At 42.3% G+C, this 126,151-nt stretch overlaps 11 protein-coding genes across 13 annotated transcripts; 5 read left to right on the top strand and 6 right to left on the bottom strand.

Moving 5' to 3' along the window:
- Positions 1-34,119: 34,119 nt before the first annotated feature.
- Positions 34,120-53,285, top strand: slc38a10 (solute carrier family 38 member 10; the record flags this gene model as incomplete). Its single annotated transcript, XM_079237059.1, has 17 exons — positions 34,120-34,209; positions 36,195-36,312; positions 37,331-37,376; positions 37,597-37,690; positions 37,932-38,075; positions 39,788-39,912; positions 44,055-44,157; positions 45,309-45,491; positions 46,360-46,471; positions 47,811-47,917; positions 48,017-48,170; positions 49,815-49,985; positions 50,068-50,496; positions 50,586-50,666; positions 51,392-51,412; positions 51,803-51,943; positions 52,045-53,285. 17 exons carry the CDS (start codon positions 34,120-34,122, stop codon positions 53,217-53,219), a joined length of 3,294 nt encoding a protein of 1,097 aa, XP_079093185.1. The 3' UTR covers positions 53,220-53,285.
- Positions 53,286-54,300: 1,015 nt separating this feature from the next.
- On the bottom strand, positions 54,301-55,656 carry ndufaf8 (NADH:ubiquinone oxidoreductase complex assembly factor 8). The gene is made up of 3 exons (XM_079237058.1): positions 55,440-55,656; positions 54,626-54,736; positions 54,301-54,538 (listed from the first exon to the last, which is right to left on the bottom strand). Exons 1-3 carry the CDS (start codon positions 55,518-55,520, stop codon positions 54,518-54,520), a joined length of 213 nt encoding a protein of 70 aa, XP_079093184.1. The 5' UTR covers positions 55,521-55,656; the 3' UTR covers positions 54,301-54,517.
- A 297-nt stretch (positions 55,657-55,953) lies between these two features.
- On the top strand, positions 55,954-62,712 carry tepsin (TEPSIN adaptor related protein complex 4 accessory protein; the record flags this gene model as incomplete). The annotated part of the gene is made up of 13 exons (XM_079214045.1): positions 55,954-55,992; positions 56,443-56,515; positions 56,909-57,000; positions 57,159-57,252; positions 57,355-57,422; positions 57,514-57,595; positions 59,524-59,595; positions 59,757-59,945; positions 60,116-60,302; positions 60,395-60,508; positions 60,614-60,692; positions 60,787-60,921; positions 61,025-62,712. 13 exons carry the CDS (start codon positions 55,954-55,956, stop codon positions 61,679-61,681), a joined length of 1,881 nt encoding a protein of 626 aa, XP_079070171.1. The 3' UTR covers positions 61,682-62,712.
- Positions 62,713-62,901: 189 nt separating this feature from the next.
- Positions 62,902-65,598, bottom strand: LOC306752838 (protein VCF1). Its single transcript, XM_079236654.1, has 3 exons — positions 65,001-65,598; positions 64,407-64,512; positions 62,902-64,104 (listed from the first exon to the last, which is right to left on the bottom strand). Exons 1-3 carry the CDS (start codon positions 65,015-65,017, stop codon positions 63,847-63,849), a joined length of 381 nt encoding a protein of 126 aa, XP_079092780.1. The 5' UTR covers positions 65,018-65,598; the 3' UTR covers positions 62,902-63,846.
- A 767-nt stretch (positions 65,599-66,365) lies between these two features.
- On the top strand, positions 66,366-68,143 carry amz2 (archaelysin family metallopeptidase 2; the record flags this gene model as incomplete). The annotated part of the gene is given in 8 exon segments (XM_079237746.1): positions 66,366-66,391; positions 66,393-66,563; positions 66,565-66,623; positions 66,753-66,757; positions 66,907-67,024; positions 67,328-67,365; positions 67,368-67,478; positions 68,108-68,143. Coding segments are annotated over 8 exon segments (564 nt in total).
- Positions 68,144-68,175: 32 nt separating this feature from the next.
- LOC306753828 (monocarboxylate transporter 7-like) lies at positions 68,176-71,918 on the bottom strand (the record flags this gene model as incomplete). The annotated part of the gene is made up of 5 exons (XM_079237745.1): positions 68,176-68,468; positions 69,179-70,171; positions 71,146-71,274; positions 71,409-71,552; positions 71,681-71,918. 5 exons carry the CDS (start codon positions 71,916-71,918, stop codon positions 68,176-68,178), a joined length of 1,797 nt encoding a protein of 598 aa, XP_079093871.1.
- A 2,027-nt stretch (positions 71,919-73,945) lies between these two features.
- On the top strand, positions 73,946-79,882 carry arsg (arylsulfatase G; the record flags this gene model as incomplete). Its single annotated transcript, XM_079233978.1, has 10 exons — positions 73,946-74,172; positions 74,311-74,546; positions 75,428-75,542; positions 75,814-75,960; positions 78,082-78,290; positions 78,395-78,475; positions 78,577-78,685; positions 79,151-79,271; positions 79,386-79,476; positions 79,602-79,882. 10 exons carry the CDS (start codon positions 73,946-73,948, stop codon positions 79,880-79,882), a joined length of 1,617 nt encoding a protein of 538 aa, XP_079090104.1.
- Positions 79,883-80,316: 434 nt separating this feature from the next.
- LOC306733178 (WD repeat domain phosphoinositide-interacting protein 1-like) lies at positions 80,317-87,567 on the bottom strand. Of its 3 annotated transcripts, none has more exons than XM_079214378.1 (12): positions 87,389-87,567; positions 85,740-85,822; positions 85,011-85,180; positions 84,799-84,895; positions 84,113-84,210; positions 83,890-83,982; positions 83,744-83,814; positions 83,129-83,236; positions 82,447-82,611; positions 82,253-82,360; positions 82,014-82,153; positions 80,317-81,729 (listed from the first exon to the last, which is right to left on the bottom strand). In XM_079214378.1, exons 1-12 carry the CDS (start codon positions 87,472-87,474, stop codon positions 81,608-81,610), a joined length of 1,341 nt encoding a protein of 446 aa, XP_079070504.1. In that variant the 5' UTR covers positions 87,475-87,567; the 3' UTR covers positions 80,317-81,607. The 3 variants fall into 3 exon arrangements, with proteins under 3 accessions (XP_079070504.1, XP_079070505.1, XP_079070506.1); XM_079214379.1 differs by having other exon boundaries at positions 85,011-85,177; XM_079214380.1 differs by having other exon boundaries at positions 85,011-85,223; positions 85,741-85,822.
- A 1,342-nt stretch (positions 87,568-88,909) lies between these two features.
- Positions 88,910-97,216, top strand: prkar1ab (protein kinase, cAMP-dependent, regulatory, type I, alpha (tissue specific extinguisher 1) b). The gene is made up of 11 exons (XM_079234725.1): positions 88,910-89,020; positions 90,595-90,810; positions 91,746-91,916; positions 92,013-92,104; positions 92,213-92,274; positions 92,363-92,409; positions 92,527-92,685; positions 92,814-92,874; positions 93,114-93,235; positions 94,473-94,554; positions 94,711-97,216. Exons 2-11 carry the CDS (start codon positions 90,637-90,639, stop codon positions 94,881-94,883), a joined length of 1,143 nt encoding a protein of 380 aa, XP_079090851.1. The 5' UTR covers positions 88,910-89,020; positions 90,595-90,636; the 3' UTR covers positions 94,884-97,216.
- A 1,146-nt stretch (positions 97,217-98,362) lies between these two features.
- On the bottom strand, positions 98,363-106,581 carry fam20a (FAM20A golgi associated secretory pathway pseudokinase; the record flags this gene model as incomplete). The annotated part of the gene is made up of 11 exons (XM_079214037.1): positions 98,363-99,137; positions 99,304-99,363; positions 99,447-99,528; positions 99,621-99,730; positions 100,326-100,506; positions 100,683-100,798; positions 102,284-102,376; positions 102,640-102,718; positions 103,981-104,031; positions 104,285-104,478; positions 106,211-106,581. The coding sequence occupies 11 exons, from the start codon at positions 106,579-106,581 to the stop codon at positions 98,867-98,869; spliced, it is 1,608 nt and encodes a 535-aa protein (XP_079070163.1). The 3' UTR covers positions 98,363-98,866.
- An 8,034-nt stretch (positions 106,582-114,615) lies between these two features.
- LOC306753827 (cilia- and flagella-associated protein 337) lies at positions 114,616-124,946 on the bottom strand (the record flags this gene model as incomplete). The annotated part of the gene is made up of 15 exons (XM_079237744.1): positions 114,616-114,831; positions 114,929-115,080; positions 116,395-116,534; positions 117,565-117,749; positions 119,545-119,694; positions 119,806-120,279; positions 120,425-120,616; positions 121,378-121,566; positions 121,677-121,814; positions 121,898-121,944; positions 122,032-122,203; positions 122,299-122,421; positions 123,269-123,415; positions 123,574-123,811; positions 124,876-124,946. 15 exons carry the CDS (start codon positions 124,944-124,946, stop codon positions 114,616-114,618), a joined length of 2,634 nt encoding a protein of 877 aa, XP_079093870.1.
- Between the last annotated feature and the right edge of the window lie 1,205 nt (positions 124,947-126,151).

Raw genomic sequence — 126,151 nt, 5'->3', positions numbered from 1 at the left:
ATTCTGAAAAGGGGAATCTTTTTTTTTTTGCAGTAAAAATATCTGTAATTACCTTAAAATATATATTAAATACATGAATTGTAAAAACCGTAGAAAAACGTAGAAACCGTGTGTGTTGCGTAAAAGCACGTCTACATAAACATAATAATAAAACATATTTGGTTCAACGTCTATTATATATATATATATATATATATATATATATATATATATATATATATAATTATTGTTGTGTGTGTGTGTGTGTGTGTGTGTGTGTGTGTGTGTGTGTGTGTGTGTGTGTGTGTGTGTGTGTAAGATTCAGTCATGTGGTTGCATCTGTATGGCTTTTAGCTGAACTTGTCTGGAGCTGACAACACTGAACATGCACTTCATAAAGTATATTTGTTCCAGCTGATGTCTCTTTACATTAAAACAGAGACTGGCTCCCTTGCTTTGGTCCAGCCCCTAACAAAACACACTGGACAAAGGAGACCCAAGCTGGGCGGCAGCCTTATGTGCGGACAACAACGAGTCTTTCATACATCCAGTAGAATTAATTGATATATATATATATATATATATATATATATATATATATATATATATATATATATATATATATATATATATATAATTCGAAGCGATCAGATTCATCACGTCTGTAATTAGATAATCGTCACCCTCTCTTCCTATTTACATAGCAGCCTGCATTCCAAAGCACTGCGATCTCCAATGGGCTTCAGCCACCACGTGTCCACATACGCGCACACGCGCCCACACAGTGTACAGAAGCTCCAATCTAGCTATATTCTGGATACTTCCACATTCAAAGTCGATATTTTAATAGCCCAAATGTGCTCCTGCAACCAGCAACAACCGTGAATTATCATTTATGCATTAGCGTCCTTTAAGATGACATGTGGATGTGGAGTTGTGCAACTCAGGTGGTGCTCGGGGTCCATCAACATGTACAGTCTGTATATGACCTGAATAAGCAAACAATAATATATAATAAGCTATATCTCACATGTGGAATCAGCCAGGCGGTTTGGATCCATATATGACCATTTTAATGACTTTAGAATCAGAACCAACACGTTTGCAGTGATATTACAAATTCACAGGCTGGTAATATTGCACAAAAAAAAAACATTTTGTGTTTCCAACCATTATACACTACATTTGTAAAATCAGTCCCTCTTCCTCACTCCAACGGCTCAGGGCATCTTAAACCCAACGCCAATACGTCGATAGAGCTAACAGTAGCATATAACACACACACACACGTATATATATATATATATATATATATATATATATATATATATATATATATATATATATATATATATATATATATATATATATATTCCATTTTTGAACTGACTTCGTTTCCATGTTCTCTCCCACAACAGTGTTGCCCTCAGCACTAATGACAGAGGGACAATAAAGAATCCTGTTCTGCAGCTCACAAAAGGGGTCCGGCACTTAAAACAGAAATCTGCATTTAATTTATTTAGCGACAAGGAAAAGCCTTTTATAGCTTGATTTTTATTGGTTCTTTTTCACTTAAAAGGTGGGGGTTGTGTGTGTGTGTGTGTGTGTGTGTGTGTGTGTGTGTGTGTGTGTGTGTGTGTGTGTGTGTGTGTGTGCGTGTGCGTGCATGCGTGCGCGTTTGGATGAGTGTGCCCGTGTTCAGAGAGAGAGAGAGCATAACACACACGCGCGCACACACACCGTATAATGTAGCTAGCGTTGGCACACGGACCAGAGAAGGCTTGTGTGTGAGTGGGGGTGGAGGAGATGGGGGGGGGGGAGCGGGGGGGGTGTAATTAATGCGGATTGACTGATTGCTCTTGAAACGGACGGGTCCTGCGCGTGGATTGTCCTCGAGCAATGAAGCGTTCCTGACTGACACTTTCCACCTTCCCTTCTTCTCCCCTCTCTTCCCCTCCTCACACACACCGCAGACCGGTGTGCCAGAGTCTTCCGTCGCGGGCGAGAAGCCACTCATCCCGGCCAGCCGAAAGCAGTTCCACCGGCTATACGGAAATGTGTCGCGTCCGTTTGTAACAATAGGAAATGAAATACACAAATTACATCCACAGGGTATGCATCGTCTATTTAGATGTGTTGCACAAACACATATTTGTGTGCAACCTGACATGCATCCAGAATAAGGAATTTAACCCCCTGGGTCTTCCCCTCATAAGGAGTGAAGGTGAATACGCTATTTTCCGCACATTACAAAAGTGCTTGAAGTGGTTAAAGTGGGTGCCATATCCGCCACTGCAGCCCAAACATTAAATGAATAAACTTTTCAACATCTAAATAAGGACCACAAAAAGAAGGAAGAAAAAATATAAATAAAGCATAATTCACAGTCAAGGGGAAACACATTGGCGAGGCTGGTTTTAAATTAGGTCCAAATGGAGAGTTGTCTCCACGGGAGGCCCTCCACGCAAGGCAACCACCCTATGCTCCCCACATATTTCTGATAGCCCTTTAATGATGCGGATTTCCAAACAGGGCCGTTCACCAGAGAGACGCCCCGGCTATCTAAAGGTGGTGCAACCCCACGAGACAATAGAGCCATATTAGAGAGAAAAGCCTGCGAGATGAAGCGCTGCCAAGCTTTTTGGATTATGTTTTGAAAAACAAGGCTGTTCTGTGCGCTCTAGGCACGTACCAGAAGTGTTGGTGGCCTATATAACGTCCCGTAACCCCCCAATTCGTTTGTTCTGTGACCAGCACACTGTACATATTAACCTCAACAAACAACAACAACAACAACAACAGCACCCATAACCGCTTAGGAGAAGAAGACATGATGGAGTCAGAAGTTGAGTGGACACACAAACAACATGACCTTTTCTTCTCTGTGTGCGCAGGACAGATGCTGCTATTTCTGATCACCCCGACAGATAGAGCTCCGGCCTCACACCACGGGTCATGAAACGTGAAATGCTTGGCACGAAGAAGAAACAAGAAGAAAGGAATGTTCTTGTTCTTCTCAAAACGTTTTAAAAGGGACGTCACAACTAAACGACAAACGGCACATGCCTTCAAACGAGGAGGATGATGGCGCAGCAGAGGAAGATACTGATGGCAATATTGATGGCGACGGAGGGAATGGCTTGGGCACCAAATTAGTGGCTGTCACACAGCCATATATCCGGCTGTATGGGCGAGATGAAAGCACCAGCATCTATTTAAGGGCCATCAAAACGCGCAGGTGGAGGCTTTACTTATCATTTGAACGCGAGCAGCCATGGCGCGCCGTCCTGCGCGTGTTTGCGCTGTAACGGTTATGAAGTATAGTTTGTATCCCGCGAGATGAACCAAACAGATCGTGAAATGTTGATATTATAATCGCAAATAATGGGCGTAAATGCATCGTGTGCCCGACACGTGACGGACTGAGTGCCACCTCATTTAGTATTTCGGACCATACGCACAATGGCACACGCATGAATGCACGCACGCAAACGTTCATGAAAATGAAAGACAACGTTTTTGTTATTCAAGCCGTGAAGACCAAAAAACAATGTGTTGTTGGATTGGGTCCAGGTGGAATGGGTCAAGATGGAATGGGTCAAGAGGTCAGCTGACCTTCTGCAATTCATTACCCACAATTTCAATTTCAATTGATTGTTTCAATAAATACTTGTTTTGAAACAAAGATCTCAGCGTGACTCATACCAGTAAAACTCATAACGTGCTTCAGTGACGCACCAGCAATTGACTCCGAAGGAAAAAAAACTAAAAAAACTTTCATCATAAGAAAAACATTTTCAATATGTAGTCATCTTCTCCTCTCGTGTTTTGGTCGTATTGATGGTGAGGGATTACACCTAATCAGATCACATCTGGATCATCTCTACAAAGAAAACTCGCCCAACAACAATTTCATTTTGAGTTAAAGCTGCGTGTCGAAAGCAACAGCATATTACTGATCATAGGAGCATTTGGTACTGAGCAACCTGCCTTATCAAACACCGTGTAACTTTCAAAAGAAACCAGAAATTATGAACCATAAACAAGTCACGTGTCCAATAACCACGGCCTGATCCAGAATGACACTTGTATGATCTAACATAATATGCGAAGTATACTATTTAACATGTATGTGATGTATTTATTTAGCTTCTGGGATATTTACTTAATGTGCGTTGTCTCTAAAATAAAATAAGCACACTGATTGTGTTTGCGCGATGAGATTAAGAAGTAAAGCAGGTTTTGACCTCCATGCTGTGGACACCGCGTAACAGACGTGTATGTTCTGCAGCGAAAGTAACACGATGTGTACATTCAGATGTAAATATCTGACTTGACCCCAGAGTGACTGTTAACCATTACTCGAAAATTAAACCGCAAGAAGTAAAAGAAAAAGAAAAGAAACATGTTGACCTATACTGTAAAAGCGAGGAGATGAACAACGGTCTATATGGTGGGAATGTTGTAAAAGACTCCCTTCATTAATATCTACATACAGGAGTAATACCTCTTGTCCTTATTGACACTTTTTCAAACTAAGTCAGAAATATGAAATATGAAAAGGATCCCGAAAAAAAAGAAATGTCTTCTCACATGGATGGCCAACGATGTTGCCAAAAACTTTTGATGTGTGTGTGTTTGTGTGTGTGTGTGTGTGTGTGTGTGTGTGTGTGTGTGTGTGTGTGTGTGTGTGTGTGTGTGTGTGTGTGTGTGTGTGTGTGTGTGTGTGCGTGTTTGTGTATGAGAGAGAGAGAGAGAGAGAGAGAGAGAGAGAGGCAGATCAACGGCGACTATACAGTGTTACCGTGTAATTTAATATAACACAAGTAAGCCTGACAAACTATAACACCCAACTGGAGCCGAACAACTAAAGGGAATACACTTTAAAATGGTTGGATCGTGTGTGTGTGTGTGTGTGTGTGTGTGTGTGTGTGTGTGTGTGTGTGTGTGTGTGTGTGTGTGTGTGTGTGTGTGTGTGTGCGCGCGCCACTGTATTGTCCCATATCCCCAGAGACGCCCCATAACTGATACACTCAATGTTGAAGAATATTCAGAAACATGCATCCATCCATTCCTGTTGTATATTGTGAGTTGACAGTACTCAAAATATGTGCGCCGTCAAGGCTGCGCATTTAAAAGTTGTTGGGCGAAAGAATAACCATCATGTTTACGTGGGCTCTAGTGGCAAATAAAAAGTAGTCCAAACGGCATGATCAGCCCTGAAATAGACACATAAAGAAATAAACAGATGTTTTCCCCCTTGGCCCTTATTGGACTATGGACCCTCGACTCCAAATACGCCTGTCATTAAAAATCAGGATTTAGCTTTATCCCAAAAACCACGCTTTTGTAAACTAAAGCAAATTTTTTTTTTCGCCACCAAATCCTCACAAACTAAATTGCTGTGATAATGATTTAAACATACAAAATACAACACCTACCTATAAAATGACCGCCTCCATATTGCTCATAATTGTAATAATTGATATGAATTGAAAAATAAACAACCAAAAAAAAAAAAAATCCTCTTCCTACACACGCTTCATCCAAAGTAACGCGCCTCCAGAAGCGTGGACTTAAATAACGCTCCGGTTCCTTACGCGTTAGCTCTCTGCTGGATTTATCCAGCGAGGGGTTTTCCCGACTAGCTCCGGATCCTGTGGATGCGAGTCTCCGTCAAGCTGTATAATAGCAAATTTATGTTTGGATGACGCGTCCTCTCTCTCCCACAATGGAGCTGCAGCGCTGACATTAAACAGAAAATTGATAGAGAGACTCTCTCTCTCTCTCTCTCTCTCTCTCTCTCTCTCTCTCTCTCTCTCTCTCCTTTTCCCATGTACTCTCGTCTCGGAGAGTAGAAGGGAGCTTTCTCGCATTTTATCTTCTTTTTTTTATCAGGGGAGGGGGCAAAGCGACATCAATGAGTTTCACACCCGGAATACACCCACTTCTATCCCCAATATATATATATATATCCTTAGAGTAGACATATGTATGCACGAAAACACACACACACACACACACACACACACACACACACACACACACACACACCTTTTTCTGACAAGAGGCCTATCACTCTTTCTGACCAAACTGCCCCCTCTCTTTACAAGATTTATCAAAGTGAACTACGAGGTTTTGTGTAATGATTCCTCTGTCTCGGCCCCATGTGTTTAACCTATAACCGTGATGTGGTGGAAGGCAGAGGCCGTGCTGGGGTTTTATTTGCGGAATAGTTCGAAGAGTCTGGCATGAAAAGGAGCTATCAGCACTTCTCTGAAAATCCAACTGATATTTGTTTATAGCTGTTTGCCAAATGATATCCCAAATGATATCCCAAATGATATCCCTATGTATATATCTCTCTCTCTCTCTCTCTCTCTCTCTCTCTCTCTCTCTCTCTCTCTCTCTCTCTCTCTATATATATATATATATATATATATATATATATATATATATATATATATATATATATATATATATATATATAATATGAGGATGACTGGCCGGCGCACGCAAACACCGCCATGCACGCACGGGTTAAATTGTAACAGCGCTATAAACATTTAGCACAGGCGCTAAAGAGTCCACGACATTTGTGCGCCTTTTGCGCAGCCTTTGATCGAGTCCAAACGGTCCTGGCAAGTTTGTGCGTAAAAGTGAAATTATCTCCCATTTCTCGCTCCACGGAAAGAGAGCTCGGGCTGCTTCCATGTGTCGCTCTGAAACAAAGACATGACTGCAAACAATCGTGCATGAGAAAAAAAAGGGCACACACATGAACAGAGTTTCCATTCGAGAAGGCGTTTACTGAGGACACGTAAAACAACAAATGAGCCGCAGGTTGGAGATGAATGCGGAAGAAGCAGAATCTGCGGCAGCTTGGAGATAATTGCAGAAATGCGGCGGTTGTAGCGGTGTTCTTCCCTCTTTCCCAAACGGGACCTCAGCCTCGGCTTTCTCCTCTTCTCCCCCTGCAGCCCCCACTGGCTGGCCCCGTGGGTCACCGCTTCAGGAGCACCACGTCACCACGTTAACCCCTGCATCGCCGCGTCCAGGGAAGCAGGGCCGAGAGCCCTGAAGGGTTGTGTGGAGGAGGAGGAGGAGGAAGAGGAGGAGAGGGGGGAGGGTCCTCCAGGCGTCCTGAAGGGTGGGTCCAGGGGGTCTCCGGGAAAACGAAGAACAGGTTTCTTACAATTTATTTCAATTTGGGGGAAATTCACCCAACTAGTATTATTGTAGAATAACTGCTGTAATGAGTCTGCAGGGGTTTGTTGTTGTTGTTTTCTCTCATATACACCCTCCTGACACACAAACTACTTTTCCTTTCCTGATTAATTTAAATAAAATTCCATTTAAAATCGTAATGAAATCAGAACAACATAAAGGAGAAGGAAAAACTCCCCCACACACACCATTTGAGAATGTATATTTTCAGCATCTAAATGGTTAAATTAGCTTGTCATTCATGATTTATATCCTGATTTGATTTTTTCAGCAAAGCAGCATGTGAATTATTGTAGAGGCTGCCGAATACAGACCAAAATAATTCCAAAATAAGCCAAATGGTACAAAAGTAAATACATCGTTTACAGTCAACCCTGCATATATGTTATGTATATATCAGTGTACTGTGTTACATGAAAACATCTGACTAGAGTGACATCAGAAGTTACCATCTAACAAGTATGAAGTAGAAGTATGCTTCACCAGCCCCGACAGGCGAATCCACTAAAACTAACTCACCAAGTTCACGCTAAGACCTTCTATGACTTTTCCGAACCATTGCTGCACTCATTGTTGAAACATAGAAACTATTCTCAAGAACAAAAGCAACACTACATCCATGAATGCTTCTAGTATGGTTTTGGCTTTGCATTTGAAAGGATTTATGGGAAGAGGAGGGGTCACAGCAGACCCCACCCACTCAGGAACGTGACCTTTATTTGTCTCTGTAATGGCCTACTGTTGCATTGTGGGGTTTGCAGTTATAGCCTTTATGCTAAAACCCTCTTTCACATTTTCATTAAAGTCACAATGTAACATATATTATCATCTTATTGCACTAGTTTTAATTTGATTTTTTTTTATATTCATCATTTAAAGTATAACCTATTTCAATTTGTATTTCGACCTTTTATATGCACTTAGTTTTTTCTTTTCCGAGGGTATTTATGTATGAAAAAGTAGCTTCAAGGAAAGCCAAGTGTTCGTACCAAATGCCTCCCAACCATGATAATATCACCACAGTCCATTGAACACACCCAGCCTCTATCTCATAAAGCCGTATGATCATAACTTTTCCTGGAATATATTCACCCTGTTCCCTTTTTTTAATCATATTTTCTGCTACTGTGGTTGGGGTGTATTCATTTATGAGCAACACATAATGTGTGGTAGTTTATGCAACACTTTTGTCACATTTAAACGGCTCCTTTCTGCTTAATTTCTCACAGAGTAGGATCCGTTAAACTGGAAATTCTTCACGACCTTATCGAAACGGTTGTTTTTGCCTCCGCGCATTCCCTCGCAACCAAAGTTTCAGCTGTTCGAGAAACGCACTGTTCTCAGACCCAACGATTCAATGGACGCTGTCCAAACACTCACACATCACTCAATTTCAACTCAACTGACGAACAACTCTGTTGCACTCAAGTTATCTCGACCATCTAGCCTGCAGCATAAAATGTGACCCTTCCCTCCTCATTAGAAGGAGCCAAAACAGGCCAGTTTACAGGCCAGCCCAAACCCTCTCCGTTGGGTAAACACACCTCAATGAGATACCATCAGAGGTGTCAGGTGGCTTTCAAACCCTGGATTCCTTCACATAAAGCGTAGATTATAAATACGTATAGCACCTGATGGGACAAAGACCTGTCTCATGGCATTGAAACATCTCTGGTGCTTTCCATCAAGTACATCATACTGTACTGAGCAGGTTTTTAAGCAGGAAACATCTGTAATGGTCATGACAAAACACAGCAGCTGCAGAAGAGACAATACTTGTCCTTGTGTGCGTGTCCAACAAGCTTTTAAGCCGATCAAATGTTTGAGATTTACTCTCTAGATGTGTTGCTTCTCATTTGCCACTGTGTAATACAGTTGCTCACTCTTAACCTTGTTCAGAGCCTGCTGCACCTGTGTGCATGTGGACCCCTGACATTTTTGTGTGTGTATATGTGTGTGTGTGTGACACAGCTGCAAAAGGTTAAGAATCAGACGCTAAACCTGTTTCTGGTTCCAATTTGAGGCCACAGCTCCTCTTTGGCAAATGGAAAACACTTCAAGGTGCCACAGGCCTTAAAGATGGTGCCTGTTTCTTCAGTTTGGTCATGTGATTTTTGGCGAGCGGAGGCTGTTTGTCCCCAGAGGCAAGTCCACTGTGCGCTAACACATAGAAACACACACACACACACACACACACACACACACACACACACACACACACACACACACACACACACACACACACACACCATTGCAGTTCTTGAAGTTTATAGAGGCCCAGTGACCCCATAGGTGAGCATGGCTGCATAACTGAGGCGGCCACAAAAGGGTGAGCTAAGGGAGCAAAGCATCCTGGGATATGACTTCTTGCCAATGCAGTAAATTCTTTCATCTTTGCTCTCATATTGTAATGCATATCAGTCATAAAAGCGTTTTACATCACTGCATATACAGTGGTGCCTTTATCTTGAATCTGCCATGTAGGTTTTCATCTCTCTGTGTATGAGTTATGGTGTGTATGCATATTCTATGAAGCTGCATTAAAGCTCAGTGTAGTGAAGTGACAAACAGAGACATCACTTAAACGTCATGCCAGGCCATTCACCCCTTCATGCCATCGTCCATCCATCCTCTTCTCTCTGAGCTAAGCTTTTTTTTATTGCAGCTGCTAACGCAGAAGCCAGAACTGAGACAAAGCTAGCTTTGTGGACCCCATCTCCCCTCCGCGCTGTCTGCTGATGCGTTTACTTGTTCTCCATGTCACCCCCTAGCCCTTGTTCCCCTTCCAATCTTTCACTAAAAACTTCTTTTCTTCCTTTTCTAATCCCCCCCCCGCCCCTTCTCCCCACATCTGCAGCAGCGTCACGCGGCCTTACATGTCCGGCCAGGAGAGTCATGTGATCTCCGCCGTGGCTGTTGCCCGGGAGAAGAAAAGGGAAGTGTGTGTCGGAACCCTGTTTTTGGCCCAGCTGGGAGGTCAGAGGTCAACTCAACTCTGATCCAATCAGTCACAAGCCACAAGAGGGCCAGCTCACGTTTACTCCTTCTCTTCCCTTCTTGTTGTCGTGTCCAACTCTTTCTTCTTTGCTTTTTGGCCTCTGGTCTGACTCGAACGCCTGTAGCTGCCTGCGATTAAAAGATGCGCCAATGTGGTTTTGTAGATCTACAGATCACCGGAATATCAGGCGCTTCACCACAACGGGGTCGAGAGGGTGGACCGTTTGAGGAATAAGCACCTCATTCTGTAAAAGTTGTAAGTGTGAAATCAGGAAATGATGAAACTGCTGAACTTTAAGGCCCTCGGACAACACAGGAGTTTGTTCCCATCGCCATCATTTGGAGTTGAAAAGATCTACAAAGCCATGCTTTCATGGTAATAGTTAATAATTAAAAAAACACACACAACGGGTTTAGTGGTGGAATTTCCGGATCTAAGTCATAAACATCTAATGAACTAAGGTCGAAACTACTTTTATGAAAAACTATTTATTTCCAAAACGTATCAAAATCATCTTTGGGTGATGTTTTAACGCAAGTTTTATGCAATGTGAGAATGATAACTATCAGTAGTATAGAGCGCAGCGCCAGGTACAGTTGCTGCAACACAACAGTGAGCTTTTGCTACAGGTGAGGTATCAGGAAGTATGAGCTCATTGTCCGCTGACAAAGCCGCTTCATCGACTAGAGCCGCGCCCCCGACAACAATAGCTTGTGTATGCACCCTGTGTTGATCATGGGACTGAGCGAATGTGGCGATACCAGGGGCTGAAGAAGAGAGTGAAAAAGTTCAGAGGATTTACTGCGTTGATGAAAGGGATAGAAAAAATAGTTGATGAGTTTCTGGTTATTATATTCATGATTGCGCCGTGTTTGATTTTATTTTAACCAAATGTGGTTCTAAAAAAAAACAACCTTAATGGCCCTTTGGTTTCATGAGCCCAGAGCAAATCCATCTACCAGATAATACAGAATTCCATTTGACTTTCTTTTGGATATACTTCAAAATAAAAATGTTATGCAGGAGAAAACGCATGTAAAGAAACTACGCCCATTACACTGCATATCTGCACACACACACACACACACACACACACACACACACACACACACACACACACACACACACACACACACACACACACACACACACACCTGACAGCTCTCCACCACCTTTCTTCCTCAATGCATCCATAAAGACAGATATGTTTATGTGGCTGTTGTGGAGGACCTTATAGGAAGTAGATGCATTAAAACATCCATCTTACTTGGATGAAATTATTCCACCTCTCCCCCACCCTCGTCTTCCTCCTCCTCCTCCTCCTCCTCTTCCTCCTCCTCCTCTCTCCCTCTCCTCTTCCCCAGCCGGCTGTCGTCATCTCCAGCAACAAGTGGCCTCTTTCCCAGATGAATTTTTACATCCGTGGCATTGCAGTCTGCTCCTGACACGGAGCAAAAGGGGGCGTTTCATTGATTGTGCTCAGGGGTGACAGGTATACATGGAGGAAGTGGGTTTATTGTAAAAATACAAGCACACTTGCGCCTCAATACACAACACAGCTACTTTGAGGCTTTCCTCGAGCCCCCCCTCTTTTCTTCTTGATCAACCGGAGTGAGCGGGGCTGCTCAAATAAAATTTTAGTGCCGTGGTAATGTTGCGGAGCAGCATGGCGCCACAGCTAATGGGGGATCATATCTACATCCCAACGTTCCTCCACCAGCTCCACGTTAAACCGCAGCGTCTGTCATCATCTCGTGCACTCGGCACGGGATTCAATGGGACTAAAAGTTCAAATGTCTGCACATAAAATGAAAATAGAATTACAACAATGTGATATTTCGGTGTTACAGAGGTCATAAAGGAAGGTGGGAAAACAAGGTTTCTTCTACTGTTGGTTGGTCACGGCGGGTGTGTGGTTTGTGGAATCCCAGAGCAGAGCTTGATTTGTTTTTAGAAGCACTCCATCAGGAGATAGGAAATACAAAAATGACACAAATAAAATCACTATTGTTCATCAATGTACGACTGCAGCAACTTACATTTCTCGGTGCTAATTAACTGCTCAGATAAATATGATGCATATTGTCTAAATGTTCGACAGACAAGTCCAAATTTATGAAATCAGAGGCCTGCCAGCCAAAGAGAGTGTGTGTGTACATCATGTGAGCGCACCATTATTAGGCCTTTCTGGGGAGTTATCCATTAATTGGGGGTTAAAGTCCATTTGCATCTAGACAAAAGGGACATGGGCCATCCATCTCCAGGCTGAGGGGAAAGGGGGTAACGGAGGGAGGGGCATGTGTGTGTGTGTGTGTGTGTGTGTGTGTGTGTGTGTGTGTGTGTGTGTGAGAGTGTGAGTGTGAAAGGGAGGTGAACCGTCTTCTTGCAGATAAATCTGTTGCCCTCAGGGGTGCGTTTACATAGGTGAGGACTGACTGTTCTGCAAGCCGAGAGTGATTTATCTGAAAATACCACCAGTAACTATAACACACACACACACACACACACACACACACACACACACACACACACACACACACACACACACACACACATCAATTCCTTCACTATGGATGAAGCAGCCTATTTTTGTGTGCAGATTAACGCACAGCTGCACACATATAGAAGCATTAATGTACACACAAAGAGGGGAACGTGCTCAACAAATCCATACCTTATACTTTAAAAACATCTACAATTTGAAAGAAGATAAAAATATATTGTTTACATATTTTTACTACAGCTGCCTTTTCATCCCGTTTGTGGATCCTCCCTCACAACCACAGAAAGGATTTCCTAGCAACGATTAAAATGCGCGCGCACATACGGCGCACACACAGACACACAAAAGCTCAACGCGCTGGGACTCCCTCCAGCTATCAGCGTGGGCTTTCCCCTCCTTCTCCCTCCCCCTCTTATTCTCCCTCGCTGCCGCTCCGCCGTGGAGGGAAGGAGCGAGAGAAAGAGAGAGAGCGAGCGAGCGAGGGAGAGAGAGAGAGGGAGAGAGAGAGAGAGATCCCCTCTTCACAACTCTCCCCTGGAAGCCCCAGCTGCTGGCTAGACCGCGCGGCTACACGGGCTGTCTGCCTGCGAACCGAAATGGCGGTGTGTGGATGTGGAAATGCTTCGTTCTGCGCCCAAAAGCGGCCACGGAGCGAGGGAATGGACGGAGACGTGGAGACGTGGAGAAGGAGGACTGCGTGTAGGCGCGCGCCGCGGCTAGTTTTCACGCGAAGAGACAGAGGAAACCGACCCGTGTTTTCGAAGAGAGACACCGTAAGGACGAAGGGGGGTGGGGAGGCTTGGAGAGCCTCGGGGTGCCCGAGAAGAGCGCTTTTATTCGGTGCGTAATGACACGACGGCGCGTCTCTCTCAGACGGTTGTACCGACGTGCTGCTGACGAGAAGAGGGGGAGGGGGTTCAACGTGTGAGGCTGTACCGGTGAATACCGGGGACAGTTTAATATCCAGATACTACAACCGACACAGGAGCGGAGGCTACAGCCTCCTCGCACGCCCCTCAGTGTCCCTCCCCCTCCGCCACACGGACAGGGGGTTTGCTGCAGGGCGCCATTTTCAAAAAGCCTTCTTCTAGTATGAGATTTATTTTGCTGCAGCCGTCTCAAGTTACACTTCTGCCCGCACGATAAGAACATGGACCGAAGACGACGAAAACAGGGAAACTGTATGAAACTTCAACTTGTCATCTATTTTTCTTTTTTGATGTTATTTTTTGTTACAAAGGTGAGACATTTTCTCGTTATTTTGTATTGCCTTCTTTAACACAAAAGCCCATGCAGCTGTATAGGTTAGCAGGGCAGTATTATTGCTTATTTAATTATTTCTATATCATTTGTTTAGTAGAAAATCTAAATAACATCACATTGTGTAATATGCACATTAATAGCAAACTACAATTTCTAGGCGGTTAATAATTATGCAAAGTTCTGAAATTAAAAACATACAACCAGCCTACATATACAATTAATCCAAATTAGTTATAGATATGAACGAAGACGTTATTTTCCTCTTTACAGAAATATAACCATTGTATTTATTTAAACAATTTAAGATTTGTTTCCCCTTTTTTAATTTAAAGCCGTTTGAGTGCGTTAAAGGCGTAAAACACACAATCCAATAAAACCTACAACAATTGATTGGCTGGATGGGCGAGCCACATTCGCCATGTTGAGTGTGTGTGTGTGTGTGTGTGTGTGTGTGTGTGTGTGTGTGTGTTTTCCAGGTCCTATTAATCTGACCTTTTTATTTATATTTTTTTTTACCCAAAATATTAAATATTGTAGGCTATGATTGAAATGTAGAGTCTTCAAATGTAAAATTAGATTTAATAAATATAATTATACTGCTTTTAGTTATAAATACCAAAACCGATTGACACAAACAACGGTAGAGAATGTGACACCAGTGGGAGAACAGTTTTATACAGATTTAGTGTGATTTCATCCGAATTATGGGATTCTTTTTTTTTTTTAGGGGTTTCTCCTCTTGTTTGTTGTCGTCTGGATCGATGTTGGATCTTCTTTCAAAGTCTACAAGCTTTAGAAAAAAATGTGATATTACAGACTGGCTGCAGAAGCAGGCCCACTTTACATAATTACATACGGAGGACTAGTCTGTTCACTTTGAAGAACACGCTTTTAGTTCTACTAATCATCACAGGAAGTACAACAGCAGCTCATTAAAATGCAAACGTATTATCCTTATTATCTTATTCGCCGTTTTTGTAATTCAGTTTAAACATTTTTGACAAAAGACCACATTAGTTAAATTAGTTTCTTCAGTCCGTTCGGTTGTTTCACCGTCAAACACAGTCGAGTTTTATTTTGTTGCATAATCTCATTTTTCGAAACTATAAACACGTCTTTGTATTTCTGGCTAAATCTCAGACTTCACTCTGAACCGCGTGTGTTTCCGGCTGCAGTCATCAAGGAGTTAACGTGCTGGGGAAGTTAATTCAAAGTGACTGCAGCAGGACGGGCAGCTTTTCTGTTACGGCACGATGAGGCGATAATAGCAATAATATTAATAACAATAACAAGACGCAGACTCACGGGCGGAGGAGGAACACCGGAATATTAACATAAGGCTTCTTTTTTTATTGTGTGTGTTCACTACTTAAAGCTGCACTGATAATTTAACAAGGTTAAGATGTCGTCATACTACGCTAATAATAATGTTATTACTATTATTAGTATCAATAGTATTCATAATTTTTTTTTTATTGAATACAAATGACCAAACGTTGTCCTCAGTACTATTATTACAATAAGAAATGTCACTAATGCATATGAACTGATCACATTTTGATCAATAAAATAAATGTATATATTGCAAAATAGCATTAAAACAAAATTATAAAGAATAATTTTGCTTCGAAATATTCGAATATGTTGCTTCAGATATACCTTACTGCAAACAAGTCAAGAGGTACAAAATCAATAAAACATGTAAATAAATATGTATAATAAATACATTGTATAATATATTTAACAGATATGTTATCGTTTTATGTACTTCAGTCACGTATAGTGCAAATGTCTTTAATTAAATATTAACTGACTACTCAATCAGAATGACGTTTTGACGGCTGTATCTTTTTGTCCTTTCATATTTATTTAGTAAACTGTTCAAATAAAATGTTTATACAACGGTTTGGCCATTTTGCAGTTTATTCTCTCAAAGCGTATCCTTGTCTTTTGACTGTGTGAAACACACACACTGTGTTCTTCGTGTCTGTGTGTCATCAGGATTATTTATTAAATTAAGCAAGACACTGAAAGCTCAAATATTTTCAGTTGTATCTTATTTGCTTATGAAACATCCAGGGTGCGTGCACGTGTCTTTTGCGTTCTAGGTCTACCTCAATTATTTAAAAACATTGCAATAGACAAACAAGCGGTGTGCGTGTGTGCGTGTGTGCGTGTGTGCGTGTGCGTGTGTGTGTGTGTGTGTGTGTGTGTGTGTGTGTGTGTGTGTGTGTGTGTGTGTGCGTGCGTTCACGAGTGTAATCTATGCGAACCTGAAAGAAGGCTGCCGCTGATAACTTCTATTGAATATTGCCTAAAGTGCAAATAGATTTTAATTTTTAAATAAAAAACGCCCTCAGACCTTCCTGTCAACAGAGCACAAAGGTTTTGTGATGGGCCGCAGCAGCGGGGCATGCTGGGATGTGTCCGTGCGGAGCAGCGCGGCACTCGGAGGTGTTACAGCAGCCAGTCAAGGCCACAAACACTCTCCTCAAACCGGGGAGTACAAATTGATCTACCGACCCGTGCAGCACCGATGGGCGCCATGACGAACCATCATGTCTCCATAACGGCACCGCGGACAATTAAGATGCAAATGAACAAAGCGGACTCCCTGTGAAGTGGACTGTAACGGGCTCAGGTGTGCGACGTGTCCGCGATCACACCAACTAACGTTCTGCTCCCATAACTCAGACGCACGTGCAGGTAAACCTGGTTGAATGAGAAAATGGCGCAAGTTGCTGCTTCTCTGAAGATATAATTAACTTCCTTGTGTGAGAATGGAGGTTACAGTTGTTTACATGCTTCGTTATAAAGCAGGGAAACGTACTTATCATCACTATAATTTAAAACGCACCAGTAAATGCTTTTACATGCAATAACCACTTTCGAGAAGACGATATGTGAATCTGCAGCAGCCTGTTGTGGCTCGACTTTACATAAAGGACGCCAATTTTCGCTACCAGTTGATTGTTTGGTAAGACAGGAGGAGGAGGAGGAGGAGGAGGCTCCTCACCCCCTCCACCTCCCCTCCCAGCCCCCGCTGCACTGGGATGGCCTGAGAGAGGGAGAGAGACGACCCCCCCCCCCCCCCCATAGGGAGAAGGCACCCAGCTACGAAATACAATACAAACTCAATTAAATGCAGTCTCCGCTGCGATTTACCGCAATGAATGATAAATTGGCCGTCGTTCTCACACTGTAGGATCCCTGAAAATGCAATAATGGGTCGAATCGTTATGTAAAATATGCACAGGGCCACATTTACCAAATTTAGTACAGGAGGGGCAACTGTCTGTCTGCGCCTTTGTTTGGAAATTGCTGCTCAAATAACCAGGTTTGTGTCTAAAAAGCGCGTGTTTAAGGTCAAACTGCGACAGGGGCTAAATTGCCACATTGTTACCCGCCAGAGAGGACGGCCACTGCAAAATAAAAATGTATCCACGACTTTCACATATTGCGAGAATGCTGAATAATTTCGTGGCCGTCTAGCGTGAAATTAGTACATGGCAAAAATATGGTTTAGCAGTAAAGAGTGTAAACAATAATTACAAACTAAGAGGGAGGAAGGGAGGGACTTTACCTGCAGCCTGCGGAGCAGGGAGAACAAACCCTTCTATCTCATTTTAAACATTCTTCTTAAACCCATGAATCACATTCACAATCATGTATTTGCTTTAAACCAGAGAGTTGTGAGGGGAGATTTCAAAATAAGTGAACGTTGAACCGTCAAACCATATAATTTCATTCAAATGATAAAAAGGTGGCACGAGGATTCAAAGAGGAGATTAAATAAATAAATGGAAATAGTCCAATTTGAATTATATTCGGGTTAATCATGTTTAACTGCTTCAGGAGCCTGTTTATGTTCTTGTAATTCAAGCCTTGTGTGTGTTTATGTTACTTAGTGGAGAGTAAAGCTAAACTCACTTTTATTTATATATATATATATATATATATATATATATATATATATATATATATATATATATATATATATAAACAAGGATTAGTGACTTGTGTAATTCCATAGAAAAGCTTTTTTTTCCCCCTACCTTATTTTGTTATTAAAAAATCACAAGGGGGGGGGGTGACTTCTGGGGAACACTTTTTGTACAGAAATATGAATAAAATGACTGTCCTGTATACATCTATTCTACAGTCATTTCTAATTTAGCTCATTTAAAATCGATGGATTTTACTTTGATCATCGGATAAAAGTGCAAATTAATATTTCACCACTCATTTGCAGGCTAAATGTCATTCCCAACGTGCCCGAAACAAAACCTCCAGAGGATTTCATATGAAAAAGAAGAAGAAAAAAAGATAATGAATTAATCATGTAAAAGAAAATATAAATAACCATTGTATATGGCAGTGGTATCAAGTCATAGATGACCTTCATGACATTCATTTACAATGGTAGATTTTCAGCCAGAGTCACCTGGTGAGTGTGTAAATATGTTGAGGGTCCAAACCGCTGAAACTCTTTTTTTATGACTCGCATTCACAGCAAATATGGCAGTAAGTGGTATCACACTCATGCCAGGTATATGAGCTTGTAAGGCCCCTGAAGGAGAGGCAAAAACCACAATGAGGATTTATTTTTGGTGTATATTAGCAGCATTTTTACGCCCATTTCTTTTCATTCAAACTTGTAGGATTTGAACCAAGGACTGTATCCTGTGGGTTCCCCCTCCCATCAGGCTCTATTCCCTTTGAGACATCCAACGCATAGTTCAATTCTCTCCGTACTGAGGGCATAAAACAACAAGCCCACTATTCATTTGTGAATATCTGCACATTCCTCCCCCCCCCCCCTCTCTACGCACTGAAATTTACTCATACAAGCCTTTCCCAATTACCCCGCTGTGCTGAAGCAACTAATTTAATAGAACGGAGAAATCGATGCAGTATTATGCTCCCTGGGCTTCTTTAAAAAAAAAAAGAAAAAGGAACGTGCTGGAACTAGGTGCAGAATATTATCTGTAGATCGAGGAGTGACACTTACATTTTGCAGGAGTGTGAAGAAAAGCTAGAGAGGTTGTTTTTTTTCTCAATAAAAATGGAAAACCTCCAGAGCAGATTCATAAACAAATCAAATACTACAATTTTAAACAGATGTGTCTAATTAACGTAGAATTCAGATTGCAAGTCAAGGCAGCTGATATTTAGGTTTTGATGGAGGTGTGTGTGTGTGTGTGTGTGTGTGTGTGTGTGTGTGTGTGTGTGTGTGTGTGTACGTCTACAGCCAACAACGAGGGTATCAGGGAAAAATATAGATTTTTGCAATGGCCTGAGACAGACAGACAGACAGACAGACAGACAGACACTCCCCCAACGTCCCCCTGCTCTCTCCTCTTTATTCCATTAATCTCTCGGAGCAGTGAAAGATACTGGAGGGTTAGTGTAACATCGTGCAGCTCTAATATATTCCAGCCCTCACTTTGCCTGTGGCATCCATATGTTTAATTCCACTACAAATGTTTTGACAGCAAATGAAACTCGTTTCTTTCTCCCTTTCCCCGCCAACATTGTGGAAAAAACAATTGTTTTCTCCTTTTTTTTCTTCTCTAACCTGCATCTAGATGGCATCTCTCTCGTGTGTGTGTGTGTGTGTGTGTGTGTGTGTGTGTGTGTGTGTGTGTGTGTGTGTGTGTGTGTGTGTGTGTTCTCTCAAAAAGAAGTACTGTGATGCTTTATTTAATTGGTTGTGGACCACCTGGAGTTTCAACATTTCCCCTGGCTAATTTCAGACTCCCCCAGGTCAACTATACATGTGATGTCTATAGCTGCAGAAGAGACAGATGAAATATGTAATTTGCAATGCTAAACTGGAATAATGGTGCATGGATTATGTTTTATTTGTGTTTTTTTTATTCCACATTTTTAATAAAGAATTGAAATCTTTGAATTTGTGGCTTCTACTTGTGGAACACATACTCATTTAGCCTCCAACTCAACACACACAAACACGACCATTGAGTGTACTTAAAAGGCATCTACTCAAAAAAGCACACAATAAACACTAGCCCGGGACCTGCAGGTGTGTTTCCGACAATGGACACCATCGACAAGACACTACACCCTCTGTATTAGTGACTCGCACACACCAGGATCGTGCGTGCGCGTGCGTGTGTGTGTGTGTGTGTGTGTGTGTGTGTGTGTGTGTGTGTGTGTGTGTGTGTGTGTGTGTTTGGAGGGCAGATGTGGCGACCAGGAAGGAAGGAGGCTTATGAAGTCAACAGGAGAGAAAGAGGAAAAGAGAGGGTAGTGGATCAGAGTGTCAGAGAAAGCATTGTGTGTGTGTGTGTGTGTGTGTGTGTAGCAGGCCAAGGTGGCAGGGTTTTCTAACGTGTGCTTCCGGTGCAGGATAGCCCATTCATCATTCTCACATAGTGGGTTTACTTTGCCAGTGATAGCGAAAGGGGTGAGGAGCCGCACTACGGGGAGAATTAATGTGTGTGTGTGTGTGTGTGTGTGTGTGTGTGTGTGTTGGAGGAGGTGCACGTCAATGGGAATGGGACCGATGGCCAAACCAGATGTGAAGGTGTGCTGCATTTGCCCATATGTGTGTGTTTATGTGGCGGGGTGTGTCACAGGGTCAGATTTCCTCCCCCGTAGCTGACATACACGTCACATGCCACCTCTCCCTCCCTCCTTTCCCCCCCCCATCCTCACCTTCATAAAAGCAGGCAAAAAAATACACACACACTTCTCTACATTCCCCCTATACACACACACACACACACACACACACTCACACACACCAGAAGTCGGAGCTTCACTTTAAGGTGTCTTGTTTGAGATGACATCACTACAATTGTGTGGGTTCAGAATGAGGTCGGGTCAGGTGACATAACAGATGATCCCGTCATGGTCTCAAACAAACAGTTGCTGCCATGACAACAACTAAACAGGCCGTCCTAAGAAAGAGAAGAGGAGGTGGAGGTCAAAGGCTGGGAGGAGAAGGACAGATGAGGAGCCACATCCTCCGTCGGGGTAAACTCCCACCACGACGGTGACTTCAGGCCTCCTCTCCGCCGTCCGGCAGGTTTTTGTGTGTCGAATTGTGAATCAGCTCAACTGGAACTCCGGTGACTTTTGAGCGCTTTCTGCTGACCTGTGACCAGCAGGATCAGCTGGCTTTGTGTTCTGGGAGGCGACAGGAAGAGTGTCAAAGGATGAGCCACAGCCTCCCCTAGTGGCCACATACCAAACCGCACTCTGATTTAAAGGCGGACATGAGGTCTGATCCTGGATCATCTGAATCTGATTAACTGAACCAATTAAAGGATCTGTATGATTAAAAGTCAGCAGAGGAGGTGAGATTTGATGGAGGGAGTTTTTTTCTTCTTCGTTTGAGGGGAAATGGTGAAGGGTGAGAGAGGGGACACTGAGGCGAGGTCGCAGCGGTAACTGGGAATTGGGAACACCTGTGGGATTCCAGGATTCGTCATATCACAGACATGCATGGATAATACACTGACACAGGGTAAGCCTGCACGCACAGACCCTATCTTACTTCCTACAACACACACACTCCTCTGACCTTGTTTGGGGTCACACTGAGGAGGAATGAAATGAGTTTCAAATGTTTACATTATTTATTATTGGGTATCATCTCACTGTACAAATCCCTTAAAGATGTTAGCCTCTGGTGCATGGCTGGCTGTGTGTGTGTGTGTGTGTTTTGTGCAGGGTGTGCATAGTTAGCGAATGCTACGCAGAGAGAGCACATAAGGAGGTTGGTATGTTAATGATTGGGGAGGTATGGAGGTCAGTGTGCTTTAAATAATGCTGCATCGTCATGTGTGTGACAGAGGGCGGCGAGGCTCTGAGTGACTGGAGAAAAAAAAATAATAATCAGGGATGATCTTCATGTGGCAGCTTATTTGTTTGTAAATGCAGGAGGCTCAGAGGCCCCTGACTGAAGGCACCAAGCGCATGCAGGGCAAGAGGGGCGTCCGTCAGCGTACTGTCAGCAGACACACAAGCTGCTCCGTCTTGTGATCGGCCGGCCCCTTGTGAGTTTCATTTGAGAGAAAGCAGCTTCTCGTTTTGCAAATAGAAAACAAGCAAGAGCAGGAAGATCAGTCACGCATGGGACGCTGTTTCTCAAGGTAAAGAGTCTGAGAGAAGTGGAAAGCTGCACAACTATCATGTGAAAGTTGTATGAACTTCAATATTATAATATAAATTACCAAAGTAAAGGTAAATGTTTGGCTGTCAAATTCTCCTGATGAATAGCTTTTGTTCCTATACTGTCCTGAAGCTCTACCAGGATTTCCTAATTTGTCTATATATGGTATATATATAATATATATAGTATATTGCTATATACATACTATATTACGCAATATAGTATATATATACTATGTTACGTAATATAGTATATATACATCATATCATATATTATATAGTATATGTATGTATATATATAATATATATAAATAATATATTATGTGATACATAATACTTCATTATTTCAACACCATACTTTTATGGATTCATATTTCTTTCAGTAAATATAACAGTTAAATCAAATATAAAAAAATAAATAATTACAAGATTTTACAGACTTTCTTTTTGCTGTCTAGTTGCATTGGAGAGAGGGATGGATTTACTGTCATGGGGAAGTTTTTGTAAAATCCTGGCTACAGTCCTGATAACGTCACTAGCAGGCAGTGGAAATCATGTGTCTCAAAATGGTGAGTTTCCAGATACGCTCTAAGATTAAAGGGTTGAGAAAAATGTCTGTCTTCTTTGGCCAATAAAACCTCTCAAAAGGCATTATCACAAACATTAAAATACGGCTGTTTTTCTAAGTTGACAGAATTCATTCATTTGATATTTTGGATTCAAATTACATGATTTTCAAATGGTAGAGACTAAAATCTGAATAAAAAAGAATGACTTACACTTATGATACTAATAACCTTAATTTTGCTATTATAGTAACTAGCCAAAGTAGTAATATCAGCACTGGAAGTGGTCTGGGAAATTGGTGGATTTAAAAAAACAAATAACTTTTAGTTTTTAAGAATTAGTTGGCTGTAAATAAATGGGAAAGCTCTTGGAGCACATTTGATCGTTCTAGGAAGAAAGTCAGATGAACAAACAGCAGAGGAGAGTCCATAAAAGATCTTCCGGCCTGATTTTCCGCGATGATGAGCCGCGGTTTGTCTGAGGTCTGGTAGCAATGAAACTCTTTGTAAAGGTCAGCAGGGAACTCGGAGGAGAGGAGGAGCGGCGTTTGGTCACCAGGCTCGCCTCAGGACAGAGGGTCAGCTTCGTCGCAGCTGACCTTTCTGATGTCAGAGCAGGGGCCTGTGTGTGTGGATTTAGTGTGTACGTGTGTGTGTGTGTGTGTGTGTGTGTGTGTGTGTGTGTGTGTGTGTGTGTGTGTGTGTGTGTGTGTGTGTGTGTGTGTGTGTAGCCTTGCCTGGGGGAGGATTGAAAGCAGGTCATATATAAATGTGCCCACATGTTGGAAAAAAAAGATCTCTTTGCCTATGCATTGGGATTTTACTTTTGTGGGTGTTTTGGAGTCGGGGATCAGCAAGTAAATAAAGAAGGCACACATATAGACGAGAAGGAGGGGACGTTGGTACTTTGTAAAACACCTAGGGTTTCTGTTTTTGGCCCACACATTATAGACTACTTGGCAGAAGCTAAATGGAGGAAAGTAAATAAAAGTGGCCATTATGTGTGGGCTCCAGTAAATAGCTGCTCTCTTGTCTCTCTGTGCTCCAAGAAGAGGGGCGGAAGATGCGATCACGAGGAAACCCCGTGTCTTTTCTTCTCCAGCCACTATAGAGGGGGTCTGGCTCTCCTCCTCTGCCTCCCCCTTCCTCCTCCTCTTCTTCTTTACCCATTTTTCTCCCCTTTTAAGCTTTCTCTTTCTGCTTCCTGTTTCGCTCTCCAGTTCACTTTCTGTCATTCCTCTACTCTTCGTCCTTCTCCTCTCGCTGTCTTGCTTCGCCCGCCCAGTGTTTCTCAAACATGCAGGAAGGGAGAGATCAATGGTGTCCTCGGAGAGGGAATTACACAGCTGAATTTCGATGAGAACAGAAGAAAAGGAGGAGGAAGGGAGAACAAGTAGAGGCGGGGAAGGCATGTGAAAAGAGAGAGAGGGAAAAAGGATAGTATATCCTTCAAGGGGAAAAAAAGAGAAAAAAAATGGGAGGAATGTGGAAAACTATGTAGAAGACTGGACGAATGTATGAGCCTGGTCTGGACTGTAATTGAAGGTTTGTGTATGTATATATATATATATATATATATATATATATATATATATATATATATATATATATATATATACAGAAACAAACACAGAAACAGAAAAGGAACAGAAACTAAGATTACAGACGGTGGACCAATCAAAGTCAGTGAACGTATGTGTGTGTGTGTTGCTGGACTGATTTAACATCCATAACTATGAGCATCGGCCCATGATTTGTGCTGGCAAGTGAATGCCTGAGCATGTCTTGGGATTGAAGATATATTTCCTGTTTATTCGGGGGGGATCTGCTGTGTTCCCATCAACACACACACTCTTGTGAGTGAGATGAGAAAAACAGGAGCTGTACGTTGATATTTGTATCAGTCAACTTTTTTTCTCTCCTGCTGTGACGTTATGAGGTGAGATGTTACTGATAATTTAAAGCTGTGGGCTTAACTGTGATCTATTTCCTTCCACAATTTAGGCTAAACAGCTACAAGGTGTAACAGCACTTGATAGATCACCTAAATGTACAGTTTGGTTTATCTATCTATCTATCTTGATAGATAGATAGATAGATAGATAGATAGATAGATAGATAGTTTAATTTACTCAGGTCTTGAGATTTCTTTTACCACCATGATGAATTGGAGGTGAATGGGTTATCATTTATTCTCACGGCATTGAAAATATACACCACCTTTTAATTTAATAATTTTCAAAAGCAGCGTGTATTTCAAGAATAAATGTCCTGTGTTTTTTGGTAATCCACAAAACCTCACCAACATTTTTAATAGGGACTTTTTCTTGCTGGAAAGTAGTTCACAAGACTGTTCACTGTGATGTAATTTTTCTGGAAATATGCAGTTTACATTTTGTAATTAAGTTGTATTTGAGCTCCATGCACCAAATTCCATTTACCTCCATTTTATTGAAATATCAGCAGAAACCTCACAGACGGATATCTTAAAATTTTAGCAAATAAATAAATAAAATACTAATACATAATAAAAACTGCTTGCCTAATTACGACTGTAATGTGTGTGAACAAACCCTTTTAAATATCAAACATGAATCCCAATCAAAAAGACGGGCATCAAACATAATCAAAAACATGCACCGATCCTTGGCACAGATTTAGAAAAAGTAAACAAACATTTTGTTTGTAAAACCATCTTTGAACATCTCAAAACCCTCCGTCATCACTTTCTCTGTCGATCCTGCAGCATTCTGCGCCTCCGTGTGGCAAGATTCACAAAAGACTCACAAGAGACTGTGAGAAAATCTTAGTTTCACTTCCAGGAAACTCCTTTGCAGGATTTGGAAATGGTCAACAGAGTTGAAAGCAAATGTGGCCCCAGACTATCAGTCTCTTCTACAGACTCACTACTTCAATGTCAAACTGCTGTCTGTTTTCTGTCATGTCTCCTCTATGTAATTCTTTCGCGGTTAGGAAAAAGAATCCTCTCACTTTCTGTGCACGGAGCACTTTAAGTGCACTTTAAGAAACGCACATTAAATAAGAGTTTTTTTTAGTCTGTATCATAGAAGGCTTACTGGGTTTGTTTAGGGCGCTCAGGCTGCTGTCTATTCTGGCTATGGCTGTCATAAATCAGCATAGAAATAAAAAAAATATAGGAATAATCCCAATACTCGTTGGGTAAGGACCTGGCTGTTCATGTGGTAAGTGCCACTCCTAAAATCCTAATGATGCTGCTGGCACCAGAGAGCCATATAAAGCAGTGTTTTAAATGAAAAGCCTGTTTTCTGGTGGCGGCCGCAGACGGCCACAGAGAAAGGAGCCGTGGAGGAGCCTGAGGAGAGCCTTTGGGTAACACCATCTCTCCTGGCTCTGAACTCTGCACCGGGCTCGAACACCGTCAATTACTGGGAGATATACAGGCCAGCCCGTTTCCACCACTGAGTCCCCTTCAGTTGCAGCCCCTCGGACTGTAAATTATCACTCCCCCGTCCAATGTTTGCAGCAGTCTGCAGTCACCAGTGAGACCCTTCTCTGTCTCGGTCCGAATCCGAAGGAATTCCCTCCCTCTGTGTGCCAAACCCCAAACCTTTGCAAACCGGAGCCGTGGAGCATGCGGCTGCACGCCCATGTGGACACGCTCACTCGCAAACATTGATTTAAACACACACAAATGCACACAAATGTTCGTATATTATGGGTATATAAAATCCCCTGGAGCTATAGATCACTGGGAACAGGTAAAGAGTTTAGCATGCACACCCACATACACACACACAGGCTGTAGATCATTGAGGCGGGCAGGGACGTCAGCACTCCCATACACAGTGAGCCTTATTGCAGAGTTTAATAGAGGAAAGCCAGCATGAATCCCCACAGTCATTCTGCTCCAGTCAAACACACCATTCACTACACTCCGGCCCTCTGTGTGTGTTAATACACACTCGTGTCGTGTAAGTCCCCACATACTGTACATCATGAGGTTCAGTGTGCGTGGATATGTATACAATATGCATATATGAATGTGATTGAGTGTTCTCATGCAAATGTAGCACTGTGTGTGTATATGTATTGTATCTGACATCTCAGAGAGGTGGAGAGAGAGAGAGAGAGAGGGAGAGAGAGAGACAGGGAGGGAGAGAGAGAGAGAGAGAGAGAGAGAGAGAGAGAGAATGTGTGTGGTAGGATGGGCCGTATTGACCCATCAGTGCTGCTCTGTCACCTTTTCTCTTTATGAGTCTGGCCTCTTAAAAACACACTGGATTTATGGTCAATTTGGGCGTTATCTCAGACACAGTGTGTGTGTGTGAGAAAGAGTATGATGTGTGTGTATGAGAGAGTGTGTGTGTGTGAGAGAGAGAGAGAGAGAGAGAGAGAGAGAAAGAGAGAGAGAGTGAGTCAAGAAAATATATTTTTTTCCCCCCGAAACAAAGAATCTAAAATAAATGTGTCATGTCTGCTATCAAAAGAGCTTACATACATCTGGAACGATATATTGATCAATAACGTTGATACATATCGTCATTAAGATGCACCTTTATTTTTGAAATTCCCATTCCACATTTCCGTCAACCATTTCTGTCCAAGAGCACCTCCTTCCTTTGAACCAGTAATAAAATTGTCAAATCATATTTTCGTTGCCTCTTGTGAGTTTATATAAATGTAACTGATTATGTTAAATAGGTATACGATATAATCTAATTTTAAATCACAGGCCCCTAAATTGAATCAAATTGCAACAGTATAGTGGCAGACTTTGGGATATCAACAATTGTATGTGTCCAAAGAACCAATATAATATTGGATCACAATGAAACTTTGGATTTATGCCTGGACAACATGATGAGGGTAATTACCAACCTCACAGTGTGTAATAGCAAATACTGCAAAAAAGGGAATACAAAATGTACCCATAATGCTTTGGGGTCGTGCATTTTCAAGCCTTAATAAGGTAAAAAACACTAAAAAAATGTTTCATGCCACAGTAACATGTTTAGTTTGAGGTGTAAACTCTCCGAGTTGTGATGTTTACGCCAGTGGACACCAAACCAGGTGATCTGAGTGGGAACAGAAATCTTTCTGCATCTAAACATAGTGATTAATATCGATATCAACACTTACACACACACATTTCACATGCACACATACAGAACTCAGCGGTGCAGATGGCGACTTGGCATCTCTCTCTCTCTCTCTCTCTCTCTCTGTGCGAGGCAAAATCCCACGTCATCTTACAAAACGCCCCGCTTCCAAATTGATTTCACAGAGCAAGAACCCCCCCCCCCCCCCCCAGAGATTAACAAAGTAAATTCCACTTCTTCTCTCCAAAAGAAGCACCCGAATTTGTCGCTTAAACCTAAGATTAGAAGACCTGACAGGATTTTCTTGAGACTATACGTCCTTTCTCTGTGATGCTAGGTGCTATGTAATTGTGGACGGAGTCTAATGTGTGGTCCATTTGCTTCATTAATGGGGCAGACGCAAGCCGCTCAGCCAAGAAAACGTCTATTGTTCCCTTTACCTTCCCATTTTTAATGTGCGGCATTAGTCCAGCAGTTGTTAGTGCTAGACCGTAGTGCTTTGCTGATGGTCAAATGACAAAGTGTTAATAGAATATGGTGCGATGGGCAGGACAAAGGTGGGCAATGTTCAGCTGGATGCAGCCAATTTCTGTGTGAGAGGCCTGGCTAAAAACCCTATTCATAGGCCGTCTAATGCTGGTGCGTAATTAAATGTGATTACTGGAGCAGAGGGCTTCTCTCTCCCTCTCTGAGGGCCACACACAGGACTGGAGGCAGCGTGCATGCCCTCATTAAGAAGGCGCTAACAGATGTACACAAGCAACGACCACAGGCATACCTCAAAATCTATGCCATATCTCTCTCCCTGATACACAAACATAAGCAATACAAAATCATGTATCTCCAAAATGTCAACTTCTCCGGCGCTAAGGAAAGCAGGATTGGATTTGAAAGGGAATAAACCAACGGGTGGAAGATTTGTTTTTAAGCGAGGAGTATTTAATCCTGTAACTGAAGTTTAAACATGAATTGCAGCTGCAAGGTTTTTACCTGACAGTTTTGTGGCCGGCCTTACGAAGCCTCCAAAAAGCACAAAAATAAACACATACCAAGTAATAAATAAAAATCAGGCTAAACTATGACCTTCAGTCAGTGATAATCATAAAGCAAACAAGCAGAAACATAAACAAAAATCAATTATGGTTTCCACACACACACACACACACACACACACACACCTTGTCTGGCCAGCTCTCCGGTCCAGTTTCCTGGGCAGACACGGTCCCCTGGTGCTCATGGGAAATAGTGAGCATGCCAGGCCCCACAAAGGCATCCTTTCAGCCGCCCGCATGCTTGACCTGTGCGGGGTCAGCGCTCTGCTTTGTGGCCCGCGACCCCTGAGCGACCCAGGGTCACGTTGAGGGTCCGAGGTCAAATCCAGATGCCTGCGTCTAATTTCGCCCCAACTGGGTTATCCGTCCAAATCTGCCCTAAAATTTGCCCCCGCCTACCCCACCCTAAAACCCACTACTACTTCCACACATGACTGAGTCCCATAGAAATACATAGGTACTCTGCAGCCTAATTGGACTACTGAGGAGTAGTGCTCACACTCTCACTCTCTCTCTCTCTCTCTCTCTCTCTCTCTCTCTCTCTATCTATCTCTCTCTCTCACAGACACACATGGCCTGACCCCCTGTAACTGCACTAATACCCCATCCCGTGGCCTTTGGTCTATCTTGAGGGATTAGGTGCAGAAAGACACACATACAAGCAGAGATACACACACACACACACACACACACACACACACACACACACACACACATACACACACTTACGAGCGCAGCAGGCCTGGCTGAGGGTCTACCTTGAGGGATTAGGTGCAGAGAGACAGGACCCTCCAGCCAATCAACCGGTCTGTCACATTGATTTTGAGGGGTCACTGGTGCACAATGGCCAGGGTTTTCCTGTCTTAACCTCTCTGATCGCACACATATGCACACACACACTCATAGGCATGCACATGTAATGACAATAAACATTATTTATATCATTTCAGGAAAAGGCAGGGCTCTAAAAAAATATCTGGGAGGGTTAAATGCTGAATAAGTGAGTACGAAAATAGATCCTATAAGAATAGAAACTACATAAATATGCACGATAAAAAATTGTTACATATTTAAGTTAACAAAAGTGTGTTTTCAGAGTTTTAAATGATTTAAAAGAATGTACAAATTGTCAGACAGGACTTTCCACAATCTTGCCACAAAGGCACACACACACACACACACACACACACACACACACACACACACTCACACACACACACCCCCACACACACACACACACACACACACACACACACACACACACACACACACACACACACACACACACACACACACACACACACACACACACCAGTCTACACAATTCAAAATTCCCTCCTGTCTCCCTCTCAAAGCTTCATCACGTCTCTGCTTCTGAAAATCCTTCGTCCCCGGGGGAAAGCACACCCGGCTCAGGGAAAGCTCCCGGGTCAAGCCCCCCTCTTCCAAACCCTCTCTCATTCTTCTCTTTCCTGGTCAAACCACACAATAGTTGTCCACAAGAGAGGGCACCGGACAAGCACTGAGACCGACTGAAATAAACCCAAATACAACATTTCAGGTGTTCGGGCTGAGTTTGTTCTCTGATGTCATCCACGATTTGCCTGTTCTGTTTTAGTCTTTTTGTCCCCCCCCCCCCCTCACCTCCCGTCCCTCTGTTGCCTGTTTCCCTTTCCTGAAGGGAATCGCTGTGGCATCTGGAAAAACAGGATTCATGCAAGTCTGTTGGTATTGTTATGATTACAGAGCTCGTCAGTGGTGGAAGAACTTGTCAGGTCCTTCAGTCAAGTAAAAATAGCAACACAACATGTGTTTTTAAAAGATTCAATTACAAGTAAAAGTCCTTCATTCAATATCCTACTCAAGCAAAAGCACAGAAGTATCAAAAGTAAAAACACTCATGCTGCAGAAAGATGGTCCATGTGACTGATATAATATATATTACATTTTTAGATCGTAAGTAGTTTTGTCCAGCTGTTCCCAATTTAGAGTTCAGACCCCCTCCAAAGGACCACAAGATCAATCTGGGGGGGGGGATTATCATTGAGGTAGAAAATAAGAAAAATCTAAACATAAATGACACTTACATCTTAATTCATTTATTCCCCTCAACATTATTGTGTGCGAAATAGTTGATACTTTGACCACTTTGGGCTTTTATCAATTATATTTTAAGAATCTGAGAGGTTTAGAAGGCAAATTAAGCATGGAATAAGGCCTGATATATTCTTCTGCGGCTGCACGAGGTCTGTGCACACAGCAGCATTTATACAGCAGCAGATTCCACGTATCATATACTTCTGTGTAATTTGGACCCGCGGTCTTCAGATCATTTTGTCAGGCGGTCTTTAATTTTTTTTATAGGTGTGATTCAATTATTCTATACAAGTTACATAACTCCCAACATAACTTCATGGCTGGAAAACATAATTATGGAAGAGTTGGATGAGGAGAAGGAGCTCCTGTGCCTGGTAATACCAAGGTTGTTGTTGTTGTAACATTGCTGTTATTAGGCTCCAGCCTATGATCACAACCTTAAGGACAATATCAAGATCTGTAGATATCTTCTTTCATACAGGATTCACACCACATGATTGCAACAACACATTCCTGGGCCAGTGTCAACAATATGAAAGCAGATTAGCCTTGTGAGTAGCTCGATGGCATAAACAAGCTCATATTGCCCCACCAGGATTATTATTCCTTGTTCACAGTCAGTGAGTATAGCCCAGGGGTGGGCAAACTTTTGGGCTCAGGGGCCACATTGAATAAAAAAAATTGACAGACGGGCCGGGCCAGTATCAGATGGATGGAGAGTGTTTGTGTGAACCTGTCACGGGAGGACAATGTTGCGGACCCAAATGCAGACCACATGAGAGTATGAGTATCTGGTAAAACAGATTATTGGAGCCAAAGGGAAGGTGGGGAGCCTGTGGTCCGCCACAGGGGGTGCTGGGCGGTGTGAGACCCGTGGCTCTACACTGGACGACGGCGAGGCCGGCAGGGGGCGGTGTGAGAATATAACGTAAATGACTCAGCTTTTTTGTTCGCTGGTTAAATAAAAAAAAATATTTTGCTGACTCTTTAAATTGGCTGCCAACTTCTTAGCAATAGCCGCCCGTTCTGTCGTTGACTGTTGGCTAGCATAGTTAGCATGCTTGGCGGAAAAGTGGAGCCTAATATTGTATTCTTTGAATACTGCAATGGTTTCTTGGCAAATAAGACATACTGCCTTTGATCGTACTTCGGTGAAAAAATACTTAGCAGTCCACTCATTAAATACTCTGCACTCACTGTCGACTTGTCTTTTCTTGGGTCCACTCATTGTGACAGAAGGGATCAATGCAGGAGGATGGCAGGAGGCTGACAGACAGAACCCTATATGTCACATGACATGCGCGCGCAGGCTGGCGCAGTTCCGTGGGTCGAATGTGGTTAGCTATGTTAGTTATACTGAGGAAAAATACTCTGCATGCAGCTGTCAGTTCATTTTTTACAACTCTAAAACTGTTGTAGTACAAACCCTGTCTCCGGCGACAGAAAGTGATTCATATTACCGTAATTCTTCTAAAGTTAACGCTTTACGACATAATTAAAAAGGATTCTGACCGCTAAGAAGTGGAGCTTTTCAGTGTTTTGCGGTATATTACGGTAATAAAAAAAAATAAAAAAGTGTCGCCCTTGTCTGTGGGATCAGTGGGGGAGGGGTGGAATTGAGCAGCGCAGCACAGCAAGTGTTGTGTGTCGCTCTAGTCCAGCAGAACGCGGCAGGCAGCGGTCCGCACAGCGCGTACAAACTGCTGTAACGCCTCTCTGTTCCCGACTTCATTTTCCCAAAGCACGATGACCACGGATTAAATGGCCGTAGTTTGCCCACCTCTGGTATAGCCTATTGTGCTCAGAGTAGATAGGTATATATTTGAGATGAACCTCTAACTTATTTGGGTGGTGTTCAGAATATAAACACGTGGCTTTCCAAATTAAAATGGACAACCAGTTTACAAATCTCCAATGGATTTACTCAGCTTTTAAGGCTTAAACATGCAAAGGGAATACACTGTTGAACTTGTCGGCTAAACGTACTGTGATGGGGGAATGGTTAAAATAATTAGAAACTAACCCGCCAGCGGGTCTCTGCTTCGGGGTCAGGTTGGGCCTCCGTGGCGGTGGCCCCTTGGGCCTCAAGTTGAGATGGGATGTTACTGTTGTGGTCCTCTGCCTCAGTCATGCTCAGGTCCAGAAGTAGGACATCTGTATTACTGTCCTCTTCTGTCAAGGTCAGCACCGTTCTGGTCAGGCTCTTTGCTCGCCAGACGACTTTTGGGGAAACATATGTTGTATTTTTCTGCAGTACAATGTCTCTGCCATCTTTTTTTGGGCCTTTCGCTCGGCTGCTCTACTGCTCCACTGTCGTTTAACCATGTTATTATTATTATTATTTTGTTATCACCGTCTGTTGTTAGTTAGCAACTAAGATAGCTTAAAACTTTCAAACACTTGCTGGTAAACAAGCTCCCATTGTCACCTGATGCAAAGTACCTCTGCTTTCATTGGTTCGCATTTCAACCCTGATTAAAAAAAAAAAAAATCCAACAGACACTTTTCAGAAATGATGAACCATGTTTATTGCCGCTGGAGGAAAAGGAAAAACGAAAGGAAAACAGGAGTTTAAACCCTAAGTATGTTCATGACTAGAAGTGACCACTAGTGGGCGCCCGAGCGTTTCTACAGCGACGAACCAGCGGCCGTGTTGTCTCTCACTTCCTCGACTGTAATCTCTAGTTACTTCCTGGAGACGCGCTCGGGGAAAGAAAAAAAAAAACTAGGCTGGATTTGTCTGTTTTGAACAGAGTTCACGTTAACCTGTTGCTTACACACTCACGAAAACGCTATTTTGCTAACGATAAATGGCCGTTTGATGTGAGGTAACTATTTATGATGACGTAAACGGGAGAGCCCCGCCGGAGGCGCAGATACACGTGAGTTAGTTCAGCTAACTAAGGAATGCAACTACTACTGCTAGCTAAAGGCTATGGTCTTTATGACATTATGGTCTTCATTTATATTTATTTATTTGTATTTAATCTTCGTGCTGGTGTGTATTTTACAAAGCCTGGATAGATTCAAAGTGTCAAACGTGTAACTCGGGCGTCTCTGTGTGTTTGCTCCTGCAGCGCCACGTCATTGATCAGCGGAAGAGTCAAACACACACACACACACACACCCGGAATTTAGTCCCGAGTCCCCGCTTTGGACTCCGTTTGTTTGAGATTTTCTCACCGAGAGGACCCGCCAATACGCGGTCAGAATGACGGCGTCTAACTGGGGTCTCATCATGAACGTGGTGAACAGCATCGTGGGAGTCAGTGTGCTCACCATGCCCTTCTGCTTCAAACAGGTGGGCTGTGCTGCACACCTGTCGAAAACACGACCGTGGACCGATACAATACGTGTGAAGGGAAATGTACTTACTGGATGGCTGTGTGACTTTTATTGCTGCTAATAGACGCTTGGTTGAACATAAAGACTCTCTTCAGAACAAAACGTTACCCTCTGCCCTCCCTCTGTAAAACAGGGCTAAAGGAGACAGGAGTGTATAAAGTTACACGATCATCATCACAAAATATATTCATGACGTATCATTGCCATCACAGTACGATCTCAGGAAACTATTTGCCATGAAGCATTTCGGCCTACTTCCTGACTCACTGCCTCTCTAGTTTGTTTTGAGCAAAGTGGATACAAGTACTATGCAAGTTCAACATTTGTGCAGTATTTGTAAGTAGTAATGCACAGACAAAACTAAAGAAGATAAGGGGTGGGGGTGGCACTTCTTTGACAGGCCAGATCTTCACAAATTGTATTAGGCCCTTGAATCTACTCCATAAAAAACAAAACAAACAAACAGCAATGTATATTCCTTTTATTTCAGACTTATGGGTACATATAGCAACAAACAAACGCAACAACAATATATAAAATATAATACAATGTGAGGACACAGGTATAATCACTTCAGTTAAAGAGTAACTCGTGGTTAAAAACATACAGACACTTGTTCCAATATTTCCAGAAACAAGAATACCTTGTATCACTCTGTTGGCTCAGTTAAGACTTTTATAATTACATTTTCTGAGTCATTTAATCAACATTTAAATTTGTATATAGAATTCCTCAACACAGCATGGAAAGTGGGAACATTACGAGTCATAAACAGATGACTTGCACTTGTCCATCTGGGAAGCTTGAGCAAGATTCTGAAAGCATCATTAAATGCCACCTGAATCTTTTTCATTTTTGCTTTACTATAACTGCACCACAGGTGGGCTGTATAGAGAGGAGTACAGTAGGCTCTAAAGAGAGCAGTTTTAACATCTTCTGTACACATTAAAATTTACGTGCCAGCTTATTAGCTTGTGCATAAAGTTTGCAACACTGCCGCTGCACATCATCATAATCACTTAGGTAATTACTAATGATGTGACCCAAATATCTAACTTTGTCCACCACATTTAGCTCCTGGTCTCCCATTTAAAAAAAAAAAAAAAAAGGACACTGTAGATTCTGATCCTACTTGGTTTTAGCTATCATGATAACACTCTTTTTAGAGTTGAATTTGATATCATAGTGCACACCATACCTTGAGCTGACTCTGAGCAATTGATGTAAACCAGCGCTATAAGGAGACAGGACCACTACATCGTCAGCGTAGATCAGATGGTTAATAAAACTTTTCCCCCAACATACATCCTGTCTTACTCTCTTTTAACTTTTTAGAAAGGTCATCCATATATAGATTACAAGAATACACCTCAGACAAAGTAAAATGTCACCAGAATTGCTGATTAAAAAAATGTTTTCCTCCTAAATAACGTCTATTAAAATCAAAATAGATCCATTTAATGTCATTGATGACTCTTCCATGGTGTTTTATCACTGCACACACTCTGGAAGTTTATTGTTCCTGTCATAGATAAAATTATTTGTCAAACACTCATGGGTGGATAAAAGTCAATGTTGATTCTCAATAATAATGTTGCAGATATCAGCTATAAGCTATCTATTCTTGTGTTGCATCTTGAAGAATAATTTTTCTTTTTTACTTTCCGTAGATCTTCATGTTCTATTCTTCTTAATATAAGACTGTCAAATAAGTTTCCTATTTGGACTGATGTTGCAATTATTTTTAAGGATTAAATGCAGTGAAGATGGTCTAGCAGGGTTCCAGTTTGAATCCTAGTCAAGGCATCGCGACTTATTCAATGTCCCTTTAGTGCTTATATGCTTTCATAGAGGGCATTATTTAGCTATTTGTTGCGAAGTAAGATCTCCATATTTCAGGACAATTCTATATGTGTTTAAATGTCCTGTTTTCTCTTATAGTGTGGGATAGTGCTGGGAACTCTCCTGTTGTTCTTCTGTTCGTGGATGACCCACAAGTCTTGCATGTTCCTGGTCAACACAGCGAGCAGCACCAAAAGACGGACATATGCGGGACTGGGTGAGGTTTAAATTGTGTTGAATTTGCCATTTTGTATTCATTCCCGACAGTTAGCAGTAGGGATGGGTATCGTTTAGGTTTTTTCCGATACCTGCGCTAAACCGATACTTTTAAAACGATACCAGTGCCTAAACGATGCCTGAACCGATACTTTTTTATTGCCAAGGCAATTTTTTTTCTTCAAATTGAACAATATATTAACCTTTTAAAGTATACTATAAAAATAAATACATACAAAACACTTGTCTTCAAACTGCAGCTTCAAACCTTTTAACTTCAAACTAGAAACAATATATATTTAAAAAAGAACAGACACAAGCATCAGGTGGCCTGATGGGACCGTGTGCAACAGAACTCAGAAACTGTTGGCTCTACAAACTGCTGCTTTACTGGACTACACGTCATCATTGATATCAACTGGAAGAGATTTGTTCCAGAAAGCCGAGGACGGACGTTCAAAAGCTCGTGCTCGTGTCTGCAGCGATCTCTGTGTTTCTTTACATTTATGAAATACATCTTGTGTGGTGTGTGAGCGCTGGAAGCCCCGCCCCCTCGAGCCCCGCTCTGCATGCAGGCGGACAACAGAGAGTGGAGGAGTGTCCTCTGATCCGTGCTATTTTAATACTATCGATACATCAAAATCCTATCATTTTTAACGTGCGGGTACCGCGCTACCTTTTTAGTATCTATATACCGTGCAACATTACAGAGTAGTGTAAAAAAACAAGTATTTAAATCGGCTCAGGCACCGGAAGAAAGCACCGAAATCTGCGTTGCTTTTCAGTCCGGTAGGTACCGGACGTGTTGGAACCGGTGCCATATTGGCACCGGTTCTCGGTACCCAACCCTAGTTGGCAGTAGCAGCGATGGCCATCATTACTGAGCAGACCGATGAAATTGTACCAGCAACAGAAAGTTACACTTCATTTCCAGAAAACCACTTCACAATGATTTCTACCGACGCTGCCACCTGTTTGTCCGCGTGTTTTTTACACTAACGTCACTCCCTTCTCTGCAGCTTTCCATGCTTATGGGAAACCAGGAAAGACCGTGGTGGAGATGAGGCAAGTCTTACTATTAATTCACTGCATGCATTATGCTGCCTTTGAAGTGTATATTGTTCCACAGATACTTATCATAAATGTTTACAAATTAAGTGGATTTATTTCCAAAAGCACAGACACTAATAATAATCCAGATTTCCCCTGTCTTTTCTCTCTCTCTCTCTCTCTCTCTCTCTCTCTCTCTCTCTCTCTCTCTCTCTCTCTCTCTCTGCCCCTGTAGTATGATCGGTTTGATGTTGGGGACCTGTATTGCCTTCTACGTTGTGATAGCCGATCTGGGCTCAAATTTCTTCGCTCAGCTGTTAGGTTTACAGGTTTGAGATCATTATTTGCTTTATTCATCTCTTAATCTTTGAACATATGTTTCTTATCCACTGCTCTGGTCTGCATTCTGAGACTTCAGTTCACTCCTAAGCAACCAAAAACATAATTATAAATGTTGGAATAATAGGATTGATTGAGTTAAACCAACTGACTATGAATAGGCAGAATCAAGTCTGGTAGTAAGCCTCGAAGAAACAATGTTGTGTTGTTGTGTCACACTGTCCTCCGAAGGTGACGGGCATTTTCCGCGTGCTGCTGCTGTTCGCCGTGTCTCTGTTCATCGTCCTCCCTCTGAGTCTGCAGAGGAACATGATGTCCTCCATCCAGTCCTTCTCCGCGATGGCTCTCATGTTCTATACCTTCTTCATGTTCACGGTGAGCCCTCCAACACACAGGCGGCTACACTCCACGCAGGGCATCTGAACCGACTGCAGTGGAATCACTTTAGCTTTGGGAGGGCCGTTTTTGTGACCGCCTTTTGAATATTACATTTTTATAATTTATTTTTTATAATGTCAAACGATTACTGGAATTTTGTTGACGCTTTTTGTTTTCCTAAAGTACTAGAGTTGATTCTGAAGCCGGCGTGCTCTTTGTTGCAGTCTTCTTCTTCCCCATGGATTTAGTTGTACATGTAAATACTATACATGCATTTGTAACCTGCAACACAGTTCATTGACCTTGCTCTCTGTTTGAACTTGAAACACAGATTATTGTTTGGACAAATGTTATTCCATGTTAATTCCTCCTTATTCGCTCCATGCACAGAACTATGTCTTCCTTACCAATACAATATTTTCTTGCTCCTCCTTTTTTAAAGAGCAACGTCACACTAAATCACATCAGGCAGAAAACAATTGCTGTGCTGCTCTTTATTGGCTGAACAAAGTCCGTCCCCTGGGAGACACCACATGGAAATGACCACTAAAGGCATTTTAAGCACTGTAAGTGCAAAGTAAATGGAGGTCACATAGTCAACTCCACTAAATCACAAACCCGTTGCAACTTAAAGGAATTCTTTTTTTCTATATTTGCTCATTTGTTTCCAGATATAAATATATCAAACACATTTGATATATTTCAGACTTATTTTTCTTGCCCTAGTCAATCATTATTGTGCAGTAAGTTAATACTAACCTTATGATTATATGGACATGGCACCTTCATGAACCTGGAAAAATGAGAAGATTCAAGTTTGAGGACGATCACGAGTCAAATCTTTTGCCATATAGTATTGCCTCAACCCTTTGTTGATGTTGGATTTGTGTCTTTCGACGAAACATTTGAATCATGCTGCACTTCTGGCTACACTCTCACCAGTAAGTCCAAGCAGGAGACGGTTTATAATTAACATATGATATATATGATAAATGAATAAACATTTAGTTTATTGTAAACAGCCATCAGTACGTATTAAAACACTTACTATCAGTATTCATGCGATTATCAAAGCCAATGCACTGCACTTGTATGCCACTCAAGTAGCAACTGGTCCATCTCTTTCCAATCGGACGTTCAATGCTCCACTGTTTGCACTCATTGTTGAGCAGCACTAAGCACACGGCTCTGATGGGTTCATGCTTCATAGGTTCGAGTGTACTCAGAGGTGCAACATACTAAAACGTTTGACTCTAGCGACGGTCCAGCAGGAGTTTTCTGCCTCATGGGATTCAGCTTGTTTACTCTTTAAATGCACACACCGAGTTTGTGTGTGTGGTTCCATTCTACTGACCTGTATTGCTGCTTCCACAGACTGCTCACTGCTGTTTACAGCCCCTTCGTGTGATGTGACGCGTAGGTCGTAGTGTGGGGATAACCCGGAGCAGTGGTGTGGTGTGTGTCTGGCTTTAGATCCAGGCCCGGCCCAGTCCAGATCCCTAACCCTCTAACAGTGATCTATCTCCTTCCCTCCCTCCTTTCATCCTACCCTTCGTTTTTCATTTCTGCTCATTGCACCCCTTTACTTCTTTCTCCTCCTCCTGTTTACCTCGTGTCCGTCTGCTCTCCCTCACTCCCCTCGACTACCTCCTCTGCACCCTTTGTTTGCTCCCCTCTTTCCACTGCTGTTTCTGCTGCTGTTGCTGTAGATAGTGTTGTCGTCCCTGCGCTACGGCATTATCTCAGGCTCCTGGGTGGAGCGGGTTCACCTGTGGCGCTTCAAGGGCGTCATTCAGTGCCTGCCCATTATCGCCACAACCTTCTGCTGTCACCCGTAAGTAAACCAAGGAAACCACCCCCGCAATAACACCATCGTAATGGCAGTTGGTGGGGGTTGAGAGTGAAGGAAGCCAGATGTCTCCCCAGCATCCTGATACTCCCTAAACCCCCATCCCACCTACCTGAACCGTCCCTTCCGCCCACTCCTCTCAGTCATCCCCATTTCTCACTTTTTTAATTCGGGTTTGGTCTGAGCCATTTGAGCTCTGTGAGTGTGTGTGTGTGGGTGGGTGAGTGTGTTCTTGGTGGCAGTTGTAGTAAGGCAGAGAAGTGTAACATACTAAGCTGAAAGTTTCATCTTCGCTGCCCTCCCACCACCGCCCCACACCCAGGGATAGCAGCCTGGGTGTTGGTGTGGGAGGCTTGAGGGTTATGGAGGGATCTGCTGTCCTTTGGGACTTTTCCAGGTAATTAAAGGAGCAAGACGTAAGAAACACATGCTGATCGAAAACCTGTGGGGCCTTTTTTTGTCTCGATCACCCTTTCATATGCCTTTTGTATTTCGATAAAATTCATGATTTCACTTTAATTCATTACATATCACTGTCGTTACTCAATTTTTTTTTTCAGCTATGACAGGTTTTATGTTCAGTATGGGGATTCTTGTCATGTCTCTTTGTTGTTTCCCTTTCTTCATTTTCTCTGGTTTTCTCTCCTCATTGATTACCTTCATTATCTGTCTGAGCCGCCAGCATGGGTGCAGCCCCCTCCTCTTCTTCGTGCTCCCACCCCATCTTCATTTGGTTCGGGCCGTAACCCCTTCCCCCTCCCCCCTCCTTCCCTTCAGGTGGTGCTGTCCTCGTTCAAACATGGGCTGCTCAGCGGCTGGTGGCTAGGGCAGGTCAAAATGGTGCGCTGGGAGGGTGTGTTTCGCTGTCTCCCCATCTGTGGGATGGCCTTCGCCTGTCAGTCGTAAGTACTCCCCCCCCCGGCACAGGACCATGTAATGAAACTAATGTCAAACAAGGGGGGGCATGGATGCTCAAATGGGGGCTTTTCCACTGTCTGACTCCAGCAGAGGCACAGTGAATCCTTCATAGCTGCATGTAGAAATTGAACAAACATCATAGTCAATGCATGTGCACTTGCATCATTGCTGTAAGCCAGGGTGGAAGGTTTTGGGTGAGTTTGTCATGTAAAGAGACACACACACATGTGGTGGAGATGAGGTGGTTGTTGAGGAATTGCTAGTCGTAAAGGGAGGCTGCTTATTATTGCTTTTCACTGTCAGCTCATCAGTTTCTGCTCAACTGTTAGTGCTGCCCTTTGTAGAATGAACATGAGGTCCGTGTTCAGTTGTCAAGTGACTTTGCTGTGTCACAAAAGCTACAATGATAAGTTGAACATTTAGACAAAAAAGGAAGACTTTGTCCATATTCCAATCAGATTTTCTGATCTGAAACTATAAAATTGTCAAAATAAATGTGGATGCTGACCTAAATAGTCTGGCAATTGACTTCCCTGAAAATGTACACTAAGATGTTTTTTTCTTTTCTTTGCTGGACAGTAAGATGTTTTTCACGCCAATCTTTGCATTGCATTAACTTTCCTTGCAGTGACTGCAGAGATCACACCACAACATGTCACTTCTTTCAGCTTAATTCTGAGCCTTCTGAGCCACCGTACTCATTTATTTCTCCATCTTCACTCATCTGCATGCTCTGTCACTGCCTCTTTTGTCCTGTCCTCTTTGCTTTAGCGCTTGCTGTGGGTTTGCAGAGAGTTGAGCTGGGGAAGGGTAATGTGAAGGTCTAATGAGATCTGGGTGTACAAAGTCTTATCTCTCATTTGAATGCAGTGCTGGGGGAGGGTGCAGGGAGTGTTATTGTGGAAGTCATTAGGGCCAGATGTTTGGGTGGTGCTGCTGTATGGGTTTGTTTGTGTGAGGGAGAGTGGGGTAAGTGGCAGGAATGGGTGACCGTTGCCATGAGACTCAAATGAGACTTTAATTAATGCAATCGCACAAAGCCAACGTGACATTATGGTATGGCGGACGCGTTCATTAGCAAGTGAGGTGTGCGCATGTTAGAAGAAAGACGTGTGTGTGTGTGTGTGTGTGTGTGTGTGTGTGTGTGTGTGTGTGTGTGTGTGTGTGTGTGTGTGTGTGTGTGTGTGTGTGTGTGTGTGTGTGTGTATATACACATGCACATGTGTTTTGTGCGTCGGCTCCCACTAGCTGTGCTGAGTGATATTTGGCAAGGTGATTTCTTGGCCTGTGGTCAGGCCACGCAAAGCAAGGGCTCCGTGAGGCGGCTAAAGCCAAACCACTAATCAACGCATTGGACTGCCGCCATCTTGGAGACACACACTGATGTATTCACAGGCTGATTAAACAGCTCTCAGCACATTGGATTTTTATTACATTCATGAAACGTGCTTACTTCCAGTTAAAACATTACTTAACATCACCATTATGGTGTGACCGGGGCCGGCCCTGTTGTTTTTTTGGCTGAACGTTTAAATGGCGAGGAGCAGTTAGCTCATAATAGAGGGACATAAGAAAAACATGTGCAGCGAAAATGTCCCTCTGTGATGCTACTGTCGGCAGGCTTTCAACTCCAAGTTAATGATATTATCTACAGCGCACACCCGAGCCCTCCCAACCACACACACACACACATTTCACCACCGTCATATTTCCTCCATTTAAGGGCAGCGTTAAAGAAAAAACACGTTAGCCTCTGAGTCAGGACTATTGAGTGAACATTAGATGCTTTAGCTGACAATATGGCGTTTTCTTTAACCTTGGCTATGAGATTTACTGGTTTACGGATTAAACAAGCATCAAGAAAAAGCACCGTGGGACAGTGCTTGCTCATAAACTGTGCAAAAGAGAGACAGGCAAGGAGAGGATGAGAGAAAGTCGTGGTTTCTCTCTCTCTCTCTCTCTCGTTTCTTCTCTCCGTTTCTTCCTTTTACACATATATGAGGGCGATGGAGAAAGAGAGGAGGTGAGCACAAAGAGTCTGCCAGCAAAGTTTATAATGCTCTAAAACCTGCCAGGCACTCGCTGTTATATATAACGCCTGTAAAGTCCCTGGTTAATGTGCCGATGGTTCCCTCTACGCCGCCACGCTCTCTGATAGCACAGAACCAAAAATGACAGAGGGAGACACAGTCTCAGTTGTCCTTAACTACTGTCACCATTCTGTGTCGCACACATGCACACACTCGAATATAGACAAACACTTCCTACTTACTCCACCCCCACTGCCATGACATTACTTTCATCTACTGCAATTTGTAAACATGAATTGTTAGTTAATATATATTGATTAAAAACAAAATCCTGCACATGCTAAACAAATATTGTTGCATTCATGTGCATCTTTATATTGCTCCATACCTGGACTTACAAGCATCTGAAATACATTTGACTGTTGCGGTTTTGGGACCCACTTTAGCAAGTAATAATCAACTAATTAATTCATAAATAATGGGACAAATGATCACTTCAGGGTATAATTAATGTAATGCGTAAAGGGAGTTAATATATGAACCAAAACATTAGCTCGAGAACAACAAACTATAATATATTTTTTGTTTTTTGTTTTCCCATCAGGTTGGGACGTGGAAAACTGTGGATAAGCCACTGGAATATTTAATCATCTCAAAAAAGAATACGTTTACAAGCTATACATAGTTTTGTGATTTGCTTGTTCGACTTGTGAAAACATTATTTTAGCTCAACTTTAGCAGAAGTTGGCAGTGAACAACAATCAATAACAAACGATGCAGATAATAACTACAGCTTAGTAGACAATACAAAACTTAATTTCATTTGTTTACTGATGACTGGCTAATGGTGTTATAATTTAAATGGACTAAACAAGCACAAATAAGTTGGATGCTGACAAGGACATGAGAAAAAGACATGCATCATTTTATTATTGAATGGCACAAATGGGCCTCCGTATGCCTGCTCATTAGAGAAACCTACTGAGTAGTTCCCATTAAGGTAACATTCCTGTGACGTCTCTCCCTGCTTATGGCTCAGGAGTTTTCCCCTTCCCAATGCTGAAAGTTGTATATCTGATTATCTGGACAGCACATGAATGCACAGGAGCAGTACTCGTGTGGTCTTTATGTCACGCAGCAAGCCAAGTGTGTTGTTGTTGGGCTGCTTTTCTCTCACAGGCAGGTGCTGCCGACTTACGACAGCCTGGACGAGCCGTCCGTCAAACGCATGAGCACCATCTTCACCTCGAGCCTCAACGTAGTCACCGTCTTCTACATCACTGTGAGTGGAAGCACACTCTCCATTTACACGGGCTACACTTGCCTCAGATGCTGCTGTTACGTAGAAACGTATTGACTTTGTGACATTAATACGGAGTGTTTACTCGTCCTAATCCAGGGGTCAGCAACCTTTCGTATCCAAAGAGCCATTTTGACCTTTTTCCACCAAAAAAAATTGTCTGGAGCCGCAAAAATTATTTGATATCACAGCTTCTGAAGTTTTATATATAGTCATATTATATATACAAAAAACTATAGTTCGATGTATTTATGAAAATATAGAACAATTTTTACATTGTATTGTTATTTTACCTGTTTATAACTATCAAACAAAAAATAGTCATGTGTCGGCTACATTAAGGTTAATTAAAAACACAACTATGCAGACCTTCAGGTCTATCTATATTTGTGGTTCATGTGGTAGAGTGTTTGCCCTGTAACTGCAAGGTAGCAGGTTATACCTGTCCTCTTCAGTGAGTTTTACATTTTAAACGCATATCTTTTGCTACGTTTACACTGAGCGTCCTCCTCACTAGAGCACCGCAACCGGAGGACGGATCCGTTTTTACTAACGGACGCCTCACTGTCTCATGAGCTGACACAGAACCAGCAGCAGTAGTGGAGTTTGGAGATGTGATCCACTTCCTGAAAGTAGATCTACTTTACTCAGTTTGCTGCAGCAGTTGAGGAATCGCTCTTCTGCACTCATCTGCGCGCGAGGGCGGGGCTCTGAATCACGAGTAGCAGCTGCAGGAGCGGAGGCTTGACAGCGACGTGACGCACATTTTAGTGAAAGAAATATTTAAACATTTATTTGTATTTTCAGTGTCACAATATCACCTAAAACTCCAAGATAAGAGGACTTCCCTTTAAAAGTTTTTCCACTGGGAAAAAAAAAAAGTTGTCTTTCTTTTCTTTCTTTTTTTTGTCAAAGCCTCAGAGAGCCGCAACAGACGGGCTAAAGAGCCGCATGCGGCTCTTTGGCCGCAGGTTGCCGACCCCTGTCCTAACCAAACGCCTTCAAATCAGTGCCTGAAAAGTTATTGAATGCTGCCAGTCGCCATTTTGTCTTAGTGTTCCACACCTTCATGTGCCTCTCTTTTTGCGTTCCTCCCAACCCTGTGTTTGGTTCCCTTCACCTCTCTGAACCAGGTGGGTTTCTTCGGCTACGTCAGTTTCACAGAGAACATTGCCGGCAACGTGCTGATGAACTTCCCGTCTAACCTGGTGACCGAGATGATCCGTGTGGGCTTTATGATGTCTGTGGCCGTAGGATTCCCCATGATGATCCTGCCTTGTCGCCAGGCCATCAACACTATGCTTTTTGAGCAGCAGGTCAGCTTGACTGCTAATACTACTAATATAGATGGATGGATGGATGGATAGTTTAGAGACTGTTAGTATGTGATGTGTGTAACAACAGCCCCCCTTCCGGTAGGTGTTTGCTGAATTAAACCTACTGTAGAGCCTAACCTCTGCTATGTTTGTGTTCCTTTCTAATTACATTAATTATTGCACAATAATACACAGTGTAATCCACTGCCTTCAAAATTGTGTAGCCAGCACTCCCATCCTCTGTAATGCAGTTTGACAATGAATGAAAATAAACATGTTGCTCCATGTAAAAGGAGCCCCCCTGGAAACATCAATTCAATTTATATCGTAATTAATCATTAAAAGCACATGAAGTCTGACTTCTAAAAATCTTTTGACATGCACCGTTCCTGTTGTGGTTTAGAAAAACGTGCAGCATATACATTATTAAAGGTTTTTGTTGTGTTCAAACTGCACTGTAGGAAACCATCTATTGGCTTGCAGGAGAAAGGAAAGTCCTGCTTGTGTTCTTGGTGGAAACCAGACCAGTAATATGATGAGAAATAAGTAGCATTCCACACAAGGACTGGTGTGGCCACATCACTTGACTGAATGTAACAGAAACACTAAGAAGAACAAGCTACCAAAAAAAGAAAACATGTTATATTTGCGTTCTTTATTTTTAATAGATTTGCAAACATTTCCCCAAAACCTTTTTCACTTTGTCATTATGGGGTGTTGTGTGTAGAATGTTGAGGAAAAACATTAATTTAATCCATTTTGGAATAAGGCTGTAACATTACAAAATGTGGAAAAAGTGAAGCACTGTGAATACTTTCCAGATGCACTGTATATATTTTTTTTCTCATTCTTTGTTTTCGTCTTACAGCAGAAGGATGGGACGTTTGCTTCCGGGGGATACATGCCTCCTCTGCGATTTAAGATGATCACCCTCTGCATTGTATTCGGCACCATGCTGGGAGGCATTCTCATCCCCAATGGTGGGTGGGTGTGTGTGTGTGTGTGTGTGTGTGTGTGTGTGTGTGTGTGTGTGTGTGTGTGTGTGTGTGTGTGTGTGTGTGTGTGTGTGTGTGTGTGTGTGTGTGTGTGTGTGTGTGTGTGTGTGTGTGTGTGTGTGTGTGTGCGAGTGAGAACAATCACGCTTGGATTGAAATTGTATGTGTGTGTGTCTGCGTATGTGTACAGCTTGCTGACTGGAGGTCTTCAAGGTGCATGTGTTCCTTTGTGTGGGCGGAGTAGCCGTAAGTAGCTTTACGACGTGTGTGAATGTGACTTTACGAGTCAGTGACTGTCACACTCTAACACAGTCCTTAAATCAGGGCCCTAACTTTTATCTTTTCAGACGGGCAGACAGGAAGATAGGGCTATTATTCTCTCTCTCTCTCTCTCTCTCTCGCTCTCTCTCTCTCTCTCTCACACAAATATATGTACACACCAATATTGGCTCTCTGTCAGGTTCTTTGAGTCTTTCTGTCCCGCTCACAAACGGCTCCAAAATGGTGGAGATGTAAAGGTTAGAATGAGTTTATGTTTTATTCATCCTTTTATATGGAGGCTGTTTGTTAAACTTTTGATTGGGTAGACACACACACACACAGTGGGTTTGGATGGCCCTTTGTGTATCTAATCAGACTAATAGACTGAGAAGAAGGGAGGTAAGGACCCTGGGGAGAATGGACTCTAAATCTGAGGGAGACAATGTGGTGTCCGTCCTCTGGATGAACGATGGGTTTTCCAGGCCCGACGCCCAGCCAGAGACAGGTGGGGCCAAAGCTTGCCTTTGCCAAGAGCAGGGTGCCATGGCTAGGAGCCTGGGACTGGGCGGGTGCCGGTTATGACTGGCTGAGGCAGGTATGAATGGGACTAGTGATAAAGAGCATCGAGTTTTCTGACTAATGTTAACATCCCTATCAGATGAACTCAAGTATCCCTTCATTGACACGTCACCTGTCAATTTCAAAGTGCGTTTATCTCAATTGATTTTAATGTGGATGATAATTAACACCATGAAAAGTGATAATTGTTATAACATTCTTTTCATACATTGATAGTTGATGCATTACTTTTGATTAATCATTTAAACTGTTTATCCTTTACCGTACCTAATTAGTTTAACAATTTATCTTTTTGTATTACTTTTATTTAAGTATTTTAGCTTTTTATCCATTACTGTCAACTAAATATTTTAGCCATTTATTTTAGGTAATATATTATTATTTTATGTATGTACACCCTAACAACTGAATAATCTCCCCTGGGAGTCACTCTCCAGGACGACAAGATGACCCCTGTGTTTTTCTTTTCCTTTTCTCTCTTAAGTGGAAACCATTCTGGGTCTGACTGGAGCCACTATGGGCAGCCTCATCTGCTTCATATGCCCCGCGCTCATCTACAAGAAGATCCAGAAGAGCAGCATAATTTCTCAGGTTACAAAGTCAGAATTAGCACTTTCCTTATCAATTGCTCGGGGAAAATGTGTTATTCACTGACCTGCTGCGCTTCTCCTCTTTCTCGCTGTCCTTTAGCTGGTGCTTTGCGTGGGTCTAGGCATCCTGCTGGTCAGCACCTTTACCACCCTCTCAATTTCGGCCACAAGCCCCCGCACCAAGGTCCGAGTTCCTCCCACTGCAGCACCTGTCAAGAACAACCTGCTGCTCCCAGACCTTCCTGAACTGCACGGTAAAGATCATGACATGGGCTAATAGCTGGCTATAACTTATCTACTGGATGGACAATAGAAGAAAGTACTTTACTAATTAACCATGGAAACATTTACCTGAAGGCGCTAGATACAGGGTTATCTGTAATTATTTTATGCAAAAAGCTCTGGCGGCACTAAAGACATTTCTTTCTTTCTTATTTTCAAAGTCGTGGACTACAGCGCCCTAAAATGACAACGTAAAGAAAATATGAGCCAGTGGCAAAGGGCCAGCGAGACTAAAACAAAAGCACAAAGCCACAGCCAAAGAAAGGGTTTCTTTTATATCTGTGAGAAGAAAAGATGGAGACAGACAGTGACTGACAGACAGACAGGCAGGGTGAGGAGATAACCTCTTGATAATATCTGAGAGCAGCGCTGAGTGCTTGACATTGATGGAGCGAGAGTGATGCCCTTCAAACTCCAGTAATTTCTCTCCACCCCTCTACCTCTGTTCATTTCTCCTGCCACCCCCTCCCCCCAAAATACGTTGTCTACACCTCCGTCTCCCCCACATCTCTTGTGGCAGCTAGAAAATGCCTGCAAGCTCTGGCTGTATAAAGGGAATAGGGTGGTATGGGTTTGGGGAGGGTAGAGAGGTGCAGACGAAACAAATGGAGATGAGGCTGAGAGGAACCTGAGTCAATGTTCTCATTTTTGGGTGAAACAGGAGGGGCTTTTAGTTTCCGCTTCCTCTCCTTACCCCACGGTTCTTCAATGGCATCAGTTTCTAACCGGCACCAGTAAAGATCTTCTTTCTCCATCTTTGTGATTCTTTCTAGTTTGATTTTAATGCGTTCTTACCTCACATTTTGACTGGAGGTGAAACACATGTGGTCCAAACTTTACACCTGTTTCCTGTTTGTCACTTTCAATGTTAATTCATCTCCCTCCCTCTTTTCTTCCTTCGTAATTATTAAACCCCACCAGCTGTGTTAGTTTTGTCATTGCCAGTGCTTGCTGCCATCTAGTGGATCTACTAGTCGGGTATAGCCGGCTTGAATTCAATTACATCTGAGAGCATCAGTACGCACAGTTCATGCAAGATTTACCGCTGGTGTTAATTTATTTTAATGCCAGCTGTTAATGTGGGTAATAAACACAACGGCACAAGAAAATAAAGAGTGCATGTCAGGGCAGGTGTTAAATAGTAATGCACTAGAAAGACAGTCATTTTATTTTTCTCAGACAAGAGAAAACAGTGGAATAAATGAGGTATCAAATTGATCTTTTCTTAATTTAGTCGCAGTAATGTGTCTCGTTGTTTTTAGACTGTGTGTGTGTGTGTGTATATATATATATATATATATATATATCTATATATATATATATAGATATATATATATATATATATATATATTACACACACACACACACACACACACACACTGGCTGTAGGAGAAAATGCAGTAAAAACAAATAAATAGCTCACCAGCAGCAGCAGTATTAAACAAGAGTAAAACATATTCTTGCATAAAAAACGTTTTATGGCTGTATAAATCTATTACAAAAGGACAGGTTTACAAATGTTACCATAACATGGAACACGGTTTGGCTAAGGGGTCTGTGCACTTTTAATAGAGATGATATTTAGTTGCAGTGGTGTTTTGTGTGTCTGCATATAGAAAACCCTCCAAACAAGAAGCCAGTGGAGATAGAAAAACCTGAACTTCCGACTGTGGAGGTGGTACAACCAGTAGACAGGAACCCGCCTGAGCCCCCCCAGATTAAAGGACCAGTGGAACTACCAGAGAGGAAGGAGGAGGAAGAGGTGCAGTTGGACCGCCCTGGTGCTGGTAAGGAAACTGGACCAATGCGGGAATCTTCACTGGATTTTGAACAGTTGAGTATAAGTGACGTTCTGTTCTGTTTTCCCAGGTGTTGCGGTGCCAGAGGACGAGGCCCATCGACATGAACCACCCATCCCTTATGACAAGGTCGTGGTGGACAAAAGAAAGAACAATGAAGAGCTGCAGGAAGATAAGAAACAACCTGAGGAACCTAAAAAGAATGAAGAGCAAGGTTTAGGGAACGCTGTGGTGGTGGTACAGGACAAAGAGGACAACAATGTTGAAGAGAAACCAAAGCCTGTAGTGGCTGTTGTGGGGAAAGAGGAGGTGGATTTGGGTGGAGGTGAAGTCCAGTCGAGTGAAGTGGTGGAGAAGCCCGGTGCAGAGGCAGACAAAAAGCAGGAAGTTACCCGGCTAGAGGAAGTTGAGAACCTCGAGCCGGTGAAGGATCCTCTCGCAGGGAATGGAGCTGAAGGGGCCGATCAAGTGGGCAAAGCTCCAGATGCTGCAGGGAAACGTGAGTATTAATCTAACTCTAACCCTTGTATGGTAAAATAGTGGTCAGAAAATGCAACATTGACCTGGTGATTTGTGGTTGTTCTTCAGCTCCACTTTCTGAAGGAGAGCCTCATCCTGATGGAGATGTGGCTGCAGACAGTAAAGACAGAGCAGATGAGAAAATGGAAGGTGCGTGGAGTAGAAAACGTCCAGAGTTAATGGTCTTAGGTCACTTACTTAGCAGCAATTTAAGTTAATCACAAATGTATCATTTGGTGATGCATTTATTGTTATTTTTTACAATGGATTGGATGTAATCTAAAATACAGCTGCATGAAAATCATTTTGTCCTGCTAATTTAAGAGATGGTACACATGTATGACCGACATTCAACAATCATGCAGCAAGCAAACATGACCTCCCTAGTTTACTAGAACGTACAAGTACTTTAAAGATATTCTTGAAAACGTAGTAACTAAAATACAATCGATTGAGACAGGTTGCAGGAAAGAGGACACAGGAAATAAAACAAGTAAAGCACAAAATAATTAAAGTGGAAGGAAAGGTTTTTCCTTGAAGTGGCTGTGTTGTAACAAACTGTACATTATATGCTGTGGCCTGCTGCATGTTTATGTCCCTGCCTCTCTTTTTCATATTTCACTTGGCTGGTTTTATCTTGTATAATCTAATCTCCGTGATCTGTACTTATTGTGCCGGTACAAAAAGTTTAAAACACATCAGAAATATTCAAATCCATTTCCTTCTCCTATTTCTTGACCTTGCTGTATACACCACGCAGTCTTTTTTTTGGCTTTTGTTGACTTTCTTGTTCTGTTTACTTTTGCCTTCTGTATCTCTGTCCTTCTCCATCTTTACCCTTTTTTCTGTCTTTCTCTGCCGGACTCCTATCACAGTGATAAAAAAGCTGGTTGCAGGTATGAATTCCCTCTTGCCTCTTCTGTTTATCTGTCTGTCGCTCACATTTTCATTCACTCACTGGGCCAAGTTGAGAGGTATTTACATATACTGTATGTACAATGCATATCGTAATATGCATTTTTATCATATAACTAAATAATACGAGAGTGTATCTTTCCCCCCTAACATAGTTTGTGTGTGTGTCTACAGCTGCCCATTCCCGTTTATGTGTAAGGCTACAATCTAGAGATGTGTGTTTGAATGGATCAAGGAGACTGTACTAAACCATAGTGGAATATTTCCCTTCCCCTCTCACCTAGAGACATCAGTCTTACTAAGCTTCTTAACTACGCAATGTTCTGAGAGCAGTTTGTGGCTTATTTTAATTGTACTTTTCTGTCCAACAGAAGGCCAGCTCGACCATGCAGTGCTACTGCAGGTGATCAAGCAGCAGCAAGAGCAACAGAAGAGACTTCTTGACCAGCAGGAAAAACTACTGGATTTTATAGAAGAGCAACATAAGGAAATCCACCAGAAAATACCTGCCGGTGGGTGCACACCTAATGCTTTGCAGATATGACACTTGAGAGCACAGGTGGCTGTGTTCAATGTAAGAATAAAGTGCAATAAACATGATTTTTAATTAAAGGGGCTGCTGACGGTGAGGCAGACAAAGGCCTCCAGGAGGGGATGGACGGTGGAGCAGCAAAGCCCAAAGAGTCTGGCCTGGACTCAACCGAAAAGCAGCCCGAGGAGGCAGCTGGTGCTGGTGCTGGTGCTGGAGCTGGAGCTGTGGCTAGAGTTGGCGTTGGAGCTGGAGTTGGAGCTGGCATTGTAGCTGGTGCTGGAGTTGGAGTTGGTGCTGGTGCTGGACCTGGAGCAGCGGAGCCTCAGGCCGTGGACCAGAATCCAGCACAGGTCAAACATAAGGCTGCAGAGGTTGGGGGTCCAAATATAGCTGTCCAAGCAGCTTACAAGGAGGATGACTATGTTGCACTTGGAGGAGAATCCCGTAAGCAGAGTGAGCTAGGGGCAAGGGGAGTGCCACTGGTAAAGAAAAGATCTGATAACCGTCAGCCAGTACCTCAAAATGATCAGGTAGCTCAATTTAAAGAGGATGAAGCAGGCTTAGATGAGGTAAAGAAGAAAAATGAAAATCTTAAAAAAGAACGGATAGAGAAAGAGGTTCAGGCAAGAGTGGAAAAAGAACGCCGTGATCGGGAGATGAAGGAATCGCTGGCCAGAGAGCAGGAGCTGGAGATGGAGAGAGCCGCAAAGGCTAAACTCGCACAGGAAAAGGCTGCAGAGATGCAGAGAGTTCAGCGGGAGATGCAGAATACAGACAATGAAATACTTGAGAGAGCGAAGAAAGAGAAAAAGACAGAAGAGGCTCAGGAGAAGCAGGCCCAGCTGGGGCAAGCTATAGAAGACAGACAGGCTGCACAGGGGGCTGAGAGAGAAGATGGTGAAGCTTTGAAGAAAGGAGGACGAGACCTCAAAGAGAAAGCTGCTGCTCAGGCGGACCCCGGAGAAGGTGTGGAAGACAGAGCCGTCAAAGCCGAGGCTCACCCCCAGGGCTCCCACGAGAAGATCGGGGACCGGAGAGAGATGGATCTAAGACGGAGACGCAGGGCACTGGGACCAAGAAAAGATGGAGGGCCCCCAGAGGAGACCGGGATGTCCAGGGGGATGCCGGGGCTGGAGCCCCTGCTGGAGCTGGGGGGCTCCGACCTGCACGTGGCCCTGGAGGAGCAGCTACTGGCTGGGGCAATGGTGCACTCGCGGCAGATTAAACAGGCCTCAGAGGATGAGGGGGCGAAATAACACACATTAGACACGCACGCACACGCACACACACAAATGCTCACTTAATGATTGGACAGCAAGTTCAACAAATAATGCATACCTGCAGAAAACTTTGGATACTGTGGACTATTATATCGTTGCCTTACATTCTCTCTTGCCTTCAGACATGATATGGACAAAGAGGACCAGTTTCTTTTTCTCGATACTGTGTACTCCGCAAACAACCCAAATACTTTTATTAAAGAGCAAAGTGTATGTAAATATTAACTTATTTTTGTCTCTGGGGAGGACAATTTTGAAGCGATTGCTGTTAAAATGTATGTAAATCTATGCAATACCTTTCTTTATAGTATTTAGACAAGGTGGATGTATTAATGTCTGTATTTGAGTCCCTTTTCACCAGCTTCGTGGAGTCTGCCTCTCTGTTCGTGCTTCATTGTCTCCTGTGCTGATTTTCTGTTAAGTTTGGTATTTATCTTTTCCTTTGATATGTATATATTATAATATTTGGTATGTTGAATTGTGAGCAATGTTGAAGGTTTCTTTGAACATTACAAATACCACATGTTGGATGTTATGTGAGCGCCTTGGTCAGAGTCACGATACTTTTAAATGAAACTAACGGTATTCAGCCTCATGCTGGAGCTACGAGGTATATATTGTCGGCTTGCGGTTTAATAAACTGTGGACAAAAAAGCAGCTGGATCCAAGACTCTAGTTATCAATCATTCCGTCTTCGATATATGTTCCCTGTTGATTAATCAGTGCCTTCCAATCCATATGCTGCTGTTATATCAAAACAAGATGTGGCATTTATTTCCTCAATTTGTGTTATTTTTGCTTCTACTTTTACTGTAAAGATTACAGTACAGTAGTTAAGAGAATATAAAAAATGTACATTGAGTGAAGGACAGTGGGACCGTTTGTCATGTTTCTTTGTTATCCAACTTTTCTGAAAAAGAGGCTATTTTTCAAATTTTCTCTGCATTGTATTTCTGTACATTTTGCTGATAAAAATGAATAAAAAAAAACATCTATCACATCCATGGCTGTTTGTTTGTGTTCAGACAATAAAGACATAATTACAGCAATGTTTTATTCACCTCTGTATATTACATTCAGTCTTCCATGTTAAAGACTGTAGCAGCAGTACTTTTCAACACATCCAGTTCATTTACAGTCTAGTGGAGGGAGTGCTATGTTTTCAGGATGCAGCACCAGAAGTCGATCAACACTTGGAATTCCCATCATCTCTTTCCACAATTGAGGTCGGTCCACTGAATTTACAGCTTGAACAAAGCCAGGAGAGTTTCCAGTCATTTGGCTTTTTTCTTGGCCTGTAATAAAGATTATGACTGTTCAATCATGACCATCTATCACGACTATATAAGTCCAGCAGGAGGATTACTGACTTTATCACTTACTGCAGCTGTAAAGCAGGTCTTCAGTGCTTCAAATTCCTTGACACACATGTCCTTCCTCAGCTCCTGCCTGCCTGTCGTCGTTGCTGCCACACACTTCCCATACGTTGCTGACTGAATCACACACAAGTTGACATTAGACAAAGAAAAATAAGTTAACTTACTATATCATCTTTTTCCACTAATGGTGAAAAAAAAACATTCACATGTAAAAAAAAATACTCCTCTCTGTTATTCTAATGTTTCTACTCGCTGCTTTTAGCAACCCCTTGGCCGTTCTTACTAGTTTCTTTGTGCCACAATTTAATTTGCATTATACATAATGTGTGTGTAAACTACATGCAAATAAATACACTATAATGTCATCTTTCCAAATTGTGTCTTTTGCTCTGTCACTTTGTCTTACTTTACAGTCTTGTTTATTATTTTACAAATGTTTATCCTACGCTTATTGAATATTTCATCTCTTTTTTTATATATATACAATTGCTGTTTGTGTTAGAGGGGAACTGCATTTAATTTCCCAATCATTCAATTAAGTAACGACTGTAAAGCTCAACCTATTCACCCAAAAAATAAACCCGTGCCTACATATATTAATAAACATTGAATCAAATAAAAATACGGAAATACTAGTAGTTAGGTGCTATATAGCTACACAAACAAGGGGATCCACAAATATGACATCTACCTTACAGTTTCATAACTGGCATCGTCTTGTAGTCGCATAGGCAGCTAGCTGGAATTCATATGAATGTGAACTATGTCTGAGTTCAAGACACAATTCCCGTTCTCAAGATATGACAGCAGTGCTTACCTCTCCCGCACACTGTGCAAAAAGTTCAGGGAAAAGTCGAATTTTCTCTCGACTGCGACTCCAGGCATTTGACCCAGACATGTTTACTATTCAGGCGTCAACGCAAGTCCTTGAGGTTTTAAACTCAATTGAGCGATAACACGATAACACTTCACAGTTTGTTAAATGTACTAGCAAACGTATACAACTGTAAATAAAACAGTATACATCAACCCGCAGATGAAGCATCTCCGTAAACCATGGAGAGCGCCATATTGTTGACCCTGTCATCAAGAGAACGTCCAGCAAGATATTTGGTAATGTGATTCGCTCATATCCCCGTCAATCAAATTGTCAGCGCTAGTTTCCTTGAAGTTAATTCGCTTTTTTTGAGCGTAGGCGTAACCGGGACGCCAATAGACGGTAGAGTTGCTACTTGCTGCTCTGTGATTGGCTAGCTGTCACCTCGAGCACCGCCCTCCCCTCGTACTCCTCGGAGGAAGATGAGTAAACCCGCTGCCAGGATTGCTAAATCATGGCAACATTTATGGAACGACTGGCTTTTCTTCAGAAAGTAAGTGCTGTTTACGGCCATTACTTGTTGTGAACACGAGTTACAGCTGAACGGAGCGGGACGAGTATGACGTACGTTCGCGTGTCTGTTTGTATCTGTTAAGTTGTGCCAGCACTAGCTTGCTAGTAGCCTGCTAGCTAACAGTAAGAAGAAACACATTTGTTAGTTGCATTTTATGACATTTTTCTGTTGACCTGCCAGCTTATTTCGTTAATTTCTTAAAGCAGCAGACAGAAATTCAGCATTGTTGTAACGGTCTGTTTGCCCAATGCTAACCTGATACTCAAAATGTGATATCATGCCAAGTTTGTGTCAGTCTGTGTTTCTCTGAATCAAACTGAAGTACACGGGTGGTGTTTTTGTGTATTTGGTTGTGGACTGTGCAATGCTCATGGGATACGAGATCCCTTAGTGTCAGCTTTTAACCATCTTCTTTTCCACCTACTGAAGGTCCCAACTCTGATGAAGGCTACAGCAGACGATGAAACCCCCTGTCCTGGCTACCTTTTCCAAGATATTGGAAGTATCCTTTGCCAGCTTCTGTTGTACCACTGTGAACAAAGGGTTGAAATCCATTGATCAATTATATTTTAACATCTCAAAGCTCGGGGACCCATCTCCCTTTTAATGTAACGTTAGTAAAGCTCACAAATGGCAAATGATCGTAGAATTCATATTGTTTTCCAGAAACCCTACCAGTGACAACTCTTCAGGGAAAATACCTGGAGGGAATCTATTAGTGGTTTTATTTTCTCATCCAAAAGCAGGACAGGATTGAGGACAACAGGGAAGTGTTTTCATAGTTACGTTGTTATTTTCTGGTATTCTAACCAGGAAATTATCACTTTTCTCAAATCCGACATACTGAGTCTCTCATGCTGTGACGATAATATCCTTAACCATCAGCACACTGTAGAAATCTCCCATGAGTCTTCAGGTTGCGGTCAGTGTTTGTTGGAGTACCTTCTGGAGAGGTTGCAGGTTGAGTCCTGTCATGTCAAACTTAAGGTAAGGACAGTGATTAGTATTCTAGTTATATGTAATATGAAACTGAAGTGGAGCTATGACATGTCGCCATAATGTGTAAAGTTTGAAATGTTAGGGATTTTCATCCCTTTCCTGTCTGCGAGTAACTCAAGGTTCTGCTCATGCTGCTGGTATTTTAGGTGCTGAAGATCTTTGTCCATCTTTGTGGTCATGGCTCAAACCATTTCCTCACAGAACTTCGAAGGAACTCCACATTCATCCAGCAGGCATCAGGTTAGACATTGGCCCCTTTTAGCTTTATTTAGCTCTTATTATTCTGTGGCCGCATCGTGGTTCTGAATATTCATTCGCTGTCGGGTGTTTTTCCTTTTTAAGTTTACAGTGGCCCTCCTGATCCCATCCATGGCACAGCATTGTACCAGAAAGTGAGAAATACAGCGCAGGTGAGCCTCCTGCTGTAGTTATCATATCAATGTCAATCATATCTGTGACAGCTAGGCAAACTCACTCAATTTACACTTTTGCTGTTTGCAGGAAGTGGCCAGGTTGCTTTTCACAGATATCATTTCCACCAAAGACGGAGTCTCTCCGCTCAACTTGGCCCTCCCAACAATGGGTGAGTGATGAATAATTATTAGTATAATAAGTGCCATTAAATTCTTTGCAACATTTATTTAGGTAGTCTTTTTCGGAAAACCCATAAATAACTTAAATGCCCTGTACACCCTCGCTTGTTTTCACTTAATCTGGCTATTTAGAATTCTGCTCAGATTGAATTTGGTCACAGCTATACAGATGTACCAGAGCTGTGTAAGGCTGCAATTAAGACCAGATACTCATTATTTGCTATTTATCTCAGTGACCGTCTAAATGTTGTTAGTATTGCTTTTTACTGATAAAAGAGATTAAATTACTTAATGATAAGAGATTCAATAGATATGGAGCCTAACACATTCAGTCATTTAACCACCTCGGAAGCTAATCCAAATTGCTGCAACTCATTCCTAGGCTGCGGTCGAATAGTCAAAAAAAAATCCCTCTTGAAGTCTAACCCTAAGCACTTTTCCTTGACCTCTGTAAAAACGTCACAGGGTCAAGGAAAGATGGGAAGAAGAATTCATGAGGATTTAGGGAAAGACAACCACGGCGTTTAGCAAATCCGACTCCACTGTCACAAAGCAACGTAGTTGTGATGCGACGTCAGGCGGATGTTAGTGACGTCAGTCTGTCTGCAGTCGTGAAGCTACAATGTTGTAGTCCATCTCGGACCACAATAAAGCGCATTTTAAATACTCTGTGTGTTCTTACAGTGTTGCGTCATGCAGATGACATAAACAACCCGGTTCATAGTATTACTTTATTAACAAGGTTGGAAAAGAAATGAAAACTGCCGACTGTGGCTCAGTGGTTAGCATGGCCGTCTTTCAATCAGAGGGTCTGTGGTTCACACCCCGGCTCTGCTAGTCCATGTCGTTGTGTCCTTGAGTAAGACACTTAACCCCTAATTGCTACCCGTTGTTGTGTCTACGGTGTATAGAGCAAACATTTAAATCGCTTTGGATGAAAGCATCAGCTAAATGTAATGTAATGAATATAAAAGTGAAACCAAGGTATTTTTCACAGAGTACAAAGCTACTAAACTGTCTCTTTGTTCAGTTTCAAACATGCTGAATTAAATATGTCCTCACTAACAATGTATCATATCCCTTTATGTTGTTATGGTTTATATGCAGATTATAATCTGATCCTAAAAATATGCAGACAACAGTTTATGAAACACCACACAACTCGTGTTGACTTGATAGTGTTTTATTGTAATGTGACAAAAGTAGTTGATTAAAAAGATGACAATCAAAAACATGACTCAGACTCAAGGGCTCGTCCAGTTAAAGCTTCTGTAACTGAAGTAAAGTAAAATAAAAGAATGAGGGCTAAAGCTGCAGTACAACACCAGAGAGAATATCAAATACATCAGTTTGATCACTTTACAGCAGTTTGATCACTTGACAGCACTTTTCAGCAACATAATGTTCATAGTTTGCCAGCAGGTTTAACAGATTATTGAAAGTATTTCCAAGTTATGCTAATGATTATTTACATGATCTGCGTTTGTCGGTCATGATCGTTTGTTCTCGTGAACGGCCGAATGATCGTCACTTTAAATGTTGCCGCCGCAAGGAATTATGAGTCGGCATTATCCCCCTTTCCTTTCGTAAGGGGTCCAGTATTTCCTATGCTAAAGGAGCTAAGTTAGGAAGCATGAAGCTCCTTTCCTTTTGCGTTTAGAGAATTTGACCGGCACTTATCATGGCGGCAGAGGTACTTCAGGGTCATTTCACTCAGTTAGGAAGGTTCCTAACCAAAAAGGACTATCCGACTGCAGCCCTACTGTCGTATATAATGATACGTGTACGTCTGAAATATTAGCGAGAGATTAATTATCTATAAGGAGATTGAATGATTAAAATAATTTTCATCAGGTTATTTGTATTTTGTGAACTAAAAGCCCAGAGTACAAGAGGTCTCCTGTGTCTTTTTGTCCAGGTATGGGCCCAGCAACTTCCCACAGGTCAGGAATGCAGGGCTTTGGATACAGTCCAGGGAAGCAGGGGACAGGTGAGGTATATAGACTCACACACACACACACACACACACACACACACACACACACACACACACACACACACACACACACACACATTGCACACTGATACAAATCCAGTTAAGCTTCTGTGTACATTTCTTTTTTTGTTGTCTTTACCTGCGCCTACCTGCAGGCAGTGACTCACTACTGGATAAGATCCAGAAAGCTGCAGAGGTAGTGGCCAGTGCTGTCCTCCCCCCAACTGAACACCAGGGCATCCGTCTCCATGACAACCATTACCGGGCCGTAGTTGCGCCATCCGCACCCATAGAGGTGGCTGTGCCTGCGTGTGCCTACAACCTGCCTGCTCGCACACCAAAATGTGAGACATTGTTGGTGGGATGGAAACGTGGGCTCAGGTTTCTAAATGGAAAGCTTGAATCTAAAATGTATCTATGTATGAATCCTTTACCAGCTCACTTTGTAGCAGCGTGTCGAGACTTATTTGAGTTTGGTTATACATTTATTTATTACTGTGTGTCTTCATGGCAGCATCAACCCAGCGATGTCCAGGGCAGGTGGGAGGCGGCTGGGAAGAGACCGATAGCGGCAACAGCTCCTCTCACAACTCTTCTCAAGATATCGCAGCTAACAGCAGGGCCTCTGTGGGCAGCAAGTCAGCTGGTACCGGGAGCCAATCCGGGGCCAGTAGAGAGAGCAGTGGGGACCTATCAGAAAGGTGAGTGGCAGAGTCGACCTGCCTAAATCAGACCATAATCACATTGGAGAGGTAGTCTCATCTCTGAATCTCACACTCCTTCTGGTCTCCAGGGTGGAAGCCTTGCAGTTGGGGGACTGTGGCCAGGAGGTGGCGCTGATCAGCAGACTGACTGAAGGATCCAGAGTTTTCCTGTCCAGAGAGGAGAGCCAGCACTTCATTAAAGAGTCAGTGCATCTAAACTCAGACTGAGAATACTGATGATTCGCTCTTTATTAACAGTATTATTTGTCCGTTTTTTTTGTAAATTTCTGTCTCATTTGATCCGTCAGGTGCTCCATTCTAAACTGTGAGGTTGTGGTGGAGTTGCTCTCCAGCAGGCTTCAAGATCCCTCAAACACTGTTAAGATGGTAACAATGGTTAAGATTTATTGGAGATTCATATTTTATTAATTATAGACTGCAATGCTAATATACATATCTCTCTTTTCCTCCAAACCTGCAGCGGGCACTGTGTGCTGTATCATGCCTCCTGACCTCTGACCTCCTTTCTCTGGAGCAAATGTTTGGAGCTACACAACGAAGGCTCCGCCCGCTGAGTGAGGGGGCTCCAGGACCTGTGGCCAATAAAGCCACCAAGGTACTGTAAGAGAGACCTAAAGGAAGCCAAAATGGTGAAGACTCACAGGATACTCAAAACGAGGGTGTATTTTATTTGTTTTGTTCTTATCTCCTCTTACCAGATCCTGCGACAGTTTGAGGCTCTGATGGGTGGATCTGTACACACTCCGAGACAGGATACAGCGGACAGCAGCCACCAGGCAACAACTAATCAGTTTACCACATCTACACACTTTGACCCTTTACTACCAGACCACTCTGCTGGCAATCCCACCCTCAACCATTATCAGCCTGACATCTCACACACTGGTGTCCCCCAACCACCAAATCACCCATCTTCCCCCTCTAGTCTGTCCTTGGCCCAGAGACACCTCTCAGGGGAGCTGATGAATGACTGCGATGAGGAGAAACAGCCTCCCATCCTGCAAGAGTTGGTGCAAAACCAGTCGGAGGTTAAATTGGTTGCTGAGGAATCGGAGCTTCACACAAACTGGAGCTCTTCCCATTGTGCTGAGCCCCAGAGTGAACAGACCTGTCTGGGCAGACTGTCCCTGTTCAGCGGTATGGAGCTGGTAGCTATGGGGAGGCCCCTGTGTACAAGAAAGACGTCCCAGACGGAGACGGACACGGACACGATGGCCGACAGCTCGAGGGAGAATCTAGCTGAGCTTAACGGTATTGACATCAGTAAAACCAGTGGTGAGGCTCCTTTAATTAGCAAAGCAGTTGCATCTGCCAGCAGCCAACCGGTATCGGCCTTCTCGTTTCTTAACTTTTGACCAACGTTGTACAGCTGGAACTGTCACAGTTAAACCAATGATGTCATCATGTGTATATACTTTTAGAAATCTATTTAATTTTGTAAACCAAGATCAGATCTGTAAGCGTAGAACTATATATAGACAGCAGATTCACATTGTTTGGATTTTTCTGTTCTTATCTGTATGGTGCCTCCTTGGAAATGCATTTAAGCAGTGGACTGGGCAGAGACAGAGATTTAGGAACCATAACTGTTATCCTTTTAGAGTGAGTGCAATCCACAGTCGGCATGACAACCCCCTACGCTGTCTGATGCGAGGACTGGTCTGTAAGCTACGTTGACGTTTGTTGGCTGAAGTCTCATTTCTCAAGTATTAAACAAGAATACTTGCCTTGAATTACAGGTTATTATTGACAGTTGCTTTATCTCAGGATTCCTTTTAGCGAACTGAAACGTCTCTTCTCGCCTCTGCAGCACGCCCTAAACCTCTGAGGCAGAATCCCTCGATTTGTAATTTGCACTACAGTTGCTTTTCTAACGGTCTCATAAACCTACAAATGAGGAGTTGTCTTCCATATTTTTGGTACTTAACCATTATGTCAGTGTAAATGTTATGACTGTTGATTTACAAATGATTTATTGTCTCCCGTGTAACGATGAAAACAAACCCATAAGAGTGGTTGTAGAGTGCATGTTCAAAGACTAGTGGATAACTTGAGACAATTTGTGTGCATAGCTTGTGTGGCATTGTGTTCGATAAAACATCTGCCATCAGCATAATGCAAAATAGCAATTTCATGAGCGGTTGTTTGTTTAACCAAATACAAGGCAGATTACCGTGACTATCTCACGTTGCTGTTCCAGTTACATTCTCCACTCGAGTGTTGAGGACTGGAATGTAGTACACACTACATGCCAAAACGGTAATCCAACCTACCGATATGTACAATGAACGCTACTGATGTATGCGGTTTCAGTGAACACAAGCTAAGCTTTTGCAACAGCTTAGCTGAGGAACAATAAAACCTGCTGTATTTTTGTTACAGCACTAACTACTACACGAGTCGTTATACTGTATTTAAATGGCTTCTGTGACACGTTGCAGACACTTTCAGCAACGCTTTATTTCGGTGTCAAATGATTTGAAAAACTACGTAAAATATCAATCACTTTCACATCAATTTATTTGCAACACAGTGTACTGGTCATAGTAAACCATACAGAACCAAGTATGGCTGATAGGCATATGACGCACACACACACACGATGTGTAAAATGTTAAAGTAAACACGTAGTTACAAACTGGTTTGGAGAGCTCTTTGAGGCTGTTTTCGTGAGACGCACTGTGCTGAGCATTACACTGCCTGAGCCGCAGACTCTGTGCCCGCTCTCACAGCTCTATAATTAGCCAGGATCTAATCTGAGGTTGGATTTTGGTGGTGAGGCTCATGAAGAATCTCTTTTCCATTACCTTGAACCCACTGAACTGCCACACCAAAACCTATAAGAGTCATAGTACAAGTAACTGCAAATGCACTATAATTTAACTTTCACTTTGGTTAGAGAAAACAAAGGCGGCCCAAAATGATATTTTACTGGATTGTTTAATAATGCTCCTTGGGAGTGAATCCTATGGCCGCCATGAACTTCCTTTGTCAAAGGGATCGCAACATCTGCCACTTCAGACACAAACATGCAGCTGACCTCCCCAGTAGAAAGTAAACAGAAGGAGTTATTGAGTAAAGTGCTTAGCTTTATTTAGTTTTGCAAGCACTTTGGATCATCGCACGTTTCTTGAGATTAGCACCAATGACAATGTCCACGCATCAACGCACGCATGTAAAGAGCATGATTCCTCTTTATAAAGTGCACAGGGTGCGTGCATATGTGCGTACACACACACACACACACACACACACACACACACACACACACACACACACACACACACACACACACACACACACACACACACACACACCAGCGGATGTGCTTATGGTCTTGACAAATGGTACATGGTGAGGTGGGGATGAGCCACTGTGCCCAAAATCTGTAAACCTCCCCACACGTCATCCCCTGACCCAAATGTGTTCCTTGAGGCATTCAAGGAGGAGCCACCGTGCCAGTAGTGTCACCACTGATGGGCGAGGGACAAAAAGGTCAGGAGAGGATCAGAGGTCACGGTCATGTTGAGCCTGGACGCCCTCTGGTCTGCAGACTACTGAAGTGCGCCTCCCTCAGGACTCTGTTGATGTCGTAGTAAGAGACACTGCTGCCATCACCATGGAAACCATGCTGCAAGGATCTACCAGAGTCTTCAGGCTTTGGGCTGAGGGAGCACTGGGTGATGCAGTTGTTCTGGCTGTGTATGCATGGCCTGGTGGTGGCCACCATTGCTCTCTCTGGACTACTGATCCCATTACTGCTGTCGCTGCTGGAAGACTGTAAAAACCAGAACAGAGAGTGTCTCTGAATTGAAGCTTCATGGATGGATGCAGATGCTGTAAATAAAACATTCTATGCTTTTCCTGACGGTGGTGCATTGCATATACAAATGTTTTTATAGACGTGATTTCAGGCTGCTTGCCCTGTCTTCAGTTAATAGGCTTTACATTAGATGGAAAATAAATGACCTTGGCAGATTTACTTTTTATTTTTTTAATAAACACAAATAGATACAATCTGGGTAAACCTACACCTGTGTGATGGTCTAACAACAAATGTAAAGATCAAGTCAATCTCACCTCTGAATCCAAATCTGACAGGAGCAGGCTGGGACCCCCTCCTGACCGCTTGGCCTGAGAACTCAGCTGTTGGTCCTCCTCAGTGCCACAGCTACGGTGTCGCTTCCTGTGCAAAACAGAAATGGAGCCTTGAGTAAAGTAAATGCAGTGGACAGCAAAGTGAACATGAGAGTGAAAGAGAGCGTGTGAAAGAAGTGATGCAGGCAGGGGGAAAAGAGATTGGGTGGAGAAAGGAAGAGTACCAGAAAGAGAAAATGAAGAGGAACCAAAAATAGCAACTCACACTCAGGCAGTTACATGATCAGACATGTGGCACTCCCTTTATGAGAACACATTGATTAGCATACCCTCACTGGAGTGTGTGTGTGTGTGTGTGTGTGTGTGTGTGTGTGTGTGTGTGTATATATATATATATATATATATATATATATATATATATATATATATATATATATATATATATATATAAGCTTCCTGAAATATATGCCTGAGTTACAATGTTGCACTACAGCAGTGACACAATTATCCAAATGCAATGATGTAATAACTTGCCTCTATTAATGAAAGATGTGTAAAAACGGTCATTCCTGTTACCTGCTGTCTGTCAGCATTTCTGCAGTGTTGACGGGTGTCTTGTTTGGGGGTTGGAGGGGCAAAGAGAAAGGTTGACACTGCTTTTGAGCCTAATTGAGATAACAGATTTCAAAGCTTTGCTTTTGTTACAGCTCCACGACCATTTCGTAGAAACTCGAGTGTGGCGAGCCCTCAGACGGCTGAAGCGCAGGTCCCCGTCGGAAAAGCCTCCGCCGTGGGTTAGTTCAGACCTGTCACTGGCCCAGGTCCAGTCCGCCCTGCCTGCGTCTCGGTTGGGGTGGAACAAACCGCTGCTGGGCGTCTGGAAGCGAAGCCGCTAACAGCGAGGTGTTCTCGTTTAGGCAGTACAATCTGGAGAAACTCCCGGCATGACAGCGAGCTAGCCTGCTAGCTGCTCCCGTGCGAGGTGATACCAGCTAACTACTTGAGCTAGCTGCCGCTGCGCTGCACGAACGTTACCCTCACGGAAAGTTCTTCCGCTTTCGTATTCCGTCCCGCTGCCGTCGTCCACCGCACTTGACACGGCTACAATTCAATGAACTAAATAAGAGAAGTTTAAAATATATTGTTAATTCTGCACGGAGGCGGATAACCGATAATAGTAGGTCGTTAGGCGTGCCATAGCAGCAGGCTTGTCTTCTTCGCTGTTCGTCAATGTTTCCTTAAAGGAGCTCCGCCCCCCTGTTTACATGACGTCATCGGAATATGTGCAAAAGCGGAAATGGCTTCCGGTCTCACCCTGGTGCCTCCATAGTAAACTAGTTCACTTCTAAATATTGTAACATATTGTGTGTGTTTTTTAAGGAGTAAATTATCAATGTGTCGAAAAAGAGAGATTATAATAGAGTGTCGAAGTCAGGCTTTTGCGAAGTGTGTGTGCAAACATGTATCTGTGTGCGCGCGTGTGTGTGTGTGTGTGTGTGTGCGTGTGTGTGTGTGCGTGTGTGTGCGTGTGTGTGTGTGCGTGTGTGTGTGTGTGTGTGTGTGTGTGTGTGTGTGTGTGTGTGTGTGTGTGGATTTATTTACTTTCACATGAACATTTCCTTGTATATTTGGGAGATATATTGTGTCTGCAACCAACTTTACCTTTGTTATTCTATATCCCCTTCTTGTGCAGTATTGTATACACTATTATACATTTCCATCCAATATCATATTTAGTGTATATTATATTATTTTATATTCTCCGTAGTATAATATACATTTTCCTTTCCTAGCAAGCTCCAATTTGGTTGCTATAAATGTCACATAACTGGGCATTGATCATATGTTTGTCATAAGCATAAGTCCCTAGGTAAAGCTATGTTGCAAATTTCACCTTGGCTTCATCTGTAACCATGTTCCTGCTGTATATCTCTCCTGCAGATGAAGGTGATCCAGCACTCTGTGGAGAGCTTTGGTCTCCAATTGTCCGGACTTAGCCAAACTGTACAGAGAGTACACAAGAGAAGAAAGGCATCTTCTGGAGGAAGGATTCCACCCAGGGCAGCTGAGTTCTTTTTTCCAACCCATCACAGTGCACTCTGACTCAGACTGGGTCTCTGCTCACCCGGAGGAGCCTCAAAAGATCATTTGTGCAAGACCCCAACGCAAGCCACAATACTATTTATATTCAAACCATAGGTGAGTATGTGTGTGTGGGCTAGAAATGCTGTCATTGTGAAGAGTGTGGGTGAGTTTGTGAAAAGGATGGCCATTAAGGAAAGGACATTTGAACATGTCCTTTCCTTAAACATGTGGGCTATTTCCCAGTGCCAGTACCCCTGAGCAGTTAAAAGTAAATGTACCATCCGGTCACTGAATGACCAAAAAATTACAAGACATTTAAACTACATTGTAGGCTATCCAGATGAATAAGGCATCCACAATATGTTAAACAGGGGGTTTTGTGCCGCATGTTCCATAGCCGGCTGACATTAATTCTACGGGGGGAGAAGCTTTTTGCATTGTTGGAATCACAATGATGGACCTCTACCCCAAAGACTCCTGGAACTGTGTTTTCAGAGAGGCTTCTCTCAGCTTGGGTGAGTTTTGTTCCACAATGACTTTCAAAAATCTAACTTTCTCTGTGATTAATAATGATTAATAATAATTGTGTTACTACGCACCTCAACATATTGTACATTTGCTGTTGAAATACCAGGACAATATCAAAGAAAACAGAAACAATATTCTTTAACAAAGTGAATCATACACATACTGATTATCAGTAGTCTCTGATGATGTAATATGGTTGAGCTGCCACTAAATGGTGCTGGGTGAAAAACATACCATCCAGGAGAGGTTTTTGTTTTGTTACCTTCATCCTCTCACAACCGACCTTGCAGGAATGGCTGTTTTCAGCTTTGCCCGGTATGATGACAACTTTATGCTGGGAGGCTGAAGAAAAGGCTTCAGCCAAAGCAGGGGGACTACTCTGTGTTTGAAGGGTATTACACTCCCCCAATTACCAGCACCCTGCTACTTCGATCCTGCAAGGTTTCTAACACTCACACACAAACACACAAGATGAACAATTGTACTTGTGGTTCAGATCACTCTTCCTTTATTATGAACACATTTTCATTACAAAAATAGCTTGATTTTGACATCTCATATTGCATAACATTGTATTGTCAACTTGGTGACAGTTTGATTAAAAATAAACACTTTTAATGACGTCTCCTGAGCTTTATGTATTTTCTATAACAAGTTACAGAATCTGTGCAGTTTATGGTTCTTACAGCTACATTTGCTTCACAGTTTTCCTGGCATCAATATGGTATTGTTTGCCGGCAGGTAATTAGTTCATCAAGTGATAGTGTTACGTCTCGCCTCTGGAATATCTAAAACTGAGGCTTCTCCATTCAAGCCTCATCAGTCGATTATGAACATGTCCTGCAGCTGTATCTGTGCGTTAAAGCAAGACAACATCGAAAGCTTTACTCACTTAAAGCTATCTTAGTAGTCTAACTGTAAAAAAATTTAAGAACATTGACTTTAGAAAAAAACAAACACAGTTTGGTGCATTAGGTAGATAAGGCACAACAGATTATGCAGTAAAAGTTCTGACGAATGCTCTCATATCATAAACCCTTTTGGTCTTTCTCTTCATTGTGTCCCTTCAGCACTACCGCTGTAGTCTTTACCCTCATGTGGCGTGACTCTTTTATTACTCTTATCCTATCTTATCAGCTCAGGCAAAACGTATAACTTCCTGGACGTCTCTTGTGGCCTCTGTCTGCTCGTCTACTTCAGAGCAATCCTGAGGACTGTCAGTTATTTTGTCTGGGTTCTGCACTGCACTCTGTTCCTCAGAGCCCCCTTCCCTTTCATGTAGATCTCCAGGGGATTTTGAGTTCCTCCTCCTACAGACTAATCTTTTCTTAGCATGTTTTACACAACCCAGGAACAGGGCACTAAGTCCCATGCCGACTGCACAGGAATAGAAGGCTGATCCATAGTTCTGAGTCACATCTACCAGGACACCTGGGGATAGAGGAGAATTAAAACACAAATCATGAGGAGTATCATTGTAGAGTGCCTCTTGTGGGGGCTGAGAAAACAACCCTGATTACGTCATAGTTGTGTTATCAGGGTTATCTCACTTTGAGATAGGAGACTGTGAGACTAGATTGGTTTTACGTAGAGCATGTATTACAAACTGAAGGTGTGGAGTTAATGAGACACTTACAAGAAAGGAAAGGTCTGAAGAAAAAAGCCATTGAGTTGCATTATGGGAAATGTAGAATTTAGTGTAGATATTTAGAATTCCACCTTTTTGTTGATCAGTCTTCCGCAAGTCCCTAAACTTTATAGAAGTAAAGTACTAAATGATGGAGGAGTGCTTCATTACATTTAGCTGTACATTTTATCCCAAGCGACTTACATTTTTGCTCTATACGCCGTAGACACAGCAACGGGGAGCAATTCGGGGTAAAGTGTCTTGCTCAAGGAATGTGGACGAGCGGAGCCGGGGCTCGAACCACCAATCCTCTGATTGAAAGATGGGCAAGCTAACCACTGAGCCACTAAGCCACAGTCGCTTCAATTCTTTGTCTCTCCCTCCATCTTTCAGCTTTGATTTTGCTGTTCGGGCATACAGTCGATGGAAAATCCTATCTGAACCGTCCTTGTGTGTTAAAAAGATAAAAGCTGTAGTAAAGTGAAACCATAGCCAGTATTTATAATACACTTACCTCCAAGTGGGGGTCCAGCCAGCCCAGCAAAGCTTTGTATGAACACGTAGACACCAGCGGCTGAAGACATCCTCTCTATGCCCACCACATCATCCTCAGCCAGCATGGGGATGTGGCTGCATGCTACGGTTCCCAGAAAGAACCCATACAAAGAGCAGCACACAGCCAGGCCGTAGAACTCCGTCGCCAAAGTAAATCCAACCAGATCCGCCGTCATTGCAATCACACATGCCAGAAGCACATGCAGCTTCTTCTTCCTGAACCGCTCCCGTGTCAGAATCCACCCGATGGAGCATCGGCCAAAGATTTCCGCCACAGCAATGGTGGAGAGCATGTAGGTGGCGAGGTCCCGCCCCACGCCTCGACTCACACTCAGCTCGATGATGTAGAGTTGAGGGGCAAAGAAGCCGAGCGTAGCGAACAGTCCAAACAGAGAATAGAGAATGAAGCTACGCTCTCTGAGGACGGAGAAATCTATACGTTTTGAATTCTTTGCAGATGGCTTTTCATAATCGGATTTCATTTCCCCATTTTTCATCACTTGTTTCTCTGCATCTTCGCTCTTTCTCTCCTCCATTTCAAATTCTTTAATCTCTGCCGTAATGTTTCCCACAGAGTTCCTTGCATCTTTGTGCAGTAAGGTCTTCTCCTCCGGGCTGCTGTTGTCTAGGTCCTTTAGTGACTGGACCCCAGAGACCCCAGTGATCACAGAGCCTCTGCTTAGGTCATTGTCTGGACTATGGGAGTTGTTTTGTGCGTGTGAGGTATTGTTTATTATAGAGTCCTCTGGGTTTGTGCCCTCCGCAATTTCTGATGTACTGAGAGCTTCCAGTTCCTTGGGGGACAATCCGTTAGTCTCTGTCTCATGGGTCGATCTGGGTTTGATAATGATTGGCCGAAGCAGAGCACCACAGATGATTATGATGCTCTGCAAACCTCCCATCACTGCCATGGTATGTCGCCAGCCAATATGGTCCCTCAATGCAGAAAAGGCTGAGGGGCAAGAGGAGGTATTAAGTGAGTATTCATCAATAAAACTGGCTACACAATGAAGTCATACGTGTGGAGGGTTCAAAAAGTGACTGGTATATGCAGACTGTTCTGGAAATGCATAAAAGCAACAGAGGACATGACTTCTTGGTGCCGTCAGTGGTTCATATAGCTGTGTTTCTCTACATTACAGGATAAACTGAGCAAAGTATTTCTGTTAAGTTGTTCTCAAAACAATAATGTGTTGGTCTGTTGTAAAGATCACATATCTGCCTCTGCTACGGCACTGATAAAAGATAAAACATGTTTGTTTATTTTCTTTTACACTTTAAGTGCTGTACTGACGATGTTATCGGCGGCCTGAAGGAACATCGGTTTAAGTGGGATCATTTATTATTGTTATTATTATTACTTTTATTTGTGGGCTGCGTTGTATTTTGGGGGAGAGGTTCATTGTTTGTGGTACATATCTTGCTTTGTTGCATTGAATTTAGTTTATTAATAACACACAGACTTGCAACTTAATGTTTGTTTTCGTGTACTTTGTTCCCTTTGTTACGCAAACCGGTGGCAGCGATTTAAAGATATTAACAACAGATCCGCTCATGTCCTTCAATTTAGCGTAGTGCTTTTCCCCTTTAATTTAAATCGGAGGGTGAATTGTTACACTGTCTCTCAATAACTGTACTTTGCTCTTAGCCCAAGCCCAATGGTTCCCACTATAGGCTTTGAAACAGTTTGATATTAAGATGGCCTCTGAATCATCTAATACAAATATTTCTTTACACAGTTTATTTCAAACTCTTGAGTTTTCCTATCACTAACTAAGTTGTACAAGTCACCCTGCCTTAAAGAGTTGCAAACTCCAGAAGCAATGAATACAACTAATTGGTCACATGGTTTTCCTTAACCCCTTTACAAACAAGTGTCTTCTCAAACTGTAAGCATAAAACATCCGTGGAGGCCATTGCACTCACCTGGTGCGAGGATAAACATGGACAGGGACTCTCCAGTGGAGGCCACGGCTGTGACCAGAGACCGTCGGTGTGTGAAATACTGGGAAAGGATTGTCACGGTGGGCAGGAAGGTCAGACAGTAGCCCAGACCTGCACGGTGGAAAATATTCTAGCTTTTATCCTTTAATTCAGCTAGACAAGCCGTTAAAAAGCAAACTCAAAGAATAATAGCTTTATGTGATGTTTCAATAGAGAGACAATGGAAGAAGGAAGCAATGAAATACCTGCAATTAAACCATAGGTGATGTACATTTGATTGATGGAGCTGGTAAAGCTGGTTGCAATGGTACCGGAGGCAATAAGTAATCCTCCAATCATAACAACAAGTTGGAACCCAAAGCGGTTCGTCATCACTGCGGAGAGAGGACCTGATGGGGCATTACAAGTTGTTTAGTGTAGACGACGGAACAGTAATTCTCAACACTTCATGATCATTTCAATCTATTGTCTCTACCTTACTTGATTCCTCCCATATAACCTCATCAGCTGAACTCACCATTAAAGGTCATGACAAACACGCAGATGGAGACAATCCAGGAGACCCGACTGTTAGTCTCTCCAAACTCGTCCATCAGGTCCTGGAGGAAGATGCCAAAGATCTTAATGGTACCATAGGTGAAAGCCCCCACCATGAAGAAGGCCACAGCAACCACCCATCCCCAGCCTCCGTCAGGGGCTTCTGAGTACACATTGGGCCCCAAGAGACGTGTCCCCTTCACTCCAAGCAGTGCCATGCTCTATAAAGAGAAATTACAGATTTAGTGACTGGTAGAGTGGCATCAACAATTACATTGTAGGTATCCAAAATGAAAGCCAAAATACACATAAATGGTGTCATTTTTCCTCTGACTTTTTTCCGATTCCAGATATATGCAATTATTTTCACTCTAGATGTTAAATGTCAAAACTGCCACTTAAGGTCCACTTACACTTTTAAGGATTTAAATAGTTTTAAAATATAAAAGGTACAACAAAAGTTGTAGATATCTTAAAATACAATGTCTACTCTTAACAATGTTATTGTGAATATCTTTAATTACAATTCTGATAAGTAAGAATACCATTTTGACTCAGAGAAAGGTAATTATGGATATCTAATATGTAATTACAGATAGGAGGCTGGTTTGATTTAATGTTAAAAAGGCTTGCCAGAGTGGTTAAATCACTGTCTGTGCTATTACAGGATCCAACCCCCATACACCTTGTTGTTTTTATGATTATCAAATTATTAAACACACAAGTCACGTTTTGTTTGATCATGTTACCTTGTCCTGTAATGAAGAATGATAATATAGTTTAAATTCATAACAGGACAATGTATTACCTGTATTTCTTTAATTAAGAGAGGTGGGAGGGGGAACTAATATTGATTAGTCCCAGACATCACACGGTGGACGCCATGCTCAAAGTCCAGCGACGCAACGAGACTTTAGTAGCCGCTAATACACACTTCGTAAGTACTTGTATGTCTTTTTAAACCATATATTTAATTAGAGACATACTGCATCTCTGTCCCGCCACATACAGTGATTTACTAAAGCAAACGTACCGGTATATATCGAAGGAACGCGTGTTAATCGGGTCTCACCTCCGTGGAGCTATTTCAGAGCCAATAGACGTTATTACTCCTCAATTCTCTTGACTATTCATGCTGCAGTCCTGCTCGTGTCTCGCGCAGCACCCGTGAACTTTCCTACACATTCTCACGTGCATACGTTCTGCAAACACGCACACGCGGTGAAGTGAAGTACACATTCAAAGACGCGTAACGTGCTTGTGTCCGACACAATATCTCGTTCACGGACACCCTTCCCTGAAAGTGCACGGAGGGGTGAGGGTTTAAGAGATCCGGTTACCGCGAGTTCTCCCCCACTACCCCTTCTCACTGGGGGTTGTGTTCAGGGACAGGTCTTAGTTCATGGCTGGTGCGGGAGAGACTCTATTCGGCCTCTGTACATTGTCCAACACGCCCACTCCACAACCTCCCCACACCTCCACGACCTCCCCACGTCTATATTCCACTGGTCTGGAGAAAGGATCTCTTTAAAGTAGTGGTTCTCAAATGGGGGTACGTGAAGGCCCTCCAGGGGGTACCTGAGATGTTTTTTTTTACAGTATATTTGAAATGGGCATCCATTAAAAAATCCTTTAAAAATTGTTATTTAATAAATATTCATTAAAATATAAGTGTAAGTTCATGAACTGAATTGTATATATTCCATATTAAATTAGACAGTGATGGCACAGTATTTTCTTTTTTTGCATATTAACATGCCCGCAAGGTTATAGGAAGAATGATGATTTTAAGTGTTTAAATTGTGTGTTCACTTTATGACCCTCACTGATTGACTATATATATTTATGCTGTAACTTCATGTCACGACTACACTTGTACTTGTATATTTGTAGCAATGCATAGTGCACTTTATACACTGATTGTGCAATACTGTAATCACATTTTTGTGCCTTATCTTTGTGCAATACTGTTACTATATTTTGTGCCTTATTTTTATTCATTTTTTACCTTAAGTTTATTGTAATTATGTGTGTTACGAGGACCCAGACAAATAAGCTTTTCATTGTACAGTGTAACTGTCTGTTATCTGTACATTGGGCAATAAAAATATCTTGAATCTTTATTATACGTTTATTTAATTTAGTTGACTTTGTCACATGGATACAATGTTGTTACATTGTACTCTGCATGCCAGCTAAAGTTAAATGAAACCTATGTGTAACCCTTTGCAGAGCTTGACCCAAAATGGTGGAGGGTTTCACACTGTTTCTTTTGTCTGGGATGGTGATGTGTGGTCTGCTGCTCCACACGGTTTCCCGACATGGAACCAGTTTGAATCCGCCCAGTAGGAAGCCCAACTTTATCATCATACTGGCAGATGACATTGGCTGGGGTGACCTGGATGCTAACCAGCCTGCAGAGAAGGCAAACAACACGCCGTGCCTCACCCTGATGGCTGAGCAAGGACTAAGGTAGATAACGTATTCCTTAATTCTGTACCTGATCTATTAAGTAGCTCTGAATTCCATGTAATACTATCAAAGTCGGGTGTAAATGCCATGACCCAACCTCTCTAAAAGTATCCTTGAAAAGATCCTTACTTCTTCCAGATTGACAGACTTCCATTCCCCTGCCTCAACCTGCTCCCCATCCCGTGCTGCCATCCTGACGGGCCGCTATGGCCTGAGAAATGGCGTGACTCAGAACTTTGCTGTGAACTCTGTGGCCGGTCTGCCTCTGTCTGAAGTCACCTTGCCCCACCTCCTACAGACAGCGGGGTATTATACCGCCATGATTGGGAAATGGCACCTCGGCCACAAAGGACCATATGGTCCAACTAACAGAGGTAATTGGGAGCTTGACATTTATAGCCCAAAACCCATTGGCACCTAACTTAACACAACAGGCTCAGATCAGGGAAGAACTTTACAGAGGTGTGTGAATTTTGGTTGAACTCACCCCTCATTATTTAGCCAATCAATGGAGATTGGTTTTGGGTATAAACATTCCATCGCCTACAGGAATGGACAAATCAAAATTGAAGCACAAATACACCCTATTACCATATACTGTTAGCTATGTTTAGTTTATGTCACCTCTTTGGTATCCTTTTGTAAAAGCATAGTACAAAAAAAAAATACAGGTGGGATTCAATAAAGTTATCTGAAACCTCAGCAAACCCGATGAGGAAAGTCGCTCGCAACAGAAAAAAAACTATAATAGGAATATTCATTGAAGAGTAAGATGTAAAAAATTATAAATGGTATAAGGTGATGATAAAGTATGATACAAAAACTACTCAAAGGTTACAGTCCGGCTTTGAGGATGTGCAAAATGACATCAGTACTATTACTAATCGAAGAATTGCTAAGACACTAATGCAGTGCCACGTACAAGCATTGATGTAACAGTTGAAGTATTTAAAACATTATGAAAATGTTTGTGTACGCCACATAAAAGAATGAGATATCAGCTAACGTATAAGGTCATCTTTTGTGCGTATGTGAGAACACATACACTGTTTGATAAGCTTTAGAGCCTGGAAACTGATCACACTGTAGTTCAGAGACACAGTGTCCTTCAAAGGCATTTTTTATGGTTGACTAAAATGGTCAAAAAGGAGCTTTCAAACTCAATTTCTTTCTTATATTAATAAAACATTCTATATTATTGGTTGAGAAATATTTCTTCTTGTTAATGTGTAAATGTGTATTGTCTCTTTGTTAGGCTTCGACTACTACCTTGGTATTCCCTACAGTAATGACATGGGCTGCACGGACATAGCAGGGTTTAATTTGCCACAGTGTCCTCCCTGTGACTCATCTGGACCTCAGGTGATCAGGTGTGACTATGTGCTCCATACTTAAACAAACATGACGCTCTCAGGCCATAATTTATTTAATTCATTTGTATTTGAAAGGGTCGATGCAATTTCCCATAGTTCTAATATTGGGCATGAAACTCATGAGGACAGAGAGATAGCTATAGCTAATTTTCAACTCCCTCGTTGGGCTTTTACATGAACAGTGCAATGACATATAGAGCTTTCTATATCATAAAAACACAATATAATATAATATATGTCATTATTCTCCATTGTCCACATGCTTTAGATTGAAGAGGAGTGTACATGGAGGCTGCTATTCCAAAGTGGGCCTTCCTCTGATTGAAAACAGCAGTATTGTGGAGCAGCCGCTTGACTTGTGGACCCTAACGGAGCAATACAAATCTGCTGCGACCAGGATTATACACAATGCAAGGTACAATACGGCTGCAAACAAACACAATGCAATAAGACATTTACATTAGGCTGCTGACGTGTGTGGCATTTATTTGACACAAATATGTATTACAAGTCATTCTCCTCTCTTTCTCCTATTTCCTAAATACAGTCTATGGAGTAACAGGGACGTATGTATGTGTGTGTGATTTAGTCTAATGTCAACATCATATAACTATAATATACTGTATCATAGTGCCTCCATACAGATGCAAATAATGATTTTGCACTGATTCAATTTAAAATTGCATTTCAAAACAGCATGGCAGATGTAGCTGCTGATCATAACAATACCTGAGAGTTTATGTTTTAGTTCCCTGCTGTTTTTTTAACCTAATTAAGCCACCTGGGTGTTTAATTAGGTTAGGGCTCAACAATAAAGATTGCCCGTTGGCCTGGGGCTTGTAAAATGCCACATCGGGCAAGTAAATCCAGCAACTCACTTCAGCATTTCAATTATCCTGGAAACAGGAATTTACTTGGGTGGCTAGAGGATATGGGTGAAACTCTTGATTTATTCACAACAATTGGCTTTAGCCATTGTACATTAAGTACAAAATGTAAGTAAACATGTACTTCTGACCTACTTTGTGTCAGTATGTCGTCCACTGACTCAGCAGCTGATGATTCCTAGTCCGTCAGTGTGAATGAGGGTGAAACTCAAATGTGTGTCATATTTGACAATAGGGGAATGAAACAGCCACCCAAACACTGCAGTAAAGTGCTTCAAAAGTCTCAGAAACTCTTGTCTCCAATGTCACGTAAGATATTGGTAGACCGATCATTCATTACAGGTGGGAGTCTCTTTTTTTTTTGCCAGTGTGCAGCTGTTATCAGTGAACAGACCTGAGCAGTATGATATTATTACCTGTGTTTCATTTGGGGAAACACAAGGAAGGAAGATCAGGTAAATCAGCGGGATGTTGCTAATTTATAACCACCTGTACTTCATTTGCCTTCCAGAGGCATACAAATTACCACGGGATGGAAATGAGGCCGTGCTGCAGTGCAGGAATATGTCACTCAAGTATAAAAACTCTATGTTTTTTACGAGTTTTGGAGGATATTGGAGTTGTATTCATACTTGTTGATACCCAAAAGATTACATAATGGCAGTACAGTATGAAGTTTGGGAAATTGAGTTCCCTAATATAAAGTTTTTTATTTGGATAGCCTGCCAATACAGTCTCGGTTTTGTGAGGCTTGATTGTGTGTGTGTGTGTGTGTGTGTGTGTGTGTGTGTGTGTGTGTGTGTGTGTGTGTGTGTGTGTGTGTGTGTGTGTGTGTGTTGGAAGAACAGGAGGAGGGCAGTAAACCCTGCTGATTACAGCTGTCTGGCAACTTGACTGCATGCTTTATTACAGGGTCAAGTGAACTAGTGCAGATGTCAGTCATGTACTAGAAGTTAAAAAATTAACTAGAATATGGCTTGGGCATATTTCTGATAAATTACACCATCACAGTTTAAACACTAGAAGTTGACAAACAAATGTGAAATTACTTTCGTCTTGACCTTTTTGAAATTATTTTTGTTTTTACTTTCCTTTTTTCCAGGTTTAATTCAGATTTCATTTCAATTGGGCCATGCCCTATTTAAGTTAAGCTAAATGTAAGAACAACAGGTACATCTTTATTTATATATATATATATATATATATATATATATATATATATATATATATATATATATATATATATATATATATATATATAGTATAAGTTCACACCAATAAACGACTGAAAATGTAAAACGTGAAACTGTTTAGTAGTGGAGCGTAGTTGTATTGATCGAAAATTGGTTGAAAACTACACATTTACAATTTTTTTGCCCCCATGAACTTTAAAGTAGTAAACCTCAGTGTACACATCCATGCACTATGAATTTCACACAGAATACATGATTGACCTGATTGAATCCACAACATATACTCGAGTTAACCTTTCAACAGTGGACTGCAAATGCCATGTTGAGGGTATCCAGTATCGTATGTATGCAAGCCACTAAACATTAGCAAATAAGAACTATGTACGTATTGCATTATGTTGTACAAATCATTGAAGTTCTCTGACAGGGGATGCACTTGATTGCTTGTCCCTGCAGGCAGCGAGGACAGCCCTATCTCCTCTACATAGCGCTGGCTCACATGCATGTTCCCCTGGCCCCTCCGCTCCCCCCAGATGCCACCAGCCGTCGCCCAGATGACGGCAAAGTGTACGCGGCAAGCCTGCGAGAGATGGACAGCCTGGTGGGGGCGGTCAAGAGCACATCCGATGCCACAGACAAAGACAATACTCTCATCTGGTTCACTGGTCAGTCTACTGGATGGATGATGTCTGCTCTCCCACACTACCAGTGTCATAGTTATTCTGGAAATACTAGGAAACACAGTCTTATGTGTGTGCGTTGCCTTTAGGTGATAATGGTCCTTGGGAAAAGAAGTGCCAGTATGCAGGAAATGTGGGACCTTTCCTGGGAAAGTGGCAGACCAGAAGTGGTATAAAAAAATAAACATCCTGAGAAATTAGAAACTCCTTTCATGCATGCTTTATGAAGGGGATTAATACTGTACAGTTTATTATTTTGCTTGTGCGTTAGGCGGAGGCTCAGCTAAGCAGACCACCTGGGAGGGAGGTCACAGGGTGCCAACTGTGGCTTATTGGCCCGGGAGGATCCCTGCAAACACCACCAACTCAGCCCTGCTCAGGTACTTCCATTTTACCAATAAGCAGAGACTAAATACCTCAAAATACTTGATCCTATATTTACTTTATACCTCGGGACTCAGCGTTCCCAGATATGATAGATATGATGGACCCGACTCTATTGACTGAAGCATAGCACTAGTTCTCTGGGCAGGAAGATGCATTCAGAGACATTTTACATGGTAATGTCGATCGGTCCTCCACTTTTATCCAGACTGAAATAGCTTGATAACTACTGCATTTTTTTGTCTTTTATTTTGAATAATAATAATAAATATTTTTTTTCTTTCTTTTTAAATATGTTTACAACTATTGGATGGATTGCCATGAAACTTGGCAACTTGGAAAAGATGAATCCTAATTTGGTGATTCCAGCACTTTCGTGCCACCAGCAGGTCAAAGACTTCAAATTAAGACTTGCATGATGCAAAACAGTCTTTTCCTCTCCTCCTTATATTCTCTTGCAGTGGAATGGACATCTTCCCAACCCTTCTGTCCTTGGCAGAGGTAACTCCCCCCTCAGACAGACGTTACGATGGCATTGACGCAACACATATCTTCCTGCACGGTGATAAGACTGGTCATGAGGTACGAGGTATTTTTTGTTTTCAGTCTTCCTTTTGTTTGTATAAATAATTCCCCTGTATTGTCAGTGGATTAGATTCTCGTTGCAGACACAAGTTCTTCTTCTCTTTCTTGTAGTTTTTGTTCCACCCGAACAGTGGGGCTGCAGGGGAGTTTGGTGACCTGCAGACAGTTCGAACAGAGACACACAAAGCTTTCTACATCACAGGTACGGGTCGTATACAATGTATCCACAGTGCAAAAAACAATCACACTCTATTACAGTCACAGCTCATTAACATGTGTCTGCAGTGCTGCTTGATATGTTAGACACAAATCCTCTTTTCTCTGCAGGTGCAGCTGAGGCGTGTGGCGGCGCAACAGGAATGCCGACGCTCCATGACCCGCCGTTGGTATTTGACCTGGAGTGTGACGAGGCGGAGGAAACCCCCCTGAATGTCGAGACACCTGAATACCAGGGGATAGCGGAGAAGGTCGCCCGCGGGAGGGAGAAGTTGTTATGGGACATTGCCACCGACAAGTCTGTGGCCACAGCCGACTACAGCACAGACAAATCAGCAGCGCCCTGCTGTGACCCAACACAGGCTGTGTGCCGCTGCCACACACTAGGCTAAGGGGTGGGGACAACACACACACACACACACTAGGCAGAAAGAGAAGCACACAGATGATGCAAACAGACGTGGAGACAAATATCACCTTTAGATGTGCTCAGCTGTTGTTTTGCAAGATGCATTTTTTATCAAGAAGCAGCAGAGATGTGCAAACAAGCAGATGGCGGCTGAACTTTGACCGGTTGGAATTGTGAGATCAATAATACAAATTTAGAAAAGAGATATATCAGACAGTAAAGACAAAACTACAATTTATAAATCAATTTGTTGCAGTGTAATTAAGTGGAATTAATGTTTGTTGATCTTCACAGGCTTTATTATTATTATTATTTGTTGGATATTTGAGGAGATTTATGAAAGGATTTAAACAGTATCAACATAAATGATGCTATTTAAAAAATAAATGAATAAAAACTACACCATGCATAGGTTGAATCACTTCTCAGCTTTAATAAGTCTCTGGTGTCCAGTATTAAACAGCTCAATGCAGCGTACAGGTGTCCTAGCAGCGCCACCTTTTGGCAAATCAAATGCTATTACCATGTTACTTATAACAGTACTATATATAAATGTTATATATACATTATACACACAATACAAATCCTCAAAATATATTTACGCATGGTAGGTCGTTGCGTTGATGTGTAATACTTCAAACATTTTGCAAAAGAATATTTCAAACGTCAAAGTAAAAATGACTTGCATGTTAATATACTGTTTTCAGCATCATTTATAGTAAATAAAAATATCAGGATATCACTGAAATTCAAGGACCTGTAACTTTACCCTGTACAGCTTTCACAGTTAGCTGATGACTCCTCAACACATATTATTAGGTTACATTTGTGTCAGGTGTTTAGTCTCATCTATTGCAACCATAATTAGTATGACAGCTGCATCTGCAAGTCATATTATACTTACTGCATGTATCATGATTTAAATAGGGTATCACGCTTACCACATCTTTTCCTTCTTGAGGGAACTACTGCCCGTCTTTATTGAGGTGTGACACATTTAATGCCCATTGATAACATCCCTCAGGCCTGATTAACAAATATGTCCTTACTATATACTTTCAGGTGCTTATTTCTAAGACTTGTAAGTGACAGAAAACAAGAAATGATCTTAAGAGAGTTGATTTATTTCATATTGTATTTATATTATTGTCGGATTGCACTTCTCTTGTTTAGAAGCTGCTAAAATGACCTTCCTGGTGACCTCTCTTAAGAGCATTTTTGTGGATCTTGCCCATGATTACTTCAAAATGGCTGCAGGCCAGGCCCGCCTGTAGTCTCCTCTACTACCATAGTATATTCAGTCTGCTCAATAACACTGCCAGATCAATCACATATACATCTGATTGCTACCATGATAATATTGTGCAACAATAACACCACTGTGTTGTCAAGGTTCCATTATTTAAAAAAATAAAGTTTAACACTGTTGTTAATGGCGTAACATGGGAGTTAACAGTGGGACTCTTAGACAGTCTTTCAATCCGTCTAATATTTGATTCCTTACAAAACGTGAGAGGGACGCAGAAGACAGAAACACCAGGAAGTAAAATTCTGGTGAGATTTGACCCGAGGCCAGCAGGGGTACACGTGGAAGGGTGTGGGTGTCGCCATGTCTCAACAGAGGAAAATTGTTTTACAACTTCCTGCTTGAAACAGTCTGATGGTTATGCAAGGATTGGATTAGAGGTTTCATGAGAGAGGGATTTGCTCAATTACTCTGGTTGCTGAATGGAGGGAACTCGTTCTCGTCATCCAGACAGACGGGGCCCTCAGCGAACTCGTGCTCTGGGATGACCTCACCCTTCTCGGCTCCACCTTCCTCAGAGTAACCTGGGAAGAAAAGGGAGGAGGAAGAGACGGTATTTGTCGCCAGGAGACATTTGAGAAGTTTTGAGGAACCCATTTCTAAGATACAAACTAATTTGAAAAACGTATTTATTCATATATAAATTACTTTGCATCTTTGTTTCTGGAGTTGCATAACACTATTTAACACTTCAAACATATTAGTACAAGAGCCTGAGTAATATAGTGCACACACAGTAGGTTTTAAGACGTAACTGATAACTATCCAGTTAAGAATATAGGAAAGGTTTTGATTAGGAATACTGTACCCATGAGAGTGGTGGAGGAGGGCGGGGTTGAAGGGAGCGCCACAGTGGCAGCGTATGATTGGCTGACTGGTTGGGGAGCGACATCCTCTGGATTCTCCTCTGTCTTCTCTTCCACCTGCTCCTCGCTGGAGTCAAACAGCCTGCACGGACAGAGAAGACAAAGACATAACAACATCGTTAACACCCAACTGACCAAAACAAGCTTAAGCCAAAGCCACGTTATACTAAGACATACACACCTGTGTTTTTGGATCAGGACGCACTCGCCTCCATCCTGTGGATCCACATTATAAATGTAGAGACACCCGTCTGAGGATGCCACCAGCAGACGAGGGAGCTTCTGAATCCTGACAAACACAACACACACTTTGCATTCACAACACATAAATACACCTCTTAAAAAACATCCCTCTCTCGTCTCGCTCCGCCTTACGTAGCGAGGGCGCTGATGTTCTTCAGGCCGAACATGTTGAGTCGCACTGTGGCGAAGGCTCTGTCCTGATGCATCATGTCGGACACCTGGGAGGGCAAGTATGTGCTGGCTGCTGTGAACATTTTGCCCATGTATGCTGACCATGTGGGAGACTCCTCGTCTTGACTGGAAGGAAACAACGGGGGTCAGAGTTAAAGGTGCCAACATGAGTTAATCAAACTGGATTTTACATACTAAGATACTTGGTTGAATGTCATAGAGAAACTAATGGATTACTTTACATCCGAAATACAGCAGAGGGTGCTGGTCCTTCCATGCACTGTCATTTTCTGAACCATGCAAGGTTCAGAAAAGGACAGTGCATGGGACGCAGACCTCTAATACAGAGGAAACACTTGTTACTGTAACATTGGAACATTTTTCCAAAGATTATTTATTTTTAAGTCTGGAAATAACAGGCTTCATTTTTGCAGGCTTCATAACAGGCTTTATTTTTGATCTGGATGGAAGAACCAACTTAATTAACATTGTTCTAAGCTGGTTAGTCAAGTAAGTAGTTGATCGACAGAAAACAAAGCAATGAATTATTAAACAAGTAGAAACAAACTGTGTGTGTGTGTGTGTGTGTGTGTGTGTGTATGTGTGTGTGTGTGTGTGTGTGTGTGTGTGTGTGTGTGTTTACCTGGGGCTGTGCTGCTCCAGTTTAAAGATATGGACTGTCTCAGTGTTGCTGGAGGCACACAGGAACTGGGTGTCGGCGCTGAAGGACAATGAACTAATGCTGACATATCTGACACCGAGAAGAGACGGAAAAGATTAAAACATTTATTATTAGATGTATATTTTTTATTTAAAAAAATACATGCACATAATATATTTAAAAGAAATATGTATTCACAAGACCACATTTAGCCAAAATGTAGACTCTCCATGTTTTTAAATAAGAAATGATGACGACACCTAGTGTGCATGTGTGTCACAGCCTCAATAGTGTCTCTGAGTCTCATGTTTCCCCTCGTCTTAATCACAATGTCCTTATCACTGATACTCGGTCATTGACACTGGAAGCGGCATTCACAACCAGCTGCCATTGGCTACTGAGCAGCAGGAGTTGTCTTACTCACTTGAACAGTGACTGTTGAGTAATAGGAGGGTCATTGAAACTGCTGACCTTGTGTCACGCAACCGCCACAAATCATCGTGTCCACAATGTGCTTGTTAATAGTTTCTCATTGAAAAAAAAAAAAAATATATATATATATATATATATATATATATATAAATTGTGAGCGCTAACCTTTTCATGCCTCTGCGGAATTCAAACAGTCTCTGTCCCTCAGGAACGCTGAAGACTCTGATAACGGTGCCCTGTAGAGGAGAAAGTGGTCAGACAGAGGCTGGTGGGCGATGAAACAGAAGGAGGGATGAGAAAGGAATCCTTACCTTCTCTGAAGCGCTGGCCAGTTTGGTGCCAGAGCCATTGAAGGTGAGGGCCGCCAGGGGACTGTCGTGGGCTTGGATCAGCGTCAGGGTGCTCTAAAGGGGCAAATACATGTCTAAGGACATCGGCACTGCGCTGCTTGTCCCCATGGAGGTTTTCAAGAGGCATGATAACAGCTGCACTTGTTTTCCTTTGCTGCTATGTGAGAGTTTAATGTGGCCTCACCAGGTTGTTGGCATCGTAGACAGTGATCTCTCCGATGGTGGCGCTGCCAGGGTACGCTAGGTAGGAGTTACTGTGGTTAACGGAGAGCGCACAAAGACCTACAAAGGAGCACAGCAGAGGATAAAGGCACTCTCCTTTTTCTTCCTTGGTTTGATTTTCCTGTCTTTATTCTTCAACACACCTATTGGGCCAGTTGCTTTACAATGGAACTACACACGTGTCATCTGTGTGGGTCTATTATATGTCAAGTATGGTCCTGAAAACTGCCAAATCCAACAAACTATGCATGTCAACACAATATTGTATAATATAAAATTGTTTTGCAAATGCATGGTTTGAGTATCTGTTTCTATTATAAGACTACATTGGCACTGTGCAGCCTCGCAAGTAGCGCTAAAGCAACGCTATCTACATTAAAATGGTGCTGGTATGACCAGTAGCTCCACGTGGCTAATATTAGCAAAAGTGTTCTACAACTGACGATACTGACTCAGTCATGCTGGCTTTAGGACTCCTCTCTGCTTGTGCTACTATGTGATAGGATTTAGCATTAATCCTATAAATGTCACTTTAAGCAAAAGTTGTATATTGTTGCTTGAAAGTGAGGTAATTCAGATTTTGGTTCCATTCTATAGGAACAAATGTGCACACTTGTATATATGTGCTGTATAACAGCTTGAGTGTACCTGTGGGGTTGCTGGGTGTGTTTAGCAGGGTTTTGAGTAGTTTCATGTCTTTGATATTGTGGATGTAGACCGACTCCTCCAGGCACACCACCAGCCGCTGAGGTAACAGTGACAGACGGAAGGGTCAAGATAAATTAATAAAATATAACATAGCACAATCCAGAAGCAACAACTTTGAAGGATTACGGGTATAGAAAGATTCTGTTTTTTACCTGTCTGTTGAGCCGGACGGAGAGGATGTTGTTGGAGTAGCTGTAGTTACAAATCTCTGTGCCTTTCTTGAAGTGGTAAACGTTCATTCGCCGTGGCATGGACAGACTGACCACCACCACCAGGCTGCTGGAGAACAGTCGCTCCACTATATAAACGTCCGGACACTCTACTGGGAGAGGGACGAGTGAAAGACCTTGGATACGGATCACATGCTTTTACTCAGATAAAGCCATGTAAGCTCATATCACCGGTACAGTGAATGCAAATACAATACCTTCTGTTTTCACTTTCTATACAATTTCCAGCACTTCAATTACAAATGACAATGGGTTTACTGCCTAATGCTCAGCTACCAAACCACATTAGCTACACATTAATAGCAACTGTCAGTCCCTCGAACAAGGAGTGCAGTATTGAGCTCAAACTTCCTCCAAACTTTTTTTTTTTCATTGTTGCTATTGAAGATTTTGAAAATGTCTTGTGTTCTGCATGCAGAAGAGCAAACATGTTGCGACCTGTATGACCAAAGTGACCACAGCTCAAATAATACTGTGGAGCCTTCTATCACTCTGCAGTAATGTCGCCTCAGGGTGGGGATGCTGCGGTGGCACAATGCACTGACTGTAAATGCGTGACTGGATGTGTAGACGTGTATACGACATTATCCACTTCCTGTCACTTTAACTTTAAAGGACGACTGCAGAGAGTAAATACAGTGTCCATCTTACCTCCCTCGTGGATGCAGTCCAGCTTGTCCACAGCAGTGACTGAGAAGAGCCGGTAGCCGGTCTTGGTGCCCACCGACAGAGAACTACAATAAAAACACAAACACATATCATCTTAGCAGTAACATCCACTATTGTTATAAGGGGAAAAATACATTGATAACACTTTAATTATAATTTTCAATTTCATCCATCCATCCATCCATTTCCAACCACTTATCCGGGGTCGGGTCGCGGTGGCAGCAGGTTCAGCAGGCCGACCCAGGCTTCTCTCTCACCCGCAACACTTTCCAGCTCATTCTGGGGGACCCCGAGGCGTTCCAAGGCCAGCCGGGAGATATAAACCCTCCAGCGTGTCCTCGGTCTTCCCCGGGGTCTCCTACCAGTTGGACGTGCCTGGAAAACCTCTAATGGGAGGCGTCCAGGAGGCATCCTGACTAGATGCCCGAACCACCTCAGCTGACTCCTTTCATTGATTACAAAATGTATCCTGAACCGTTTCCACGTGGAATCTGATGTGTTATATTGGCTGTCACACAGATTACACACACACACACACACACGCACGCACGCACGCACACACACACACACACACACACACACACACACACACACACACACACACACACACACACAACCAACATTTACTGTCAACGTTTTGATACACATAAAGTCTACCATTGTTGCAGTTAAATAATCACAGAGAACCATGTTAATTTGTTTGGTAATACTCAAACAGATTAGCGAATGGATTTGGTTAAAAGGAATTGCTTACTATTGAAAATAATAAAATTATCCACTACACACACACACACACACACACACACACACACACACACACACACACACACACACACACACACACACGTACAATCCCTTGTGTAGCACTGCACACAATAGGGGTAAATATATGTCATGGATGTCATACGCCACTGGCTCTATGACTGTCATGATCAAACTTACAGTCGCATGAGCTGAGAGAATTTCTTTGCAGTATTAATAAGTGAACCATCATTCGCCTTGCATGAGTAGTAGCATGAAGCCAATGTGTGTCTGTTACTGACAGAAGGGGTCACCAGGTCAGATCCAGGCTTTACCTCATCGGGGGATGGTAGTCATCTATGACAGGATTTCTTGTTTAATCAGCACAGCTGTGATGCAGCTCCCATCGAAATATGTTAAGAGATGTGTTTGTTATAGTTAATAAACCCTAAACGTGGGTCAGAGTGGAGTCCAAAAACAATGATACAGGGACCTCTGACTATAAAGTTGCTTTCAATAATATGACTATAACCTGAATATGAAACTATAATGGTATGTTAACTGGTGTCCATAAGAAGTATTATGGACATTTACGTGGGACAATATAGAGGCCTGTTTTCCATCGATTGTATTACGTTGTGTCTTATTACACAACAGACAGAAGTTCCGTTACTAATTGTCTAGTTTAATATTCAACGGGCCTACTTCACTTATGGACTAATCTAGAAGTTGTCATTCAAGTTCTTGGACGCGCGCACATACAACTCCCTGACTGTTGGCGCTATTACCAAGAGTGACAGAAAACAAACCGAAGTATGTAAATGCGACTGTAAATAATGATGCAACAGTCAAATTGAGTTCAAGCTGGGCCAGGCCCGCAGGTCGCTTACGTGGTGTCCTGGTTAAACGAGGCGCAGATGAAGGCTCGGTGCACATCGGTGCCGTCCGGTGCGTCCTGGGACTCCTGTGACTCCATCGGAGCCGCCAGATCTCCTCTCTTCCTGCCGGCCGAGGTTGCTTGGCCTCGGGCTCAAGTCGATCCCCGCCGGAACCCGCTTCCCCTCCTCTGCCCCCGACTCCAAGCGCCACGCTCACACTCTTCAGGGAGAGGAATGTCCGGGCAGACTGGCTCAGATGGCACACATCACACGCCGAGTCAACTCTCCCAAATTTGAACAAGACAAAAGATAAACGAGTCCACCTCCTTAATGAGCGGCTTCACTTGAGTCAGTCGACACTGTTGTTATTATGTTATTAACTTCCAATATCCACACAGCAAAACAAAAACAGCTGATGGGTGGATGCGTCAATTTGAGGTGCATCCTGATTGGCTGATGGAAACATGTTGACTCTCCTTTCCGGCGTTTCCATTGGTCGAGCTGTTTAGAGCCTCGAGTTGATTTGACACACAAGTTGCCAATAAGACAAGAGCCGCCCATTTAGCGGAAAAGACGGACGATTGGCTAATTACTATTTCCGTCTTGTCACGAGGAATTGTTTTCATGATTTCATTGGATGAACCACGTATCAAGCTTTTCTTACTGCTCGTCCGTGCAGAGACACACCAACGACCCTGGGAGAGATGTGCTGCTAAACCTTTGTATTCTTGTGTTGTTTTACTTTTTATTGTTAGAATATTGTGTTTTTGTTGGTTTTGACTTTGCCTTTACGTATATTTATTTATACGTTTATGTTTGCGTAGCTTACCCAAATACAGGTGTTAAATAGTTTTCCTGAATTGTTATACATTTATTAGGCCACATACAATAGATCATCCTATAGGAACCCTTGGCTTTATGTAGCATATCTTTATTAATTATGTCACTTGTCAGTGGTGAAAAGTAAAGTACATGCATTGTTTTCTTTTCCTTTAAGTGCTTCCATTATATGTTACTGTACTGCATGTCATAGAGACATAATACTTTTTAATCCATGATCAGTTTATCAAATATGATGCTTTATTGGAGATTAAACTACCCATTATTATATACATCAATTAAATTAGCTGCATTTTGACCAGCTACAATATTAGAATACTGCTTGGACATAAATGTATCGGTAATAACATTATATATATATATATATACTACTACTATAATTATGATAGGGGGAATATTTATGTTTAATTACATTGAAAATCAAAAGAAGTTCATGCACACTGCAGTGAACCAGGAGGTCTGAGTAAAGACAACACTGAGAGATTCCTGTTATCAGGCTAATTTTTAATCAGATCTAAATCGATTTTTTTTTTTTCTTCTTCTCAATTCTAAACTATTTCCTTGACGTCACGATTCCGTGTGGTTCCCTTTAAGGTTGCCAGGGGTTACGGGCTCACATGTCAGAACGAGGAGAATTGACGTCAGTGACGGCTGTTGATTGGCTCTCAGCCGTATCCGGTGGGGCAGCGGTCCAGGGCTCGGGAAAAAAATCGAAGCGAGGAGGATCTGGTAACGGTACGCTTTGAGAAATATTATCCATCCCGAGTCGCTATCGAAGGGCTCGGCAGGAATTTACAGTTTCTTGTGAGTATTTGCGTGTTTCCAGTTCGTCTATCATATGACCTCTGGATAGGTGAAATTTGTTTCCTCCGTCTCTCGTTTGTTTATGATAGAACTCAAGATGGCGTCATTGGAGGAGAGCTTTGCCTTTGCACCGAGCTAGCCAGCTCGGCATCAAACTTGACACACTCTTTCACACAACGTCGGCCAAAGACGGTTACGCAAACGTATAAAACATAACGTATTCACACATTTGAGTGTTTACTGGTTATTATAATTTAGGGCAGGTCGTTTTTCGGTGTCTGTCTGTTCGCTGTAAGTTATTTGGCTGCAGCCGTCAGCCTCCTCATGAAGCCTTCCTGACCTAGACGGCATTACAGACGGGGAATTTACTTCATACTGGCTCTAAAAGGGGATAACATTTAGTCAATTTGTAAACCTTTAGATTCGTTATCATCATCCATCCTCCAGCATAGCCCTTTGTCATTTTTTCAGCAAGGTCATTTGTGCATCACAGTGTTTTCTCTAATTTAATTGACAGCCAGCTTCTGAGTAGACAGCAGAGGTTATGCTGCAGCTCAGTAATTGAATCAGAAAATGTACATGTTAGTCATATACTTTCACTACCTGCAATATTTAAACAAAAATGTACTGATAACATATGGCAGAAAATCCCTGTTCTTGATTATGTAGTCTCATCTCTTAATTGATCCTACCTGGTTGGAAAACAGTATAATTTGTCACTTTAGTTATAGGTTTAGATTAATGCAAGCCTTCCAAGTTTGAACTGTGAGTAGTTAGTTGCATAAAGGTTGTGTCCGCCTCATCTTTGATAACATGGCCAGTAATCTCCACTGGGCCTAGTCAGATTAGAAATTATCCGAAGCCTATTATACTAATGACATGCATGATACTTTTGCAAGGACAGAATGGATCGGTCTGTTTGTTCACTCATAAAAAAAAAAGAAGCACATGTTGGTTACATGAGGCCTTCCTGTTTTCGACAACACAGCTTGATCAAGCTCAGAGCTATCCGAAGAAGCCTATATCAGGCTGATCACATGATCGGGGATCTGTCGGGCTATTTTGCTCAGTGGCAGCATTGTGTCCTGAGATGTTAAAACTCCAAGCAACTGCACTTGCTTTAATTGTTTGATCTGTTTCACAGCCGATTGATTCTCTGGCCTTCATTTCACCATTTGCCCAAAAATGTGGCCTTCTTGTGTATGATGTCTTTGATAGAGGGCTTCTTTCAGGCTGGTGGAAAAAGTCAAGTTGTTTTGAGTAAATACACTTAGTCCCAGTTTGTTGTTTGTGGTCAGATCTGTGTGATCACATGACCCATTTTCACTGCTGACACTATGAAACACTCGGTCTCCTTAGTACCAGAACAACACCCCATCTCTCTGTGCCTTCACACTCTGGTTCTATTTTTCTCACATTCTTACGTTTTCTGTCCATCCATTTCTCATCACGACACACAGTCACCCCTACTCAGTGCTGCTTTCTGGTAATCCTGTGACTCCACGTTGTGCAGAGATGATCTGAAACTATGCTCTTTTCCCCCCCTCCCCCCCGTTACTGACCACTCTCTCCAGTAAAAAGGTTAGAGGTCACAGAGCAGGGTTGTGGTTGTCGTCATGGCATCTGGAAGTACGAGCAGCGAGGAGGAGCGGAGCCTGAGGGAGTGTGAGCAGTACGTGCAAAAACACAACATTCAACAGCTGCTGAAGGACTGCATTGTCCAGCTGTGCACCTCCAGGCCGGACAGGCCCATGGCCTTCCTCAGGGAGTACTTCGAGAGGCTGGAGAAGGTTTGTGTCTCTGCTTTTTGGTGGTCCTTATTGGTCAGTGGGCAGAAGGCAGATCATTATATACTTCTATATTACACCCAGACAGTTACTGTTTCATAAGTCAGCTGATAATTGCTATCATAAACTGTAAGTACACTTGGTCAGGCTATATTTCCTTTTTATATCTCCGGCAAAAAACAACAACACATGACACAGTGGATGTCAACGATGAAGCAATTTCTCATTTAGCCCGAATCACTTTTCTGTGGTGTCAAAAATAAGTCCGATAATAATGTTTTGCTTTAAAGCCTCTATAACTTTTTAACTAATTTAACGATTTATTAAATTAAGTTTAGACATACTGCCAACATAATTATTTTCATTCCACATTACCACACTACCATGAATTGTTTGCAAAAAAGAACTACAGCTTGTATGCTATTTATTATTATGCTATAGAAAGATGCACTCATAACTAGCTACTATCTAACTAGCTTACTCATTCGAGGTAGGAGTTATTTTATAATTCTTATAGCTTATTATCCTTTTTTAAATTACTAGATTCATTCAGATGCTCATCTGACCATACCATTGAAATTGTCATGGAGAATACTTTTAGCTATACCAAAACATAGAACAGAGAAACTTGGCAAGACATAGTTTTCCTGCATACTCCAATAGTATATTTGTAATCTCTGAATTGACTTGCCAGGCAGTCTGACAACTACAAAAACACTCTATGTTTTCAGGATAACTTCCAATATCATTTTTAGTTGTGCTTTAAATTGAACACTTGACTTAACATGGTTTTCATTGAAAAATAGTGTTGTATTTGCCTGGACATGGTACTTAATGTCGCACTTTATTGCACAAAAAGTGCTTTTATAAATGTCCAATGACTTAACTTAGAGAAAATGCAGCCACTTAAGACCTCCATCCCCTTCTCTGTCCTCCAGGAGGAGGCCAAGCAAATTCAGAACCAGCAGAAGGCCAGCAGCTCCCGTTCAGACTCGCGTGATGAGGAGGTGTCTCCACCCATGAATCCTGTGGTAAAGGGTCGCCGGCGGAGAGGAGCCTTCAGCGCAGAGGTCTACACAGAGGAGGATGCCGCCTCATATGTCAGAAAGGTAGACATGCACACGCGCAAGCAGCGACAAGAGTGTTGCAACACTTAAATCAGTATTATGAGAAGTTGTGTGACATCTTTGTGTGTTTTTTCTAAGGTCATTCCAAAAGACTACAAGACAATGGCAGCCTTGGCCAAAGCTATTGAAAAGAACGTGCTCTTCTCACACCTGGACGACAATGAGAGGAGGTACCTGTTGTTTTTTGTTTAAAAACAAAAAAATGTCTTTATTGATAACGTTTTGTTAATTGTGTAACTGTGTTCAGCTGATCATCTCACACATCTGCTACTTTTCAGTGACATATTTGATGCAATGTTTCCAGTCACCTACATCGCTGGTGAAACGGTTATTTTGCAGGGTAAGACGACATCTTTTCAGTGATTAACGTTAATCCAAATCCTGGGATGTCCTTGTGTGATGCTAACAGTGTTCTTGTCTGCCCCTAGGTGACGAAGGTGACAATTTCTATGTTATCGACCAAGGGGAGATGGATGTGAGTATCCGATCCTCGTCATAATTTGCAGGAAAATGTTTTAGATTTTTTTTTTTTGTTGTTGTTGTCAAGTTTACATTTTAACACCTTGGTCTCTACCCCACTAATGTGTGACAGGTGTATGTGAACAATGAATGGGTGACCAGCATCGGGGAGGGAGGCAGCTTCGGAGAGCTGGCCCTGATATACGGCACCCCAAGGGCGGCCACAGTTAGAGCCAAGACCAATGTCAAGCTGTGGGGCATCGACAGAGACAGCTACAGGAGAATACTTATGGTAAGGAGACATGTTTTAGTATGTGGGTCTGTAGTGTAGAGAAAGACCACTGTTTATAAAGCTTGGTTGGGAAATGTTTGTCATTAATCACAACACACTTGCACTAACACAAATATATTTCCCTTCAGGGTAGCACTTTGAGAAAGAGGAAGATGTACGAGGAATTCCTCAGGAAAGTGTCCATTTTAGGTGAGTTAATGTTTCAAATCGGCCTTCTCCAAAAAACATAGAAATAGAACAAGAGAAGCATGTAACTTGTGTTTGTTGCTGAGATTAAAATAACCTGAAAGAGTTCGCTAAAAATATCTCCCCTGAAAAGAAAACCAAAACGGGTTCAACCATTCAAATGAGACGTATTTTTATTAATTTTTCCAGGGTTGTCTGTTACGTCAGCTGATTTCTTTCTTATCTGTGTTCTCCCCCCTTAGAGTCTCTTGACAAATGGGAGCGTCTGACAGTTGCTGATGCCTTGGAGCCTGTCCAGTTTGAGGATGGACAGAAGATTGTTGTGCAGGGAGAACCAGGAGATGAATTCTTCATCATCTTAGAGGTATGTTTATGATAAATAACTTTCCCTCATACACACGCATGCCTTTCATACATGCTGCGTGTGTCACAGTACTTTGATTTTACCTTTAAACTCTGAAGTGCAACAGTTCTATAATTGGCTGTTGGCCTAGTTACATTAAACAGTTAGGAGGTGTCGGAGCCAGTTGATTTAATATTTTCAGCTCTTTAAACTAGTACAACCAATTTGTTACTCATACATACAGCGTGGTGTGAAACTACCCTTTAACATGTATTTGATCTTTGAACTGAAACGATTAGTCAGTAAATCGATGAGTCGATCAAAAGAAAATGAATTTGTCACTATTTTGATCTACATTACATTTCATTTAGCTGACGCTTTTATCCAAAAAGACTTTGATTTTTGCTCTATACACCGTAGACACAGCAACGGGGAGCAAGTAGGGGTTAAGTGTCTTGCTCAATGACACATTGACGTGGACTAGCGGAGCCGGGGCTCGAACCACTCTGATTGAGAGACGGGCATGCTAACCACTGAGCCACGGTCGTCATCGAAATAATAAAACGCAACAATATGACTAAATACTGGCTCGATTTTCTCAAAAATACCAATTTGTTGCTTTTTTTTTGGTCTTACATTTCTGTTAACTAGCAATTTGAAAATGTAATGTGCAATCCATTTATGATTTTTGAAGATAAAAAAAAAAATGACATTGTCGAGACAAAATAATTCATTGATTAATCAATCATCATAATAATCATTAGTGGCTGCCCCACTAAGTATTACATGTATTCTTTATTAATGGTATTAAACAGATTTTAATCAAGCCAGAGTCTATATGCATCAAAAACATCTCACTTAATTACTGCTTTTGTTGTTTAATTGATTGAAAGCTTCGTCTCAATATTAAATGTGATCATATTGTTATAAAAAACACATATGCTTATGTAATGTGTAACTAATGCAAGATTCATGATGATTTAATGAATGAATGCAGGATGCATCATGAATTTCTGTAGCTCACCATCAACAAATAAGAGTTAACTGCTTAATAAATGAGGAACTGACTTTAATCTCACATTTATTATAAAGTGTTACCAGTTATTTTCAAACCCATTTGCCTTTAAGAATGCACTTTTATGGAGATGATTTTTTACTCTGACAAAACTGATCATATAACTAAAGTCAAGAGATGAACAAGATGAATCTTCATGATCAAACTGGTGTGTATGTGTTTGTGTGTGTGTGGGGTTCTCAGGGTTCTGCAGCTGTGTTGCAGCGTCGCTCAGAGAACGAGGAGTTTGTGGAGGTGGGGAGATTAGGACCCTCTGACTACTTTGGTAAGAACTCATCACCATTTTTTATTTTATGTAATTACTTAATATTAGTTTGTGGTCCTGTTATAAGTAAAACAAATTTAAAAATATTGCAGCACCAAACGCATTCATTCTGTTTCTATGTTGGTTAAAAAATGTTAAACCATGTGTGTTCTCCAGGTGAGATCGCTCTGCTGATGAACCGTCCCCGCGCTGCCACCGTGGTCGCCCGCGGCCCCTTGAAGTGCGTCAAGCTCGACCGGCCTCGCTTCGAGCGCGTCCTGGGTCCCTGTTCAGACATTCTCAAACGTAACATCCAACAGTATAACAGCTTCGTCTCGCTGTCTGTCTGAAGGGGCGTCTCGCTCTCCACCCCCACCCTCCCTCCACCATCTCCCTCCTTTCTCCTTTTAGACCCAGGGTCCACCAATGCAATTTGCTTTTTTTGTCACTTTCTTCTTCTTTCCGTTGGCTTTTCTCCCTTTTTGTTTGTTTCACACACAAAGATAATTTAGTTGTTACACCCGTCACACTGAGGTGACTTTCAGCCATTCACCAGCGCTTGTACCAGCTGCTGTACGCTACCTTGTAGGCACAGTTACATCACACGTTACCTATGTTATATATGTATTTGCTGATTACGCTTTCTTTTTAGACTCAAACGCAAAGCAGGATTGTTAGAAGATCTGAAAGACATTAGGTTCTCAGACTGATGAGACAGGACAATCAAACTTTACATGGCGATTTTGGTGAATTTGTTGCAGATGTATGTTGAGGATTGAAGAAAAAAAAGAGGACTTCTTCTTCCCCGTTAAAGTTTTTTTTTTTGACACCGGTTAGCCTGATTTGATCAGAACCTAGAAACTGTAAAGAGCAGGAAGAATATGGTCACAAACAATTTTATCAGATGTTTTTTAAGGGTTTAGCTATATGATGGTTGTTGTTTTTTGGTTACCTTTTGATTGGCACGATGAGACGGTGACAAGTCTGTTTTGCTTAGTTGGAGAGAGCTTGTACAACTTAAGGTTACTATTTTATTGTGCAGCTACCAGGCTAGTGCCAAATGTTTATTATTGTCACAACACAAAGATGCATAGCCGTGGAAATGCAATTTGGAGCTCCAAACAGGAAGTAGTTATTACCCATAGTGTCCTCTTAATCTGTAGAACAACCATACAATAACTGCCTTGACTACTCTGAGGGGAAAAAAATCTAACAAGAGTATTAAGTGTATTTCAGTATTCAATTATTTTTAGTATTTACCAAACAACTTGGTCACTCTTCTGCTATAGTTTGTAATCAAAATGTTATCATAGTATAGTTAAAACGATCAGAGTTATATTATCATCAATGACTAAATGATAAACTTATGGTTTGGAGTGATGGTAAGCTTAAAAGAAATATATGTTTAACTGTCTTTTTGTAAACACTTATTTTTCCATAAATTCTATTTTAGGTGTCCAGTGCCACAAAGTAAATAAATGCTCCTTCTTGTCAACTGACAAAAACAGTATGTAATTGTATTGTGTAACACGTCATGGGTTCAATCTTTTTAAAAATAGATCAAATTCCAGGTTTATTGAAGTGAAGTCTTGAAAAAAAAACAAGAAGGTTTATGGATTTCAGGACACCTGAAGTATTTATGTATTAAAGCATCACAAGAGCTGACGGGCAGAGTGAGCAGATATTTATTTAAAACTAGTGTCATTGCTTATTGCCTGTTGAAAAGGTGGCTGTCTTTTCATCAGAGTAGCTTGTGATCTGTTCTCTATGCTTACTTGGCATGATGTTTTAGGCATCCAGTGATCCGGTATGAATGGAAGCGTATATTTAGAAAAAAAAACGGAAAAAAACCTGCATTCCCGTGCAGAAGCAGGAACTTTGTCAAATATTTGGTTTGTTTCTCCCTAGCTTAACTGCTTCATGCCTATTTTGTGTGTGTGTGTGTGTGTGTGTGTGTGTGTGTGTGTGTGTGTGTGTGTGTGTGTGTGTGTGTGTGTGTGTGTGTGTGTGTGTGTGTGTGTGTGTGTGTGTGTGTGTGTTCTTTTTTAAAGATCTTTACCAAATCACAAAATGTTGACTTCTGGATTATAGGCTTAACTCTTCATTCCTGCCTCACTTGTCTGTTACCAGAAATGACATAGAACCAGTCGTGTTTCTGTTTCGTCTCATTCGGAGCACTGGGATGCGCTTAGAATTGAGATGTTTGTTTGTACGTCCAAAAAGATTTGATTTTGGTGCCGATGGAAGGGTAGCCAGGCTAGTGAGAAGACATGAGTAATATGTATGTTTCTTTACAGTTAAATTGATCATCTTCATCTGATCCTTATCCTGATCCACAGGAAATGACTCCGTTAGGGGCATGGGTTTGACTCACCTTTATCGAAATATTGTTTTCATGTAAATAGCAGCATCATTGGTTTTATTTTCAAATGTTTAGCCACACTGCAATTGTCCCGGTTTGCCTTAGCTTACCTAACCTGGGCTTACGGTAGTCGTCAGTCACTCTTGCTAGCCCGACCTTCAGTGAGTTTGTTAGGTCTGCAGCACAGAGAGCTGCAGGCGATCAGAGGACCATTCTTTTTCTATTCTACCCTGTATTAAGTTTGACCTCCTGTATGTGCAAAGATGTTTATCCTTTTGGTATAGATTGTTCCAGATGGCAGTTTAAGCAATAAAAAAGTAAAAATGATATACCTCTGTGTATGCGTCCTATGTGTTGCACATTTCGCTGTGTTACTGCAGTTGTAATGGTGGCTCCAGTTTAGTTCAGTTATTCCCTCCTTGTACTGTAACTGGCTTTTGATTTCACTAGTTCAAGACCAGCTCACTACTATTGGATTTAGACTGTGTTTTAGTGGCTCAGAAAACAGATGTAATATGACATCTGTCCACCAGGGGGTAACATATTGCTGCAGAAAAGCCTTAAGCCAAATCATCATATCCTGTATAAAAATAGTCTGGTATATTTTATCTATGGACATGTTTTAAAAGTGAAACTTTCCTCCATTTCTCTTTTATGAAAGCTTTATTTCTAAACATGCTATGTCTGGTTAATAATGCTCTATATCACAACATTTTTCTCTTTTAAGTGGATTGTTATGACTTTAGATATTTTAGGTACATTTTCCATGCTGGGATATTTTCAAATAATAAGTTTTAAATTCTTAACAAATGTACTAGCTCTGGGGAAACTACCAACCTTTGCCACATTAAAATGGTTGCTATTAGTTATTTGGAGTTGGAAAAGATCAGTCTGTTCCTTCATTTCCTAATCTGTCATCCTTCATTTTTAACATTTATCATACTGTTGCTACGTCTTGGTGAAGATATGCTGTGGTATGAAGGTATTTACCTGCGGCACGGAGCACATTCTATGATCTCACTGCTTATCAGCCTCCCTGCCTGCCCTGTCAGGCTGATGTCTGACTTTCTTTCGGCATCACAAAGACCTCTTTAAAATAGTTGTGGTTGTTCGTCTTACTTTACATCACACAGAGACCTGGAACGTATCAGGCGTGTTGGATAAGAACAAAGAAAATAACGAAGGCCAAAGCTCAAACACATTCACAGTTGGCTCAGTTCAGGATGATTACGGTGGTATGTTATCACGCATACTTCTCTGTTGCTTTAGGTTAGCCTGTCCTCTGTCTCAGCTTGTTCTAGCTGACAGTGATGTGTTAAACCTCTTTAAACACTCTAATGAGACAGAAAGATTACAAGTCTGGAACACGAGACGGAGGGAACTAAATAAACTTCACTTTTCTCACACAAATACATCAACACATACAATTAACACTGCAGTTACTGGCAGGTGATCATTTATGTTCAAAATAACTTTATTTTATAATTATTACATCACATGGACACACACCTATTTATTTCAGTGATCACAGCATTCACCAGCATTCATTTGATAACCAACGGATCCAGTGCACGGCAGCTCTAGGAATATGAACTCCATTGCTGATTTTGATGTGTATCACAGTGAGCAAGCGTCTTTAGCTTCAGGTATCAAAGAAAGCTCCTGTATTCAAACCTGTACACTTTTACAGCTTTTGGGCTTTTAAAATGGGTCTTTATTTAAATGCATCAACTCCAAACCTAGCTGATGTTGTAGTTGGACATGAAAAGTAAGAGCTCTGTCATAAAATGTACCCTTGGGGGAATTTATGACCCTGAGAGAAGGAAACTAAACAAAAAGATGTGATAGGAATCTGAGGCCTGCAGTGTTTAAAGTCCTGAACCTCCACAGTGAGATTCCTTCCTTCTCTGAAGATTTCACAGCGTTTTCCATTCATGGCTTGTTCCTGAGCGACAACCCTTTCCTCCTGTGTTACCTGACCTTTTCCGTCGCTGTGGCAGTCTGAGGCCTCGCTGTGGATCTGACAAAGTCCTTGACGATCACCTCGTCCTTGCCCAGCCTCCGGACGCAGCGCTGGACCGTTCTTAGGACCTTCTGTAACCTGCGGTCCAGCGCTAAGAGGTGGGGTTCCGTCAGGATGGGCTGTAAAGGGTCTCCCTCCAGGGACTCCCTCATCACATCACTGAGTCTCAACTCTGGTTGGGTCAGAAGTTGGAGCCGCATCAGTGTGGAGCTCTTTATCCTGAGGAGGAGAGAAGAGAGATCCGGTTTCCTCCCAAAACTTCCAGACACTACACATCCCATATTCACTTTTTAATATTACAATCTTATGGATAAACTGCTCGTAACTGCAAATGTGAATCCACAACCAAACAAGCTGATTCCACTGCACCGTACATGCTACTCACATGCAGCACTGAGCTAATGGAGCCAGGATGGACATCTCATCTTGAGAGTGCTTCCCAAACCTGAGCAAAAGATGTGATAAGGAAGTCAAACCATGACGGTTAAGTTCACAATCATTACATTTTCTGTGACATGTTTGTCTTACCCTCTGGCGTTGTCCAAGTGGAGGAGGAACCCTTCGTCCCCAAATTTAGTAAAAATCTCATAGTGGTGCCGATCCATGTTGCCTGTAACATAGGGACTTCATAGAAAGATTGTTTCTGACAATAAAAGTTTTGGGGCTTATGTGAATAATAGGTGCTGAAGTGGTATAAAATACTTGTGAGGAAGTCAAAGATGGACATGTCGATGATGTTGAGGAGCCTGTTGCCTGAGTTATAGGGATACAGCTGCTTTATGGTGTCACAGTAGAAGGGGTTCACTTGCCACCTTTGAACAAAAATACATACATTACATCATCAAAAGGAACTGTTTACTGCATTTGGACGTTTTGACCAAACGTTCGAAACAATTTGAGAAAACACTTTCTAAAATGAGGCCTCAGTTCATTTAGATTTGTGATGATACTGATGAAACCTGCTCAGCAGACGTGGAACAAAACAGGAAGAGGCTGCTGTTGATCTGATGTAAACTGACTTCTTAGGTTACAAGAGCAGTGGATGGTGTAACAAAAACAGAAAGGGTCAACTTAAACAAAGCACTAATTAGAAAAGCTGTTGATCAAAGATATAAACATCCGATATGCACCAACAGGATTAACAGGAAATCTGGTCTTTTATTTTATTTTGAAAATACTAGAATTTCCTATCTGACTGGAGGCCACCAACTGTCTACACCACAGTTTGATTATAGTCAGCAAAAGACAGTACATTTGCACCGTGCTGTACCTTTTATCCAAACCATTTGGAGAAACACATTTTCAACAACATCCCTGCAACATGTATTCATATTATTTGAGGTCAAATGCAAGTATTTCATCTCTAAAATGAAACGTAATTTCTCTTGAGTGAGGTCGAGGCCTTACTCTTCTCGTCCCGTGAAGGTGTAGGAGCGTATCCAGGGGTTAGGGATGGAGATGCGGGGAGCGATGCTGAGGCCGGGCAGGTAGGCCGAGAGGGAGCCCTCCAGCAGGTCGGGTCCCCCGCACACTGCGTATTCAGTCTTACACACGTACAGGCACTTGGCGAAGAAACACGTGTTGTTCGCTATTGGGAAGGGAATTGGCAAAATGGGTTTCACGTTGACGAACAATTACACGCTGCTCGGATCAGTTCTGCCCAGACGGGCTTAGGTCAATATAGTAAGTAGTATTTTTGAACCCCCTGTAAGACCGCAACTGGTCATCATCAACTGGCACAAATGTGCTGCTGTTTTATTTTACCTGGCGAGGTGAAGAAGACAGCTCGTAGGTCTTCGTTGTGGGTGACTTGGAGGACTTCTCCCATAATGTTCACCAGCCTGCCAGCCACCGGCGGGACCCTCCGGAAGTCAAGTATCCTAAAAAGTAAGTTTGGATAAATTGATGAGATTCAGAAGAGAAAGTCTTTTAGAAATGGTTTCTTGTGTGAGGAAAAGTTTACAGTTCACACAGTTCATGCTTACATAAACTGAATGTAAATGCAATGTGGACCCTGTCAAGATGATGGCATCCTTATCTCTGTCTCCTCGCCTCATTTCACAGGTTCATTTTCACTGATTCTTATCAATGAATGTATCCTACTGACAGTCTCCACACTGTGTAATTTGGCTGGCTGTGTTCATACACACTACCAAGAGCTTATACCTCCCCCGAGGGCCGTATTGCAGTCATGTCTCGCAAACAGTAATCAAACAACAATCAAACAACAATTAGTGTGTGAAGCTGAATGGCTGTTTTGCAGATCCTCGGCGGCGTTCCCCAGCTGCTGATTGCTATAGCGAGGATGATAAGGGTTGGCAGCCAGCGCAGACACAGCAGAGAGAGACAACACACTGCCACGGACTGCAAACACACCAAATTAAAAATAGGAGAGTGCAGAAAAATTATCTGTCTGTTTGGGTTTGATGACAGTAACGTACATTTTAAAGACTAATAGATACTTAGAATATGAGCAGATAGGCAGTAGAATAATAATTATAGTGATTGTTTGAGTTGTTGACGTGGCACTGCTGCTGTTTACTGTCTCGTGTGCTGAAGTGATGACTTATCATTGTGTGTGGCTTCTTAATGATACTGTCTAGCTCAGACGTCTATATTTCAGAGTGAATCATCTCACCTCAGCTAATGTGCAATTTTACAATGTGTGTGTGTGTGTGTGTGTGTGTCTGTGTGTGTGTGTGTGTGTGTGTGTGTGTGTGTGTGTGTGTGTGTGTGTGTGTGTGTGTGTGTGTTCTGCTGTTTGCTCTTTGCCTGTGGTTATTACTGATCAGCTAGTTTGGAAATCCTGGGCTGGGCAAACATGTTGCAATCTTTGCTTAGGGGGGGTGATTTAATTGCACCAAGAGACATGTAGTTTAAATTTATAATTATTTGTTGAAAACTATTTAGGATTTTTTGTTCAATGATTGCATGTTGTTTCTGTTCATCAGTGGTAACCTATAACAATAATTTATAATGTATAAATGATGATTCAGCTTTTTATGTGTTTCTCAGCCGGTGATAGGCATGTTACACTGCTGTTCAAAATGATTTAACAGCACTGGAAGCCATGAATAATGTGTACTTGATTCTTTACATTTGCATCACGTATTGTCTCTTTAAAATAAAGGACCCAAAGAAAAGCCTTTGTTGCACTTTAGTATGCACCACCGCCATAACTGGGGCCAATAAAATGACAGATGTTCAACAACAAAAACTAAAAAATTACCCCCAAGCACCACAGGCACCACTGCCGCATAAATTAAGAGACCACTTACGATACACAGTGTGTAACAAAGATGGCAGTAAAACAGGACAAACAATTAAGGGATGATGAGCATTCTGTGAGGAGAGCAGCGTTGTACCTGTCCAGGTGAAAGGCAGCGATCTCTGCATTGTGTCTCTGGAGATCAACAAAGTAGAAGAAGTCTTCTGGAGTCTCCTCGTCCCTCTGCTGCCTGACACACACACACACACACACACACACACACACACACACACACACACACACACACACACACACACAGTCAAAACGTACACAGTGATCAAGCTGCCTGTTAGTATATAATCAACACGACAAATACTATGATCTTAGCAGAAACTTGATGATTCAGCCTGATACTGGAGCACTCCTCCTCCACCTCGCCTACCTAGACATAAAATCCATTGGTGGTGTTTAATAAAGACCATGGACTAAATCAAACGTGGGTTCAGTCCTCACCTCATGGGTTTGAACATTGCTTTAGCAAAGTTTTGCATCTTTAGAGCCAGTTTCAGGTGATGTCCGCTGGGCTTCACAACTAGAGCAGAGACAGAAAGAGAAAGACACATTATAACATTATGTAGAGACTTGAATGATAGCTTTGACAAAACCTCCTTTGCTGCAATAAAAATGGTTGTCATGGAACTTTATCTTATTAGATAAAACAGATGTTGACAAACTGCATAATTTGCAGTTGTAAAAAAGGTAAGGAAACGCAATACATGTTATCGTAATATAAAACAATATTTTGTATCCCAATAAGATCGTATTGAAGGGCCTCTGGTGATTCCCACAGCCAGTTCGCTTTGATAAAGTAATTGGGGTTTGGCCACACAGTCTCTCTCTCTCTCTCTCTCTCTCTCTCTCTCTCTCTCTCTCTCTCTCTCTCTCTCTCTCTCTCTCTCTCTCTCTGTTTGTATATGATGTCACAGCAGTAGGCCAGACTTGCCACACACTGTCCAGGATATTATAAGTTAACAATCATATAAGGTTTACAATCACTATTTTTCTTTCTTGAAACGAATCAAACAGAACCACATTGGCGTAAAAATCCCTCCTGGTCAACCAACACTCTTGCTCGGTCTTTGGGTACTGAAATGATGACAAAGTCTTCCTAGGTTACATTCAAACAGACGGGACGGATTGTTTTGTTGCAATTCTTCTTGGCAGTGAGTGATGTTTGTGTGGTCAGCCACGTAGCTGTGCTGGTCGGGCACAGACAGTACAAAAAGCAATATATATATAAAAATATGTGGAAGTCTGAAAATACTGAAAAATGTGAGCTCTTTTCGCTATACAACTTTGCTTTAATGTGCATACTTCTACTCGAAAAAGTATACTAGAGAGCTGCATCATTACTTCTCCATACATGCTAGCTTTTTGCTAAAATAACATAAATTCAAAGTGACTTTTTCAATTATCCACTCATACATTTGCAGCTTTGGCTTGCTCAGAGGTTGGAGATGACAGCGTAGGTGGCTTCTGGTGTGTAGGTTGAAGCCTGCAAACGTTGGCTTCCCTCAGAGCGCGCAGACATCAAACATTACTGTAATTAAGAGCTCTGCCTTTGAACACACGCCTGCTTTTTTGCCCCAGAGCAAGTATCTTACACAGACAGACACACAGATTTTGACGCCAAACGGAAAACAGAATCTTTGCTATCACAAAGGACGCAGTGTGTTTGTCTGTGATGGTACCGCCAAGCACAGCGAGAAACATAAAGAGAGAAACAAAGGAGTTGGTCAGAGATCTAAAACAAAGAAGATCAAAAAACAGATAGAGAAGCCTAATTGACCAGACCTTTGGTACAATCACATGCTCCTTTTAGGGCCTTCTCATCTTGAGTGTAATCTGGAAGAGATAAAGGTTTGTTAGCTCATAATTTAGCATTACAGTGTCACATGTAGCATTTTAACATTAATGAATTTGGACACAGACAGAATATTAGCATCTCTTAGAGCCTCTATAATCAAGCATCCACTAAGTCAGAAAACTGCCCTTTTACTATATGGCACACAACATAAAATACAACGAAATGTTGGCAATCCCAAATTATTTTACACTGACATGCATATGTTTTGAATCCCCACTATCCATCCATCACCTGAGCTGATGACGGTCATGCTCTGCATGTCCTTTACAAGTTGTGGGATAGCGGGGTCTTCACGGGAGTACAGAGCATAGCGGTTTATTCCCAGGTGGAACTTCAGCCAACTGGCGCCGGGGTCAAAGGTCACTTTATGTTCAGTCAAAGTGATGTTGGAAATAGCCGCTGCCTCGCTGTAGAGTTTCATATGTCTGAGGAGTAAGACGCCACACAGAGGTTAACTGTAGGGGGTGAATAAAGTAACAAATTAGATAGGGATATGTGTTTTCAAAGGTTTTCGTTCTGCAGAGGTGTTGTGAATGCCATGTTACATAAACAACAAAGTAGCTCACTGAAAGAGAGCAGGGCTTCTTGCTATGCTGTTGCTAAACCCGAATTGCCAAGCTTTAAATACAAGAATTTACTGCTTGGGAATCACTTCTTACAACATTCTTTAAAAGCAGTGGTTTATTTTGGAAAGACCACAGATTTGGAATGGTGCTTGGTGCCAGAAATCCATGGCAAAGTGCATTCAACAGGTTTTTTCAGCAGCAGCTCTTACAAGAATGTGTTTAAAATGAAAGGGGATATGAGCAACTACACAGGGTTGCAGGCATTTGTTGAATTTATTATACTCACTCTGTTTTACAACTTGTTTTATTTGCTCCTATCCTCCTGTAGCCCAATTTTGTGTTCAAATATAGACATTTTATTAGTTGTCTTATGGGCTCTCTATTGTTTTCAACAGTAGTTTTACCAGCATTGGGAATTTCCACAGCCTCCTCTCCTCTCTGCTATACTTAAATCCTGAGCAACAATAATCTCAGACCAAAAACACTCTCACCACCACAAAGTCTGTGGTGAGAGTGGCACCACATTGCCAGAGCTGACCACACTGAGTGGGACGGTCATCAAAAACCCAAACAAACTCCACCACGGGTTGCATGAAGTGCAGAGATAATGAAGCAAAGACCTATAAATATGAGTCATTAGTCGCCCAGCAAGCTGAAGTGAAATATCTAGGTAATCAGGACAATGGACAAGTGCAGACCAGATAGTGTAGACACACAAAATAGCAAAGAGAAAGTTAGAAATGTTTCAGTTGTAGCTTCTTGCAACATTTGCCAAATACACATGCACAGGTTGAGCAGGAAATTTATTTGAAACCCATTTCCTTTTTTGTTATGATAATAAAAGCTCTCATCACTGTTCATGTGAGCAGATACAAAGCTCGCCAAGGTGTGTTTGTTGCAGTGTTGAGATGCTGTTGCAAGATTTTGCCAGTCTTCAACAAGCCTTTGGGCTATCTATTGTTTTGGTGCACATGTATAAAAAGGCAGCAGAAAGAGGAGATCCATTGCTCATATTTCTTCTTATTTTCCAGCATGAAAGCCCAAGATCTGTATCTCTCTGAGCGAGTGCACTGCGTCGGGATAGACAGCTTCACATGCCAAGACGGCTACAGCTCCCACAGATTAAAATGGGCTTTAGTAGTTTTAAATCCTTGTTTACCTTAAAGAGAGCGTTCCAGACGCGAGCTCTCAGGGGGAAATGTTTGTGAGTGTTTCCTGCCACCAGCCCACTCGACATTGGACTTTTATGACGCACAAAATTGTCACATCCTGATGTCTTTCTGTGGGTGTACATCTGTTATCATGAACAAATGCACAAGTCTGTTTATGTGCATGGATATGTGTTTGTGCATGACTGCAGGTGGGTTTGGCTGCGATGTCGGTGACCCTGCCCCGTGACCACAGTCAAGCCCCAACAAGTCCTTTACACAATGAGATCTGTCAGCCAAAATGAACCCGCTTCTCTTGTCGTTGAGCAACACAAGCCATGTTTAGATACTTGTCAGCCATTGTAAAATCAATGCACTGTGGACAAAATAAGCAATGTCCAAATGTGTTTTTTTAAATCAAGAAAAGGACACCAGAAACTGACCTTTCCCAGCGTGACACCTTCCTTCTGTAGTACTCCATCAGCTGCTCCGCCTGCAGCAGCCTCTCCTCCGGCCCCGGCACCGGAGTCTGGATGTTGTACAGAGGGTGAGCAAACAGCCTGCTCAGCTTTGAGCCCCCATCAGCGGGTTCGAATGAGTTACCATCCAGAGGCGGCGCAGAAGTCCAGTTGTAGAGCCGCGGGGTGGCGAGACCCCCGTGCATGGGAAGGGTGAGGTTGATGGGACCACATGGACAAACGTATCCTGATCCTTGCCCCATGCTGCGCAGCTTTGGCAGGAGGATAAAGTAGAGGTCAGCAGAGAAGATGGCGGTGAGGGTCACGGCCAAGAAGAGACGGTCTCTCCTCATCATCTGAACAGAGATGAAAATGTAGAAAGAGAAAGCTAAAGAACTATGTGCTGCTCCAGAGAGTGCGAGGCATCAGTTGTAGTCTCCCACACAGTTAGCCAGGCAAAGGTTGGTCCAAGTCTGTCTCTTTCTCTTTTCTATCTGTGTGTTTCAGTCTGTTCCTTCCAGCCTCACTCCTTCTCCTCCTCCTCCTCCTCCTCCTCTTCCTCCTCCTCCTCCTCCTCCTCCTCCTCCTCCTCCCTTGGCAGCGACTGAAGAAAGAGCCGAGCTGAGAGCGAGCATGTGTTCGCAACAGCCACTGACAGTTTGGCTGCTTCCAGGGACCTGCTGCTTTTGGGACGAGAGAGCGAGAGTGTGTGTTTGTGTGTGTGCAGGTATACACAAACGTCAAGTGACAGGCTAGGAGATTGAGAGTGAGCGGGTTTAGAAAACACACACACTCTGAAACAGAAGTCCTTGGGAGCAGGAAGGGGTGGAGACTGTGAACCTCCTCTTGTCACAGCAGATCTGAATGAAACCACGTCCAGCTGGCGTATCCACTCTGATGCATTGCATGTGTGTGTGTGTGTGTGTGTGTGTGTGTGTGTGTGTGTGTGTGTGTGTGTGTACAGCTGCAGGTCCAAGTCCAGTTTTCATTCACGCATGTGTGTGCGTGTTTAACTTGGCTGCCTTCCTCTCCAATTTTCTGGCAGGGGGATTGTGATTGTGCATGTGTAGATTTAACGGTGTACAAGTGTGTGTGAAGTCTGTGTGAAGTCTGTGTGAGCGTGTGACTTGCCTTGACATCCCAGGAAGGCGTGTAGACAAGGTTCCCTTCCCTCTGTCATCTCCTCTGCTCCTTCTCATTAATAGAGTCCTCTTTCACTCCATCAAATCTTCTCCCCCCCTCCCATCCCATGCTTCATGTCATCCCTGCTTCAGACGTTCATCCTCTTTGCTCCTCTGCCATCTTACCTCTCTCCTTCCTTCTCTTTTCCTTTCTCCACTCTTTTTCTCTTGCTTTTTTCACCACAGACGTCCAGCCTGTTTTGCTCTGGGCAAAGATTCCCAGCTGTACTTTCCTTCCTGTTGCCGTTCCCACACATGAATCCTCGCTTTTCTCCCTGTCACGCTGGTCTACGGAGGAGACGCACATTCAGAAAAGGCAGTGCTGGAACACAACACAACTTCTTGCACAACTCCACATGAGGAAACATGCAGGGAGAAATAACCGCCCGTTCACAGGCCATCTTTTCTTTACTCTCCCCCTCTCTGATTCCTGTGAAAACATACAGTGTATAAATTACGATGGCTGTTTTTTGCCCATTACGCCTCTAAAAGCCCTAAGCAGCTTTATACTAAAGCAATGAAGCTCTCACAGGGCATTTTCCTGCTTCCATCTGCGCTGTTGTTACTGTGGTATTTTGGAACATCTGTCGTCTGTTTGGGTGTGTGTGTGAGTGCGTGTGTGTGTGTGTGAGTCTGGCAAAATTACGCATTAGTGTCTAGGAGTTGTTCTCCGGGGTATTTTACCCTCTCTGAAGAGAGAACGGACCACGAGAAATCTTTGCTGATGTTGTAAATTAGAGAAAAGAATCTTTAACCTGCCATTCAGCCGGATTGTAAAAGAGCTTCTGTTTTGCCTCGAAACACACACACACCCACACACATGCACAGACTAAATTTGGTGACTGCTGCCTTTTCGAAGAACACAGCCACAAAGACAGAACGAGACGTTTTTGTTGTTGTTTTGACCCAAATGCATGATATAAAGAATATCTGTTTTTAGACCCGCAGAAGCAACATTTTTCGCAACTAAATGAGCTTTCCATTTTAAGTTTCTCTCAGTTGGTCATGGTTTCTCGAAGATGTATTTATTGGACTTTACGGCTAAAAAAAGTCCAACAACTAAACTACAACAAACTGAGAAATATTTATGAGTATGTCTTGTTCCTTTTCATTCTTCTGCACACAAAATGCATTAAGATAAATACATGAGCATGTAATCACTAAATGCCAAGTTACGTATCTGTTATCTCGAGCCAGACAGAAGATATTTCTGAAAACACAACACATTTCAGTAATGCTATGTTGTCTTATAGATGCCTGGGGGGGCAAAAGTGCAGTCTAGTTGACTTGCCCTGTTTGTCCTGGCTGTGTCTGTTTGTATTTATCCCAGAGAAACAAACTGGAGAAAGGGCTCTGCGCTCGCTTCCTCCCCCGCTAAAACGTGCTTAAAATAACCCGTTTTTTCAGGATGAGCAGGCATGCTATTGCAAAGAAGTTGCAAAATTGAATATGGAAAGAAAGAAAGAAAAAATAGGGCATTGTGTCTTGCGTCACCAATTTGTGCAATTCAGCAGACCCTTATGTATTCATGTGCAGGGTTGGGTTGAGATAAATGGGTGTGATGGCTCAGATGGCTCTCTGTCTGAATGACTCAAAAGATATTAGGACATTTGACACGACTGATAAAAGAAATACAACAATAAGGGTATTGTTAAGCTGCATAGACAAAACTTGTAAAGCAGTAGTTCATCATTTTGGTGAATACCCTTAGCTTAGCTTCACCCAGCTTAAAGACTGGAAACAGGGAAACGTTAGTGGCATCAAAACTCCAGGAAGTGACTGCGCCGCCCAGCCAAGAAATAACATAGAGCACTAAGAATGAAGCTAACAGGTACAGCCAGTTAGCTCACAGTTAACGTATAGCTTAGATGGAAGCAGCGGGTGATAAACCGTAACATGTCATTTTTACACTTCAGTTTTTGTAAGGATTAAACAAATGAGAAATAGTGTGGGTTTTAGAGATGCTGGTTCCTTTGAATGTAGCCAGGCTAGCTAGCTGTTTCTCCCATTTCCAGTCTTTATGCTAAGAAAAGCTTTTAATATTTTGCCTACAAACATGAGAGGGATTTCAACCTTCTCATCATACTCTCAGCGTGTAATGTCTGAACCATTCCTTTAAAGAAGAGATGAGTAAGAGATGGACCACCCGTCAGGAAATGTGAGCAGAATTTGGCACGGCTAAAAAACGAATACGAAAAAAGCTATAAATGCAATGTGGTGCAGTCTGTTTTGAAGGGGAAATAGTGCCAGCACAGTAATGAATATGACATATTTAATTCAATATACAGTTTCAAAATGACTTTATGAAAACCAGGAAGGCAGAAAAACAGCATTCATGTCTGCATCTTCAATAATATATCTGACTAGGTAGGGAGCTCACTTTTCCTTCCAGATGCTTTTGCTGCAAGTCAAACTGATACCACACTTGAGGGATTGTGGGTAAATCCTCTGAGGAGGCATCTCCTGGAAAAATAATATGAGTAAAAAAGAGGCAAATGAAGAACAGACTATTTAGGTTCAGGTTCAGAGAACTATTTTCATGAAGATGAAGCAGCGTTTACAGAGCAGCATCATAGAGGCATTTCTAAAATTCTTCACCAAACATCTAAAGCAGTCAGATGAATCGATTGGAGGTTTTTTCCAACTTCCTGTCAGGTCTCGCAGCGGTCAGTCCACATAAATTGGCTGCTACAGCAATGCACAGGCCAGAAACGCACAGTGTGGCAGCACAAGACACAAAGTCACAGTGAGGAGAAGTAAACAGAGAGATGATGAAGAAGCTCAACAGATGGAGAGATCAGGAGAAAGAAAAGGAGAAGTTAAGATAAAAATAGAAAAGAAGGAGGTGGGAAGACTTGTATTCAAACCCTCAAATGAAATAAATCAGGGTTTTCCTGTCAGATTTGTCTAAAATGGAATTGCATTATTCCACAATTACTTTACCACTTTTATTATCCCTTTCCAACAACGTGTTTTTTCTGGACAACTTCAGCCTGAGCGTGGAGCTCTACAGCCACAACCGAAACGAAAGGAAGTGGAACTGCGCCCTCACATTCCTCCAGAATTGATAGTCTTTTATTGTCTCGTTTGCTGAACAGTATTTTTATGCTGGCCGCTATTGGATGTCCACAAACCAATATTAGTATTTAGATAATGCATTGAAAATAAGAAAATGTCGATCAGTAATTACAGTAGCAAAGACCACAGAATTTTGGAAATGAAAGAGAAATTATTTACCGCAGCCACTTCAATAGCTGCTGAAATGGAAACGCTAAATATAGCTTCATAATAGAAAGATCCTGCTCGATCTATCTAAAGTTTGCTAACATTAGCCACAACAAGCATCCTGTTCATTTTAGACCAAGTCAGACTGTAGCAGCAAATGAGTGAATTGATTTGACTTTGTTTTTATTGTTTAGAAGTTTAACTTAGAACTTGTCAGAAGAAGAATGTGTTATTCCCTTTTTCAAAAGGTACACACTATTGTTTTAAGTGGCATCCTGGTATTCAATGCTATTGTAAATAGGCAAGCTACTGGTGACAGGTTTAGTTCCACAGTTTGTGCATTGAGCTTCAAACAGGGGGAAATCTACAAACCAGCACCTGTGGTGTCTTTGCTGTTTGCAGAGCAACTTCACAGTGATGACAAGACAATCATTCAGTAGTCTGATGCTTGATTAGTTTATTTTCTTTTTTTTCTTTCTTTTTGGAACAACAGAGAATTCCAGTGAAAAGGTTAGAAATAGTTAGATGCATCATTTGTTATCACATCACTGGGCACCAACAGAACTTAAAAATCAGGTATTCATAAAGCGGGCAGTAGGAGAGAAGGGAACGGATCCAGTAATCAGTGTGGAAGTCACCTGCAGAGTCTGATAGGGCAAAAACAATCAACAATGTCATCAAACAGATGTCTCCCCTCGTGACACGAAGCTACCATCTGGCAAGAGTCCTCACACAGATATTGCCACACACAGATGATGGTTATGATGAGGTGAGAATGTTTGCATCAGCTGCTGATTGTGTATTTGCGGGTTACCATGTGGTACTGAGGTTGATTGTGGTCATTCTCTGCTGCACAAGTGGGTGAAGCTAAAGTGAATGACAGCAGACAACATTAGTTTATTTGAGCTTGTACATAACAGTGTCTGCCTGGGTGTGGTTGCTGAGAAAGCACAGCTAATTGCTTATTTTGGCAAGTTCTGAGTAATGGGCAGACAGTGAAAGGAAAGTATAGGAAATATATTGTACACACACACACACACACACACACACACACACACACACACACACACACACACACACACACTCACACACCGTGAGCATTTCTCAACTTAATTTTTTGTTTTTTTTTAAACAATATGGCTTGCGTCTCTGCAGCAGTACGTTGCCCAAATGTTACCGATCGAAGCTCCAGACTTCAGAGGAGGAGAATGTGAAGAATGTTTTGACTCTTCATAATGTGGTAAGATTGTACATGATTTAATCATGGTATCAGGCTGAATTAGCTTGGAAGGCCACCCTGACCTGTACATTTTTTCTGCCGCAACAACAGCTACACCCGAACCCAGGTGTGGAGGGATTCTAACGAAAGTGGTAATTATGTCAAGGCACATCTCCAGTGGAGATGGCCTGGTTCAGGGAGAGGGCATCTCTCTCTCTCTCTCTCTCTCTCTCTCTCTCTCTCTCTCTCTCTCTCTCTCTCTCTCTCTCTCTCTCTCTCTCTCTCTCTCTGTGTGTGTGTGTGTGTGTGTGTGTGTGTGTGTGTGTGTGTGTGTGTGTGTGTGTGTGTGTGTGTCGCACTTCAAAACACCTGTTTGTACTAAATAACTACCTTCAGAACAGCATTCCTCCTGTGAAGTTTGACCCCTGCTGGTGGGGCCAGGTCCTTTACTTTTGAACCTGCTGAGCTCCTTTTTGTCACTTTCAGTCATCGTCTTCGTATCTTCTTTCACTGTCTTTTGTGTCTTCCTATGGATGTCAGAACCAACATATATCACTCTTTGCTGAAGGGAATTGACTTGTGCAAACATAAATCTGTTTACTTTAGACAGGTTTCCCAATTTTGTTCATGTCACTGAACTAGACGGGATCAGTGATCTCTGCTAGCATGATAGATTGTCACAGGTTGTTTTCAGACTGTCTTTGGGTATAAATACATGTACACACATGGAACTTTACACTGATTAACTGTTTAAAGGAGACCTTAACACACATGTTAGAATACAGTATTTACTGCTTGGCTTAAATCTGGACAATGCATAGCCAAAAACAGGCAAGTCTACAGAAATGCTACAGGCTCTGTTAGTCTGTACTTCCATATACGTCAAACTTGTTAGCAATACCAGTTGAAAACAACACATTGCACATGTTACACCACAGCAACATGTTTACAGATAGGAGTTGTACAGTACTGTGTGTATGACTATGACTGATTTAACGAGACACAAGTCAGACAGAACTAATAAAACAGCATGTTACTACAGCTTTTTTTAATTATTTTTTTAACCGTAATGAGCAGCCATCTTGGAATTTGGGGTTGGGGTTTGAGGGCGTTTGTGTGACTTTCAGACGTGGTTCCTTTTGAAATTTTCTTCTGGAAAATAAGAAATCCAGACTTCCCAGTTCAAATGGAAAACAGCATTATGCACATCAATGCTGATGTCAGAATGCTAACATGTTCACAATGCCAATGCCAAAATGCTTATGTTACGTAACATGTTCTCATTAACACTAAACACAAAATATAGCTGAGGCTGATGGGGACATGGCTATCCGAGAGCTATGGCCCTGCACGGCTAAAACAGTCTGAATTATGCAACACTCATGCAAGAGCTACAGCAGATACATTGCTCATTGTGGATGATCGACCAATCAGAAGCCACAAAGGCAGAGAGCCAGAAGAGTAGAGCAGAGAAGTTGATGCGATAACATAATTGACATTTAGACCACAAACTGTTTCTCTCTTACTCTCATATATTTTGTCTCTGGCTTTCACTTGACTGCACCTTTTTTTTGGTCTCTCTTAAATTTAATGACTTCACAGTGTTCTCTGCTTTGTGGTTCATGTTGCCCAACATGTGACTACATACAGCCAAGCACACAGCAAAGCACTGGGCCAAGCCAGAGTTTATGACCTTCAACCAAACTGAAGTTGCTATTAAAGACTCAATGTCTGTGGAAACAACGAGGGAAGTTTCTTCGAGAGGAAGTACTTAACCATGACGTATTCCTCTATATTAGATTTGGCACAAACCATTCACCGTCAACATCATTTCTTGTTTGGACATCCCCTGTACACGCTACTATATTGGCACAATTTAGTTAATGTTAAAATCCCAGAAAGGCTCTCGTGTCACATCATTCCTTAAACACTTGAATAGTATATGGTGTTTTATAAAACTTAGTTCCGGAACGAAGACCACGCCCCAAACTCAGCGAATTGCCCGAGCACTAAGTACTGAAGCACAATGTTCACTTTCTCTCTCTCACTCACTCACTCACACACACACACACACACACACACACACACACACACACACACACACACACACACACACACACACACACACACACACACACACACACACACACACAGGAACGAGGTGGTACTCTGCACCACCAGAGCTTCTGAAGAGACGGCCCCCACTCACAAGTCTCCACGCCCATTGATCCCACCAGCCAACAGACGCCAGCGGTCTCTCATCGCACCGCTCCAACCTTCTTTCCACGACTCCCTCTACCCATCTCGTCCCTTCTCCCCTACATCTCTTCATCCCTTCATCCCTTCATCCCTCCTTCCCGCTTACTTAATCCAACCCTCTCGTTCTATCTCGCAATACAACATTTGAAACCCATATCACTATTGGTGTGGTCTTTGTTAGTGAAGAACCAATATGCTTTATGGGAATTCTTAGCATGTATGGCTTCAACCACCTTAGCACACTGAGCAACACACAGAGACGATGTGTTAACACTCAGTGGGTTCAGAAAATTAGGAAAAGTTAGCCACCATTGAATTGTTTTTCAAATTTGGGCTTTTTTTGTTTCCCTCCTAGACTTTGTTTTATGTATTTAAATAAAACTTGGTAATGGATGCCCTGCCATTTCTGAGCTCACTCTATGACTGTTTACATTTTTAAAATGTTCCCTATTATTTGATTAATACTCTTGAGATATACAAGCATCACAGTTACCCGCTCATGAGCCTCACCTCTGGTAAGTAGCTGGTTCACAAATATTCCACATCTTTTCCTGGCCAAAGGAACCCACATGGTCTCCGTCTTTCGTCCACAGTCCAGCAGAGCCGTCAGCTGAGGCTGTGAGGACGAACAGTCGGTCAGCCACCTCGAGAACGTCCACGCTTACTAATGCTCTCTCATGAGCCTTCCAACACTGCAGCAGAGGAGGCCGCTCACAGTAAGGCTGTGTGTGGAGAGAGAACACCTCAGGCTTATGGGCATGCACAGTACGAAGTCCATCTTTTATTTATTAACACCAGCTCACAAACACAAAGACATACACTCATCTCGTGTTGGAGGTCCAGTGCGTAGTGACAGATGTCCCAGATCTGAAGCCAGCCCGTTGTGCCTCCAGTGACCAGGGTGTTGTTAAGCTGATCTGAGGTCAGGCACAGCACACTCTCACCTGGCTGCTCTGGAGCATAGAACTGACCTGGAATGGGGAGGGAAAAGGTTTGTAAAATGTAAAGACACCAAGTAAAATCAAGATAAATTAATGTTTTTACAATAGTCTCCTGAAGATTAAGAATACTTTCTTGACAAATTCACTTCTGAGACACCTTTAAATGCCACCTTAAATGTTTTGTCACCCAGCTCCCTTTTACTCTCAAATTCCTTCATGCTGTAATATACGTGCAACACATATGCAGACTGGCTCACTCATAAACACACCATGCATGCTCGTACACATATGCAGCGGTCAGAGAGCATGAATCCCACACCACTAAACACAGATGGAATCTGGAAAGAGACATATAGTGGGCTGCCAGGAATGGGACAGGCGGGAGGCCAAGTCGACAGTTCAGCCTGATGGTCACTGACTGCTCTGTCTGTTTGCAAATCTGTTTTATGGGAGGATCGTTAAAACTGACAGCTGCCTGTCAATTGCTTTTATAGTTTGTTGCTTCCACCTCCCTCATACTGTGAGAGTTTAATTCTAAATTCATGTCTTTGAACTTTTGCATCCAGTTCTTCCGAATGATAATCTCTGCACAAAAAAAGAAGTGCCAGGACTCCCATTAAGCTCTGCAAAGTGCTTTAAGTGGAACAAATAAGTCAGGACTCCACTTATTGTGCTAGTGTGTGAATTGGCTAGTAATCATTAGTAATCATTTCTATATTCTGAATTTCTGCAGTAAAATAAAAAGGGAATTTTTTACTTAAAACTAAGCAATTTCACATAATGTTGACCATTTATTACTACATAATGTTAAGACTAACCTTGCTGTAGTTAAATAAATATTTTATCATTATTATTATTATTTACAATTATGTACAGAAAAGTGTAACGGCACTGGTATCCTGCATACTGGTGAAAAAGTGGCAGTATGCAAGAAAAAGTCAGGGTACGCCAAAGAGTAAAATGAAGAAGTGCTAGTACTGTGACCAGCCCACTTTGAGCACTGCCAGGAAGCACTTTTTCAGAGCCTAAATTCTTCTTCTTCTTTGAATGCTCTCTTTCACATGATCGTCATAACCCAGGTTGTGGAACTGCGTAACTCAACCCATAGAGCACTTTTACACAGCCTAAATAATTCAGGTTGTGGATTTGTACAATTTTGTCCATGTAATGGAGGGTTAGGCCGTGTAAAAGTGCTCCACGGGTTGAGCTACACAATTCCACAACCTTTTTTAATGGGGATTACGAGGGAAAAGCCCATTCAGTGGAGGATAATCATCTAGCCAGTGTAAAAGTGCTCCGTGGTTAAAATGATACTCTGCATTCATCTCACCTTTCATTTCTCACCATAAACGTTCGTCTGTCCAGTGATGCTCCAAAAGCAGAGACATCCGGACTGCGATGAGACCAGCACACCTCTGTTTCTCAGCTTTCTGTTGCCAGCCCGATGCTGCAGGAAGAAGAGGCTGTTCACAGGGGCCAGCACTCTAGATGCACACAAAGGCAAAAAAAAAACGGGCCACAAGAGTAAATACCACACACAAAGAATGCAGAACTCTTGACAATTATTTTTTTTACAATCAGACTAGAGCTAGTGTTTTGGCTGGTGGGGTTGTAAGATAATGAATAGGGTAAAGAAGAACAAAAAACTAAATGTTTTCTTTTTTTTATTGGGAATATTGGATAATTTTACCACTGGAATGTGACAAAGGGCCCCAACTGGACTGTGTTTTATAAGCAGACACCGAGAAGTTTGGAAAACTGTTAGCGTGCGTCAAATATTGGATGCCTGGTGTAGCGTCCAGAAGAACTCAGTCAAACAACTTCTCTCGTTCTCGGAATTTATTTTCCTTGATCACAAGTAAGGTAACAAATGCTGCGATCGTGATAGCAGGGAGTCGTCCAGCCAACACGTAGGTTGACCGTCCAAAAAACACCCCGAACAGCCGGAAGGTCGGCTCTTTAATACACGGTTTTCCGTCATGAACATCTAACATTTCTATTGGCTCTAACTTGTCTAAAAGGAGGAAAATCGTGTTCTCATCTTTTCTCACAAAACTGGAATGTGCAACGACCAGTCTGCTTCTCTAATGTCAATATACTGATAAACAGGTGTGAGTGTTGAAGTGCGCAGGCGTGTGACTGACTTCCCTTGAGAACTGGACATTTCATAGACACAACCAACTCCAGCTGCATAGCTGTGTTGTACTGACCTCGCTAACCTGAACTTTAATAGACATGAAGAGTAATAGAGAATATCTGCAGAATATAAGGATTTATATTATCAAAACACTGTTTTAATATTTAACAATGTTACTTCATGTTTTTTTTTAATGCAGTACGATGTATTCCTCTAAAGTGAAGTGGCGTAGGGGTGTAAAGTGGCATACAATGGATACATTCTGCTAAAGCACTTCGAACATGTGCAGTACTTGAGAAAACAATTTCACTCACTTTCCACTACTGGCTGGACTTGTGCATATTAGCTATCTTTACATCGAGGCTGAGTTTTCTTACCCTCCCTGTGTCGGTCTCTGAAGGTGAAGCGCTGGTCCTTGCGTCTCCAGCCTCCATATAATCACCTCTCCGTCATGGCTTGCCGTGGCAACGACCCCCAGAGCAGCGCACTGACACACGGCTAGAATGTCCGATTTGTGGACGCCGCTCGACTTCCACGACATGTCTGCTCTCACATACAAATCCTATATATACAGTATACAGATGCACATATTAAACATCAGCAAAGGTTTTTACAATGGTAAACATTTTAAATATTAAGAAGGTTGAAAATCAGCAGTTTGAGCAGCTTTGTGCTAACATAGAAAGTACCATGTTGTCTTCAGGCTTCACTGTGTGCGTGAACTTTTTGGTTGAACTTGCCACTTCCCACTGTGACAGTTTACAAATGGTCTGACATAACATGTAATTGTTTGTGCTGCCTTGTGGAAAGCAGCGCTATTTCCTTCTCTGGTTTACTGATTTTGTTTACACCTCTGGGCTACAGTGTTGAGGTCAGCTCTTTCAAATAAGGTGGCTGTGGTTCAGGGAATGGAGTTGGTCGACCTCTCACAAGGTCGGCAGTTCGATCCATGCCTTCTCCTGTCCACATGTCAGAGTTTTGTTGAGTGAGACGCTGAACCCCAAGTGGCTCCCCGGACGCTTTACAGCAGCCCACTGCTCTTACGGCTTAGGATGGTTAAAATTTGTTGCATATTTACTACATGTGAGAATAAAAATAAAGTGAAGTCATAGCTCAGCATGATGGACGTCAGAGAAACCCTTGTTTTGCATGGCACAGATGTATGCGATCTCACCAGATGCATGTGTAAATGTGATTTACGTCATTCTCTAATATCATTTACTCAGTACTCACTGTTTTTTTTAGCCTTAAAATGTTTTTTCAAAAATCAGGCTCTGCTGACACAGGGGGCTTTACAATGAGAAACATTGTGAGCGGAGGAAAAACAGGAAGTGAATACTGAATGTTGCCCCTGTAGTCAAGGCATGAATCTAACCGCAGAGCAGATGGTGGTTAAAGGTTGAGAGGTAAACTGTAACACAAGAATTTGAGGTGTGAAAAAATGCATTTCCAAACTTTTGTCTCACATTGCAGTTCATACTGGTGTTTATACTGGCACTGGCAATGCTTCAAATTTATTTCCTGAAGTGAAAACTGCCAGCGTGTAGAAATGAGTCCGTGGATGTGGTGAATCTTTTCTTCGAAGCTTTGAACCATGCTAGACATTTAATATTACGATATAAGAGGCCCTCTAAAATCTGCACTCTTAAGAAAACACAGTGTTTTAAGTCTTTACCAGACTAGTTACTATGGTGACAGCTGTTTGCATGGGACTCATCATCCAGTACTCAATATCTGGGGAGGATCTTGTGAACGAGCAAAAGTGCGAAGTCTAAGACGTCTTGTGTGCATCTTGACATATTTAAGCTTTTTTGTCATTTAATGGTGTGTGCTGCACTTCCAAGAATCACTTCTACACCTTATAAAACAATTGACAGAGGACAGGGAGAAGTGTGGGAGAGAGAAAGACAGAGAGGGTATGACATGCAACAATTTAATTTGGTGCATTGTGGTTAAATGGCATACGCTGTAACCACACGGCTACCATTCTAAAACCTTGTAATGGATTTAATGATGTAATTTTCTGTTTCAGTTATTCCTCTATTTTTTACAAACAAAGCTTGATATGTAAGGTGGAGGTTATGACCACGAGCAGCACCGTGGTGCAATGAGTGAGTCCTCATGGTGGTTTGAGTTGATTTATGTCATGTTCCAAAAGAAGAAAGGAAGAAGAAGACTGCTAACAAGCAATACATATATGAAAAACATTTTTTTTTAAAGAAGGAAAAGCATTCAACAATTTTATTATGTGTTAAGGGTGTGCATAATGCATTTTGGTGTGAAACAGTGAGTGTTTACAAAAAACAAAAAACTTTACCGCAACTGCTGTGGATTATTTAAAGCGCCTTTAATTTTACCTTGGCAGCTGCGATGTCGTACTGAGCGACCCGCCGGCTCCACCCAACGGACAGCAGCCGGTTGTCATGGAGACAGGTCAACCCGGTGACCTCAGAGTTGGTGACGGGCTCCAGTTTATGCAAGTTGAGGCCATTTAGTAAGTTCCACACCTGTCGGGGAATTGTCTTCTCATTAACAAACTGTCTTATGTAAAATAAATATGCACAGCAATGTTTGGTGCTACAGTTGAATCACATTTGCACTGTAAAGTGGTATTAAACCTTTATCGTGCCATTGCGAGCTCCAGTGATCAGTCTTCTGTGGGAGGAGTCGAGAGTCATGCAGGTGACCTCATCTTCTCCGTGAACATTTAGGATCTGAAGCCGCCTCATCCCCGTCTCCACGTCCCACAGAGACACAGATGAGTCGGCATGTCCGGTCACCACCTGCGTCAGAGAAGAGTTGTACAGAGCGCAGGAGAGGGCAGGACCACTTTGACCGCTTGGCCCAGGTTCCCCTCCTCCATCTGTCCACCATCCGCCCCCTCCTCTTCTCGTTTCAGCCAGGTTGAGCAGTGCCAGGTGATCTTTGCATCCCACCACCAAATGAGCCTGGGTCTGCTCAGGAAGAGGAGGGCTCAGCAACAAGAAGGGGAAGTTGCCATGTTCTGGGATTCGACCTGGCTGCTGGCATGGGAACTGCAGACAGACAGTTTTCAGACAGCGATGGCTGGAAATGTCCCAAACCTTCAGCTCCTGAGGAACAATTAGTAAAGTAATTAGTAAAGTAATTACAAAATAAACCAGCAGATTCACAAAAATCTAAAATATGATTAATTATGATAAACAATAAGCAAAACAAAAGCACTTAATATTTTAAACTTAATCTTAACTGACTCACGGCATCTCTGGAGTAGCTGAAGATCTGCCCAACAGGTTGGTAGATTGCAACATCCAACACCGCGGTGCGGTGACCCAGCAGCGTGGCGACGGGACGCGTGGTCACAAATCGAGTCCAGAGTCTGACTGCTCGGTCACAACCTCCTGTAACCATCAACTGCAGAGACGCATTGTAGTCAAAACATTTAGCTCCCTGAAATGAGACAAACAGAACATGGTATACTGATGGTATAGAGAGAATAGTTCATTATACTTGAAACTTAAAATAAAGCATGCGTCTGATGAAAATAAACACGTCAGCTGATCTTCTTATTTTTAACTTGGGCCCTCATTGTTAAAATTCCCTGACAGTTAATTGGTGTATGAAATTAGCGTGCTCCTTCAAAAGAAGCCATTGTGAATAACATGAAGCATCACCACCCAGTTTTAATACCACTTATGAAAGAGTATTACTCTGCACAGTCAGTGGCGTGGTTTGCCTCTGTATGCTGGGCAAGCGTCAACTTTAGAAATAACTTGATTCACATCTCATATTTGTTCTTCTGGATAAAACTGCAGGTTCACTGTATGAGTCAAGTATTCCGCTTTTGCCACACAAGGGCTTTCATTGATTTATAAACAAGTTTGAAGTGAAATCTATTTACGCCAAGTTAGGTCGGGGTCACCCAGGCCAGAGTACAGTGACCGCCATCTGACCTTGATCCACATCAAAAGTGGATAACAACACAAATCATCGCACTCCCTTCTTGCTATACATATACTTCTGATGCATTTACCTTCTTGATTTAATGGAGCACTAAGCACAATAATATGTAGAATGTAGTAATATGTAGACTAAATTGTTGGCATATGTTTCTAAAAGTTCATTATAAAATAATAAGGCATGCTTCTTTACTAAAGAGCATTCACACAGTAACACCCTTCTATCAAACACCACACTGCGAAATTGGTTACCTGCTTAAATTTCCAAACGTAAGGCTCCTGCTTCAGTGTCACATTCATAAAGACCACAGAGGTGGTGTCACTTTCTGATGATGTCATGATGACGTTGGCGCTGGGCTCAAACATCACCCTGTTGATTGGTTCCTGGTGGATGTTCGGCATGTGACGGTAGGAGACCATGTTGCTGTGCTCACCCAGGTCCTGTCATCACGAGGGATAACAATAAATGCATGTTTGTAAAACTGGAGTGTAATCAACAAGTGGTTGTCATTGCTGACTGCCACACTGGTTACTACTAGTGCCGAGCTTACTGGGAAAAAGATCCTCTGTAGACCTTTCTCTTTGTTGGACAGATTTTTGAAAAGACCTTTCGATGGATTCAGGAACCACAGGAGGTGGACTCCTCCTTTTTCATCCCCCAGTAGCAGCAGAGAGGGTCGTTCTGGACACTTGGAGGGGAAAACCACATAGATTCACGGGATGGGTTTATTTATTTCAAAGGAAATGTGTCTAAAAGGAATAGTGTTCATACCTGAACATCATGCCAGTAACAAAGAGCAGTTGGGACACTACGAAACCCTTACAAAAACCATAAAAACAGTTAAGAGTCGACAACACGTGACAATTTAGTTAGGAACAATTCAGCATGTTAGCAATCAAGTATACCAAAGAGGTGGACATCCTCAAATACATTGCCCGTGGAGACATTGACAAAGTGCAAGTCTCTGCAGTCGGTTGCTATGGCAACCATATGGACGTTGCCCATTGAGACAGCATCAGTGGTCCAGCCTCTGAACCTCCTTGTGTTGGCCACTTCCTCTGTTGGATCTCCAGCAAGCTGGATTAAACAGGATTAAATACAAAACGTGTGAGTGTGTGCGAGTGTGTAGTATTCCCATGTGGATGTAAAAGTATTACCATGATGTCACTCACCCCAAGAGTTTTGAGGATGTGTAGGCTGCTGTTCCAGACAGTGATCTGACCTCCCTTACTGACACTAAAATAGCGGAGTGGAGGAGGGTGAGAGACAGCAACCACACGCACTGTGGCCTCCCGCTGCAGAGGAGTGAATGTAATTAATGGCACAAAAAAGATTATTGGAGTAACAAAGTTACTACTTTTAGGAAAGAATTAAATGTATGCATATACAAGAGTATAGAATCTGAAATATAAAAAAAACAGAATATGTGTCATAGGTTTCATACTTATATACCAATATTATTTATTGCCATCCCGGGTCAAATATCTAGTCTGTGGACAATGAATAAGAACAACATAATTCAGTTGTTTGGCTATAGTGGGGCAGAACAAGCTATAAGTTAGCTGACAGACACACAGCTGGCTAACATGCTAGCAAGCAGTTTACGAGGCTACTTTTGTGTGTCTGCTACACACACAGCAGACACAAAGCAAAACAAACCCCATTGGAGTCCTGTTTCTGCCCACATGACAACTGTTAATACAATATTACCAGTATTCCGGTTAATACTGGTTCATGTAGTTTTTCACGATGAACCTTTTCACTTGAAAAGTATTTATTTAAGTATTAAAAGGTGAGGTTAATTAAATTGGGGTTGGTTGTGGTTAGGTTTAGTTCAGTATAAGAATGCATTGTTTTATTTGTTACATTTATTTGTCATGGATAAACTACTAAAAATAATGTCATACAAAGAGAAGAGGCATAGAGATTTCTTCATTGATGTTATACCTTCCATCTGCAGTCCTTGGGCAGGTTGACACTGAGTGGGTGTAATGAGCTGTAACGTAAAGCTACTATGTTGGGATCTGTTTGTTATTTAAATAAATACAGTATGTCCTTTTAATCTTGGCGCCCCCATTTGGCTTTTCAGAGTAATTGTTTACGAAGATGCACCTTTCCTTCCCACTGCTGGTGGATCTCTACCTTGTTGTGAGAGCAGTGTCTGATCTGCGGCTGGGAGACCAGGAGGGCTGCTCTGGGGATGGAGGCCCGCTCCCTCTCAGTGTACTCCAGAAGCAGGTAGGAACAAAGCTGCGGCCACGTTACCTGCCCAGTACAGCTGACATCTACCTGGATATGAAACATTTACAAGACTCTGCATCATCATCTGGAAGTCATCCTACATTTATTTTTGCCGATAGGAGTATGTCCTGTAATGTGCGCATTACCTTTGCTTCTCTTTTTAACAGTATATGGCATTATTATTTCTTCTATTAATTTCTCCTCACCTCACCAAAGAACCTTTCAACCCAAGTGTCCTCCACATCTGGACCAATCACAGACCGCAAAACATCCCGGAACTCTTGGACCTTCATCCCATGCTCTTCATTTCCTCTGTTCCGTGCACTCCTTCCTTTTGGCCAGTGTTCATGGGGTCCAGCTTTTGGACAGGTGAATGCATTTCTCAGGAGCTGCAGGTGCTCGGGGGTTAGTTTCTCTGCAGGACTGACTCCACTGGCTGGGTCACTGCAGCAATGATCAGTGAAAGGAAATTGTCAATTTGTGCAGGAAATAGATACTTTCAGCAGAAGTATAGGATTAATGACACTGTGGTTATAGGCCTGGAGCCAATTGAAGCCAACTAATGATCAATCAGAGACAATTGGTTGTCTTAGCATCACTTGTTTTTATTTTTCCGTCCATACATTTGACTGTTATATGAATTCCATCCAGTCACTGATATCTGGTTTGTGACTCACTGCAGAATGAATGCAGCACTCCCAAGTGGCAGCACTGGGACAACACACTGCTGATCCCAAAAAGTTTGTATGAAGTCTCATGCATAATCATCTGAAACATACAAAGCAAAAAGGAACGTATGCTACTTGAACAGTGGGTCTTAATGTGAGTATTTGGTAAATGTTGTGAATGGGGAATAAGTCCGGTTTAAAGGACGTGTTTAAAACATCAAAGCAATGTTCAACACCAGCAGCTCCTGTGTGGCCCTGTTGCTCGGGGAGACAAGCGGGAACAATCAGTCACATGTCTCAGCATTGTGAGGCCTGTTCCAGCTCTATCAGGACATGCATGAGTGGGACCGTAAAGTAATTAAGTAATAAAAGTGTTGGTGAGTTCGCTGACAAAGGAGTGTAAAAAAGCTGTTGTATCTGAAAGAGTTGGTGAAGCTGTGTTGGGAAGGGTGGAATAAATCTTTGTCAGTGTCTGAGTGGAGATAAAATGTGAGTCTGAGATGCAAATGTTCTTCACAGAAGACTTGACATAACTTTTTGTAACCTTATGGAAAGATGGATGTGTGGGTGGATGGATGAAGGGTAAAGATTGATAACTGTATATTTATTTTCCCCAGTGACATTGTTTCATTTGACAGTAGTAAGTTTGAGATGATAAAATGTCAGATAGATTGGTGTCACATGAAAAATATAGAAAGCAATTAGATGATAGCCAGTTATACAGCCAAATCTCATGCAAAATTAACAAACTTTTATTTGCAATAACAGGTCACTCACACAGTTATTTAACAGTTTATCTATCAAGATCAGATAAATAGGAAAAAGGCAAATAAAACTCACCAAAACCGTCTGTGTGGTATTTCTCTCTCATAAAGCCCCCAAGGTTTTTTGTTGTTTCTTAAAGTATACATATTGATAACCTGAGCCTCTTTAAAGTCGTCCAAACACTAGATGATGCTCCATCTCCTGCTGCATTTAAAATCCAGGTTGAATCTCAATTCGTCACTGTTTAAAGATGCTGCAGCACCCACAAGCACTGAGGCCAATCTGAGCTCCTCAACATGCTCTGGGCCTAAACACGCTGGGCCTTTGTTTCCATCCCTCCCTCTGTCTTCTCCGACAGACCTCATTTGCTCAGACAAAGCTTCTTGTCTCCAGACAGGGAAGGAATGTCCAGGTCCACGGATCAATATGCCATCCGTCACAAGCGTTTGACCGCTCCGAGAGGGGAAAGTCAACACATCGCTGGTGAGAGGACCGTGGAGAGTTGAGAGCTTCCAAAATGACTACTAGTCGGCCGGAGGTAACAGAGCCACAAACCCTCAGTGGATTAATCATTAAAGGAGGCAAAGTTAGCCAGGACCCAGGAGAGTTAATACTTGCCACTTTTGGACAAGGATAGCTGTTTAAACATAACAAGGACTCTGCAGAAATCTCTAATATTACATTTTAGGTTAAAAAGAGAAAACGCAGACATCAATGTTACTTAATTGTTATACCCTCACAGACTTTTGCAATGAATGCAGTTTCATTATTGCCAGGCAACTCACAGCACTCTTGCTCACCACTTCAATGAGCACGAGATATCCAAAGTGGACTCCCACGAGGTTTAATGAAGGTACCCAAGTCCCAATGCAGTCTGTAGGGCAATTTCTACAGCCCGACACACATCAGGAGCCTGTACTGTAACGGGCTCTACATAATTCATTTCATATATGATGCAATGGTCAGTAATGGACAACAGCAAATAGTGGTATAGCAGTACACCTTTTCCACAGCACATTGTGTGCAAGAAATACACAGGTGGAACATAAAAAGGCTTCCTGTTTTCCCATGTAGACCTTTTACAGCAGGCTGTGTCATAGCAGTGATGTCATCAGTGGATCTTTGAAGAGGATCAGCTAAGACAGACATCACTGCCACTAACAGGTAGGTGAACAACAGTGGATATCAATCGTATTTTGTACAACTTCACCGGGCCACATTTGTCAGCGTCACTGTAGATATACCAATATTTAGCTTTTGTTCCCATAGGAAGCTGATATAATCCTTTCCCAAATGATATAAACATCTATAGAAGGCACAATTTTCAGGAGCACCAATGATTTAAAGCAGT

This window comes from Taurulus bubalis, assembly GCF_910589615.1.
Source record: "Taurulus bubalis genome assembly, chromosome: 2".
NCBI lineage: Eukaryota > Metazoa > Chordata > Actinopteri > Perciformes > Cottidae > Taurulus > Taurulus bubalis.
The sequence above is the reverse complement of the archived record's forward strand: the minus strand, read 5'-3'. Positions and strand labels throughout refer to the sequence as shown.

Excerpts from the sequence above, each read along its gene's own strand:
- ndufaf8 (XM_079237058.1), bottom strand. The coding sequence starts at position 55,520 with ATGTCTGGGTCAAATGCCTGGAGTCGCAGTCGAGAGAAAATTCGACTT. Across the intron at positions 54,737-55,439 it reads TTGCACAGTGTGCGGGAGAG|TCAGCAACGTATGGGAAGTG; the intron begins GTAAGCACTGCT and ends TGTGTGATTCAG. Across the intron at positions 54,539-54,625 it reads AGACCTGCTTTACAGCTGCA|GCCAAGAAAAAAGCCAAATG; the intron begins GTAAGTGATAAA and ends TCTTTATTACAG.
- LOC306752838 (XM_079236654.1), bottom strand. Across the intron at positions 64,105-64,406 it reads TGTCAGATTTGGATTCAGAG|TCTTCCAGCAGCGACAGCAG; the intron begins GTGAGATTGACT and ends TGGTTTTTACAG.
- LOC306733178 (XM_079214380.1), bottom strand. The coding sequence starts at position 87,474 with ATGGAGTCACAGGAGTCCCAGGACGCACCGGACGGCACCGATGTGCAC. Across the intron at positions 83,983-84,112 it reads TCTACGATGCCAACAACCTG|AGCACCCTGACGCTGATCCA; the intron begins GTGAGGCCACAT and ends TTGCCCCTTTAG. Across the intron at positions 81,730-82,013 it reads CTCCTCCACCACTCTCATGG|GTTACTCTGAGGAAGGTGGA; the intron begins GTACAGTATTCC and ends TTTTCTTCCCAG.
- prkar1ab (XM_079234725.1), top strand. The coding sequence starts at position 90,637 with ATGGCATCTGGAAGTACGAGCAGCGAGGAGGAGCGGAGCCTGAGGGAG. Across the intron at positions 91,917-92,012 it reads CCGCCTCATATGTCAGAAAG|GTCATTCCAAAAGACTACAA; the intron begins GTAGACATGCAC and ends GTTTTTTCTAAG. Across the intron at positions 93,236-94,472 it reads AATTCTTCATCATCTTAGAG|GGTTCTGCAGCTGTGTTGCA; the intron begins GTATGTTTATGA and ends TGGGGTTCTCAG.